The sequence below is a fragment of the Mytilus galloprovincialis genome, chromosome 11 (genome assembly GCF_965363235.1).
Source record: "Mytilus galloprovincialis chromosome 11, xbMytGall1.hap1.1, whole genome shotgun sequence".
NCBI lineage: Eukaryota > Metazoa > Mollusca > Bivalvia > Mytilida > Mytilidae > Mytilus > Mytilus galloprovincialis.
Window position 1 is genome coordinate 62,530,044 of NC_134848.1, and position 127,551 is coordinate 62,657,594.

Genomic DNA, 127,551 nt, shown 5'->3' on the forward strand with positions numbered 1-127,551 from the left:
GTCCTCTTGACCAGACGATTGTTATGGATCCTCCATAAGGAAGGCACTAGACTGATAGTTTGAGATATAACCATTTTCACACCATCAGTATCCTGGACATCAATCTTCCATGTCTGTCCTCATGACCAGAAGATTGTTTAGGATCCTCCATAAGGAAGGCACTAGACTAATAGTGTGAGATATAACCACCCTCACATCATCAGTACTCTTGACATCAATCTTCCATGTTGGTCCTCTTGACAAGAAGATTGTCGAGGATCCTTCTTATGGAAGGCACTAGACTGATAGTGTGAGAAATAACTTTCCTCACACAATCAGTATCCTTGATTTAACCTTCCATGTCTGTCCTCTTGACCAGAAGATTGTATGGGATCCTTCTTATGGAAGAGAAATAACCTTCCTCACACCATTAGTAACCTTGACATCAAGCTGGTTCAGCTGAGCTAAAGGCCTGGAACTTCAATTCCTTTGGATGTGTCTATCAAAATTAATCTAGCAAGAAATTAAGATTGAAGGTTGATTTTCTCATATGGGCATAGCAGAAGTGAATCCTTTAATATAAGTTGGTTTTGGGGTTTTATAACCATTGTTCATGAATAAAATTTTATATCAGGAAAGAAAAATCTAAGATAAGATTTTACATCAAAGAAATGAAAGATAACTGATCGAGCATATAATAAAAAAAAATTAGGTTGAAATTAAAATTAAAATATTTCCACATGGCTAAAAAGAGAATATAGGGGTAAAATGCAGTTTTTGGCTTATATCTCTGAAACTAAAGCATTTAGTAATCTTTTACAAAAGTCATCTGAAACTTAAACCAAAGTATAACGGTTGCATTATTTTATGTTTCAATTGTAAAAACATCAGGTGAGCGACACTTGCTCAGCCTCAGCTGAGTCTCCTTGGATCATCTAGTTCTATATAATGAACTTAAATATACCAACAGTGGTATTTTTTTAACAATTTTGATTTACCAAGATATTTCATATTCCAGAGCACTGCATAAACAGCTTGTGCATTAGGATTTATGTTGAAATTTGGCCATTAACATTGACTTTTAAGGTAAGAAATAGCTGTTACAAAGATTTATAAACTTAATGTATTTTAAGATCATGTACAAGCACAGGATTTTTATAATTTTCTTACAATTTAACTTCTTTGAAAGAATGTCAAGATTTAGGAAGTCAAAACAGATTATTTTTGGAAGTTTCTTTTATTATCATGAGAGTTGTCAAAGTTCATTTGATTTAATTTTTTCTTGGGTATAAAAGCCTGCAGTTCAAAATGTATGACAACGAATCACGTTAAGAGTATTTGATGAAAACTTAACCTATTATTTAAATTCCCAAATTCAATCTTTGAAATAAAGACATTTGTATGATACCTCTGTTCAAAAGTCAGAAATCAATTGAGAGAAAAGAAATCTGGGTTACAAAAAGAAACCACAGCAACAAAAACAAACGCCAACACACATAAAAACAGACTACTGTGGATTCATTAATATTCGTTGGATACCAATTTTCGTGGATTTCGTGGGTACATGATAACCACGAATTTAAATGTTCAACGAAACGTACATTTTATATATGCTTTGTATGCAGATATTGGCATAACCACGAAAATGCAATTTTTCGTCAATCCACGAAAATTGATACCCACGAAAATAAATGAATCCACAGTATTTGATTACAACTGCCATATATTCCTCACCTGGTACAGGACATTTAGATAAACATAAATTATGGATTGAATTTGGTGTTATGGCTAATCAAACCTCTTGTTTATGTAATATGCCAGAAATCTTGAAAGTGTTTTATTCTTTTTCAGCCTACCATTACCATGATTACTGTAGCTGCATAAAAGAATTGTGATTAATTTTGTATTCTCTTAATGGTGGCATAAAGTTAGCCTGTTGTACAAGTTGTCGTTCAAAAAATACAGTTCATCACAACATTGTGCTAGCACTTGATAACAATTGTTATGCTATTCTTGTAATGTTAGACTTATCTGCTGCATTTGAAGTTATTGACCAGCTGATTCTGATTGAACATCTTGAATACTCCTACAGAATATCTGATAATGACCTTCCATTGACAAGATGTTACTGAAACAACAGAACATAACTTATATCTAATAAATATTGATAATGATAATATGCAGCAACATTTTAGTGTACCACAAGGTTCTCTACTAGGATTGTAAATGTTCTGTATGTTTGTTAAGCCTATTGATGAAATTCGCAGAAGTCACAGTATGAACTAATATACCTACGCTGAAGATAATGAGGTGTATTTTGATGAACAATAGACTAGAGGCCGGTTTGACAGACATAATTGCATAGATGAGTTCAAATATGCTTACAGTTTGTAAATCAGGACAAAACTGAACATATTGTTTTTACTCTTAAACACCTAATAATGGAAAGATTTGTTGCTTGCTTTCGTTGGATCTTTAGCAACGCTCCCTTTGTTAAGAACCTGGGTGTTTCCTATGACAAGACAATCAGCATGGAAAAAACAATCTAGTGCAATATCTTTAAATCATGCTTCTTTTGAATGCATATAGTTGTAATGGTAATTTATTTGTGTAATTTTAAATATATTTTATTTTATCTGATGTGCCATAACATGATATTTTAGTTTGTTAATTCATAAGGTTATTGGTTCTTTTGTTGTTGTTGTGTAAACCACTTAGAGTATTTTTTGTTAGATAATGCCCTTCATAGATATTGTATAATAATAATAATTCTTTTCCCTATAATACAGGGGAACGAAATTTCCATATATAACAATTTTTTGGATCTACTCAGAATTCTTCAATAGCTTATTAAAAAGTTATTACTAAAAGGAACCTGCAAAATAAGATTTGTCTTTGTTTAATTTGTAATGATATGTTAAACGGGGAAATGTCTGTCTGTATTTGTCCATCTTTGTCTTCCATCCAAAACTCAAATATGATATAATCTGAATAGTGGGTCCCTGGACCATGTATAAGTTGGGTTTCGATACAAACACAGAATTAAACATTTTATAAGAACAAGACTTTAGGGATTGCTACAGTGATTCAATAAGATCATAAGACATATTTTGGTTCCTATGGCATCTTCATCAGGATTGAAACTACAGAAGAGTACAAAATCCTGTATTGATAATTTGTATTTCACAATGTCACCATTAGGATAAATTATAAATAGGGAGTGAAGGTAGATCTGAAAGTTAACTGGATCAAGAATGTTAAATAAAATATGATTTTGTAAATTTGGACGACATTCGACTTGCAATTATGTACCATTTACTACACTGGATGTAGTACAGACTTGCAGTCCCATACTATTTCAACACTGGAAGAAGTATGTTTGTCTGAGCGAAGCCAATTGGAAGCACGTACCTCTTAGTGAAGCTAATTGGGAGCACACCCTCTGTCTTGTTGCGAAGCTGATTGGAAGCAGTACATATATACCTCTGTCTGCTAAAGCTAGTTAGAAGTAGTACCCCTGGCAGAGTGGGCCCAATTAGAAGCATGTAACTCTGAGGGAAGCCAATTGGAAGCATGTACCTCTGCAAAATTTGATTTAACACTATTGAACAAATTTTATTTAACATTCTTTTTAAAGTTTACTTTTATAGCTTCTTTCATTTTTTATTTAGAATTATTCCCCCTGTTGACATTGTGAAGTGCAAATTATCACTTCGTCATTTTGTACTCCTCTGTAGTTCTTATTCTGATGAATGTGCCGTAGAAATTAAAACATGCCAATTTAGTTAACAATCCCTGAGGTATTCTTATAAGGGCTTTAGGATTATCATAAATAATTCTTTAATTTTTGATTGATGAGTTTGACTGTCCCTTTGGTATCTTTTGTCCATCTTTTATAGACCATTCAAATAAAAAAAAAATAATATGCAATTTTCTGATTACTAGTATTTATTTTACTGGGAATTTCTCTTAATGTAACTTTAAATGTAAAATACAATAAGCACCTTTTTTTAGCTCACTGTTCCAAATTTATCTAGAATAAAGTTGGTATCTTATTTTTTGTTTCATAAAATAAAAATAGAAGATAGGGGTAAAATGCAGTTTTTTTTGGCTGATATCTCAAAAACCAAATCATTTAGAGCAAATCTGACAAGGAGTGAACTTATTCATTAGGTGAAGCTCTATCAGCCCTGAAATTGGGTTGCCACTCAATTGATAATTTTAAGGAAATTATTCTGTTTATGGTTGTAATCTTGAATATTATTAATGATGAAGATAAAACAGCAAAAAAACTTATTGAAATGCATGTTTTCATTGTATTAAGTTGAAAATCAATTTGTATGCAAATTACCACAGATTGTAAATTTGTGAACAAAAACATGTTCTTCTTTTGTTCTAACACAAAGTATTTTTCTATCTTTTTCCTATATTGCCATGGTTAAAGCTTGTGATACATGTAAGTAATAAAAAAGGGGAATAATCCATTACAGTAAAAAAATAGTATTCATTGGCAGATCCGGGGGGGGGTCCCCTTTTTATTGGCCAACATATAGTTGGAACAACCCCCCCCCCCCCCTTTGTCCTGGGTTGGGAACCCCTCCTTTTTAAAATTACTGGATCCGCCCCTGGTATTTGTTAATAATATTCTAAAATTTTGAGAAATATCTAGCTTAGATTGTAATAAATATTCATATATATATTATACACACAATATGCTATTACAAATATATTACCAGTGTCAAATTTGACGAAAAAAATGAGTATTTGTTAGAAATTTTCTTTTTGTGTAAAATTTTTTATTAAAATGTGTATACAGGTATGAGCTGCTATTCCAAATTGATTTTGCTATGTCAAAATTGTTATGAAACTTTATATGTACTTAGATCATATCCAATGTATTATTTCCTAGTGTCAAAAATTATGAAAATTGAAACCCTTTTAATGATCTTTTTTTGCAGTCATGTCAGGTTTAGGAATTTTTGTCAAATAATTATTTTTTGGACTTCTATGGTTTCTTCCTATGATAAATACTGATTTCCAGTGTAAGATATTTTGCACTAAATCATGCACCCGCTTATCTTTTCCTGTATATGCACTTCAAAAGATCTACATTCTAGATTTTTTTTCTTAAGATTTTAGACCCAAAGGATGCCAATGCTAATTAGAAGGTAAAAGTCTGAGTTAGCCATTTCCCGCCATTTTTTAAATATTAGAAATCAAATATCTTGAAAAGGAGTTCCATTATCACCTATCAGTATTTTTAGCTTATTGTTTTCCTTAACTTATGCTCCTCCTCTCTGCTGTATAGTAAAATTCCAATTTTAGATTTTCAAATTTTACCTGACTACCTCCTTAAATGTATTGCTTATATAATTTATTTCTATCTAAATAAAAATTGATGTATATGCCACACACAAAAATATGCAAGGTAATCACTAGTTTTCTTGTTTGTTTTTTTATAACAAGCAGACTGCATGAACATGTGCACTGGTATCCAGCCAATAAGAATTATAATGAATAAACAAAACTGTCATTAATTTTCCTAACGATACCTTATCCATGGTGGTGCTCCTACTAAAGGAGCATACATACATACCTTAACCATTATGCTGTTCTGTATCTTCCTTTTATCATTGAAACATGATTCAAGGTGGTACCTAACACTACAGGGAGATAACTCTGTAAAATCAGCTAAATGTTTTAATTACGTTGTGTTGTAAAGGGAATATTAAGCATCTCAATGATCAAAATTGGTGTTTGTCAATCTGCTATATAACCAGTGTAATTTTTCTGATAAAATGGTTGGTTCAAAATTTTTGAAATTTATATATTTTGGTTAAAGGGTTAAAGTAAATACTTTGTCAAAATTTTATGAAAATTAAACGAGCCAAATTAATTTTAGTGAAAGTGTTAGGTACCACCTTAAATTCTTTTATTTTTATAAAACATTGTGTAGGCAGATTGTGTCATTTAGGTATTTTGAATATGGTGCAAAAAAGTTTCCCTTAGTTCAAGGAATAGCAAGAAAATCATTTGAAAACTTGTCAAGTAGTGTTAAGGTTCTGCATGTTCTGTTTACATATTATTTAAAATATGTAATGTGTTTTTTTTTAATACTTATAGACATTTTTTAATACTGTCCAAGCATTAGGTTTGGACACACGTTTCCAACTTTTTAGCTCACCTGGCCCGAAGTACCAAGTGAGCTTTTCATATCACTTTGCGTTCGTCGTCCGTCCTCCGTTGTCGTTAACTTTTACAAAAATCATCTCCTCTGAAACTACTGGGCCAAATTAAACCAAACTTGGCCACAATCATCATTTGGGTATCTTGTTTAAAAAATGTGTCCGTTGACCTGGCCAACCAACCAAGATGGCCACCATGGCTAAAAATAGAACATAGGGATAAAATGCAGTTTTTGGCTTATAACTCAAAAACCTAAGCATTTAGAGCAAATCTGACATGGGGGGTTAAATTGTTTATCAGGTCAAGATCTATCTGCCCTGAAATTTTCAGATGAATCGGACAACCCGTTGTTTGGTTGTTGCCCCTGATTCAGTAATTTTAAGGAAATTTTGCTGTTTTTGGTTATCTTGAATATTATTATAGATAGAGATAAAATAATGTTCAGCAAAGTAAGATTAACAAATAAGTCAACATGACTGAAATGGTCAATTGACCCCCTAAGGAGTTATTGTCCTTTTTAGTCAATTTTTAACAATTTTCATAAAATTTGTAAATTTTTATTAACATTTTCCACTGAAACTACTGGGCCAAGTTCATTATAGATAGAGATAGTTGTAAGCAGCAAGACTATTTAGTAAAGTAAGATGTACAAACACATCACCAAAACACAATTTTGTCATGAATCCATCTGCTTCCTTTGTTTAATATTCACATAGACCAAGGTGAGCGACACAGGCTCTTTGGAGCCTCTAGTTTTCACTCTTTTCAGTTGTTTTTTTTCCTGATTGGAGGGATCAGTGTCAATGATAGCAATTATTTGCCATTTTTTTCTCTCTTAAGTACAATATAAAAAACAAAATTTTTTATACAATTGCAAAATTTTTGCGGTCATATTTTGCTATCATGTTGTCGTCATCATCCTCATCCAAAGACATTTGGTTACCGCACAATACTTTAGTATAAGCGAACTGAAATCTATAATATTTAAACACAAGGTTTATAACAACAAAAGGCTGGTTGGGATTGATTTTGCAGGTTTTGATCCTAACAGTCCAAGAATTAGGGGGCAAACATGGGGCCCAATTAAACATTTTTCAAGTTTCCAGCCAATATTTTATGGAACGTTATATGGATCTCTCTGCAATTATACCTCAAGATTCCATGCCAGAAAGGGATGGTTATGATTGGCTTTGGGGGGGTCATGGCTCAAACTTTTTAGGAGTTAGGGGTAAAGAAGGGGGAAAAACATTGGTCTCCTGGGCCAATTCGGATGGATATCTAGAGTAGATGGGATTGACATGGTCATATATAACACCTGTTATGATTGGATATAGCTTTCCCGCCATATGAACTCAATGAGCCCTGGGTTGTGGCAGGGTTACTAGAGATCGACTTGATATCCCGGATGTTATGACGTCGATCCAATTAAATTTGAATGTAAACATATTCAGAGTAGGGGCCGTGTACTTCCGGTAATCTAGAGTCCTTACTCTTCAAAATTATTTACCGTTCATATGGAACTAGAGTCAGAACTCGAGTTCCATCCGAACTTGGCCCTGGTTAATGGAATGGACGATTACTTTCAAGTAAAATTTGGATTACCTCCCTTACACCATTCACACTGCTTTTGAATGGGTAATTATGGTTGCAAACCCCATTGGTAATTTGAATTGAGATTTTGATCATATCTTGAGGGAAAGAATTGGGGTTTTTTTTGGAAAAAAGGGGGTGGAGTAAAAAATAAATTGTGGGGGGACAATTTATTCTGAAGATTTCAAAAATTTAAAAGAAAATTTCTTCAAATATATTTTTTTTGCCAAAAAAAGGGTTGGGTGGGATTAAAAATAAATTGGAGGGTGATTTTTGGGGGGGATCTGTTCTCAACAGCTTAGTGTATTGCACAAAATAAATAAGGGGGGGCAAAATTTATAAAAAATTCAGACCTGTATCAAGCGCGAATATTGTGTCCATTTTTGCACCAACTGTTCAAGATTGGACCTCTCCCGTCGTATCCAGCTGCGCTTGGCGAAGCAATTTATCTCATTTATAATTGTTATGATTATATTTATTCTTATGCTTATGAGTTGTATTGATGTATATTGTTTTAATAATTATGGAAATCCAGTGTTCTACTAGCTGTCTGGGTTATTGGCAATGTGAATATATTGTTTGTTTTGTTTAAGCCTATATATTTAAGGGAAAGGAGTTAAGGTTATATGCATTGACTGGAATTGTTTAGAATGTTTAGACCTTCCACTTGTCTATTTACATCAAACTTTAAAGACTACTTCTCATTGATGTATTTTCTTAAAATGACAAATTTTATCCTTTTTATAAGACCGTCTAAGGGGTCATCCATAATTGTCAACCATTTTCCAAAGTGTACAAAACGTACACTTGGGGGGAGGGGGTTAAAAAATCAACATTTTTACCGTACGCTTTTTTTTTTATTTCCAGAATTTATTTCATTTCCGTAGGGAAGGTCGATGTATAAAATCGAGAATTGGCTTGGGTGTCTTTCTCTTCTTATTTCTTCTTTATTATTTTCACTTGATGGTATTTATTTCGATATCATAATTCCTCAATCCGGATTGAACGATTAAAAGATCAAATCATATGAAAACTAAATCTTTCAAAAATGTAAACTTGTAAAAAAATGTAAATAAAAGTTTGCAAGCATTTCTCAGTACCCCCGATTGTCAATTTCACATGCTTTATTATAGATCCTTATCGTTTCACTCTGTTTAATAAACAAAACTGATGGAAACACTAAATTCTTTGAATGTTTGATTTTGACAAGACGGCATTTTTGTGAAAAGATTTTAAACTGGTCCTTAGATTAATTTCCTTGTAATGTATTCCAAAACAGTAAACCAGTAAACCGAAAGTAAACTTATTTTTCTTAGTATAAGCCTTCTTTAATTAGGAGAACCTCAATATGAAGTTTAATCTTAAAAATTATCCAATATATGTACACGTTACAGTATATGTACATAAACTATAATAGTGCCATGAATGGCATATTTACAGGGACCTTTTAAATAGAAATATAGGCGGAAAATTTAAAAACTTAAAATGTTTTAAAACATTACACTTTAATTGGTTGCTGTCTTGAGCTCTGATTCCATCAACAACTGTCAGTCCATACTTTACCAATGCAATATAACCATGCATTTCCCTTTCTTTGATTCTTAGCATAGTTTATGTGCCCTTTTGTTAATCTTTTGCATGCTCTAAGTGCCCTTTGTCATTGGAGTTCCCACTGTGTGATAGGGGAAACACTAATCTTTGAACTCTTTATTCTAACAAAACACAAGCATCACAGATAGATGTCATCAAATAAAACAGTCAGTTATGTTTTAGTTTATTTTCAAAGCAAATTTCTATATTAAACTAAAATATAATAAACAGGATCTTCTTTTTATTAAGAATGATTGATTCCTCTCTTGAAATCTGAAAATGGTTGATGTACACTTTTTGAGGGAGGGTGGGGGGTCTGAAAAAGTGTACGTTTTGTACACTTTGGAAAATGGTTGACAATTATGGATGACCCCTAAGTATATAGTCGGCTATAAAAGGCCCTGACATGAAAAATATAAAAAATTAATTCTAACAGGATAATTTATAACAAAACCATTAAAAAAAAACCAAATATGACAGACAGTAACCAGCAACAACCCCTGAACCACAGACTCCTGACTTAATTAATTGAATATTCACATCAAGAATATGTAAGGGTTAATACAGAGACATATATCATGACACGTGTATATATGTCTCTGGGTTAATATAAAAAGAAGATGTGGTATGATTGATAATGAGACAACTCTCCACTAGATACCAAATGACACAGAAATTAACAACTTTAGGTCACCGTACGGACTTCACCATGAGCAAAGCCCATACCGCATAGTTAGCTATAAAAGGCCCGAAAATGACAAATGTAAAACAATTCAAACGAGAAAATTACCAGCCTTATTATATATGTATAAAAACTGACAAAAACAAATACAAACATATGTAACACATGAGCAAACAATTTTACAACCACTGAATTGGAGGTTCCTGACTAGGGACAGGCACATACATACAGAATCTGTCAGGTTAAATATGTTAGAGGGATCCCAACCTTTCCCCTAACATTGGACAGTGGTGTAACAGTACAACATAAGAACAAACTATATACAAATCAGTTGAAAAGGCTTAACTCATCAGCTTGACAAAAATATAAAAAATTTCGCATTATAATTTTATTTTGAATGTAACAAGTCTACTGATTGTGTACCTTCTCGCAGTTACTGGCACCTCTCACAACTACTAGTAATAAACAAAATCATGCATCTAAGACTAAATTATCAATCACTACGATACGCATCCAACCATTAGTGGCAAGGTTTCGGTGCAAAATATTGTTGACATGCATTTTGTGTCCGGACACATGGACACAACGATAAATTACAAATATTGAATATTTTTGTTTATGTTTGTACTCTTTTTAATGAAGCCATACATACGTGTCCATGTATCCCCGGACACAAAATGAATGCTAACTATATTTTGCACCGAAAATAGGACAGATTTTATAAGTTTTATGAGGGGGGCAAGGGGGGTCCCAATAACAGCAAAAAAGCAAATTGATTTGGCTCATAACAGATAACAAGGAATTAAAATGGACAAAAACAGATAACAGTAAATGAAATATTAAAATAATTCGGTCTTTGACAAATCAGTATTTCTTATTATGGATATAATCCTTTGTAATGCATTCCATTTTTTATGACTATGTTTTTAGTATTAATTTATGTAATAGAATGTGTTTAAATTACTACTCAATATATTATAATATTTTTTATACGCTCGTTTACGGAACGTATTATGGTATACTGTTGTCCGTCTGTTGTCAACATGTCGGACATTAACTCAAAAACTATTTAACCATTTGCATTAAACTTTGTGAAATTGGTTATATCTATTGACGTGAGCTCCCTTTTTTTATCTTTTTTTTTTTTTTTTTTTTTTTATAAATTTTAGATTTTAAGTTTCTGGGTAATGGGTTTTTATTCAATAAAATTGGTGGTTTTTTTTTTCTTCAGTTTTCTGATAATATCTCAAAAATGCTTTCACAAAGCAAGGAATTTTGGTGAATTGTTTATATCTATTAACATGAGGTAACTTTCAATTTTTAAAATCACCCCTTTTTAATTAATAAAACCCGTTAACTCGGAAACATAAAATTGATTGTACCAAGTGTACTAGTATAAGTAGAATACATAGTTCAGTAGGGAAACAATGGCTTGAAACGAAATAAATCTTTGTTTGTAATGAGTTATGTGCAGCTTCGGACCCAAGTACATGGTTGGAACTTTCATTGTACAATGCATTTGGTTCTGCTTTGAAAAGAATCACAGAGCTGAGTCTATGTACCATATTATATAAAAGGTTAAGTGGTTGTTAGGACCTAGTCCTTAATTGAGATCCTTGTCAGATATTCCTGGCCATATGTTTTCCTTTTTGTCATATTAAGAATTGTTTTAATTTAATATGTTCGTACGGAAAAACAAGGAACATTATTCTCATACAAAAAATTAAGATAATTCTAAATACACATTCATAAAAAAAATGGAATTTATTACAAAGGATAATCATAAGATATTGTCCTGGCCCTCACTTCTGTGATGGGTATATGTTAATGGAATCCTTCTCTGAATACGGGACAAACATATTAGTAGTGGTAGACCCCAATGACCAATGATCTTCAATTTATACAGAATATTGACTGTCAAAAAAAATGCTAACATTCCAATTTTCAATAACAGTTAACAGCAAATACATTATCACAATAACAGATAACAAAAAAACTAAAAGCCCAATAACAGCTAACAAAGAATAAGACAATAACAGCTAACAGCAAATATATTTTCAAAATAACAGATAACAAAGAATTAAATTGCCCCATAACAGCATAACAGTTAAACCCCTTGCCCCCCCCCTCTTTTATATAGAAATAACGTTGTCACGTCCACTTGTGTCCGCCTGTACCCCCCTTATTTTATAAAGTTTTATATAGAAATAGCACTGTGTCCAGCTGTGTCCACCTGTAGCCAGCAGATTTTATAAGTTTTATATAGAAATAATATTGTGTCCACTTGTGTCCGCCTGTATTCCCCTATTTCATAAAGTTTTATATAGAAATAGCACTGTGTCCACCTGTGTCCACCTGTAGCCAGCAGATATTATAAGTTTTATAAAGAAATAACGTTGTGTCCACTTGTGTCCGCCTGTATTCCCCTAATTCATGAAGTTCTTTAATAGAAATAGCAATGTGTCCAGCTGTGTTCACCTGTAGCCAGCAGATTTTATAAGTTTTATAAAGAAATAACGTTGTGTCCACTTGTGTCCGCCTGTATTCCCCTAATTTATGAAGTTCTTTAATAGAAATAGCACTGTGTCTAGCTGTGTCCAGCTGTGTCCACCTGTAGCCAGCAGATATTATAAGTTTTATAACGAAATAACGTTGTGTCCACTTGTGTCCGCCTGTATTTCCCTAATTCATGAAGTTCTTTAATAGAAATAGCACTGTGTCCAGCTGTGTCCACCTGTAGCCAGCAGATTTTATAAGTTTTATAAAGAAATAACGTTGTGTCCACTTGTGTCCGCCTGTATTCCCCTAATTCATGAAGTTCTTTAATAGAAATAGCACTGTGTCCAGCTGTGTCCACCTGTAGCCAGCAGATATTATAAGTTTTATAAAGAAATAACGTTGTGTCCACTTGTGTCCGCCTGTATTCCCCTAATTCATGAAGTTCTTTAATAGAAATAGCACTGTGTCCAGCTGTGTCCACCTGTAGCCAGCAGATTTTATAAGTTTTATAAAGAAATAACGTTGTGTCCACTTGTGTCCGCCTGTATTCCCCTAATTCATGAAGTTCTTTAATAGAAATAGCACTGTGTCCAGCTGTGTCCACCTGTAGCCAGCAGATATTATAAGTTTTATAAAGAAATAACGTTGTGTCCATTTGTGTCCGCCTGTATTCCCCTAATTCATGAAGTTCTTTAATAGAAATAGCACTGTGTCCAGCTGTGTCCACCTGTAGCCAGCAGATATTATAAGTTTTATAAAGAAATAACGTTGTGTCCACTTGTGTCCGCCTGTATTCCCCTAATTCATGAAGTTCTTTAATAGAAATAGCACTGTGTCCAGCTGTGTCCACCTGTAGCCAGCAGATTTTATAAGTTTTATAAAGAAATAACGTTGTGTCCACTTGTGTCCGCCTGTATTCCCCTAATTCATGAAGTTCTTTAATAGAAATAGCACTGTGTCCAGCTGTGTCCACCTGTAGCCAGCAGATATTATAAGTTTTATAAAGAAATAACGTTGTGTCCACTTGTGTCCGCCTGTATTCCCCTAATTCATGAAGTTCTTTAATAGAAATAGCACTGTGTCCAGCTGTGTCCACCTGTAGCCAGCAGATTTTATAAGTTTTATAAAGAAATAACGTTGTGTCCCCTTGTGTCCGCCTGTATTCCCCTATTGCATAAAGCTTTTATATAAAAATAGCACTGTGTCCACTTGTAGCCTGCAGATTTTATAAGTTTATAGATCTTTTCAAAGCTCTGATAGGGGCAATGCAGAATATTTAAACACGTACGTGGCTATCGCCAAAATAGTAAAAAATAAAAACATTCAGCGGTATTATAAATTCCACAACTGCTTGCCATACGAAACAGTTGCTTAGTCTATATATTATATTTGCCTCTGGGACCTACACATTTCGGTAAATACAAAAACAAGAAGATGTGATGAGATTGCCAATTGAAAAACTCTCCAGAAGAGACCAAATGGGCCAGAAATTAACAGCTATTGAGGCAAACACCTCTATGTGCATTGAATGAGTAAACCAGCAACTACTGAAATATCATAATGGATGGAAACGGCACGCCGAACTACAGTTGCATTCTACCTCCACACGGTGACACCAGGAATTTATATAAATCTTAAATTGGTCAAAATAGGTCATAGTTCTAGTCTCATTGGAAGAAAATTCCATATTTGTCACGCGGCTGATCTAAACGATATTTTACCATAACTTGAGGTTCTTGGTCTGGATACCTCAGCAGCTAGTGCATGATCATATAACTGCTGCGTCTAACTTGAAATCATATGAATTGTTTTGGCAAAAACTAGATTTTGAATAAATAAAGGATATTTAATTATTTAGAATTTCTTCAAGGCAACTGAGCACGTTCTGTGAATTTTTAGTCACTGATGGAACGGGTTTTAAAAGATGTATATTAAGTACATGTACCCGTCCACGTCCACTCTGTGTTTTCAGTGTTTAATGCATTTCTATTTGTTCACGGTCTCATGAGTTATGCCTTTTTCGATTGATTCTTACTGGTTTTTTTCTTTATAAGTTGTACTGTTACACCATTGTTCCAGGTTGTGAGAGAGTTGTTGCCTTAAAACGATTTTATCTCTGCCATATTTCTGTACAGTGGCGGATTAAAAAAAAGGGGTCCGGGGTGGGGTTGGAACCCCCCTTTTTTTGGACGATCAATGCATTTGAATGTGGACATATGGTTGGCACACTCCTCCCGTGCACCCCCCCCCCCTTGGCCGCCTTTTGTTCTGGGTTGGGAACCTCTTTTGAAAATGGCTAGATCCGCCCTTGAAGTGACTGAATTCTATGATATCGAATATGTTCCTTACGTAGTAACTACAATCCCCTTCCCTTTCATGAATGTGACCTACCGAATTAGACTATTTACTGGATTTGTTATAACATGAGCAACACGCTGGGTTCTACATTTGGACCAGGATCTGCTTACCCTTACGGAGCACCCGAGATCACCCCCAGTTTTGGGTGGCCGGGGTCGTGTTGCTTATTCTTTAGTTTTCTATGTTGTGTCATGTGTACTATTGTTTGTCTGTTTGTCTTTTTCATTTTTAGCCATGGCATTGCCAGTTTATTTTCGATTTATGAGTTTGACTGTCCCTCTGGTATCTTTCGTCCCTCTTTTTTAAACTATTTTTATGATCTTTTATTACAAGCCGCTGACATATTTAATCCCGCCACATTCTGTATGTATGTGCCTGTCCCAAGTCAGGAGCCTATTATTCAGTGGTTGTCGTTTGTTTATGTGTTATATATTTGTTTTTCGTTCATTTTTGTACTTAAATAAGGTCTTTAGTTTTCTCGTTTAAATTGTTTTACATTGTCATTTCGGAGCCTTTTATAGCTGTCGATGTGGTATGGGCTTTGTTCATTGTTGAAGGCCGTACAGTGACCTTTAGTTGTTAATTGCTGTGTTATTTGATCTCTTGTGGAGAGTTGTCTCATCGGCAATCATACCACATTTTTTTTATATATAAAAATTAGTTGAAATGGTCTTTATTCATCAGATCGATACTAAGAACAAAAAACAGCTAACAAAAACACAGACCGGACGTGGCAGGATAACAACAAGAAGAAGAAAAATACAGATGTGAAAGCATTCTCAGTTACTTACAGCTATTTCAAAGGCAATAACAACAAACATTTCTTGTATTTTAAAATATTTCGTCTATTTCGTCTTTTTACGAGACATATTTTTAAAGACTGCTAGTATCTATTATATACCGCACCTTCAGTGGCAGATCGAAAACTTTTTAAAATAGGGGGCCCACTACAATAATGCTTCAGTGATTCCCTATATAATCAACCAAATTTTCCATGATATGTGGGATCGGGCTCTCTAGATCCGCCTATATATGGATTGGCCTTGTATTTAAGAATTGAATGCTCCTTTTTATAAATTCATTGGGTATATTAAAAGCGTTGACCAAAGTACATTGTGTATGCAGTGTGGAAGCCCTTCCTTCTAAAAATGTGCGCACGGTCAAAGCCTTTACAACCCTACGAAATACAAAAAGAGCATTCGATGCTTATAATTACATTTTTTAGCAAGGATAATGAAAACATGATTTCTGTCAAGTTGATGTACGTTTTCATTTCTAAAATACCTTTATTTTGAAAGCGTTTGTCTTTGTATTAAACGACACCAGAGACATATAATACATATATGTCTCTGACGACACTCAAGATAGTCACAATTCGTTTTGAGAATATTTGCATGTTCAATTTAGGTAGGTACATGCATTAATTGCATTATATATATAAGGCAAAAAGATCGTGTAAAACGTCAGTTGCCGGAACCTGAATATATCATCCAGTCATCGTATCTAAATCTTGAACACATCAATATTTGTTTTCGATAAGTCAAGTTTTGTTAAACATTTTCTAGTATTTAGTAAATTCTAAGGTCGTCTAATTCCTTCGACTGGGATTGCTCGACGCAAAAGTAAATACTATGTTATATTTTATAATTTAAAATAAAATCTTCACTGCAATATGTATTGTCTTGTAGTGCAGATCGGACTTGAATTTCGTATACTTAGTTTCAAATATTGTTTAAGAAATAATTGTTGCGAGGCTCCTATACTTTGTTGTAGTTTTAACAATAGGCATTATATTTGTGATTATTTTTGCCCGAGCGATAGTGATTATTAATGTTATAGTCTCTTGTAATTCTGTACAGAATGGCTCTCTTTTTATATTTATATATTTTTACATTTTTAATGTAATGCTGTATTATATATTAGGCACTGGCTACGGTTACATGGAAATGTAACAATAATAAAAATATTATTGTTACATTGGAGACTAAATGCCGGAATGCATGGTTGGGTGAGGACCTGTTTAATTACGAATGTAACAATAATTATTGAGGCTACGGTTACATTGCGTTATTGTTACATGAAAAAAAGCAATGTACGATGGGACTAGTAATATGTACTAAATAATAAAAGTTGAGGACATTTATTACATACATTTATAAGGGACGACATCAAAAGATCAATGTAAGATAAAAAACTTAATTCAAATAGTTTGGGGGTGGGGGGTTGAACTGCTGCAAGATGTGGTTATCCGACATTGATTTTTACATATATCTATATGGGTCAATAAATTTTTCCCAAATTAAGTTAAGAGGGGGGTGGGGGGGGGGGTCAGTGAAAAAACTATGTGAATTAAGTTTTTTATCCTTCATTGAACTTTTGATGTCGTCCCTAACATACAATTTATTTACTGTAATTTTCGATGCAGGACGTAATGGCATGCATACTACCATGACGGCCATAGGATTTATTATTAATTTAGTCTTTCCTTTGAATCACTACGGCCTTTAATCTTTTTATCAGTGTATTAATATTACTTGACTGTAAAGAAATATATGTTATATTTTAATTTTGCAGTAATCTCTGTCTTGGAAAGATGTTCAGCAAATAGAATGACTCTAAACTATAAGAAAGAAAAAAAATAAGAATTATTAAACAATGTGTCTGATGATCATGACAAATATAACTCGAACTTGATGAATTGCCTTCCTTAGAGTTATCCTTTACACTGAGTCCTGTTTTTAATTTCACCAAGGCTGAGATTGAGAAGATTTTTATAGTTTAGAATAATTTATATTTTTTACAGATATAATTAAAAGATCTGTAACATGTGCTTGTATTTATATATCGTCATTGACAGCGACAGTCAACATTCCTACAGTTTAAAATTCATATAAAATATGATGCCTTTGTATCACATTACAATAAAAATGATTCTTCAGAAATTGTTTACAACTGATAATGAAGAAATAAACAATATACTTACATAATACGGCCCCAACAAGTTGTAAACACGAGCGATAATTATCAAGCAAAGGTAACTCTTACAAGAATAAATAAAATCTTCTGTACAGAAAAAAAGTACTACACAATCATATTTATGTTATTATTATGAACAAATACTTATTTTTTGTATTATATTTTATGTAATAAACTTCTTCTTCTCTGTATTAGCTTCCTTTAAATAGGAACACCTCTAATATATATATTATTAGAGTATTTGGGGTAAATTTTGAAAGATTTTTTTCTGGTTGTATGTAGATAACTATGTACAGCACACTATGTAGGAGGTTTTCTTTCATTTATAGGTTGTTTATATATATATATATACAGACTGTTTTATTTTGTATCTTTTTATTTTATTTTTATTATAATAAAGGAAACGTGCACCATAGCAGTATTTACATGTGAGGGTCTTATATACATGTTTTTGTTTTTGTTTTAAAACTTAACCATACAATATTTAAAAGTTGTACAAAAACAAAATAAGTGTCTATAGTGATAGTAGTTATATATATATAATTCTATTTTTTATAAAAGGATAGAGTTATAGATTAATTTTCTAAAATGAGGTTACTTAATTATTTTAAAAGGAACAAGTATGTATTTTAAAAAGTAAAAATATATATTGCATCAATTTTAATATGATAAAATATCTCATAATAGTGAACATCAATTTTCTTGACTGGCGATGTGGAATTTCATTGATAAAAACTAGAATCTTTTATCTAATTAAAAAGCTAAAAAATAAAATAAAAATAAGACAGTCATTAAAAACAAAGTTCTTATTCTTAGTTTCAGTATCATGTAATAAATTTACTTTGTTTTAAGTGGAAAATGTGGTTAAAAATATTTTGGCATCATATAAAATTATCATTTATAATACAGGAGCTTGTCATTAATTTTAATTATTTTAATTATATGATAACATTTCTCATTTTATAGAGATTGTAAATTTAAATTATAATTTAGAGCTGAACTCGCATTCGGGTGATTATCAATTCAACTTGATGAATATCCTCCTTTTGTCTCCTTTACTAACACATTTATTTGAATCGTCTATCTCTAGTCCATGTAATGAGAATTTGAATATATTTGTTTCTCCATGTTTAACATTTTTCAATAAAACAGTTCTTATATGTATAAACATTTATCCGTTTTTGCTTCTTCACTAACCACTGAATATTGAATATTAATACACAGTATAATTGTTCATATACCTGTACACTTTGGTTTTACATAATATTATTTGATGTTCCGTGCATCTAATATTTCAATTCTCTTGATATGTAGTTGGAATAGTAGGTTTCTAGCTTTCTGCTCTAACTTTTCTGCCAGTTCCATTCCTATACTAAGGGATTCTTTAAAATTACTCCAGTCTAATATCAGACGTGTAATTTCCATCTTATTGTTGCAGTATGTATTCCATTTTGCAGGACCACAGCTATCCAGAATGTCTTTTTTTATATCTATAAAATATTTCTCTCTTATAGTGCTTAGTACAGGACAGGTGGTTATCATGTGTACTATGTCTTCACTTTCTGTATGGCACAGTTGACATGTTGCTTCTGTTGAGAAATGTGTGAACTTATGTTTGTCTGATTGCAATATATAAGTTCCAGTCATCATTCTGGATTTCACAATGGATTTTCTTATCTCAATTCTGGGTTGATTTTTTAGCTTCCATACATGTGCTGTTTTTCCTATTTCCAAATTATCTATGCAGACATATTTAAGACTGGTTTTATTGAAAGCATCAGATTTTAATTTATCATTCCAAAATTTGTGAATTTGTCTATTGATTTCTTCCTTCCATGCATTTTTTTTTTGGGTGTGCTATTTTGAAGTATGTTGATTGAAGGTAGACTGTATAACTCTAAAATGTTCAGTATTTTGCTGAAGAAACTTTTCTTGTTATCGAAATTGGTAGCTATCTGTCTGTTCATGACATCTTTGATTTTGGTATTGTCACATGTTATAATGGAATATAGTAGTGATAGTTGTCTCTTGTGTATTTCAGCTTCTATCGGCAAGGCTCCCAAAAACAGTAGGACAGCAGCATTTGATGTCCTTTCTGGTAAGGACTGTAGGTGTCTCAAATTCTTCCTGTGAAATTTCTCTAGATCTTCAAGATTAGATTTTGTTAATGGAAGTACCTCTAATCCATATATTAATCTTGGTATAACATATGTTCTATAAATTTGGTAGGAGATTTCTGGGTTGAGTCCATTGGTGCCATGTACTCCAGATCCCATAAGAGCATACCTTGTTCTTCTTGCTGTTTGAATTCTGTCTTTTACGTTGAAGTTATTTTCTGAACCATCTGTTCTTTTTACTCCTAGATGTTCACTGCAATCAGTGGTTTTTACTTTTTTACCATCCATAGTCCAGTTGTAATCAGTTTTAATTTTTGAGCAATCGATTATTTCAGTTTTTGTAGGATGTATTTTGTAATGATGTTCCTTTGCATACCTGTCTATAACATTCAACATTATTTGGAGCTCATGCTCATTATTTGAGATGAAGGCGATATCATCGGCACAGGTTGGTGCTCCTATATAGATGTCTCCTAGATGATAACCCAGGGAATTCTGCTCTAGCTCAACTAACAAATCCTGCACAAATATTTTATATAGATGAGTAGAGAGTATCCCACCTTGTCTAACTCCTTGTTTTATTGTGAAGGATTCGCTTACCCCATCTAGCCATTTTACTTTGGAGCTAAGCCCATTATATAGTTCTGTTAGGATCTTCCAATAGGTGGGATGAATATTCTGATCAATGGCCTTGTCCATAAGAATCATATGCTGGACAACATCAAATGCTGACTGAACATCTAGAACAGATATATAAAATTTTTCAGTTGACTTTTTGATTTTATAGCGGGCTTCAGATATAAGCAGACTTGACATTATTGGTGACAATCCTTCTGTAAATCCGAACTGTAGTAATGTTTTTGATTTTAGATTTAGTTTTCCTATAAAAGCATATTCAAAGGTTTTTCCAATAGTAGCTGTGACTGTTATACCACGATAGTTCCCCATGATAGTTGGATCTTTTTGTTTTTTCAGTACTGGAGTAAGTAGGCCAAAAGTAAATGCTGTTGGTACTGCTTTATTCAGTAGGATGTTGTTAAAAATTGATGTTAATGCAGGGGTAATAGTAGTTTTGGAGTACTTTAGATGTTCAGCTGATATCCCAAATTCATCAGCACTTTTTTTGGTATTAAGCTCATCTATTGCTTTCATGACTTCTGTATCTGTAAAGAGTTCTGGTTCCACAGTACTTTGGTCCATTGCTTGTTCATATAGCTGCTGTCTGATTTTACATAGGTTGAGATAGTTATTGTCAAATAACTCTTCCTTTGGGACACTCAGGTCCTCGTAGTAGGATGCAAAACTTCTTCTTTGATCTTCTGGTATGAAATTCAATTCCCCATTGATTTTTAAGCAGTTTGTAGAAGTTTGTTGGCTGCTACGGTTCCTATTGATTAGTCTATAGAAAAGTTGGGTATTTGGGTTGTCCATTATCTGTTGATATAAACTTTGTCTACTGACAGCTTGTTCCATTCTTACTTTGCTACGCAATTTTCTCTTCTCCAGCTTAAGTGTTGTAGCTAATGGATGTTCTTTCTGTTTACCAGCTTCTTGCCACTGTTTGTATATATTTCTGCAAGATTTTATAAGTATTTGAACTTCTGGGGATGCTTTCCATTTTGGACCCTTAAGTTGCAGGAGTTTTGTTGGAATTGTAATATTTCCTGCTCTTACAAGGCTATTTGTTAGAATATCAACCTGTGTGTTAATGTTATTTTCATCCACTATTGCAGTTATATCCTGTTGTATGAGCCTGTTGTATTGGTTTGTATCCATTTGGTCCCATTGTAACTTATACTTAGCTTTTCTGTTTTTATTTGCAGATTTCACTTTTGCTGGTATGTCTATTGTTGTAATGACTCTGACTGAGGTATGCGCTGACAGATTGATACTTGATTTTTCATCTATAGTGTAGTTTAGTACTAGTTTTTTGTCTTGGACTAGTATATAGTCAATTTGTGATGAAGATGACCAAGCATGATGGAAAAATGTGTGCTTTTCGCATATATCTTGTCCTGTTGATAAACCCATTTCTGCCACAAAGTTCTTCAGCATCTTGTCATGTTTGTTACTTCTCGTAGATAGGAGTGTCCCATTCAAATCTCCACAAAGTATAACTTTATGAGTCTCCTGATACTTTTGTATGATATCATATATTATATCCAAACATTCTGTATATTCAAATTGGGAGTCTGTATTGCAAGTTGGCATGTATGCATTTATAATACATAGTTCTTGTGAGGCTGTTATTAGTATTGCAATTACTCTTTCATTGCCATCTTTTAGCTTTTTAATGCTGTTAGTCCATGCATTTGGCCATAATATGGAGACTCCAGCTTTGCCTTTAGGAAGTTTAAAACTGTCTATTGGGTCATTGGTATCCGAACATCTTGTATGATTTTCCATATCTGGCAGTATGTTTTTAATTTCTCTAATTTGAAAATCCCATAAGAAGTGCTCTTGACAGGTCTAAAGAATGTAAGAATGTAATATTTGTTTTTAATCCTTCAATGTTGTTTGTGATAATCTCTATTGTTGGATTAGAATCTTTACCTTTCCTGCAGCTTGTTCCTGATCTGGCGGGCGGCTTTCTTGGGCTAGTACACGAAAATTTCCCTGCTCTTTATCTGTTTCACTGGTGTCATTGATTGTCTGTACTTTTAGGTTGTCAGATGTTGGATGTGTACAAGACAAGTGTTCTGTCAGGGTATTTTGATGTTTTTCAATATCCTGTGATGGTATATTTATTTCATTATGTGTATCCATCCTCTGGCTTTGGTTGAGCGTGCCAGTTAATCCTTGATTGTGTGTTCTCTTGTCAAGGGTTTTTATTTTGCTTTTTATAGAGATATCCCTATCTCTCTCTCTTTGAGTATTGATGTTCTGCTGCTTTTGTATTGTGTTAGCTCTTACTGCATTTTTTTGGTTTTGTTGACCTGTATGATTCATATTCTTGTTGAAATTTTGAGGATGTGGCAGGAGTCCTGGTTTTGTTGTCTGTTGTATAGGCTCAGGATTCAATGGATGGCTTGTTGCATTCATTCTTCGTTGATTCTGTCGCCCTATGTTTGGATTGATATGTGTATTTGACAAGTTGTGGTGTTGATATTGCCCTTGTTGTCTTTGCAGTACTTCAGATGGAGCAGTTGGTATATAAACTCCTGATGTCTGTTGCTGATTTATATATGTTGGTATAGTATATGAACTTTGCATCTGCCTCCCAGTTGGCATAGTATATGGACCTTGCATCTGCATCCCAGTTGGCATAGTATATGGATTATGCATCTCAGTTGGCATAGCAAATTGATTGTACATTCCAGTTGGCATATACATTGGTATGTTTGTCGTTGGCACATATTGGTTTGTGTATGCTGTATGTGTATATTGTGGTATCCCATGATTCATCAAGTGTGGGTGAGATGGAAAATTTCCTGTACACATATATGGATTTGTAGGAGGATGGTTTTTGACCTGTAGCGCAATTTGAGTTGTGAGTGCTGTTTGAATACACATATTTTGCGTCATTTGGGCTTCAATTGCTCTTAATCGATGTTCAAGCAGCATTTCTTTCATGTTGTTATGCGCCATCCATTCTTGTTGGTTATTATCAATCCTGGTTGTATTATCAGTTCTTGTCTGGTTTTGATTTGGTTGATCATTTTGCGTTTTGATTGTCTCTATAACAGTTCTCATGTGTTTAATTTCGTTTTCAAGATTCAGTATCCTGGTCTTTTGGGAGACTATAATTTCATCTTTATCTGATCTTTTTGTCCCAGTTGATGATTTGGACCCCTTTTTCTTGTCTGTGGATTGCATTGATGTTTTGTCGATGTTCTGACTATTCTCATATGATTGTCCTGATGCTTTCTTCTCTTGGGATTTTGTATCCATTTTTATTATGGGTTGAATTGGTGATATTACCCTTTTGACCAGAGTCTCATCTTCTGTTGCTTCTGGAAGCATTTTCTGATCTTCATTTTGGTCATCAGGATTCAAAGTTTTTATGGCTTCCTTTTCCTCTATCAATGTTTCCTTGATATTCTCTGTATTATTATTTTCTAGGCTCTGATCTTGAATTTCCTGTATACTCTCTATATTATGTATTTGATAAGTCTCTACATCTGTGCTTGAATCTTCTGGAGGATTATGTTGTTCTTCATCGCACTCCATGTAATTTCTGCTCTCATATAGCATGTCGTCATTGCAGAATCTGCATATGTATTCTATATGTTTTAGCTCTTCACTGCCTATATTCTTCGAGATGTTTTCACACTCATAATGGTACCAATAGTCACACCTATCGCAGCCTATCCCATCTTCTACATATTTTCTGCAGGATGGACATATACTTGTGTCTGATTCAGCTCCTTGTAATTCTACATTCTGGTTGTTTCTATTGTATATATTCAGACTAGTTTCATTGTCTTTTTGATGACTACCCTGCCTATTGTCGCTGTTTGTTATAGACTTTTGTATCACTTTTGAAGAGTACTTCTTCATTTGAGATATGCAGGTATGAATACTGTTGTTAAGTAATTGTACCTCGCAATATTCCTTTCTAATTTTTTCACATAGTTTATCAAAAATGTCATTGATAAATATATCTACTCTCTTTCCATTAACGTTCATTGAACAGCTGGTATGGTATAGATTAATGGAGAATTTCAATACGCTGCCGGCTTGTCCATTTTGTTTCCTGTTATATACTCGGTAGCATGAGTCAACTGTTAAACCTGCCTCCTCGACTCCATCTTGTTTTTGTACTACGGCGAGGCTGTTTTCATCTGTAGAGTTCAGTATTTTGTGTATTTCTCCTTTTAGTATTTCATATGCTCCTGCACTCATTTCTACAACGAAATTATTTCCTGCCTTAAGTTCGTATTTTAAATGTTGTCTCTGGCAGGCATCTGATTTTTTTTGGAGGGCTTTCTCTTTATTTAAGGTATACAGCCTGGTGTTAATTGTTGATGGTTGAAGATCTCCTGTTGAGGCTGTTTTCCTAAATTTCCTTAATTCCATACTTTCTAATATTTTTTTTTTGTCTATTTTATCAATATATTGTTTTGTTGTTGGATATATATTGGATTTTTTTTTTTCTTTATTCTCTTTAACTAATCAGTAACTCATAGAATTCAGTCTACTTTTAATATCTATATATGGTTATCCACAGGGGTATAGTGGTGTAGCGCGGAATCCCACGCTGACCTAACCCTGATTGTGGATGGTAAGCTACTATGTATGGTGTAGCAGATTTTTAAATATTGTTATGTTCTCTGAATCCTATATCCTGACTTTTTAAATATATATTCGGATAAGCTGGTTATTGCTATGGACTTTTTATTATAGGTTTCAGGACAGAGATCTAAACAAAGTTATCCAGTTGAGCCAAATGGTATAGCGCGGAGTCCCACACTGACCTGATACTCAGTATCTGGAAAACTGTAATTAGTGGTATAGCGCGGAGTCCCACGCTGACCTTAAATTTTGTTGTCCTGATCACTATAATAAAATGTTATGATTTTGTTGTTTTTTTGTTTTTTTTTATCCTCTAGTTGTTATTCAGATCCTTTTCTTTTTCTTCCCCTTGTTTTTCTGTTATCCAGCAATCTTTGATAGTCTGAAGAGTGAACTTCATTAACCAAGCACGGGCTAAATGGTCGTTAGGATGAATCCCGTCATATAACAAACTGATGTTGTAAAGGCGCCTGCTTTTGACGTCGCCGGCGTGTCTGCTACTTTCTCCTTCACCTTTATATTTTCTGGCTTGCCTGTTAGACGTTCTATACAGGTCACTGTTAAGACTAGAAGGATGATGTTGTCTTTCTAAATTTATATTTTTGATGGCTTTGTTGACCTCTATGATTTGATGTTCTAATGTATGGTCTTCGTCTTGTTGTTCTTTTTCCTCTGTATCTTTCAATTTGTAATTTTGGTCCTTTTTCTTTGACTTCTGAATTTTATTCCACTCAACAATGGAAAAGAATGGGATTTCAAGGATAGTATATTTACTATGTGGAGAGAGCTTTTCGAGTTGTTTTATTATTTCCCTGTATTTTGTAGTAAGATGTTCAACAATATCCTGTGTATCTTGGTACCGTATTTTGATCTGTCTTGTTCTTTTATTCAGTTCAGTAAAATCACAGGTACCAATAAGAATGTATAACCAGATATTCCTATCTATGAGTTGTAGCTCTGTTTCTAAGTTGTCTTCTAGCCAAGACACTGCTGAGTTAACGTTGCGACCTCCTTCACACCAAAAACTAATTTCTCTATGCTGCTGATGAAATTTTTGTTTTTGTATTTTGGCCCCAATGCTATCACTCAAAAGAACTGGTTTGTACTTTTGTGGCCCTTCTGGTGTTGGAATTGGCCTGCTAGCGCTCTTTTTCAGCTTTATCAATGACATACAGGTAGGTTGTTTTCTTTTAAAGACTTTGTAATAATAATAAGCTTCCGGATTATCACCCGAAATGCGAGCCCAAACGTTTATTTTATAAATATGAAACAAGACAAAGGAAAAAATATTAATATGAACAACGGGGAAAATAAATAAGACAGAAAAAAAAAAAAAAATTCAAGACAAAAATCAAAAATGGCGGTCAATATGAAATATATTTATGTTTTTTTTTGTGTTTTGGAAAAAACTGGATTAATACAAGTTTTGTTTTGTTTGTCTCAATGTGTATGTATATGTGCTGTACAAGTTTTATACAATGTGCATTAAATAAGATGCCAAACTTAAAACAATTTCTCTAAATTTCTCTCGTAAAATTTTTCACTTCCACTTCTTTCAAGCCTCACTTTCATACCATAAACTCAATAAAAAAAAAATAAACTGTGGACGATACGTCTCACAATGTATGGCCGATATGTCCCATGGACGATATGACGGTATGGCCGACACATCCTAGGGCCGTCATGGAAGTATGGCCGTCGCGTCTCGAAAGTGTAATTTTTTATTTACAATAACAATTTCTACAAATCCAGTAAGTTATTAGTCCGACACATTTTTGATGAACGAAATTACGTCCTCCACGGATACGTGTACATACATAATTTCTTAGTATTTAAGTTACAGTTAGCAAACTTTGCTTTTGATTATCAATTTGCGTCAAGTTGTAAAGCTGTATGAAAATGGATGTCTTGATATTGTTTCAGTTTCGTTTAAAACGCATCCCAAGTTTTATTTTTTTTCACCATAAACAAAATTGGTCCAAAGTATAATGACAGTAATATGAGTAGGTGTGCAGTTGACACATTGAACTATATTTTTCGCCTATGCATGACAGTCACACTCCTAATTTTGAGTAGTATCTTTAAGAACATCAAAACCATTAATACGTAGTAAAACTATTCAAGTTGTACACCATTTGTTGAATAATAATATTTTATTATTTATCAGTATTAAATTACAAGTATTGTTTAGTACATATGAAAGAATGAAGCAACACAACTATAGAAGATTTAAGTTTAATCAATCTAGCGTACATTGCTGTTTTTCATGTAACAATAGCGTAATGTAACCGTAGCCTCAGTAATTATTGTTACATTTGTAATTAATCGGTTCCTCACCCAACTTTGCATTCCGGCAATTAGTCTCCAATGTAACAATAATATTTTTATTATTGTTACATTTCCATGTAACCGTAGCCAGTGCCTATATATTATTGAGAGATGAGACTTAAATAAAATATTGAATTGGATTCAATGTGTAGGTATATGAGGGGGGAGGACAGGGGTACCCTTCTCCCACCCCTCTTCTCCTTTCTCCTACCCCTCTTCTCCTTATTTTTTTTTTAATTTACCGGAAAAAAGAGAGATATCTTATTTTTTCATATTTTATTTTTTTCTCCAACTTTTTCTCCTTTCTCCCAGCCTTCCTCTCCTTTCCCCTACCCCCTTTCTCCTTTCTCCCACCCCCTTTCTCCTACCCCCTTTCTCCCTGTCTCCTTTACCCCTGTCCTCTCGTATATAATATATAGGGAAAAAATTTCTGAGACAAGTGCCTGTGGCTCTTCCATGAACCTACATTTTTTTTGTGAACAAGCAACGACTGGCAATGTGATTTTTCAGAGGGAGGAGTTTTTTTTATCTAGGTCAATATTTCAATTTCGGAATGCAACACATTACAGTCATAATGTATGTAACCGTTCGTAAATTTCGCGCGAGTACAGTTGCAATTCCTTGTAGGTCACATGATCCACATGATTCACAATCTTTAAAAATGGCGGAAGCCAGTGTCCGTCCACGAGTTTTAATCCTGGGTGGTATGAATATTTGACTATAAAACTGATAACAAAATGAAAATAATCCTTACAGTTAACCTACTATTATATATATAAAGACTCAATCAATATTCTCTAAGTATGGCAATCAAAAATGTAAAGTCTGGGCTAAAAAATGGACAAGACATCATATACATGTAGTAGATGTACATGTCATGTATCGTCAGAGCCTCCACCTTTTCTTGGGTAAAAATTGGATGGTTATATAGGGAAAAACTGAAGCATCACTGGAGTCACCCTCCCCTTTAGGTTAGTCAGCCCCCTCCTTTATGAAAAGTTCTGGATCCGCCCTAGTCCAAATAATTATGACGTCTGGCGTCCCAGAAAAAAATTAAAATAGCCTTGCCAGACGTCATAATTATTTGGACTAGATCCGCCCCTGCATAATTTAATACTAGGATACAGAATTTCAGAAATATATATATATATATAAAAAATAAACAGTGGAGGATACAAAAATTTTCAACAGCCCAGGCCTTTTGACTTCCTAAGAGGGCGGCCACCCCTGTCAAATTTTTACCAGATAAAAGGAGGGAGGCTGGGGACTTCAAGACATAAACAAATATTTTTATCTGAGATGGAAGATATTATGAGTGCATTTCTTTCTTACACAAATGATATAAAGGGTTCAGTGCTCACACGTTTAAATTGTTTGTTTCTAACATATGTTTGTAAAGTTTGCATAAACTTTAACAAACTATACACTCGCTAAAAATGTGTCTTCAGTTTGTCGCTTGCTTATACAATCGCTGCATTTCTTTCTAACTTAAACATTTAAGGAATCGTTTAAACAAATTTTTCCCACTAAAAAGAGGTATGTTCATGATTAGTCCGAGATTTGTCTGATGTTAAATGGCTGTTTTGCCAGACAAACTGGGGCTGTGGGATGTCCATGCTCGTCCCATATCAAAAAGTGGATATTTATCCGTCCAAATTAGATGCGCTACCGGTACTTCGTCGCTTCTGGTGCCAACTAATTATATAAATTGGGTATCAATTTGTTTATTTTTCATTTATCTCTTCGTTTATGTAAACTTTACCTACCTGCCACCCTTTATTTTTTCCATATTTAAACAGTTTTCACAGTGACCCATCGATTTCTACATTTTGACTTTCATTTTCATTTCAATTCCAAGGCCGTTAGTTGGCACCAGAAGCGACGAAGTGGCACATCTATCTTGGACGGGCAAATATCCACTCTTTGATATGGGACGACCTCTGACTTCCCGCTGCCCCAGCTTGTCTGGCAAAACAACCGTTGGATGTCAGAGTAATCTCGGACTAGTTCATGATGTTCTTGATTGTCATAACCATGTTAACTCTAAACAAAGACTAAAATTACTCAGTTTAGGTATTGCCCTCATTTCCTTTATTGAGCAGCTACTTCAATAAAATGGCTTTATCATTACTATCGTCATACATTCAAAACGAAGAACTTGCATTAAAGCCTTTAAGAGCACTAGTGGTTAAATAAGTATAAATTAAAGCTTTCATGAATTATCAATACATGGCATTTAGAATCTTCATGTTTTGTTTGGAACTCTTAACCAACTTGTTGCAACTTATTTTCTCTATATTGTGAATTCCTTTTGTCAAAATGTTTGTACTCTTTTGATGTGGTTTATAATACAAGACAATATCAGTGGCGGATCCAGAACTTTTCCTAAGGGGGGGCCCCCGCTGACTGACCTAAGGGGGGGGCCCGCTCCAGTCATGCTTCAATGATTCCCTATATAATCAACCAAATTTTTCCCACAAAAGAGGGGGCCCGGGCCCCCCAGGGCCCCCCCCTGGATCTGCCTATGAATATATTTATTCAAAATCATTTATATTTACTTACAAACTCATTAGTTGCTTAAATAAAGAAGATCGAGAAAAAAAAAATACAGTATTGAGCTTGTTGAGTGATATTATATTTTTTATATGTTGTAGGTACAGGATTTATAGGAAGAAATCTGGTGTCATACTTGGTGAAAAATAATCTCATAAGCAAGGTAGGTATATTATGTACTTAAACTAAACCCTCATTACAAAACTAAATAGATAGAATTTGATTTGTACATTGTGTGCAGAGTTACTTCCCTTATGACACTATCTTTGAGGTCAAAGTGCATAAATTCCTTCATAAATCATGTAAAAAGTAAAATCACAAAAATACTGAACTCAGAGGAAAATCAATTCGGAAAGTCCATAATCACATGGCAAAATCAAATAACAAAACGCATCAAAAACGAATGGACAAGAACTGTCATATTCCTGACTTGCTACAGGCATTTTCAAATGTAGAAAATGGTGGATTGAACCTGGTTTTATAGCTAGCTAAACCTCTCACTTGTATGACAGTCGTATCACATTCCATTATATTGTCACCGATGCTTGTACAAAACAAACAGACACAATAGTCAAAAATGTCAAAAATAAGGGTACAGCAGTAAACATTGTGTTATCATATTAATCACTATAAAAACAACAAATGTAACGAAGAAGCACGAATCAAATTAACATCCTCATTTTGATTATATTATACGATTTTATTTGTCTATGTAAAATGCACCCATCAAGGAAGGAGGGTTTTGAGTACTAGTGTAAAATTAGCCAAATTCAACTAATTATACTGACCACTAGACCTTAGGAAAAGTTGTTTTTTGAACATTGTTTATTTCCTTTAACCTTGCTTAATTCTTCACTACGATCTAGTAAGTCTCTTTCATCAGACTTGTTTGTAAGGTGTGTTTCATGTGGTGAGTCAAATAAGTGGCCAAGGGAAATAACTCAAGCTCATCATTGAAAACCTATCTGTACACCGCAGTCCTAGTGGATTTTGACATTTCCATATGCTATCTCAAACAGCCCACTACTTCCACTCAATTGAAATCTCTGATTTTGCTAAAAATATTTAATAATTATACAAATGCCAATATATTCATAATTAGGTATAAAATGGTTAGTTACAAAATTCAAATTATACATTTGAAAGTATACAACAAAGACTGGATATATAAATTGATGATAGAATAAATCATTGAAATAAAAAAAATGTGTAGAAGTAAACATACTAAATTATTCATCTTGTACAACATGTAAAAATTTAAAACAAATTTTAATACATGTTTATTCATGATATTAAATGCATATGAGATGAAAAGCCAATTACAATGTATTTCCAATTCTAAGTTAATTTAGTTACACAAATGTAATTTGGCGACTTTCTGGCAGAATGCAAACATGTTTCTCTTCTTAAATGTTGCATTTTTTTTTATTATATTATTTTGTCTGTACATAAAAAAAAAGAAGATGTGGTATAATTGCCAATGAGACAACTATCCACAAAAGACCAAAATGACACAGACATTAACAACTATAGTTCACTGTACGTCCTTCATGTATATATGTATATGTAAATTTTGTAGGTGAGAGTAGCTGACAAAGTGCCACCTCCCATGGCATGGCTAAGTCCAAGACACAAGGTTAGTCCAGTATTTACATTTAACTTTTAAAACTACAGACCTGAGTCTAAATTCTATGAAATTTAATTGGATTCTATTTGCCTGAAGAAATAATTTTTTCCTTGTCATATGAAGGAAAAGCTGTATTAAATAATTGTTTAGCATATTAGTCTGAGAATTGCAATAGTTCCATCTTCAATGGCATCCCTAAGTTCTTGTCACATTTAAGGCTAGGCCACACTTTATCATTTTATACCTTTTCAGTATTTTAACACTTTATTCTGTGTTTTCAGTAGACAAAAGGAATAACATTATTAAATAAACAAACTAAATTTTATAAAACATTGATTGTAACAAGGGTCATATTACCTTGGCATTATTTTAATGTTTCTCTGACATTATTTTTTTTCAAATCTATCAATTTCTTGGCTATTTATTGTAATAAGTCAATGTCTCACAATGCAATATGTAATTCGGTAAAAGAAATTTAGAACTAAAAGAAAAAAGGTTTCATCCATATAGAAAATTTACTTGATTAAGTATGATATATATATGTCTTTTGTAGGAGATATTTGCTCTGCCTCAAGTAGAATTCAAACATTCCAATCTTATAAACCCAAGTAAGTAGATTTAATGTACATTTACCATGTAAATATTTTCAATTTTTTTAATTATTATGAAAATGCAACAGGACATGCTTCGCTAAAATACCAACTGGCATTACAAATTTGGCAACATTAATATTAAAATTGAGAATGGAAATGGGGAATGCGTCAAAGAGACAACAACCCGACCATAGAAAAAACAACAGCAGAAGGTCACTAACAGGTCTTCAATGTAGCGAGACATTCCCGCACCCGGAGGTGTCCTTCAGCTGGCCCCTAAACAAATATATACTAGTTCAGTGATAATGAACGCAATACTAATTTCCGAATTGTACACAAGAAACTAAAATTAAAAAAATACAAGACTAACAAAGGCCAGAGGCTCCTGACTTAGGACAGGCGCAAAAATGCGGCGGGGTTAAACATGTTTGTGAGATCTCAACCCTCCCCCTATACCTCTAGCCAATGTAGAAAAGTAAATGCATAACAATACACACATTAAAATTCAATTCATATTAGTATGCAGCTTTTAAAAAAATCACAATATGTAATCATGCATTTGTGTTCAATAATGAATGCACACACAAGTTACAGTAAACAAAAGAGAATATGAGGTAAACACAAAAAAGAAAACACGTAATAAAACAATTCCATAAAAATAAACATGTATACATATAAAGTCTTGATATTGATTTGAAAACAGAATAATTTCAGACTATTTTGAATAAACCAGAAAAAGAGAAAAGATGGAATTGTATAATTGGGGCAATCAAAATCATAATTGAAAGTTAAACAAATGGTCAAAAACAAAAAACAAAATAAAATAGACATAACAGTCCACAAAGCATACCTGCCAACTTTTCAAAATGCCCATGGGGGTTTTATGTGAAAGATGGTTCTTATAGTCCTACGAAACCTTCAAGGGGGCCTTCAAATATATTCTTATGTGGTTATTTGGTTTATTCGTGCTTTAACAAGCTCATAGCCATTGTAATTTAATTGTTTTCTTTAAAATAGTGGACAAAATTGCTCTTACAAAATTTCCACTTGGGAGCCTCCATGGGGGAAATCCCCCGCAAATAGTGACAGTTGGCGGGTATGACAAAGTACTAGTACTACACATAAAACTTAGGATACAGTCCACAAGGTACTACGCATAAAACTTAGGATTTAGGAACGTGAAGGGGGGGGTTCCAACTATATGCTCGCATTCAAATGCATTGATCGTCAAAAAAAAGGGGGGTTCCAACCCCCGGACCCCCACCTGGATCCCCCAATGCAAGTAAAATGTTCCTCAGAAGAACCTATCAAAGTGGTGTTTAGTCGTAAGCCGTGTTTGCAAAAATGATTTAATCACTGAAGTTAAAGGTAAACAGATCATGCAGACATTTTCTTTTAATTGTATTTACTAATTTTTTTTAATTTGATCGTGATGACATTATTTCTGATAATTGATTACAGAGTCAGTAGAGAATGCTTTTGCGGACCCTGATGGAGAGTATGATTATGTGATTAATCTGGCTGCTGAAACGAAATATGGACAGACAGAACCGGTAGGTTTACATCATGTTTAAGAAAAACAATTGAAATATAAAAATAAGAAGATCTGGTAAAATATATATGCTTTCAACAATGAGCAAAACTCCTACTGTATTTTAGGCTATAAAAGGCCCAGATATAAACTAATTAAAAAGATAATAAGTAACACATTAATTCAAAACTGTAATTTAAAATTAAACCAATTATATGACAGACATTAACCAACAACAACCACTGTACTTCAGGCTGAAACTAAATATGGACAAACTGAACCTGTAGGTTTTATTTTATGTTTAATAAAAACAATTGAATTATAAAAAAAAGTATAAAAAGATGTGAAAAGATTGTCAATGAGACAAATATCAACTAGAGACCAAAACACTTAAAAATAACAACTGTAAGTCACCAATGACCGCTTGTGTGCCAATGGCCTTCAGCAATGGAAAAAACGGACACAGTATAGGCGACTGAAAAAGCTGCTGACATGAAAAATATACAACAACTTATGGCAGTCAGGGGTACTACTTATACAAGTAATTTTCATTTACTTGAGGAAATAAAAATAAATATACACATATAAGTTCATTTGTAGGATACTTGTACAAGCGACTTTTATTTACTTATATATTAGGTAAAAAAAAAAAATGGCTTAGTTACGTCCCTTAGACATTAAGATTTTTTTACTTGTATAAGTTAAAAAGTCGTCCTTTCTTCTTTTCTTGAATTCTTAGGATTTCTTTGCTCTAATAGAATTTTGAATTGTCTGCCCTTTGCAGATGTCTTTATTTATCATTTAAGTGTAATTTCATGGACAATGAAAATCCCATTTGTCTGTTATCTTCAGAACACTGACCATTTACAAGCCCCCAAGGGTCAATTTTTGAAGGCTGCACAATCAGTTTCTCTGTTGAATTATTGAGATGAAACATTGAACTCAAATAAAAAATTATGAGCTAAACTGGGAAAAATCAATAAAGGCATGATTTTACATGTCAGAACTTGAAAATTTTTGTGGGATTGTAAGAAAAATTTACTAATACAAGTGATGAGAAAATTAAGGGGAGATTATTCAAACATTATAATTAACTGATATGTGTATATTTTTTTTAAATTCTTCAAGTAAATAAAAATCACTTTAAAAAAAATAATAAATAAATAAAAATCATTTATAACAATATTATTTAAGAAATTCAAATTCAAATGTATGCATGGTAGGACAGAAAAGAATCAACAACTAATGAATTTAAGACTCTTGACCTGGAATAGAAACATAACAAAAGTTCATCGTGATTTTATGATTCTATACAAGATTAGGATTAAAAACCAACTGAAAAACAATAGTCAAACTTTTTAAGGTTTCGTAGCTCTTGAAAACTGATTGGTTGAAATTTTGATGTTGACCAATGAATTATGATCTTTTAAAATGAGTGAAGCATGGTGTAATGGTACTCTGCACTATAAAGTACAAGACTCACTTAGCAATTTTATGAAAACTACACTTTAATGGGCACTGTAATATAAAAAGGTCATGAAAAATTAAGTTCAGACGTTTTTGGGGAAAGACGGCTTCAAGCCGTCAATTCCCTAATGGGGTTGGCCAGAGTATCATTCCCTCACGTCAATCATTTTGTTTTGATAGTTTGGAAACCCCCTCAAAATGTCATACTGAAATTGATGACAAGGAGAACAGATTGACTTTAAACACATTTTTTACACATTTCCCTTCTGTTTCTCATGAAATTATCGTATATTGAGCTTTCCCTTACACTAAATACGTTTCTTTTACAGTCCGTAAAAATCAGTATCTAAATATATCTAACCTAGTGACGTCATTGTTGGAAGGCCACACTACACAGGGATATCCTTTATTCATTATAAAAATCATTCACAGTATTTGTATACTAATTTAAAATCCGTATTTGTTAAATATAAACCTAATGATGTTTGCTGTAGTGTAGATGATTCACACACCAACATGCAATGCTTTAATCTGAGGCTATAATCAGATAGTATGTAGGTCAATTTTCGCGGTAAACAATGTCAATGGGTATACATGAGATTGGGGAGAGAAACGGCAGTTTTCATTGTTTCTGTAAAGTTCTGTTTTTAGAATCTTCCTCCAATTCAGGAGCACCTCAATTGATGAGTAATTTTTTCTCCAATTCAGGAGCACCTCAATTGATGAGTAATTTTACACTAAAGTAAATGTTTCTGAACATTCAAAATGTGACATTTAGTATATGATAAGTAGTTTTCTATATAAAAAAAAATGTGTACCAAAATAATTATTGAAATGGTTAAAAAAAAAATTTAAAAAAATGTTGCTTTTTGTAGTTTATACCTATTGAGATTGGGGAGAGTAACTGCAGTTTTCATTCTTTCTGTAAAGTTATGTTTTTAGAATCTTTCTCCAATTAAGGAGCATCTCAATTGATGAGTAATTACCCACTAAAAATGTCACATTAAGTATATATATGATATAAAGTAGTCATCAATTAAAAAATAATTTTGCGTACCAACATAATTATTGTAGTGGTCATTTTTTTTTCATTTTTTTAAATATTGCTTTTTGTAGTTTAAAGCTATTTATTCATGAATTTTACAGATATATCAAAATGTGGGATCTGGAAACAAACTTCACACAGCTTATCCCTGTGATGAGAGTTGTAACTGGGAACTTTATCAATGGAAAATTAAAACTGAATAGATTTTTCAGTCCTCACTTTCTTGAGAATACTGTCACAAAAAAATGAGAATGGTCTTGGCCTGCCGTTCAGTTGTACATAATTAAAATTCTAAAATATACTGTAGTAGTTGTTAAATTCAATTGAATTTTAGATAATTAACTCCCAACTTTAATCAAATCTTTTGATTTAGAAGGTAAAATTGAGAATGGAAATGGGGAATGTGTCAAAGAGACAACAAACCGACCAAATAAAAAACAACAGCAGAGGGTCACCAACAGGTCTTCAATGTAGCGAGAAATTCCCGCACCTGGAGGCGTCCTTCAGCTGGCCCCATAACAAATATATACTAGTCCAGTGATAATGAATGCCATACTAATTTCCAAATTGTACACAAGAAACTAAAATTAAAATAATACAAGACAAACAAAGGCCAGAGGCTCCTGACTTGGGACAGGCGCAAAAATGCGGCGGTGTTAAACATGTAGGTGTAGATCTCATTGGTCCAAATTGTCTCTATGATGAATTCTTGACTAAGGAAATGAAATAACAATAAACAACAATTAGTTTCATTATTGTCAGCCTTTCTATATGTTCTAGCTGTTCTTTTGCTCATTCTTTGTATGTAGACTATCAAAAGATACCCCCCTAAAAATTGAAACAATGGCCGTCTTTTCCCTCAGAGCTTTTCAGCTCTTTGATTATTATTATTTACAGATATATGAAGAAGGTGTGGTCAAATTAAGTTCTAACGTTTTTATTATATTTACAGGTATATCAAGAAGGCGTGGTCAGTTTAAGTGATAACTGTGCCCAAGAAGCAGCGAGACGTAATATTAAAAGATATATAGAATTTTCTGCTGGTCAGATGAATTCTTCAGAAAAGGTAGGATTGTATTAGGGCTAGTTCATTAAAATAGATGGGGGAGGGTAGAAGGGATTTAAAAAAAAAACCAGCACAAACCGCATCATTTTGAAATAATTTTGCATACTGTGGATTCATTTATTTTCGTGGGTTTTACTTTCCGTGGATTGAGGAAGACTTGCATTATAATGGATGTATGATATCCTGGTTTTGCCAAATGCCGCACACAAAGAATAAAGAAAGTTTGTAATTTGTTGAACATTTGAATTTGTGGTTGACCTGTATCCACGAAAACCACGAAAATTGGTATCCAACAAAAAATAATGAATACACAATACATAAAATGAGCAACTACTAATGTCAAAATATAAAAATGCTCTTGCTACCCTTCCACATGTAATGGTTTAAGCCTTGTAACGATATGAATAACTAAAAGAATAGATGCAGTACCTACAAAGAGATTTTCGTCCTGAATATACATGAACAATTTGCCACTGGACATAAAGCAACAAACAATCAATCATTACAAAAAGATATAGTTTGAATTACTGATTAGAGGGTTTAGTTCATCCTGAAAAGGGCTTTTGAAGGTACACCACAGTTATAAAAAACAACAAATAAACTAACAATATCAACAACAGAATGAACAAATTTAAAAGATTTAAAGAAGAATAGAAAAAAAGGGACAGAAGGTACCTAAGGGACATTTAAACCTTGAATAGTCGTAGAAATACAGATTACACCATGTGACAAAACGGTAAAAGTAAAACAAAGCACATGATTGAGGCCAAAAATAAGATTTGAATTGTTGTATACCTATCCACCTGAAATGCAGCTCACCTGAAAAAAATTATGATGCATTGTTTCATATTTCTATTTTAAACTCATGTTGTAGACAACAAAAATCCCTTCCTTCCTACTCAACCCTACAAGGCATGGATAGACATCAAACAAAGTATCATTTTTTAATGGTGTCCTGTAATGAAGTAATTTTAATCTCATGGTTTTTTTTTGTTTTTACAGAAACCTTGTAAAGAAGACTGCAAATGCTCTCCATGGACCAAACTTGCCAAACACAAATTATTAGTAGAAAATCATCTTCAAAACATTCCAGATCTGAATTTTGTAATTATCCGACCTGCTATAGTGTATGGTATTGGTGATAGAAATAGTTTAAGTAAGTTATAATCACAAAGCATGATGTGGTTATGATACAAAACAAATGCTTTGGTGGTCTCATTGTAGTTTGCCCAGGCACTCAGGAGTTTGTGGTTATGATACAAAAAAACCATGCTTTGGTGGTCTCATTGTAGTTTGCCCAGGCAGTCAGGAGTTTATTGTATAAAATTAATTACAAACGAAAGTGAACCAATCCCTGGTGAGTCTGTAGTACAAAAGAGTCCATAAAGTGGATACCTCGGGTATGCAGGGTCGTTATGATAAAAAACATAAAATGTAGAGAGTATTATTTAATTTTAGTTTCTTGTGTACAATTTGGAAATTAGTATGGCGTTCATTATCACTGAACTAGTATATATTTGTTTAGGGGCCAGTTGAAGGACGCCTCCGGGTGCGGGAATTTCTCGCTACATTGAAGACCTGTTGGTGACCTTCTGCTGTTGTTTTTTTTCTATGGTCGGGTTGTTGTCTCTTTGGCACATTCCCCATTTCCATTCTCAATTTTAGTCTTATAACAACAACACTTTTGGGACTGCTGCAGAAATTTATTTATCAACATGTTATGGTGCCTAGGGCACCATCATCAGGATACACTTTAGGGACGGTGCCCTAGGCACCAAAACATGTCGATCAATAAATTTATGCAGCAGTCCCTAAAGTGTTGTTGTTATAAGACCCTCTACATTGTATAAAATTGTATGCAACCTTTTTCTGAAATAGCAATATTCAGCAATATTAAATAATCAATATTACATACAGTCAAACTTGCAGTTTATATTGGTGGAATAAGCCATTGTGCTACCAATCTTTGGTGTCAATTCTATTCTTCCTCATTGAATATAATTTATTTAGAGAGTATTCTTCAAATTTACTACAAGCCCACAACTTTTTCACAAACTGTATATTATTTACTACCATTATTAAATAAATAAAGAGATGTGGTATGATTGCCAATAAGGCAACTATCCACCATAGTTAAAATGAAGTGGATGTAAGCAAAATAAGGCAATGTAAGGCCTTCAAAACAATTTTTCAAAATATTTATGTAATTCATTGTATTTTAAAAGTGAATAGATATAATATATATATCAATCTAAAAGGCGGTTTTTACAAGGACCCTAAGAAAGGCACTTTTAAATCCTGTAGGTGGGTGTTGAATACAGAGGAAATGCAAGTAACATTCTAAACTTTCCTCTATATGTTTTTTCACCCTTCCTGTGTACTATGTATGTTTAAATGGAACATCCTTTTAAAGCAATTTTCCTTTTATTTTGATAGCTCCTAGATTACTAATCGGTGCTATATACAAATACATCCGACAGAAGATGAAAATGCTTTGGACGAAGGATTTAAAGATGAATACAGTGCATGTAGATGATGTCTGTCGAGCTGTCTGGCATCTTTGTCTGCATGGCCAGAACAGGGAATTGTATAATGTAGTGGATGAAGGCAATACTAGTAAGTACTAGTTCATCCAAGACTTTGAAATTTGATTATTTAATTAGAGCTATTCCATTACAATGTTTGTTGGAGGGTAGAAAGGGAAGTTCAATTGTTGAATGTAGGTCATGGGTCTTTTTTTCAGTATTCGTTTTATTACCTTTATGTAATTTATCTAAAAAATGGTTCTTGGTTGTAGGGATATTTTGAAAGTCCCTTCCTACCCTCCCACATACATTCTAATGGAATAGCCCATATTGAGATTGAAAAAATCTGGTAATCCATGAGTATCTATGTCAATGTATGTAAGAATCAGTTTGTCTAGTTAACATAAACAAAGATATAATTTTTGATATATGGAAATCCCTTTCAATATGTTGAGGTGCCTTCCCCATTCCAGATTATAAGTCTTTCTTGTGAAGTTGTCAATTTATTGAGCACATTTCTACTCATCTAGACATAAACCTTTTAACCTAGACACTCATCTTCTGAAATCATCAGCAACAGCATCCTCCTCATGAATTATTTATTGTACCTAACTGTTGTCAATTTTTTGTTTCAGCCCAAGGAAGGATCAGTGAGTTGGTGTCAGAAATCTTCAGTATTAATTGTTCCTTTGTAGGATCAGCTTTATCCAATATAGCTCAGGTAAATAGTCTCTAGTCTACTACTGTAAACTTGATTACAGTTAAACCTGTATATAAAAGTTGCCCTGTAGATCATTAAAACAGATTTTATAATAGATGTGACATTGAAACAAAGGTTCAAAATGGATAGGAACATTATAGAAGGACTTAGAAGAGGCCTAGGCTATCTGACTTGACAGTTATTTGCTTAATCATGTTAATAGAGGTGACCTTTATAGCAGGTTTTCCTGTAATTTGAAATTTAAACATTACAGCTGTTTTACATAGATCTGATCAACATAAAATAAGGAGATTTTGTATGATCAGAAAAAATCCACCAAATGCCAATGTCCAAATTTGATTGTTTCAAATGTTTTGTGATTTGTTATTTATGAACACAGTGCTGCTATCATCATCGATAATCGGTTAATCTTTTTATTATGGCCCCGCAACAAAGTTGTCGGTGCCATACAGTTTTACCCTTGTCCGAAATTCCGTAATTCTGTAATTCCGAAATTCGGTAATTCTGTAATTCCGAAATTCTGTAATTTCGTAATTCCATCATTCCGTCATTCCGCAACAAACCATTATACGGAGTTTTTTCTAAACACCTTCAAATATTGGGCTGATTTTTGGTTTGTGAGTTAACCATGATGAGTTACAGATCAAGTTTAAGTTTCATACCGCTCTTCTAATTTTTGCCCAAATTAAAGACTTTGGACTTTGCTACATTGTTGTTATGGCCCCGCAACAAAGTTGTCGGTGCCATATAGTTTTACCCTTGTCCAAAATTCCGAATTTTCCGTAATTCAGTAATTCCGCAACAAACCATTATACAGAGTTTTTTTCTAAATGCCTTCAGATATTGGGCTGATTTTTGGTTTGAGTGTAAACCATGATGAGTTACAGATCAAGTTTAAGGTTCGTTTAAGTTTCATACCGCTCCAATAATTTTTGCCGAAATTACGGGCTTTGGACTTTGAAAAATTGTTGAAAATCACAGTTATACAGACTTTTTTCTAAACGCCTTCTGATATTGGACTGATTTTTGATATGCGAGTTAACCATGATGAGTTACAGATCAAATTTTTGCAGAAATTACGGGCTTTGGACTTTAATAAAATGTTGAAAATCACAGTTATACAGACTTTTTTTCTTTAGACCTCCAGATTTTGAGCAGATTTTTGATATGTGAGACCACCATCATGTTTGTGTCTACATGTGTTATTCAAATTGCAGATTTTTCAACTTTTTGGGACACATCTAGTTGTATAAACTGTTGAATGAATCATTATTATACGACCGCAAAAATTGAAAATGTTTTGGTCATATATTGGTATCACGTTGGTGTCGTTGTCTGCGTCGTCGTCGTCCGAATACTTTTAGTTTTGGCACTCCAACTTTAGTAAAAATGAATAGAAATCTTTGAAATTTTAACACAAGGTTTATGACCACAAAAGGAAGGTTGGGATTGATTTTGGGAGTTTTGGTCCTAACAATTTAGGAATTAGGGGCCAAAAAGGGCCCAAATAAGCATTTCTTGGTTTTCGCACTATAACTTTAGTTGAAGTAAATAGAAATCTATGAAATTTTGACACAAGGTTTATGACCACAAAAGGAAGGTTGGGATTGATTTTGAGAGTTTTGGTTCCAACAGTTTAGGAATAAGGGGCCAAAAAAGGGCCTAAATAAGCATTATTCTTGGTTTTCGCACCATAACTTTAGTATAAGTAAATAGAAATCTATGAAATTTAAACACAAGGTTTATGACCATAAAAGGAAGGTTGGGTTTGATTTTGGGAGTTTTGGACCTAACAGTTTAGGAATAAGGGGCCCAAATGGTCCAAAATTGATCTTTGTTTGATTTCATCAAAAATTGAATAATTGGGGTTCTTTGATATGCCAAATCTAATTGTGTATGTAGAGTTTTAATTTTTGGTCCCGTTTTCAAATTGGTCTACATTAAGGTCCAAAGGGTCCAAAATTAAACTTAGTTTGATTTTAACAAAAATTGAATCCTTGGGGTTCTTTGATATGCTGAATCTAAAAATGTACTTAGATTTTTTATTATTGGCCAACTTTTCAAGTTGGTCCAAATCGGGGTCCAAAATTAAACTTTGTTTGATTTCATCAAAAATTGAATAATTGGGGTTCTTTGATATGCCAAATCTAACGGTGTATGTAGATTCTTAATTTTTGGTCCCCTTTTCAAATTGGTCTACATTAAAGTCCAAAGGGTCCAAAATTAAACTAAGTTTGATTTTAACAAAAATTGTATTCTTCGGCTTCTTTGATATGCTGAATCTAAACAAATACTTAGAGTTTTGATTTTGGGCCCAGTTTTCAAGTTGGTTCAAATCAGGATCCAAAATTATTATATTAAGTATTGTGCAATAGCAAGAAATTTTCAATTGCACAGTATTCAGCAATAGCAAGAAATTTTCAATTGCTCAGTATTGCACAATAGCAAGAAATCTTAAATTGCACAGTCATGACAGTATTGTGCAATAGCAAATATTTTCAATTGCACAGTATTGCACAATAGCAAGAAATATCTTATTGCACAATAAATTTTTGCACATTTCAGATTTCACAAATAAAAAGAAAATTTCTTCAAACATTTTTTTGAGAAGATTAATATATTTAACAGCATAGTGAATTGCTCAAAGGCAAATAAAATATTTTAAGTTCATTAGACCACATTCATTCTGTGTCAGAAACCTATGCAGTGTCAACTATTTAATCACAATCCAAATTTAGAGCTGAATCCAGCTTGAAAGTTGTGTCCATACTTGCCCCAACCGTTCAGGGTTCAACCTCTGTGGTCGTATAAAGCTGTGCCCAGCAGAGCATCTGGTTATTAGTGTGAAATTGATTTTTGTTAATTTATTTTTTAGGTTTACATAAAATTAAAAGTTTAAAGAAATAAAAAATTTCTATAGATTTGTATGCAGACTACAGAAACAATTTTTGATATTTCATTTCTGTCCATTGTTAATAAATTGCAATTAAAGAATGCCCATGAAAATTTCTGAATTTATAGTATTTGGATTTTAGAATAATTTAATTTTGGATGTAACGTGTCTTCTGATTGGCTGACGTTATTTTGTTACAAGTCCATAGACATAATTTAGTCATGTGACAATGACGTCATATTTTGTAATATTTTTTCTGTCTATTCGAAATAACATAAAAAATGTGGTGCACACTGTTAAATAACCCGCTACACGCATTATTCAGTGTGCACCACATTTTTTATGTTATTTCTTCATAGACAGAAAAAATATTACAGTCATTCCTTAAATGTTACATTAACCTAAAATTATGTTATTGTATGTTATAATTTAAGGTGAACATGTCTAGTGTAGTAGAAGAAATAAATGATAAACACATGGAACCCTGGGTAGATGCCTGTCAGAAAGACAATATAGAAAACACTCCATTAAATCCATTTATAGATCAGGTTAGTACCCTGTATATAGTTCTGTAGATAACATGGAACCCTGGGTAGATGCCTGTCAGAAAGACAATATAGAAAACACTCCATTGAATCCATTTATAGATCAGGTAAGTACCCTGTATATAGTTCTGTATAGAACATGGAACCCTGGGTAGATGCCTGTCAGAAAGACAATATAGAAAACACTCCATTAAATCCATTTATAGATCAGGTTAGTACCCTGTATATAGTTCTGTAGAGAACATGGAGCCCTGGGTAGATGCCTGTCAGAAAGACAATATAGAAAACACTCCATTAAATCCATTTATAGATCAGGTTAGTACCCTGTATATAGTTCTGTAGAGAACATGGAACCCTGGGTAGATGCCTGTCAGAAAGACAATATAAAAAACACTCCATTAAATCCATTTATAGATCAGGTTAGTACCCTGTATATAGTTCTGTAGAGAACATGGAACCCTGGGTAGATGCCTGTCAGAAAGACAATATAGGAAACACTCCATTAAATCCATTTATAGATCAGGTTAGTACCCTGTATATAGTTCTGTAGAGAACATGGAACCCTGGGTAGATGCCTGTCAGAAAGACAATATAGAAAACACTCCATTAAATCCATTTATAGATCAGGTTAGTACCCTGTATATAGTTCTGTAGATAACATGGAACCCTGGGTAGATGCCTGTCAGAAAGACAATATAGAAAACACTCCATTGAATCCATTTATACATCAGGTAAGTACCCTGTATATAGTTCTGTATAGAACATGGAACCCTGGGTAGATGCCTGTCAGAAAGACAATATAGAAAACACTCCATTAAATCCATTTATAGATCAGGTTAGTACCCTGTATATAGTTCTGTAGATAACATGGAACCCTGGGTAGATGCCTGTCAGAAAGACAATATAGAAAACACTCCATTAAATCCATTTATAGATCAGGTTAGTACCCTGTATATAGTTCTGTAGATAACACATGGAACCCTGGGTAGATGCCTGTCAGAAAGACAATATAGAAAACACTCCATTAAATCAATTTATAGATCAGGATAGTACCCTGTATATAGTTCTGTAGATAACACATGGACCCCTGAGTAGATGATCACGATTTATACCAATTTTAGCATTTTTGCCTTATGTAAAAATCATGATAGATAGTTAGAATCTTAAAAATGGATAAATAATAAACAAGACAAGATCAATGATTAAGTCTTGAAGGAAAAAATTGTTAGATGCATCTTTATTGGAGTTATTAAACTTTAATACATGTCTATTTTTACCGTTTGTTTGCATTTTACCTTTTATGTAAACAATTATAAAAGATAAATAGACAATTTTAATCACAAAACAGATTAATAATCCATGTTTAAAAAAGATTATTACTTGTGTTTGTTAAATACATCAAGTCATTTTCCATTAATTTTCAGCTGATACTGTGAATTCATTTTTATTTGTTGGATACTAATTTCGTTTCGTGTGTATTGGTGAACAAGGAATTTAAATGTTAAGGTGGTACCTAACACTACAGGGAGATAACTCTGTAAATTCAGCTAAACGTTTTAATTACATTGTGTTGTTAAGGGAATATTAAGCTTCTCAATGATCAAAATTAGTGTTTGTCAAACTGCTATATAACCAGTGTATTTTTTCTGATAAATTGGTTGGTTCAATTTTTTTTAAGATTTTTATATTTTTGTCAAAGGGTCAAAGTAAATAATTTGTCAAAATTTTATGAAAATTAAACGAGCCAAATAAATTTTAGTGAAGGTGTTGGTTACCACCTTAACACATTACAAATTAAATATAGGCTTGAATTTGAGACATTGGCAAAGCCACAAAATCAAATATCCATGAATATGCAAGTTTTCCCCAATGCATCAAAAAATGTGTACCCACAATTGAACAAAAATAATTGAATCCACTTCTTTCTTTGTATACCATTAAACTATTTATTGTTCTTTTCTAGGAACTACTCTACAATAAACATGTTAACTTAGATGGCTCCAAGTTAAAACAGACTGGGTTCCAGTATAACATTCCAGAACTTAAAACAGATCACTTAAAAGAGGTAAGATCAAGTAAATTGATAGCATTATTCTGTTATTAAACCACTGTTAACATAGTTTTTTGTTTTTTGTTTGTTTAGGGGGGGGGGGGGGGTATATAGGAATCACCCTGACCTCCCTCTGTCTGTGCATTTTAACTCCTCTTTGAAGGACAGACTGATATTGATGAAAATCTAACTTGAGGAGGTATGCCAGTTTTCTTGCCAAAGGTGTGGGCTCCCTTCAGGCACTCAGGTTTTCTCTACCACTTGCGGCGGGGGTATCATCAGTGAGCAGTAGCTCGCAGTTTCACTTGTTATACTTGTAATATTTGATTTGATTTTTCCTAGTTTATAGATTTTTCCTCAATAAAACAAGAAATTTCTCATGTAGACTGACACTTCTCTCTTTTCAATTACCAATAATGTTCCATGTGTTAAGTAGGTTTAGACTCTTAATAACAACTCCTTTGAGATATTTTAAAAATAAAAGTCATCTATATCTTGAATAATGTGGTGTTAGTAAACATAGTGTAGCTACTGAAACTAGCCTGTCAATGCCAAGGTGAACAAATCCCACACTTAACAGGTTTGCTGGACTCTAATCTTAATTGACTAGGATTGTCAGTTTTTCAATCGAAGTTCGTGCAAGCAGTTTCCTCAACCAATATAAACTTCCCGCCACCAAAATGGCATATAAGTACTGAAAGTGGTGTTGAACATCACTCAATTAAGAACTAGGAACTTGGAAAGATCTAGTAAATGATATACAAATGTCTACATTTCAAATAGGAAACAAAAGAAATAAATGCTTCGTTGCTTTATGAAATCTCACAAGGCATTTGATAATAAATAAGACTTCTTCAGAGTTATGTCCCTTAAAAGACAAATTAACTGCTTTTAGTTTCTTTTTATTATCAACTTTTCCAGTTATTTGAAAAAGAAACAAAACTACTAACCCCTATGTGTTCTATTTTAATAAGCCATGTCGGCCATCTTGGTTGAAGTTATTTGCTTCAAAAATAACTATTAAATGATGCCCTTCACTGATTAGCAGATAATGTACATGTTTTAAGGTAGTTAAAGGTCGATTTGAAGAGCAAAAAAAAAAATTAAATGTCATGCAAAGGAAACAATATATGTTATGAACAATGATGAAATATCTTGATTCTTGACACCTGAATCAGACATAACAGGAAAATTTTCCTATTGTATGGACATCATCAATGCTGATTGGAAAATCGAAAATTGAATATGATTGAAGCATTGTTACTCTTGTCCATCAACACTGCAGTGGAAGAATGCAATATGATTGAAATTATACACACTATACTTCCAATTTTTCCATTAGTGATTTCAGATCATTTTGATTGAAATTGAGTGTCTTATCTCAAAATACGATGTTTTCTTCATTTTTTTTCGATATTGCATATTTCACATTCTTCTTTACATGCTTTGTTGTGACTGTTGCTAGTCATATTTTTATACGACCGCAAAACAATTTTGCGGTATTATATTGGTATGACGTTGGCGTCGTCGTCCAAAGACACATTGGTTTTCGCACTATAACTTTAGTTTAAGTAAATAAAAATCTATGAAATTTAAACACAAGGTTTATGACCACTAAAGGAAGGTTGGGATTGATTTTGGGAGTTTTGGTCCTAACAGTTTAGGAATAAAGGGCCAAAAAAATAAGCATTTTTCTTGGTTTTTGCACAATAACTTTAGTATAAGTGAATAGAAATCTATGAAATTTAAATACAAGGTCTATGAACACAAAAGGAAGGTTGGGCTTGATTTTAGGAGTTTTGGTCCCAACAGTTTAGGAATAAGGGGCAAAAAAGGGGCCCAAATAAGCATTTTTCTTGGTTTTGGCACCATAACTTTAGTATAAGTCAATAGAAATCTATGTAATTTAAACACAAGGTTTATGACCATAAAAGGAAGGTTGGAATTGATTTTTGGAGTTTTGGTCCCAATAGTTTCGGAATTAGGGTCCCAAAGGGTCCCAAAATTAAACTTTGTTTGATTTCATCAAAAATTGAATAATTGGGGTTCTTTGATATGCCGATTCTAACTGTGTATGTACAATCTTAATTATTGGTCTTGTTTTGAAATTGGTCTACATTAAGGTCCAAAGTGTCCAAAATTAAACTTAGTTTGATTTTAACAAAAATTTAATTTTTGGGGTTCTTTGATATGCTGAATCTAACATGTACTTAGATTTTTGATTATGGGCCCAGTTTTCAAGTTGGTCCAAATCAGGGTCCAAAATTAAACTTTGTTTGATTTCAACAAAAATTGAATTCTTGGGGTTCTTTGATATGCTGAATCTTAACATGTACTGAGGTTTTTGATCTTGGGCCCAGTTTTAAAGTTGGTCCAAATTGGGGTCCAAAATTAAACTTTGTTTGATTTAAAAAAAAATTGAATCCTTGGGGTTCTTTGATATGCTGAATCTTAACATGTACTGAGGTTTTTGATCTTGGGCCCAGTTTTAAAGTTGGTCCAAATTGGGGTCCAAAATTAAACTTTGTTTGATTTAAAAAAAAATTGAATTCTTGGGGTTCTTTGATATACTGAATCTTAACATGTACTGAGGTTTTTGATCTTGGGCCCAGTTTTAAAGTTGGTCCAAATTGGGGTCCAAAATTAAACTTTGTTTGATTTAAAAAAAAATTGAATCCTTGGGGTTCTTTGATATGCTGAATCTAAACATGTAATAAGATTTTTGCTTATGAGGTCAGTTTTCAAGTTGGTCCAAATCGTGGTCCAAAATTAAACTTTGTTGATATCAACAAAAATTGAATCTTGATATGCTGAATCTAAACATGTATTTAGATTTTTGATTTTAGGCCCAGTTTTCAAGTTGGTCCAAATAGGGGTCTAAAATTAAACTTTGTTTGATTTGAATAAAAATTGAATATATTGGGTTCTTTGATATATGCTGAATCTAACCATGTATTTAGATTTTTGATATTTGGGCCCTGTTATCAAATTGGTCCACATTGAGGTCTAAAGGGTCCAAAATTGAACTTTACTTGATTTCATCAAAAATTGAATTCTTGGGGTTTTTTGATATGCTGAATCTAACCATGTATTTAGATTTTGGATATTGGACCATAATAGGTAAATGTCCAATTTAAAATTTTTAAGTTTAAGTTCTTAGACCACATTCATTCTGTGTCAGAAACCTATGTTGTGTCAACTATTTAATCACAATCCAAATTCAGAGCTGTATCAAGCTTGAATGTTGTGTCCATACTAGCCCCAACTGTTCAGGGTTCGAACTCTGCGGTCGTATAAAGCTGCGCCCTTCGGAGCATCTGGTTTTTAGTGATTTCATTAACCTCCCATTGTACTATGATGTCAGTTAAGTTCATATCTCTTTGGTTAGCTACAAGCGATGGTTCTGGAAATATTTATTATTTATTTTCAGATGTTAGAAGATTTTCTCCAGATGAAACTGTTCCCATTGTCACTGTTGTCTGGTGATGTAGTATGGTCAGGTGAAGAGAAGTCATTAGAATTTGAAGATGGGGCAGAAGAAGAGGAGAAATCTTAATGTTTATAACTTTAGCTCAAGTGTTATGATATTCTATAATTTTTGGGATTTTGGAAAATTATTAATGTTTAAACGTCAGATATTTTACTCTAAAACAGAAAGATTATAGACACATTTAAACAACATGAAACAGATAACACAGATTTGTTTTGTCAAATGATTTCGGGGTTTGCAAAGTTTACATTGTTTCAAGCAATAAGAAATTATACTCATAATTTTTTGGGCTTTTAGAAGATGTTGCTCAACACTAATTTGGAAAGATATATGTAAAAGAATTTTTTATTGACAATCTGCTATAAATGTGTATTAGTCATATTAGGATTGAATCCTTGGTATTTGGCTTTTATCATTTGAGCTGCGTCGGATAGAAATGGACCTTATGCAAGTGCATGTACACATATACATATCTAAGACTTTAATCGATTTTGGAATAACTAAGATATAAAAGCTGCATTTTGGTCCGTTTAAAAGGATTGTCTTCTTATGAAAACCTACTTTTGGAACAATTACAGACTTTCTGTAGAAATTATTTTAACCCAAAATAGGTTAACAGAGGTATTGATTTCGTTTGCATAAGGTCGATTTCTATCCAACGCAGCTCATTTCTTATGAATAATTCAACTCCTTTCAGGATTATCTTTAAAAGAGATCTAGATTTTCATTTTGAACTCTGCCTATAGCCATGGCCATCTATATAATACTACAAAATAACTTGTTTCTCAGTAACTAAAAAATATATGCCTTGAAAAAATTTGTAGCTACACATATTTTTACAAACACATCAAGAAAAATTTAATTCTTTTAGATGTTTTCCAAAAACAAAATAGACCAATGTAGGAGATACCTTGAAAAAGTTTTTACCTCTCATCTATGTTAGGCTTTAAGAAGAGGGAACTGGTCAATTATTAACACCTTTACCAAAATTGACAATGGATAGATTGATGCAAATATATTAAAGCTTTAGAAGATTTAGTTTAGTGTTCAATGTTCACTCTTAGGAGTATAAATGTAGAAACACAATAATTTTTAGTCTTATAATGTTCAACAAAAATTAAGTGGCCAAGATAGTGTGGACCATTAAATGGCTAACATAGTATGGACCATTAAGTGGCCATGGTAGTGAGGACCATTAGAAGGCCAAGAAAATTGTAGACGACTAGATGGCTACAGTAATGTCTTTTTATATACCATATATACCATTCATGCCATTAGATGGCCAAGGCTAAGAAGACATTTTTCATTCTTTTCAGCCCATTTTTAAACTGAATTTTATATTATTCTCTTCTGATTGTTATTTTCTCTTTTCATAATCTCATTTACATCAACAGAATTAATTAGAAAATTGTGTGTTGAAGTAAATTCCCCATTTCAGAATCAAAATGACATTGGCTGATTTCTTTATTCAAACCCAAAAATGTATATCACCTTATTGGTTGAACTTGCATTTTTCATGCCCTGGATAGCCAACAACAACATTTTAGTGTTTGGTTTTGAAAAATTTACCCACAATGCACTAGATTGTGATTCACAGGAGAAAGTGGGAACAAGAGTTTGTTACATGTTGCGTTTTACATTTAAGTTGTTTATATTTACAATATAATTTATTATATAACTATAGAATGCCTAGCTATTATATATGATATGAGTGAACTATTGGATAACTATAACAGGGGTTCATAATTTAGTTCAGGAGTGACAGGTTCTGAACTTTTTAGTTTACCAATCTATGGTCAGGTGTTTAAGATTACTCTTAGCTTGTTTAGGCATTGATGATCCAGGACGTTTGTTTTTGAGAATAAAAACTCCTGAATTCCATTGATTTGTACCTCTGTGTAAATTATCAATATGTCAATGTACTGACAGATATAATGCTATATATTACTGTTCAGGTGGATTTTGAATTTTCCACCTGTGCACAAAAGGTGTGTCTCTGTGGCTTCATGTTGACAAAATGTTCTGCCCGCCCTGTTCAGAAAATTTACTGTTTCTTTTTTTGGGTATGAAGATATAAAACTACATTCCAATAATGTGATCTAAAAGGCATTTATTTTCAACACTGGTATGAGATAGAAGATGTGATCTAGAAATTCACAAGGATCATGATTAAGAAAGGTTATAATATCTACTTATGTAGTAATCAGTATATGTTTTGTTCAGATATTGTTTTTTATCATTTTATATAGTTTTATACATGTTTTATTATTGCTCAATTTGTTATGTTTGTGTTAAATGTTATTAACAGATCATATCATGGAGTTTCCAACAAGAAATAAGGAGTTTATATATATATATATGTTTGTGTATGTTACTAGTGAGGTTTTTTCATGTCAACTTTTAACAGATATCATATGGTTAAAGGAAAAAGATCCATCTGTTCATAGTCAGATTTGCAAAGGGTTCAAATAATTTTCAATAAAAAGAGACAAATAATTGAATAGTCAACAGTGTTTGTATTTTTTATAAGCAAACTGTTTTATGATAATTGTCTAGTTACCCATCAAGCTTCAATTCCAACTGAAATCTACAAATACAAAAACTAAATACAACAGAAATCCAATTTAAACAGAGGTTTAATAAAATATTTAGTTGTCTAAGTGAAGGTTATTATGCTAACGCTGCTGATGTATTTGCCTAATTTAGCTTAGATATACCAGAATGTGCAATCAGGCCATAGGGAAATGTTTTAATGTAAAGACAATCTTGTTTATAAATCCCTTTGTATCATATGGCAATCATATTTAGTATATCATGTTTTTAAATAAATTGTGTTAAAAATTAGCATTAATAAAGTCGCAATGTCTCCCCAATAAATTGAAGGTAAAACAAGTGTAGACTAAAGAAATTATACTCTTACTTGCCCAGTCTTCTTAAATATTTGACAGTAAGCAGTTGTATTTTGGATATTTTTTATATTGCCTTTACACTCATTTCAATATTTAAAATAAATGTTACTAAAGCTTTTTCTTAAAAGACCAAATTTGACATTGTTTGCCATTTTGAGATTAACCGCAATATTATTCAATACTAAAATGTATGAATAAATTGTAAAATTTTGAAAAATTAACGGACAAATATTTTAAAAAGGGACAAACAAGTCTGAATAAAGCAGGCAAATATAAATGTTTAAACAACTGTAAAAGGCAATTTTTTTATATACACACCAATCATATCAAATCTCACACATATGTGTATAACAACATATTGAAGCCATATCTCTTTCATATTACACAATTTTGTAAAAACAGATATTGAAGTCAGATCTCTTTCATATCAAACAAATTACCTCCTGGTAGAGTCAGTGATTTTTATATGCTGTCTTTTTCATTGATGTTTATGACCGCTAACTTGTTTGAATACTTTACCATTAATATCTCATCAAATGACTTTTTTAACAGTATGCATCCACCCTTGTTACATATTTTATTTTATGAAATTTATATATCAAGTGGCATTACTTACTTAATATTTACATAATATTTTGACATTATGCTTAGTATGTTTATATTGTATTAAGCTGTTATATATTCCACTTATTTTTAAATTGTTTTATGCCATTATGCCAGACATGTTTATATATTGTAATAGGCCAAAAAAAACTAAGTATCTGTGTATACTACTAATGAGGGAATTTTTATTTATAGCAAAGTATGAAGAAGTCATCACAAATTAAATCAGTTAATGCAAAACATATTTGAAGAAAAAGTTAATAGACAAATGAAACATTTATAGATGAAGCTTTTAAAAAAAAACATATATGGTTAATCACATATTTGCCATTGTAGTTTTAACATCACAAGAAAAATAAATGTTGTTTGCATTTTTAATATTTCTGAAAGTAGACATTGATACATATTCTATTGATTATTCAATTAGATTTTACATGAGTGTTGAAGTTATTAGCTATGCTTATTTAAGATAATATTATACATATTGTTCAAGCCATTCCTGTGATTGACGTAATAAGATTGTTGTTATTTGTCGTACTGTCATTCCTGTTTCTCAGTAGTGAATCAATATGAGTACTAACCTGCGTTTCATAGTAAATCTAAAATGTATCAAAGTTTACAGAATTGTTTATGTCACCTGAGAAGAATTTTTAGTGGATGTTTTTTTGTAAAACATGGACCTCATATCAAACTTAAGGGGGTAGACCTTGGTTCAGGGAGATAACTCTGTAAATCAGTTATGCGTTTGTAAAAGTCAAGTTCATCAATGTATTTTAAGCATTTACCTGAAACAGATTAAAATAATCTATGTAACCTAGAAGCTTAGAATAAATTTTTGAAAATGGTTGACAAAAACGTACTGATGATTTTAAGAGTTATTTCCTTTAACCTAGGTCTACCTCCTTAAGCTGGGGCTCTATAAAATGTCTGGAAAATGGACCAATTTGATTTTTAGGACTTGCCAAACTTTTGAGAAATGTTGATTTGCCTCACTGAGAGTCTTCTGAGAACTCTAGTTATCATTTATTCAAAATGAACCAAATCTGTATTCATTGTATAATTAAGCAAATGAATTTGTAAAAAATGACAAAAGATATTTTCAGAAAAGTCAATGAAAATTTAACAATCAAACTGATGATGCCAAAAGTCATATTTGACTGGTTGGCTTGGAATGAGTTTAATGTGTAGAATATTGTGATAGGTTCCATAGAATAACTTATCTTGTGAGCTAGTATGTTTCCAATTCCAACTTCACATTGTCTGTTTAAGGTGGTACCTAAGACTACAGGGAGATATATCTGTAAAGTCATCTAAACGTATTGATTATGTTGTGTTGTAAAGGGAATATTAAGCTTCTCAATGATCAAAATTGGTGTTTGTCAATCTGCTATATAACCAGTGTAATTTTTCTGATAAAATGGTTGGTTCAAAATTTTTGAAATTTATATATTTTTGTTAAAGGGTCAAAATAAATACTTTGTCAAAATTTTATGAAAATTAAACAAGCCAAATTAATTTTAGTGAAAGTGTTGTGTACCACCTTAAAGCAAAGTGTCATATGATAATACCTCATTAACATATCTTTCTGAAAATGCATTGAAATTACCTGCAAGAATTTAAACAATCAGATATCTTTAAACATGTCTTTCAGGCACAGATGCATATCCATTTTGAAATTTGTTTAGAAATATTTACACTGTGGGAGTATATAAATATTTTATATGTTCTGTTAAAAACTGGGTTTATAATTTTGTACACCAGATGTGTTTTGAGAATTCATCTTGTATTTTTACAAGAGTAAATTAATACACAATATACAAGTAATAAATAATTGGGATTAGGTAATAAGAGCAGTGCTCTCAATGAATTTGTCTCCCTGAAATTCCAATTTACATATAAAGTGTCAATTATTTTGATTTTTTATTTAATATATTACTGATTGATATCTTCGAAAAATTAAAATGTAAGGATTGAAAGCCTATATTACAATGAGAATATTAGAAAAAGGTTGTCATCTAGAGGTGTTATCAAAAGTAAATTATGATATGTAACAAGTACTTAACATACAATTAGAATAGAAAATAATCTTGCTTAATTGTAGAAAATTGCATCAGCATTAGCTTTTGTAGATGATGTAGAATGCATAATTATATCCATTTAAATTCTATAAGTCAGCAATAAACTGTGTCATGTTTTGCTGCTTTTAAAGTGTTGTTTCCTTTCTGAGAAATCCCCTTAATTTTTTTATAACTGATATTCTATTTTAACTTACAAGCAAAAAGCTGTCGATGCAGAGCTATGAGTTTGATAAATCATATTTTAGACATTTATAAATTGTGTGCTTCCATTTTATATGTTGTGTCTTTATAATTATGTAAGAGCATTTTATATCATTTTATATTGTTCACATATGCAAAATGTGTATGCTATTGTTGGTTATTAAAATACAACATAAAATTGCAATTTGATTTTGTTTTAATGCTAACAGCTGATAGCCTTTTATTCGTGGTAAATGTTTTAAACCTTTTAGATTCAAGGAGATGGTTTTAGATGTATGTCAATTAGAGAGAGAACAGATGACATCTAATGATCAATATGCCTCAAAGTGATTTGTTATCACCAAGTTTAATTTTTACAAAGATCAAACCTTTTTTCTAACTTATGTTTTTTTGTTCTTTGATATTGATCTTCCTTGTGGATCAATATGTGAGTAAACTCGTCATAGATAAGAGGATTGAAACTTTGTATTTGTGCCAGATGGCCATTTCGTTTACAAAATACTTGTCAATGACACTCAAATTAAAAAGTAAGGAAGTCTAAATTAAGTAGGAAGTTGAGGACCAAAAACTCCTAAAAGTTATGCCAAATACAGCTAAGGTAATCTATCCCTAAGGTAAAAAAAGACGAAGTATTTCAAAAATAGAGATTTCTGAAAGTAGACCCCTTGCAAAAAATGACCACTTGATCTCTGACATTAAAGTTGGTGGGTGCATTGATGGGTTTTAAATATTTTGGTATTAACTTTCCTGATGAAATATAAATCCAGAAAAGTGCCTTGAACTCACAAAATTTATTATGTGTTTATTTCATGTACATTAATTATGGCTTTAAATAGTAAACAGCCCATGGCAATCTCCAAGTGGTTTGAGTTTAAGGTAAATCATCCGTATATATTTCCTCAGCTAGAATTTGCTTGTATTTTGCCAAAATGAAGATTTTACTGTTTTTTTTTTTTCAAAAATATAATAAAAAGTATGGGTCACCGTGTTGTCTTTTAAGCTGCAACTCGTCAAAATTTCCAAAATTTGCTATAAGAAATACCTGTTTTTGTGCATAGAAAGAAATCTATGAGAAAATAGATTTTAAAATATATTTTATGAAAAAGAAAATGCTGTCACCGAAGTTGTTTTCTTTCTACAAGTAAATATTTTGGAAAATTCAATAAATCACTAAGTTTTTCATATAGATAAACAGTCTAACAAAAAAATTGCAAATCTGTCTCCGAATTTGCAGATTTGTGCAAATAATTAGACCGATTTTGAACTGTAATTGTGCAATCCAAGATGTCGATATATAATGAATATACCATAAATAGTTTAAGGTAGCACAATACAAAGATTTTTTTACTTCCAATCACTAACCTTTAAAATGGTGTAACTTTCTTTTGAATGCATAAAAAATAATAAAAGAGGTATATATAGATAGATAAAAGATTAATCTTTTAAATGGATGCAATATTTTTATTATGCAATTAATATGTAATCAATTATTACATAATTAGTGGCAAAATCGCGGTCAGTTCACTTGAATGAATTTAGCTCTATCACATCTTTAACTATACAGAAAATTTTAACGAAATCTTAATCAACACATCATGGGCTTCAAAAGAGTGTCTCAGATTGTCTCTATGGTATTCCATTCTCTCATAAATCTCTGATTAGTGTAAACATCCTTACCACATAAAAGAAGATAATGTTTAATTAGGTGTAAAAATTGTTCTATACATTCTATCTGAAATCTGAGACACACTTTTTTAGATAATGGCCATAGGAACAACATGTAATAAAATCAACCCTCTAGGGATACCTATGCAGAAGCTAATTTCAATTGAAAGTGGAAATTTGGTGAAAAATATTTAACATTATAATTTGTTACATAATTGTTGCATAATACTAACATTGCATTAATTTGAAAGAGTAATCTGTTAGCTATCCATAACTACCACTTTTATGAATTTCCAAGCATTATTAAGAAAGTTACAGCATTTTAAAACTTGGGAGTTGGAGTTATAAAATCTTTGTATTGTGCTACCTTAAATAGTGAATAATTAATAATAGACTCAACATATCTGCTATCAGCCCTAGTTCCCCATAATGACAGATGCAAAACAGTAACCTTTATGAGCACACTCACTAAGCCCACGTTGTCACTAGGCTTTCATAATTTACTACAGTTTTGGGTTAAAAGACTCCAAATTCCTAGTAAATTCAAACGATTAAAATTTCATGTTGATAAGCATCTGTTCATATTATGTCTCTATTATCTACAACGTTTTATATAATTAATTCTGTTGAGTGGATTCAGAGCATTTGCAATGACACACTGTTTGCAGTAGATTATTTAAGTTCAAACTCTTGGAACAAACATGAATCATAGTTTCAATGTTAATATTCATCTCAACATATTGTGTCTCTATTATCTACAACGTTTCATATAATTCTGTTTTGCGGATTCAGAGGAGTTGCAATGACAAACTGTTTGCAGTAGAATATTTTGACAAAACAAAGTTGTTCAAATTAAGTCTTTAATGGTCTGTATTGGTTTTGGTGTTCCTGCTGTTTTGATCCGAGCGCCGCTGACGAGGCGAAACCTAAGTGATGCTACCAAATTTTAAGCCTGGTATCTTTGATGAGTTCATACAAGTTCTCTTGGATTTGACGTAATGAATTTGGCACTGCACAAGGTCATTTTTTTTCTCTGACTGTTTATGTCGTCTTTACATTAAATTAATTGAATGTAGGATGTGCACTGATTGATGATTTAGTTCTAGTCTCCTAAATATATGATTTATTGTATTAGATGTTATTGGCTTTGAACTAACTGTCAATGAGTGCCAGTTATCTCAGATCTGTACTTATTTTGGTTGTTGGGATGCATTTTCTATTTGTATCCATCTGAAGAGTTAAGACTTTGTCAACTGATTTTATAGTACGTTCTTATGTTGAAATGTTACACCACTGTCCTAGGTTGCTGGATCCTAACATGTTTAACCCCGCCAATTTTTGTTATTTGTTGTCCGTTCCAAGTCGGGAGCCTGAAATTCAGTGGTTGTTTGTTGCCGTATCACATATTATTTTTTTATACATTAATTAAGCCGTTAGTATTTCGTTTGAATTGTTTTACATTGCCATTTCTGGGCCTTTGTAGCTTACTATGCGGTATGGGCTTTGCTCATCATGGTTGAAGTCCGTAAGTTAACATATAGTTATGTGAGACAACTCTTCATTAGAGACCAAATGACACAGAAATTAACAACTGCAGGTCATCGTAAAGCCCTCAACAATGAGCAAAACCCATACCGTATAGTAAGCTATAAAAGGCCCCTAAATGACAAATATAAAAAATTCAAACGCGAAAACTAAAGGACTAATTTATGAAAATTAAAAACAAAACAAATATGTAACACATCAAGTAACGACAACAACTAAAGAACAGGCTCATAACTTGGGACAGGCACATACAGAATGTGGCAGAGTTAATTATGTTAGCGGGATCCCAACCTTCCCTCTTTACCTGGAACAGTAGTATAACAGTACAGCAAAAACCTGGTTCCTTGACAGGGTGATGTCTTCTGCTATGTACGCAAAACCTTAAATCTTTTGCACGTAAATGTGTTTTCTGCAGAATGAAATAATGTAAAAATGACCTTTTGTGTTTGAGGCCAGTTCTAATACCTGTGTTTCTTTTGTTCCGTTGTTTTCCTTTTATAGTATTGTCGAGTTCCATCCGTTTTGGTTTGTGAAGCCAGGGTGCCCGTATAGAGATATTGATTTTTGTCAGTGTAACCGACATTCACACTTCTTCAGATTGGAATTGAATGCACCTCCTACGTGCGGGGTTCTAACTAACAACGTTAAGGATGTAATCTTCTGAACTTTCAGTCTCGTTGAAATCTCGTTCTGGAATTACTTCCAAAACATTGGATACAAGTGGAAAATATCATATCAATACATACATGATAATGAATTTTAAAAATATTATAATCAAACATCACTCTGAAAAAATTGTGTACTTACAATGAATAGTTTTTGAGTAATCCAATTTTCAAATTTTACGACCAACCAAGTCAGTCTTTCTAGCCCATATTTTCAGAAAATGGGTGAGGGGAACAAAATATTATTTTACAAGAATCATTTTTGTCTTTTCAAATTTCTTATATATGTGTATTTTTTTCAATCATTTGTAACACAAAAGTTGAAATAATATGCATTTTGTTCTTAAAACTGAGAACAATCACAAATTTACAAAATTGACAGTATGGTAAATTTGACACAAAAAAAAAAAAACACCATCAAAATCTGATAACACTTTCTTATATTAACACCTATCTATAGTTTTTTTTAAAGATTGGTCCACTTCATCTTTATTGAAAGTATGAAAACAAATTTAATTGTGGAACACTGATTTTTTTCACGATAATAGCCCAAAAATAGTTAAAGTTGATGAAAAATTGGAAAATCATCAAAATTGGGTATTTTTAAAGGCCCGTAGAAAAAAAGAAGTGCACCACCATATGATTTTTTCTTCACTAATTATTTCTTTAAAGTCATATAAACCCAAAAATCAGGCTAAGAAAAAAAGTTTAATTCTAAAAATGTTAGGCTCCTCAGAGGTGTACATTCCTTGAAATTAAAGTATCCTTAAGAATCATTTGGTGATAGAAAACAAATTATTTACAGCGGATTCCATTGAGTGTATAGCGAAAGGTAATATCTTTGGTTAGCTTGCTTGCTAGCTGAACCGTGAAGTCATTATTAGGTCAGGTATACTACCCTCCTTTCGAAGTAGCATAGTCCAACAGACAAATCGATTAGTTAAAGGTTAAGCAGTAATATGGTTATTAGTCAAAGGCAGGTTATTTTGTTAATAATTTTATTGAATGAGTGAGTACTTTCTTGAGCACAAAACCAATAACAAAACAAATAAGGGACGACATCAAAAGATCAATGTAAGATAAAAAAACTTAATTCAAATAGTTTGGGGTTGGGGTTGGGGGGGGGGGGTGAACTGCTGCAAGATTTGGTTATCCGACATTGATGTTTACATATATCCATATGGGTCAATCAATTTTTCCCAAATTAAGTTAAAAGGGGGGTAGGGGGGTCAGTGAAAAACTATTTGAATTAAGTTTTTTTTATCCTTCATTGAACGTTTGATGTCGTCCCTAAATATCTCATACCATACTATAAATTCACACAGATATAATGCTATGTTTTATGAATGCGACTGAATTATCACGATAAGAATTACAATAACTTCTATTTAGCACAATATCACCTTCGAAATGCAACTCATACCATACTATAAATGCAAACAGATATAATGCTATGTTTTATGAATGCGACTGAATTATCCCGATTAGAATTACAATAACTTCTATTTAGTACAATATCACCTGCGAAATGCAACTTTTGGTAGGAGAAACACGGCAATTACTTTATGAATCTCCAACTTGGGACATTCGAATGCGAATATATATAAAAGGTGAAAAACAACCAACAATCAATTCGCGTCAAGGTCGGCTAGAAAGGGCTTAATGTAAATCAAAGTACATGGGAACAAAGTTGGGTTACAGTATTATATCACATTTGCAGTAATATAAATTCCCAAAATCATTTATCACAGTGAGTTTGTATCAACACATCTGTATATATTGTTGTAAGATTTTAAATTTCAGTTAGCCAAGTTTAATAACATTGCAATAGAAAAGAATGGTGTGTACAACAAGATAAATGTATACATTATAGTTAAAACAAATTCATGTTGCCAGTACAAACATTTGAAATACTACGACGTAAAAAAAAGTCGTCGAAGTTGAATATATACTGAGGGCATTTATTGCAATGACAGTCTTATAGTAGATAGATTTCTCTACACTTCAAATTAGTATGACCGTAGGAAACAAATGTTCCAATCTAGTAATACAATCAGGAAGAGACAAATCTAGTAAATAATAAAAAAATCCAAAAGAGGGCACATTGAGCGAACCATAAAAGGATATGAGCGATCAACAACATGAGCGTTAAATTGATCACCCGCCTAGCGAATTAACATGTAATTGTAAAAATATCGGTACCGGAACACTGCAATTATTCAGTTGCCCACCACGAGCTGTAAAATATATCTAGCTGTAGGATATTATGATGGATGAATATGTAGAAACGTCAATGAAACAACGTCATAGTTAAAATCCAGATGGCAGTAGTGTGTACATTGTAATTGCGCGCGTTATGATTCTTATATGCTTTCTTGTGGTACAATTTAAATTCAAATATATATATATGCATTAAGAATTTCATTAAGTACGTTAAACTAAAAAAACGTTTTGAAAAATACAGTCGTTTTGATTGTCACAAAAAGGCAATGATATGTCTGAGCAAAAAAAAGTTCGAAATTAGGATCACTTCTAAATACATAAAACATAATATGTTCCTGTTCTTTACCTTTCATAATTGAGTATTGAGCGACATCCATGTATCGTGTATCGAGACATTTACAAATTATTCCTCCTTTTTAACATGAATTCATGATGGAAACTCAATTCAGAGGCCAGCTGAAGGACGCCTCCGGGTGCAGGAATTTCTCGCTACATTGAAGACCTGTTGGTGACCCTCTGCTGTTGTTTTTTATTTGGTCGGGTTGTTGTCTCTTTGACACATTCCCCATTTCCATTCTCAATTTTAATATGTAAATATGTGGAATTAACTACTGGTATGTAACCAAAATTTGTTATGCAAATTTTCAAGCCAACAATTCTATGTTCCATCACTCAGATCCAGATCCTTTGCCTTTGGCATGAAAAATTTCAAGCTTCTGGCATTCTAAACAAAATAATTCTGCAATAATCTTGCACACAAGTGAACACGTCATAATAAAATGAATGCTATGGATAATATGAAGAAACTATGCCATCAACATCGATCAAACTAATACACCGATGTCAATATGTAATCCTACAAGTGAATGGACTATTTTGTACATTTTCATCTGACCATTTGACACAGATGATATAAATGCCCGGATGTCTGACCTCATATATGACTTCATATAGATTATCTCCCGTATACACGACACATGTTTCTACTACACTGTGTGATCTCGGACCATAGATGTTAACAGACAGGGAACCATTATCCAATGCATTTGTCCAGACCTGGAAAATAAAATGAATACTCTGTGTAAGTATTAAAATAATCAAAACAAATCAAATTGCAGAAAGTACACAAGTGTCAAACAACCTTACCACGTGTTGAAGTCATCACTATGATTTTGAGATTAACAACAACAATAAAAACCCTGTTCCGTTGCTTTTTGTGATTATTTTGGGGAGTTGTTGTTGTTCATGAATTGATTTTTCGTCATGGATATGTACCCCATATTTTTTCTATTACCAGTGTTAACGGTACCCTTGTGTACTCGACTCGAATCTTAATTGACTAGAATTGTCAGTTTTCCTATCGAAGGTTATGTGATTTTCTCCCGGCACTCCGGTTTCCTCCATGAAATAGCCCAAAAGCGGTGCTTAAAAGTGGCGTTAAAATAAATAAATCATAAAAAATAACATATTTTTTAATTCTATGTTCATACGTTCAGAAATAATTATGAAAACTTCGATTTCAATTCCTTCAAGCAAAATTGACAATTGATGGGTGTAGCTTTTTTTTTTGTTGCTTAAACTCAATTTCACTTTTACACGTCTGTTTTCTTGTCAATTGGTTGTTTCTGTCTAATAAACTCATCATATATACCAGAATTAAGTTTTGTGTTTTTCGCTTGACGCGCGTTTCGTCCACAAAAGATTCATCAGTGACGCTCGAATAAAAAAAGTAAAAAGGCCAAATAAAGTACTTAGTTGAAGAGCATTGAGAACCACAATTGTTATGTGTTATGCCAAATACAGCTAATGTAATCTATTCCTGAGGTAGAAAATCATCAGTATTTCAAAATTCAAAAGTATACATCATGTACATATATTGCATCTGCGTGATGTATGTTATCTAAGTTATTAGTTTGAAAATTCAATACTGATTTTGTAATAAAAACTAAATGATTAGCCTAGCTATTACAGTAAGTCCATAGTTTTGTAGGCGTTGAAGCCACGATAATTAAAACAAAGAATGAAGTATTTTTATACTGCTTTCTATATATATATAACTCGTGTGTAACTATTGAACTACACTTAGTTGTCTATAATAGGAAAGGTAATACGGGTTAATTCAAAATCGTGTATAACAAACTTTAATTCCTTTGGGATTGGTCATTTACCGACTGAAATCGTTGACATTTGATTTTAATAACATCCCTTTATCTCTTTCATCCAAATGTCATTTTATTTCAAAGACTTCTTACAGGAGAGTTTTTACAAAAGCAATGAAATTGAAATACCATCAGTCACGTTTTCACGAGAAAAACAACTATTTTCCGAGATTTCAAGACATATGGCATGTTGTATATTTAAGTCATTATTTTACTAAAGAAACTCGCTTTACATTTATAAAAGAATACTTTAAAGACCATTTAATCAGAAATGTTTTTGACAAATCGAATGAAACGAACTAATAAACGAAACACTGCAATACTACCTCCATTTTAAAAGAAGTGTTCCTAAAGGATGATTTACAACATGTAAAATTCAATCGCTCTTACAAATTCTGACAATAACTCAAATAATGATCATCATTGTGCAGAATGTATTCTCCCTCAGATAATATTTTAATAACCCTTTAATCTATGTTATACAGTTCAATTATTTCCTTACTCAAATCAACGAAAAACTTTTTCCTTCTTAGAAAATCAAATGTTGGATCTATTTGTTTTAATAAAACATCTGTATGTTGGTTTAATTCTTCTTTTTTTAATTATACGACTATAAAATGACAGAAAAACACAAAAATTGTATTGTTTGCAAAAATTCTGTCTGTTGCATGTGATGAGCAATATCTATCAGCTTCAAGCATATACATATTGCATCTGCAAAACACGACGTGATGTATGTTATCTAAGTTATTAGTTTGAAAATTCAATACTTTATTGATTTTGCGATAAAAACTATATAATTAGTATAGCTATTACAGTACGTCCATAATTTTGTAGGCGTTGAAGCCAAGATAATTAAAACAAAGAATGATATATTTTAAACTGCTTTCTATATATGTATAACTCGTGTGTGACTATTGAACTACATTAAGTCGTCTAAAATAGGAAAGGTAATATGGGTTAATTCAAAATCATCTATAATAAATTTTAATTTCTTTGGGATAGGTCATTTACTGACTGCAATCGTTGACATTTGATTTTAATTACATCCCTTTATCTCTTTTTCCCAAATGTCATTTTATTTCAAAGACTTCTTACAAAAGTAATTGGTTTGAAATATCATCAGTTACGTTTCAACGAAAAAAGAAATAGTGTCCGAGATTTCCAGACATACTAGTATGTTGAGGCATGCAGTATATTTTGGACATTATTTTACGGAAGACACTTGCTTTACATTTAAAAAATGCTTTACATTTAAAAAATGCTTTAAAGACCATTAAATCAGAAATGTTTTTGACAAATCGAATGAGGCGTATTTGGAAAAACAAATAATTGAAACACTGCAATACTACCTCCATTTTAAAGGAAGTGTTTCTAAAGGAGGATTTACATCATGTATAATGCAATCGCTCTTACAAATTCTGACAATAAGTCAAATAATGATCACTATTGTACAGAATGTATTCTCCTTCGGATAATTGTTTAATATTCCTTTAATCTATGTTATAAGGTACAACAATGTCTTGACTCAAATTGACGAAAAACTGTTTCCTTCTTAGAAAATAAAATGTTGAATCTATTTGTTTTTTTATAAAACATCCGTATGTTGGTTTCATTCTTCCTTTTCATGAAGTGAACGACTAAAAAATGACAGAAAATACACAAAACAATTGTAATGTTGTGAAAAATCCTGTCCGTTTTACATGTGTTGAGAAATAGTATCAACTTCATGCTGGCTCATATATTTGTTCACTCATGTTATTTTTTTATTTACTCGCATAAAATGATCGGTGAAAAATGTTGAATAACTGCAGTATTTTCTTATGTTTAGCACTTTTTTCCAGAGGTATCAGAATATTGCATGGATGTACTACTAATCAACTAGTATTGCCTTTGAAGATCTACGTAAGGAACATGTTGTTGTCTTTTTACCCTTCAACACCAAGAAAATAATTTAGAGGTCATTTAACGGATAAACAAATACAAATGAATCGAACGTTATGTCGTTCGCTCTCAAATCAAGAATTTCTTCTGTTTTGTAGTTTATTGAAAAAGTCATTTGTTTTACAATACCAATGCAGTGCTATGGTATTATCGAGGCAGTGCTGTGATATAGTCGAGGAAGTGTGAGATCGAACCCCGGTAGGGTCAAACGAAAAACTCGAAAATTGGGATTTGCTTCCTATGTGATAAGCAATAAAATAAATGGAAAAATTATTTGAGTCAAACATTTGAAAAGAGGGCACTATTAATCTTAAATGTCCAAGCGCTTAATGGTTTTTCCAGAAAAGCAAAAAGCCACACACTTGAAATCCAGACATGCGAAGAGCTTTTTAACCATTTTAATAAGTGAGTTCGATACTTGAATGTGGGTTTAATCGCTACTAATATTAATTATTTGGCGTTTCATAAACTAAAAGATAAATAAACATGTACTGATTTACATTTATAAAACTAATGTTCCTACATCAAATCGATATGATGTACTTATACATTGTCAATATACAAGGTTATGTATTTTGTGAACTGTTAATGACGTCTTTACACTTAATCCGTTGAATATTTACTTATATTTTAGTATGGAAGAAAATGGGTTTTTAAATTATTTTCAGTAATTGCGAGTACTCTGAGCTTGGAATTTTTAATCTGTTGTCTTTACGTAATTTTTTTGTCTGTGACATTTGATTATTATAGTCATCTGATACTCTACAGTCTGTCCTTATGTTAAGAGATTGAACAGAGTTTAGAGATCACAAACATATTTAACCTCATCTACTATACGTTATTGAATTTACCTTATTGTTGAAAACCGTATGCTGTTTATTTACAAGGTACGGTATTCCAAAAATAACCCTAGCCCGATAAGACGATTCTTACCTGAAAATTATTTTTCATTCCGACATGACCCTCTATAAGTCCAATGCCATCCGCCTTGCACACAAAATCATCATCTTCTTCAGTCGAAACAGAAGATAAAAATGTCTCGTTCTCACCGTCGCTGCAAAACATTTCATCATGCGCAAAAGAGCCTATCGTGCTGCGTTCCATTACAATGACGTCATTTATTTGAAGGAAAAATGGATGATCTAATGTGCTGGTATATCTTTTCGGAATGTCCTTAGCCAAACTATCATTACTGATTTCCGAAAAATCTTCAGAAGAATATATACGTTGACTGCGACTAGAGTGTTCACTATTTGGAGAGAAGGATCTACATGAGTCATTAGTAAATACCTCATCTGCCATTTTGATTTTATACATAGCATCGATGTCACGTCCTTCTCGGTGTTTTTGGGGGGTTTTCAAATCTAAATTTTTGAAGTCGTTCAAATGAGACAGTAAATTTGTCCTATTGTCTTTAGTAACGCCAAATCCATAGTAAGACTCGTCCACACTGATAGAAGAAGACGTGGATTTCGTTTGTAATGCATTTTTAGAAAAAGTCACATTTGAGTTGATATTTGCCAGATATTCTGAGTGTGCACGTAGTTTTGTGTCTTCTAAATTCATTTCATCATTGCGCGAAACAGTCACGTTGTTTATATCTTTAGCATCAAATGCAGTCTTATCGTTTGTATCCACAAAGCTACTGTGGGAACCGTTTTCATCTGTTTTTGATTTAAAATCTACGTCTTCAATGATGTCATTCTTTTCTATTTCATATCTCTTTGATTTCTCATTTAAAATTTGTCGATCTGAAATCAAATGTTCTGGCATTTCTATATTTACATGTGATTGCTGTTCTTCGTCTTGAGAATATCCAAACTTATCTGTGGTCTCTAGATCATTTGATTTACTACTACTTTTAGTCAGTTTCGGATCTAGGGGAATCTTTCCTTTATATGGACGTCTGCAAAGAATTTGATGTTGATTATCCCCAGTAAACCGGAAGTTGCTGTACAGAGACGCACGTCGTCCTGACAATATGCCGTTATCGTCATCAACGCCACTGTCTGTTGTTTCTATAGTAGATTGTCGAATCGGAGCATTATTAACTCGAAGTTGAGGATGTTTCTCTATCCACGCATGTACATTTTTGTCCCTACTACGTGTATCAAATACCGAGAAACTTCGCCCTCTATTTGTGACATTGATGCATGGTATTAACTCCTCATCATTGTTATTAAGTTCGTTCGTTTCTGCCATTTTCATACACATTCTACGTCGAAATATGTTACAGTAATCAAAGGCGGAATCCCATTTTGTGTCCTCTACGATATCATTGGCATATACAACTGTACCCTTGTCACATTTAACCCGTGGAACTACTATAGCAACTCGAGTCTCAAATGGCTTGACTTGTTTTGTTTCATTAGAGATAGTCCGAAATACTGATGAGTGATCATTGCACATGTCAGTATTTTCTATTTCAATGCTATTGTTTGTACTACATAAATCGTTTGTTGAAGAATTATTGTTTCTAATATTTGTACCTTCTATTTCATCTTCAGGAAAATTGTTCGGTGTGGATAAACCTAGACTGTGGCAATCATTTGATATGAAGCTACTTACATCGTCCAACGAAGGGTCATTGTCTGCATCTGGAAACACAGAAGCCTGTTTTTGTAAGTTTCCTCGTTTTGAGTCACTGCTAAATGTTCTACGAAAATAAACCTTTTCCTTCATATCTATGTCATTACTCCTTGTTCGTCGTGCTATAATTTTTTCTGTTGTATTACGTGGAGCTTCGATCATTATTGGTGCAACTTCAACAGAATATTCTGTAATCTGTTTATCAGGATCATTAGTATGTGACATCGGAAACGAATACATCGGTCGAGAGTTTGAAACCATGCAAGAGGACGCATTTGGTTGCATGGTGGCGCTTAGTTCGTCGTCATAAATTCCAATGTTTTCGGGTTCAATAAGTGGTGAACTTTTAAGCCAGCCTTCAACATCAAATTTTTCGGAGGCTTCTTTGATGTCTAATTTCTTTAGAGGTTTCAAATCTTTATTCTTTTTTTCTGTTAAATCTTTAGGAAAGATATGTATATTTGAACATTTTGTTTGGTAATTTAGGTCGCTGTTTAATGTTCCGTTTTCATTAGAAAGGGTCAAATTCATCGTTTCCTTAATATTAGTTTGTGAATTTGAATTGTCATTTTTACATTCGTCAGTGTGATGTAATTTATGATCTTCATCTTTTATAAGTAAACACTTAGATCCTACATTCCGCATAAAATTTGGTGGTAAGCTTACTTCAGCATTTGATTCTTGTCGAGACCCAGACATCGAATCCGATATGCTACTACAAGAGACCAAGCTCTGTGATGTGGTGATTGCCTTTCCACTTATGTAGAAACATGCTTTCCGCAAACTACTAGACTGTAACATTTTAAGATTAGGGGAAGCTTTCGGACTTCCATTATCATGGTTTTGTGATTCTGGATTACGTGACATGATATCACCATGCGCACACACAAACAGTTTTTTCAGTACTTTGTCTTTGTCTAGACTTGATTCAGATAACGAACGATTAAGTACAACTATATTTGAAAGTCTCTTGTCTTTACCTGGAAGTTTGTTTTCCGTATTCCCTAACTTTGGAATAGCGCTATCTGAATTTTGGCGTGTAATTCCATATTCCCGCTTAGCCATGCTTTGAAGACAACAATCAAGAAATTTCTGGCTTATTTCATTGCCGAATCCTGAAAATGGTCTTTTGACGTCACTTCCGTTTGAATTACTTTCCTGATCTGAAGTAGTCACAGAACTCAATGTTAATGACGATTCAGTCCGAGGAACATCGTTATATGCAGATTTCTCCGTAATTCTTGCCATCGTTGGTTCCAGATTCATTTTTCGTTTTTCCACGTTCGGACTTGACGACCTTGACCTTTGACGTCTCAGATTAGATATGTCCTTTGCTGCTCGTAGCAGAGCAGGACTAGACGACCTCGAAGAATGCGCAGTTCTGTGATATGAACTTCCATCTTCATCTGTATAATCAGAGATATCGGTTAGACTACTTTGGCGAGAGAGGGGAGGAGTTTGGCTTTCAGTTATGATAATTTCTTCTCCATTTCGTGCTATGACTTTCTTCAAAATCCTACGTTTTGTTATAGTATATTGTTTACGGATGCGTTGTGGAGATGCAGAGACTGTTTCTGAACAACTTTTACTGTCATTTTTTAATTGTTTTTTATCTGGAGTAGAATTGTGTTCCTGTAAGTTATTTCCATCAAAAGACATTGAGAGTGAATCCAATAAAAGACGTTTTCCGGTTGACTCTGATATTCCTCGTCTATTGACGTCACTAAGTTTATAAACTTTTATTTTAAATGGAGATCCTTCCACGTGTTTGTCTTGCCAGCGTAATGACAAGGTGTGAATACCTGCTGATACAGGTGTAAAAGACATTGCAAAACAACCTTCACTGCTGCACGTGCAATTAAAATCGAATGCGTTATAGACAGCATGGCCACCGTATTGTGTTACATTCTTCCATCTAACGTAAGTGTTACCATGGCTGTCCTCTAAGTAGGCTAATACTTTTGTATCTCCAGCAGGTACTTTTTGGTCCGGATTTAAACGTTTAACGACTTTATTTTTATTGTTCAGTATAGTTTCGCTGGATTGATGAAGACTAACAATTTTTTCACTGTATACTTCATTCCTGGGACCTTTCAGTTGTAAATACATGTCGAACATACCAAAGACATTGGAGATGGTAACAGTAAACTTGGTCTTACGTCCCACTACTCCTGCCTTTAACCCCGATCCCTTAACAGTACAGCAGGCAATCGGTTTACTAATTGACCTGGATCCAGTTATCTCGATTTCATTTTTCGATTTCTTTTCAGATGCCCACTTTATAGTAGAAATTAAATTAAAGATTTTACGTTCTGTACGTTTGTTTGCAATGGCCATTTCTTCTGGTGTAACCATATCCTGAAAGAAAAGATACATCAAATATAGAGGTTGCATGATAATCGATGAATAGGAAACAACACAAAAAAGACATATAAATTTAATAACACAAAGTGAAAACGCTCGATGCATAATAATTATTTGCTTTTCTTTGTCGACATGGAATGAAATTAAGCAGCTGCACGTAATACGAGAGGTATAAATGTTCCACTGAAAGTATTTTAGCCGATTTAAGATCTAGATTGTCGAGAAAAGATATCGATCTTACCGCCTATACATTTATAGAAATATGATTGGTTAAAAGTGACAGTGTGACGATATTTAATATATAAGGTAAGTGGTATGGGGTTATGTTTTTTCAGTGAGATGAATTCGTTACACAGTGTGCTAGTGCTGTTTTATAAATTTTCTAGAGCGGTATCGATGACCTGACTTAAAGCAGCAGACGCATGCTTGTGTTATCGTTTATTAAGAAGTTCAATCCCTAGGCATCCGCCATTAAAATGTATATTCATGCATAACGTTAACAGTGCATTGCTTCTACATCTCACTTACCTGGGGAATTTTTAGATATTGCTGTGCCAGTCTAATTCCAAGCCGACAGTTGTTAACTCTATTGTGCATTTTCAAGTTTTTGTAACCTGGGCAGGATCCGGGTAACACAGATTCCAGCAAGGCACAAAGTGATATACCATCGTGCCATGAGGATGAAAAATTCTCAACTGATCGGTCTGGAATTTTGGTCTTTATCCAAAGCAGAATGGACAATTTTCGCTTTGACTCTATAAAACAAAGAAATTGTGTTTAGAATTTGTTTATGTTTCTACTTTTGACTGCATTTTTTTTGGTCGAATAAGTAAGGCTGCAAGTAATATTTATATGAATAATGCGAAAAATATCGTCACGGCTTTCTTCCTGGAAGTATAATTTATATCTCCCAAACGATATTTCCGGACTTGTATTTCCTATCATGATTTCTTTGGTAGAGGGTTGCTGCTCACAAGGAAGTTTTCAAACCAAGAGTTCCAAATGCTGAAGTTTAAATTATCCCTTCGTAAATTTTACGGACGCCATCACGAGTTGGTTGACCGTTATGGAATAACTGTTTCACAATGATATCAGACATGTTCCTTAATATGTCGTGATGACAATCCCTTTCCCTTTTCACGAATGTGAACTACCGAATAAGACTATTTACCGGGTTTGTAATAAAATGAGCAACACGATGGGGAGCTTGATCTGCTTTCCCTTCCGGAGCACATGATATCACCCTCAGTTTTTGGTGGGGTCGTGTTGATTTGTCTTTAGTTGTCTATGTTGTGTCTTGTGGACTATTATTGATATGTTTGTCTTCGTCTTTTTTTGCCATGGCGTTGTCAGTATATTTTCGATCTATGAGTTTGACTGCCCCTCTTTTACGTAGTTAAAGCATATTTTTTGTCCCCATGCCGTCAAGCTTATATTTGCTTGATAGCAATAAAAACACATCTATTGCCACAATCTATTTTTCGGAAGAGACAGCTAACATCACATTACAAATATACAAAGCGACTCAACTGTCACGACTAAACTATATATATGGAAGTTTTTAACGACCTTGACTGGCTATACAGCCCTTGCACGGTCGGTAAACTACAAAACATATACAACTATATATAGGCGTAACACCTTATCGAGTGAAAAAAAATTCTGACAATATGCGTGTAAAATTGATTTTATTTAACCCAAATGACATTTAAACCTTTTTGTTTCATACCACATCGTTGGTTTTTTTTTATTTTTCAGTATATTTAAAATAGATAGTAAATATAACATCATTATTATCTATGACGCAAAAAGGTAATTCTAAGATAAATTTGCCTTGGATTCAAATCAACGACAGGATATTACTGAGGAGATCATATTCGGTTTTTTTTTATTTTTTATATCATTTGTACGATTTGTGGCTTAATTTTTTTAATCTCTAAAAATTCTTACTACATAAATATATATTTTTTGTTTTATTCTTAAATAAAACAAAATGACATTTAAATGACAATGTCGTTGCTTTAAGCTTTTAATGAAATCGCCAATACACTTAACTTTAATATGGATTGCAAACAAAATCTCATAATAATCTATGACGTAAGTATGGAACGTAAGCGGTAATTTTGATATACAATTTTGTCTGAGATTTTGTCCGAGGAGAAGAATTTTTTTTTTTGCAAATATTGTTTATCAATCATTTGTACGATAGTTCATTTAATATTTAAAAAGGTATACCACTGTAATAAACGATAAAACGGCGACAACTCAAAGACAATGAAATACATTTAGACACAAACCATTCATCATTTGTTTGGATAACTTATGTTTGTTTTTTTTCTTCTGAGGATAATTTGTGTTCATTATATTTTGATAAAAAAAATATCCTGAGTTTCAATGAAAGCAAAGATTTTGTTCCTTCTCTTCCCTCCTGAAACAGGGTATTTCGATTAGAAAATTTAAAATTAAAACATTATACTCTACCTCATAAATTTCCTGTTTACAAAACTTTGAATTGTTCGAAAAACTAAGGATTTTCTTATCCCAGGCATAGGTTACCTTAGCCTATTTGGCACAACTTTTTGGAATTTGGAATTTTGAATACTCAATACTCTTCAACTTTGTACTTGTTTGAATTTATAGATATTTGATATGAGCGTCACTGATGAGTCTTATGTAGACGAAACGCGCGTCTGGCGTACTAAATTATAATCCTGGTACCTTTGATAATTTATACTCTTCACAAGATGAATGGTTAGTACCTTATGAATGCTTCTTACCTGAGTATAAAAGGTTGACAATCCTCTCTTTGTATCGTGGTTTGAAAGGTATATTGCCATTAGAATCATTGTAGTATAGCGTCTTCTCCTTCTCTCTGATATAATACACTGGGTTAAAGATGTAGATATATGACATGTAATATAACACGTAGGAACAACCACTTCTTATCACCACCCATAACTTCTGGAACCTAGTAACTAAAAACGAAAATAAAAATTATTTACTGATACATTCAGATACATAACGGTACTCATAACTTCTGGAACTTGGAAACTACAAACGAAAATTACAATAAGTTCCGGATACATTCAGATACATAGCGGTACCCATAACTTCTGGAACAATATAACTAAAAACGGTAATTACAATAAGTTCCGGAAACATACAGATATGTGGTATCATTGGCATAACGTGTAAACGCACAAAAATAGCATGGGCATAAAGCCATACATGATTCACTCGCTCTTATACGTAGAGTCCAACAATATTTCAAAGTGATTAAACCTTGTTTTATTTTAGAAGACGATTAAAAAAATATTTCCTCGAATGTCACCAACTAAATTTGACTTGTAACGGATTGTTTCTTACATGAGCAACACGACGGGTGCCAAATCTGCCTACCCTTCCGGAGCACCTGAGATCACCCGCGATTTTTGGTGGGTTCGTTTTACTAAGTCTTTAGAGTTTTAAGTTATGTTTTGTATTCTTTATTTGTTTTTTATGTCTTCTTTTTTTTCTGTCATGGCTACAGTTTGTTTTCGATTTTTGAGTTTAAATGTCCCTTTGGTATATTTCGTCTCTCTATAAATACAGGAATTGGTTTTTTTCTAATTATCAAAAAAATATATCAATAAACAGGCAAAAGTATGCACTCGGAGTCTCGGATGCAGTCCTACACACGGCGATGACAGACAACTTGCATAACACATGTGTTAAATATTATTTGCATTCAACTTATTGCAGCATTTTCAAACTTACAAGCGAAATTTTCAAACAGCGTGTAGAAGGCTGAGTAAACAGTAAATTTGACCAAAATAATTACCTAGTGGTTCTGATCCTGCTCTATTTACAACGGTCGTCTTCTTCTTCGATGCTGCTGTTGGCATAATTGGTGTAGTTTTCAGTCCTCACTAACGAACTATAAGGTAAACAATGCATATTATAATTTATTTCAAATATATGAAATAATCGCTTTTTACAATCTATGTATATAATCAATCCAAATATCCCTTTCTTCTCGGCTGAACTTGGAATTTTATTGAAGTTCAACAATATCCCGTTCTTATTAAAAAAAGTCTTTTCTGTCGTGCTATAGAGAAAAATTGTCATTGGTGTCACTGTGTCGTGAGAAATCGTCATCTTTATCAGGGAATGGTTAAAAATCGTCATTATTATCGAAGTATCGTGAGAAATCGTAGTTGCTATCGTGAAATCGTGACAAGTCGTCATTACTATTGAGGTATTGTGGTAAATTGTCATTGATATGGTGGTGTCCTGCGAAACTGTCAGTGCTATCATAAAATCATAAGAAAATCGTCGATTGCTGTCATGGAATAGTGAAAAAATCGTTATTTTTATCATAGTATCGTGATGCGATCATTTGTTGATTATTCACACGTCATTTCCCTTCATTTTGATATACTAAGTATGGTGACCTATAGTTGTTAATTTCTGTGTCATTTTGATCTCTTGTGGAGAGTTAATTTTTTGTTTCATTGCAATCATACCACATCCTCTTTCTTTTTTTATAATTAATTAACATTTCTCTATACATGAGCTTCACATGTAAATAGTTTAAAAAATCTACTTATTACAATTAAATGACTTTAAATTAGAATGTGTCAGATGCAATTCATATATGACATATATATAGCAACGACATATGTCTGCATGCTTATCTAAAGGCACATGAGACAGAAGGAGGATTTTTAATTCTTAATGACTTATTTCACTTTTTTTAATTGGGTGAATATGGTATTGAATGCAGATTTATTTATAAATTCATTTCATTTTATATATTTCTTTAGAAGATTTGGGACAAAAAAAAAGAGCTTGATATATTGTATAGATACCTGTCTATTGTTTAGGTTTTTTTATCACTATTGATATATATAGATGATGTCTCTCTTACGTTTTCCCCTAATGTGCATTCAAATACATATGAGTTACGAATCACAGAGGCCAAAGATATTGTCTTTATCATACCGTCTCTGGGCAATATCAAATCGTGATGAAAGTTCATTACAGTGTTCTTTCATACTCGACTGTCTTTAAAATGCTGCTTAACTTTCAATATAACTTAATTATACAGCTTTGCTATTTACAGAAACAATCTGTCACGAAGTTCGTGATATCTATTTGATCTTAAAGTCAATGGTAAGAGAAGTACATAGATCACTAATTATTGTGTTTTATTTATAGTTTAGAAAATATGATGACAAACGATAGGGGGTGTATTAACAATTCACTTAAAAGAGGAAACTCATTACCAAAATACTACCACCCCCCCCCCCCCCCCCCCCCCCCGGACACATCTTCCTTAAATTATCATAGTCCTATTGAATACGTTTACAAGCAATACCACGAACTTGTATCTTATATAACCATACGTTCTCAACACATTCGTAAACCATTGATTACCTAAATTTTAACAGAATGTTTTAATCGACTTTTTTTCAGGAATTTATACAATGGATTTAGTTTTATTTATTTATTTGTTTGGATGAAATGATCATCTCAATGTAATTCTGATGTGAGTTTGGGATAATTTAGCTGTAACGTAGATAGGACTTTTGAAATTTACATTTTCTTTTGTGTGTAATTTCAGTCTTGCATTTATAGGGGTGAACGGATATGTGAAATCGGGTCATCAAGCTTTCAAAGTATGGAATTCTTCCTTTTAACTTGCTGATATATCTAAAAAAAAATATACAAGGTGATTACCATATCAGATATGGTATGATTGAGAATGAGATAGCTATATGTATATATCCACTAAAGCGCAAATGACGTGGATGTATCAGATATATGTCACAGTATATTTCTCAACAGCTAGATTAAAACCGTATTGTAAGCTCTGACATCGATAATGTGAAAACCAACGGCTTAATTAATGACAAAACAACGAAAACCAAATATGACAGACAGTAATCAAGGATGACATTAACTCTGTAGAGCTCTTTAACTGATGTTGATTACATTTACTTGTAATATTTGGGTAAATGTTAACTCTCGATATTGATTGTCAGTAACCTTTGGTGAATGTCTTACTCTCCGGCGATATTAAGGTGGTACCCAACACTTTAACTAAAATTAATTTGGCTCGTTTAATTTTTCTCAAAATTTTGACAAAGTATTTACTTTGACCCTTTTACAAAAATATAAGAATTTCAAAAAATTTGAACCAACCGTTTTATCAGAAAAATTACACTGGTTATATAGCAGTTTGACAAACACTTATTTTGATCATCGAGAAGCTTAATATTCCCTTAACAACACAACGTAATTAAAACGTTTAGCTGATTTTACAGAGTTATCTCCTTGTAGTGTTAGGTACCACCTTAAGTACAAGTAACCTATTGGTAAATATTTAACTATTGACCTTGCATTGGAAACTAGTAATATTTGAGTAAGTGTCTTGGTTACTAGAAACTGTTGGATATAAGTCTCACTCTCGATCTTCAGAAGTAAAAACCTCAGGGTAAATGTCTAAACTCTCTATCATGATTACTCGTAACCTTTCGGTAAATGTCTAAACTCTCGATCTCCAGTACTAGTAACCTTTGTATATTAAAATGTCTAGTTCAGAATTAGTAAGACAATATATAAGGTCAGGTTCATATTTTGATAATGAAATTTGTCCGTAAATTAAAAACTGAACCGCGAGGTCGTATTTCAAAGATTAATGTTATCAATTATTCAAATGATTCCGATTATTTTGCCCCCTAAAGCATTTATAAAACCACTTTTGTCCATTCGTTTTTGATGTGTTTTGTTATTGTGATTATGGACTTTCCGATTAGATTTTCCTCTAAGTTCAGTTTTTTGTGATTTTGGTTTTTGTTATCTGTGGAAACTTGCCGCTTTGAATGAAATCTATGCATAACAAATACATTAATTCTAATGAATTATAACAAATACATTTTGTCAATTTACATATCTTTCTAGTTAAAATTGCTGTAGTATCTAGTACGGCTTGCCGTTTTACTATTTATTCGAATTTCAAGATATCTCCTATAATATATAAGATATCTTATATAATATATTTTATAAGATATCCTTTAATATATAAGATATCTTATATAATTTCATTTTTATAAGATATCTCATATATTATATAAGATATCTTATAAGGTATATAAGATATCTTATATCTTATATACTTTATAAGATATTTTCTAAAGTTTATAAGATATCTTATAAAGTATATGTGATATCTTATATAATGTATAAGATATCTTATATAGTTAACAAGATATCTCATATAGTTAACAAGATATCTCATATAGTTTATAAGATATCTCATATAGTTAATAAGATATCTCATATAGTTAATAAGATATCTCATATAGTTTATAAGATATCTCATATAGTTAATAAGATATCTCATATAGTTAATAAGATATCTCATATAGTTAATAAGATATCTCATATAGTTTATAAGATATCTTATAAAGTTTATGAGATATCTTGAAGTAAGAATAAATAGCAAAACGGCTTGCCATAATCTAGTCCTTCTATACGGAAGTGTCACCTTATACCTAAGGTAAATTCAAAAAGATAAATCCTTAAAAACTGACAAATAAAAAATTATCAATCAACGGAACGAATGAAAAACAACTGTCATATTCCCGACTTAGTATACAGACATTTCTAACAAAATGGTGAGTTAAAACTGGTTTTATAGCTAGCTAACACTTTGCATTTCAATGTTACCAGAATGGCTATTTATCCAATGGACATTAAGTTTACTACTAGGTCTTATTTTTTTTAATACCAGAAGCATAACTTGGCGGATTCCGTTTACTTCAGGTGTATTTCTAGGATGATTTCCAATACTCAGTAAACACTTTAAAAATTAATCAGTAATTAATTGAGATATCGACTTAAATGTAGCCGGCTATCCTATCTTAATTGTATGAAATATAAATTAAACATATTTATTTCTTACCTGATAAAATCACGTCAGGTAGCATCTTCACCTTTAATCTTCTTCATCTGACTTCTACCTGTGAAGTCTTTACACCTGGATATTGGAATCCGTATATATATCTTTACTTATGATATTTTAGTATTACGTTTGAACGTATTGATTTTCTATACCTGTGTTTTACCTGTCACAATTAAGGATGTTGATATAAAATATGATTCTGTCAAATATAGATTTTATCTGCCATAATGATTTGTTCAGTTGAAACTGATATAGGATTCTTGGCAGTTTGAACAATATAATGCATAGTAAGGTTATCTTTGGGGGGAATTAAATGTAAGTCACAAATCGACATCTACAATATGTTACAAATACCGCAGTCGCCTCAAGATTTCATAATTATAGCGAAAAAATTGGGAGAAATAAAATGATTTTAGTAGCACTATATAGTATCTTCCGGCGACTGCAAATACTAAGAGCAGGCAAGATGTCACAAATTCGAATATTGCAGCCTCTTCCTTCAAAAGAGGTTGAAAAAACATTTTACATGCATTGGACGAAAGTCCATATAATTATGACGTCTTGGAAAGCTATTTTAAGGTAGGTCATAAGTAAATGTGTTTTGAGACAGAATTTACTTATAATTTGCCAAAATGAAGATTTTACTATGCTTTTTTCAAAAATATAATAAAAAGTATGGGTCACCGTGCTATTTTTCAAGCTATGAGTCGTTGAAAATTGCCTAAATTTGGTTAGTTTGTTCATGAAAAAACACATAAGAGTGCAAAAAAAAAAATTCTATGAGATAGAATTTTGAAATAAATTGTGAGAAGATAGGTTTCATGATATGTTTTAAGAAAATAAACAGAAAACATGGTGTCACTGAACTTGTTTTCTTGCCACAAGTAAAAATTAAAAAATTCCCTATTAGCCTAGTATAAATTTTGTACTAAAAGAGTTATCTCCCCTTTAATGGCTCATTTGAAAAAAACCAAAAAGGTTGATATTTGTTAAAATATTTTGAATAATACAATAAATCAACAAGTTTTCTTTATATAAATGAACAGTCTAACCATTAAATTGCAAATATGTTTCCAAATTTGCTGATTTGGGAAAATAACTAGACCGATTTTGTACTGTGATTGTACAATCCAAGATGGCAGTATACCATGAATCTACCTTAATGTTTTGCTGTGGCGCTTTTTTAGGATATAGTCCAAAAATTTTGACGTCTTGTTAGCTAGGCTAGTATACTGATTTTACCTGTGACGACTTCGCACGATAGGAACTAGTCCAAATAATAATGACGTTTTATTTCATTAATTTGTTGTGACGCATTCGTAGAAATTAGTCCAAATAATCATGACGTCTTGTAAGGCTGATTTAATGTTTTGCAACGAACTAGTCCAATTAATAAACCAAGGTTAGTTGTCACTATAACAAGAAATTATGTTCTTTATAGCCGATATCTATTGGAGCCCTAAATTATTTGCGCCATTGCTGCTTCTGCGCTGCTTCATCTTTTGGAAACATATAGGTTTATTGTGTGCCAAAAAAAACCAAACAATCCACAGCATAACAATTAAGCCAGTTTGATACATTTATTCTATTCATATGACGTTTAAAAACATGTCTCTTCCTGTTCTATGCATTTGTTTTTCGAATTGTAGATGCATGATGTTCATGCTCAAGGTCAGGCTAAATCTTTGCAACTTTCAGCAAGCAATGACACATTTTTTTTAATCAAGCCTCTGCGATGATTTTCACCGTACAGACGTAGACAATATGATGACCGTTTTAAAGTCATAAATAGTATAGAGTTGTCTAAAATCTTAGTATCTAGGAAAAACCGTGATTTATAAGACTTAATACGATTGGGAGATTGATTCTGAAACAAACAAACGTACAAAAGTATTATTTAAACAAAAGATTTGTATAAAAACTAATAAATAATTCACGCTGTGTAAAGTAATTCCAAATTAATAGTCACTGTGTTAATCGGTTGATATCATTCGAAATGTACGGGATGATTAAATAAATAGTAATATCACTGTTGGTTTACATGTGATCTGGGAAGGAAGGAGAAGGATACCCCAGCTAACCTTGCTGAACCTAAATACAATTGGAAACAATAACTGGGAATGTGTACATACATTGGCGAACACTGGCTCCATAATATCACAGACAAAGACATGGGTAGCTCTAGAGAAATAGATTAACAGTTTTTCCATTTATATCAGTATCTTTGTACCTAAACAATATAACTCAGAAGCTGTCATTAGAATTAATTTCACAAAGTAACTCGAATAATCCAATACCTATTGGCAGGTTGTAAAAGAAGGACGAAGGATACCAGAGGGAAAGATTGAAAATAAACTGACAACCCCATGGCTAAAAATAAAAAGACAAAAAACGAATAAAAGTACACAAAACACAACATAGAAAACTAAAGAGTTTAAGCAACACGAACCCCATCAAAAACTGGGGTGAACTCAGGGGCCCCGGAAGTGTAAGCAGAGCCTGCACCACCTGTGGCACTGCACTCGTCGTTATGCTCATGTTATTACAAACCCGGTAAATTTGGTAGGTCACACAAGTGTATGCTGTTACAGTCGCCGCCTGACTGTAATTTCTATGCCACGCACTAAAGTCTCAGATGAGACAAAAAAACACCTTCCATACGGACAATTAAAGAGTAATTCACACAAAAAGTTATATGAACCAGCTATTCGAAGTAGTGTAAGCTAGGGGAGTCATATCTTGTGTTCAGTATTTTTTTTATTACCAAGATCCCTGCATCCTACAACTGGCTATGTATGTATATCTTACATAACATATGATTCAATTTTCAATTCCTATTCTTTGTTGTAACATTGATTTCACTTTATAGTCATAATGATTGGTGATTTTTTTCTTTATACTTGTTTGGCTTTCTAACTATTTTGATCTGAGCGTCACTGATAGGTCTTATGTAGACGAAACGCGCGTCTGGTATATCAGATGATAAGCCTTTTACCTTAGATAACTATATTATGACACATAAAACATCACGATTTTAATGTCTGCCAATCCATAATTAGGGTGAAGTATTATAAAACAAGTATGTAATGCAGTTATATTGATTGATGTTTACTAATCTGTTTCCACAAGTCTTTTTTATGAGTTAATAGCTGTGAAAACAGGAAGCCATATCCTTTTCATAGAAAAAATAATTGACGTAGAGAAATTAATCTGCCTTACTTATATAATTTGATGAGTAAAACAGTTACTTAAGGAGGTAGACCTAGGTTAAGGGAAATAACTCTTAAAATCATCAGTACGTTTGTGTCAACCATTTTTAAAAATATATTCTAAGCTTCTAGGTTACATAGATTATTTTCAATCTGTTTCAGGTAAATGCTTAAAATAAATTGATGAACTTGACTTTTACAAACGCTTAACTGATTTAAAGAGTTGTCTCCCTGAATTAAGGCCTATCCCCTTAAATTCACAAGTATCAGATTAATTGGTAATAATGTATCAACAGAAACTATTATTTATATAAAAAGCTTAGGCAAAATGTCATTGTCAGTTCATTATCTGATCATTGTTATATGCAGGTCAATTAATAGTGTTTTCATAACCTAACTTATAAAAAGGGGTCAAAGATACCAGAGGAACATTCAAACACATGCATCGAAAATAAACTGTCAACGCCAGCCAAGGGTAAATAATTTAATTTTGGATGTAACGCGTCTTCTGATTGGCTGACGTTATTTTGTTATGAGCCCATAGACATACTTTAGTCATGTGACCGTGACGTCATCAACGTTTTTTCATGGTTTTCTACGGTTTAAAATGGAATTTATAATTAAATTATAAGAAATTACTGTAATATTTTTTCTGTCTATTCGAAATAACATAAAAAATGTGATGCACACTGTTATATAACCTGCTACGCGCGTTATTCAGTGTGCACCAAATTTTTTATGTTATTTCTTCATAGACAGAAAAAATATTACAGTCATTCCTTAAATAAGAAAAACAGAAAGCAAATAATACAACACAAGACACAATCTAGAAAACTAACAACTAAGCAACATGAACCGCACCAAAAACTGGGGGTGATCTCAGGTTATCTAAACATGAAATTGAAGAAGTCTTCATTGCCTCCAATCGATGTACATGTATGGTCGTACTGATCCCTTATCCTTATCATCAAGGTAAAAAAAGTCAATTAATGTAGAAAGAAAACCAAACTAAATACAATAGGCGCATAAGAACCTGAATTAAGAACAAAAAAATAACAATTTTATAAATTATATTTCTTTTGTTAATTTCTAAATTGATTTTTAGATATAGCATTACAGTTATGCCGAGTGGAATTAATTATCTTTTCTTCAGATCAAGTATCATATTATTTATTTATGAAAAATTAAATCAGGATTTTTTTTTCATGTCTGTAACTTCAAAATCCTGTTCTCCCCTTTCCTATATTCAAATTTCTCCCTTCTATAATTCAAGGTCAATAAAATAATGTATAGATCTCAATTTGCTTGTTTAACAATTTTACAGTTAACAGTTTCTCTTTCAAGATAGACGAAAGATACTAGAGGGACATTAAAACTAGATCGGAAATAATCTGCCAACACCATGACTAAAACAGAAAAGAAAAACACTTTACAGACAAATAATTGAACACAAGACAAAACATAGAAAACTAAAGACTAAATAACATGACCCACATCAAAAACTGGAAGTGATCTCAGATGCTTCAAAATGGTAAGCAGGACCTGCTCCATATGACACCCGTCGTGTTGCTCGACATGTTATTACAAACCCAGTAAATTCAGTAGGTCACACAAGTTTATGCTGTGACAGTCGCCGCCTGATTGTAATTTCTATAACACGCACTATTAAAAGTCTCAGATGAGACAAAAAAAAAAACCTTCCATACAGACAATTGAAAAAGAGTAAATCACACAAAAAGTTATATGAACCAGCTATTCAAAGTAGTGTAAGGGGAATCCTATTTTGTGTTTAGTAATTTTTTTATTACCAAGATTCCTGCATCCTACAACTGGCTATGCATGTATATTTTACATAACATATGATTCAATTTTCAATTCCTATGCTTTGTTGTAACATTGATTTCACTTTATACTCAAAATGATTGGTGATTTTCTTTCTTTATACTTGTTTGGCTTTCTAACTATTTTGATCTGAGTGTCACTGATGAGTCTAATGTAGACGAAACGAGAGTCTGGTATATCAAATGATAAGCCTAGTACCTTAGATAACTATATTATGACACATAAAACATCACGATTTTAATGTCTGCCAACCAACAATCAGGGTTAAGTATTACAAAACAAGTCTGTAATGCAATTATATTGATACATGTATACTAAACTATTTTCAGAAGTCTGTTTATGTGTTAATAGCTGTAAAAGCAGGTATTCATATCCTTTTGTATAAAAAAAATTTGACATTAAGAGAAATTAATTGACCTTACTTATATACTTATATAATTAAATGAGTTGAACATATACTAAAATTCACAAGTATCAGATTAATTGGTAATGATGTAACTACAGGAGCCATTATTTATATAAAAAGCTTAGGAAATGTCATTAACAGTTCATTACCTGATCAACATGTAGGTCAATGGTGTTGTCATTACCTAACATCTAAAGATACCAGAGGGACATTCAAACTCATAGATAGAAAATAAACTGACAACGCCATGACAAGATACAGACAAAAAGACAAATAATAGAACACAAGACAAAACATGGAAAACCAAAGACTTCTCAACACGAACTCCACCAAAAACAGGAGGTGATCTCAGGTGATGTTTCACCAAAATCCGATCTCAGGTGATCTAAACATGAAATTTAAAAGTCTTCGATGCCTCTAACTGATGAACAGGTATGTTCATACTGATCCCTTATCCTTATCATCAAGGTAGAAAAGTATATTAATGTGGAAAAAAACCCAACTAAATACAATAGGCGCATTAGAACCTGAATCAAGAACAAAAACAAGAATGTGTCCCCGGTACACGGATTCTCATCTGCACTTTTATTTTTATGTTCAGTGAACCGTGAAAATAGGATAAAATCTCTAATTTGGCATTAAAATTAGAAAGATCTTATCATAGGGAACATGTTTACTAAGTTTCAAGTTGATTGGACTTCAACTTCATCAAACAGATGCTCCGCAGGGCGCAGCTTTATACGACCGCAGAGGTGGAACCCTGAACAGTTGGGGCAAGTATGGACACAACATTTAAGCTTGATACAGCTCTGAATTTGGATTGTGATTAAATAGTTGACACAACATAGGTTTCTGACACGGAATGAATGTGGTCTAAGAACTTAAACTTAAAAACTTATAAAATTTTAAAATTGGACATTTACCTTTTATGGTCCAATATCTAAAATCTAAATACATGGTTAGATTCAGCATATCATAGAACCGCAAGAATTCAATTTTTGATGAAATCAAATAATGTTCAATTTTAGACCCTTTAGACCTCAATGTGGACCAATTTGATAACTGGGCCCAAATATTAAAAATCTAAATACATGGTTAGATTCAGCATATTTAAGAACTCCATATATTCAATTTTTGTTGAAATCAAACAAAGTTTATTTTTGAACCCCGATTTTGACCAACTTGAAAACTGGGCCCATAATCAAAAATCTAAGTACATGTTTAGATTCGGCATATAAAAAAACACCAAGAAAATATTTTTTGTTAAAATCAAACTAAGTTTAATTTTGGACCCTTTGGACCTTAATGTAGACCAATTTGAAAACAGGGCCAAAATTTAAGAATCTAAATACTCGGTTAGATTTGGCATATAAAAGAACCCCAATAATTAATTTTTTTATGAAATCAAACAAAGTTTAATTTTGGCCCCTAATTCCTAAACTATTGGGACCAAACTCCCAAAATCAATCCCAACCTTCGTTTTGTGGTCATAAACCTTGTGTTAAAATTTCATAGATTTCTATTTACTTATACTAAAGTTACTGTGCAAAAACCAAGAAACATGCTTATTTGGGACCTTTTCGGCCCCTAATTCCTAAACTGTTGGGACCCAAACTCCCAAAATCAATTCCAACCTTCCTGTTGTGGTCATAGACCTTATGTTAAAATTTCATAGATTTCTGATATATACTAAAGTTATTGTGGGAAAACCAAGAAAAATGCTTATTTGGGGCCTTTATGGCCCCTAATTCCTAAACTGTTGGGACCAAAACTCCGAACCTTCCTTTTATGGTCATAAACCTTGTGTTTAAATTTCATAGATTTCTATTTACTTATACTAAAGTAATAGTGCGAAAACCAAATGTCTTTGGATGACGACGACAACGCCAACAACATACCAATATACGACCACAATTTTCAATTTTTGCAGTTGTATAAAAACTACCCAACCAAAAACTTTGACCTGAAGCAGGAAGGACGGACACACAGACCAGAAAACATAATACCCATAAATGGGGCATAAAAATAACAATTTGATAAATTTGATTTGTTTTATTAATTTCTAAATTGATTTTTAGATATAGCATTAGTTATGCTGAATGTATTTATTATCTTTTCTTCAGTTCAAGAATCATATTATTTGTTTATGAAAAATAAAATCAGGATTATTTTTTTCTTGTCTGTAACTTCGAAACCCTGTCGTCCCCCTTCCTATATTTAAATTACTCTCTACTATTATTCAAGATCAATAAAATAATTGATAGATTTCAATTTGCTTGTTTATCAATTTTAAAGTTAACAGTTTCTCTTTCAAGAGAGGGACGAAAGATTCAAACTCATAGATCGAAAATAAATGGCCAACACCATGACTAAAACAGAAAAGAAAAAAAGACTAATCATAGAACACAAGACAAAACATAGAAAACTAAAGACTAAATAACATAAACCACATCAAAAACTGGAAGTGATCTGAGATGCTCCAGAAGGATGAACAGGTTGTGCTCCACATGTGGCACCCATCTTGTTGCTTGTGTTATGTCAAACCGGTAAATAGTCTAATTCAGTAAGTCATATTTTTCAAAAGGGGAAGCAGTATTTGGGGTTTTGTCAGTTCCTTGTGAGTAAATAATGGACACATGATCTGGATTTTTATCAGATTAACTCTTAAATTTATGCTTTAAGTCACTCTGTATTTTTGTATTGCTTTGATGGCTTCAACCAAGTTACTGTTTATGTAGATCTTGTATTGCTGATCATCTATGCTCTTTACAGTACTGTTTCTGGTTAGCTAAAAATTGGAGAAAGATAGATATATCCTAATGTTGTCCTGAAATTTTATTTATCTATCTTATTTCAGATAATGCATTTTACACTTATGTTTTATCTTTAGCAAAGGTGACAATATGTGATACCCTAAGGATCACTAAACTAAAATTTTGGGTGAAATTAAAACAAAAGTTTGAGCTAACAACAAACACCAAGTGATGGTAATAGCTCACATTTCAGTTTAGGCAAGGACCCCAAGGTGAGGTAAGAATGACACATGACATACATGTAGGTCCTAAAATGACATTTCCAATCATAATCCTAATTAATAATTTTCAATGAGCATATATCTGACAACAACATTAAGGAAGCTACATTAGGCGGTACAGTGATATAAATTTTGACTACATACTTGTCTTTCAGTCTCTGGTGGATTGTTTTTTAATTGGAAATTATTTTAATCTCCATACTCATATTAATATACATTTATACTTATTTCAAAGGAAAAAATATTGGCAATCAAATAATTGCTAGACATATTTTGATGGAAGATATGAGAGATCATAATACCAAATAAATGTTAAAGTATGGTTCTCACTTAGACGAGTCAATCAATTATGGTGAAAATCTGTCTTGACTCCACTGGTTCAATCCAAAGATATAGCCAGATTGTGAATTGTTGTATCATGTGAGCCAAGAAATACATGTGTCATCCACCTCATGGAGCAAAACGTAAAAAGTTTTTAACGTCATATAAAATTTCCTTTCCTTGCTCTATTTTACCATGGAAACCAAATAATAAGTTTTATAGCAATAACCTTTCTTTTCTCTCTTACCATGGCAAAAACCATGAGTTCTTGGACTGCATACACAAACCCTTAATTAGACCCCAGGTCCTTGGTAACAGGAAAAAGTAACAATATGGAATATTTATGATTTTATTAACAAATGATGATGAATCCAATAGCACTATAACAATAGTTCTTGTATCACGTTCACTTTAACATGTCATCTTATGAATCTGTTGATTCTCTGTGATCTTGCCATCAAATGACGAGGAGAAAATGTCTATCATTCATAACCCCTGGAAATATAACGACAAAACAGTTAAGTACTATAAATTATAAAGGGATATTGTATTTAAAGTAGATAATAAGTACTGTAAATTGTAAGGGCTATTCCAGTAAAAAATGTATGGGGGAGGGGGGGGGAGGGGTTTGGAAGACACATTATATTAATAATACATGGGTGATGGGTATCTGAGCAACTTTTCACACTATGATGCACTATAATTCTCAATTACAATTGTCTGGGTGACGGGTGCTGACAAAAACTGCATATCAAATTAACTTATAAAGGAACATCATTATAGAACTGTAAAAGTGGCGCTACCAAAGTTTAAACTTGATCTGAGTTTTGTGGTTAAAGTATTGTGTATAAGTGTCATAACATTTGGTTGAAAAAATGGTTGAGGCAAACTTAAGTTAGAGAATTGGAAGTAAATATTCAAATGGACAAGGATAAAATCTAATGTCCCCTCTGCTACAGCATAGAAATTAGTTGCTTTATTATGAAAACTATCCCATTGGGATTTTGCAATACATGAAATAATATATTTGCAAATTGTTCTGACTTTTAATTTATTCATGACCATTATTCTATATCAAATTATAACAGCAATGGCTACATCTATAGCCTACAATATTATTTAACTAGGTCACTGTGATGTAATTGTTAAAGAAAAAGTTTATCTGTGAGCTTCTTTAAGTTTAAGATGAAGAGCACAGTATAGCATGCTTATATGAATGGTATACCAAATTTGAGGTTTTACTATAAAATGTACTTACTTAATATACAATATTAGGTCAATGTCAGAAAAATATAAACCTTTTTTTGTATTCAGCACAAAACTGGGTAAGGGTGAGGTTCTACTGAGCAGTTTCTTAGCCTCATACAAAAAAGTTTATATTTTTCTAACATTGACCTAATATTGTTTTTATACTGAAACTTAAATTAAAACATTGATAGCTATTAAAATAGTAACACAAACTTCAAAATTATTATCATCCCTTAATGAATCACTGATTGTGGAAAAATGGTTCCATGATGAAATTGACATTGCACAAAATAAAGCTGTTTTATTAAATTTAGGAAATAAACACAACTAGCATAACTAGTTGCAGTATAAAATGAGCTATTTAATATCAGTTTCTGGTGAAAATAGATATTTTACTGTAATATGTACAGTACTTACTTACTTAATTAAATGTGTTATTTCCTGATCAATTTTTAGTTGAACTGGAGGTTTTACTATAACATGTACTTACTTAATTAAATGAGCAATTTCCCAATTAGTTTCTGGCTGAACTGGAGGTTTTACTATACAACCGTCTTTTGTTACTATTGCCACTTCATACTGAAATTAAACAAGCAAATATTAAATAAAATGTTTGAAAATATAATCAATATTTATGATGATCTTTGAATTAAAAATACATTGGTCTCTCCTCTGTATGTAACCCCCTAATCTTATTAACCCTTTCAACGCTACACAAAAAAATGGAAAAATGGCTGCTGCTGCTGCTGCATTTTTTTTGTTGTGTTCATTCATTAGAACAGTATATTCCTTTTCCTATTATAAGAGATACAGAGAAAGTTATTGCATGAAAAATGCTCGGGAGAACATGAAATATAAATTTAAGCAATTATTTCAGTATAATTTTTATCAGGTTAGGTTGTTGTTTAATCTGACATATAATAAAGAAGACCCTAGTTGCTTGATCCCAAAGCATATTGCATCACATTACACAATGTAAAATGTAATCATGGCAAACATATGCTTCGTCCTCAAAATTTTCAGTCAACCACTGTTTCCCCCCCCCCCCCCCCCCCCCCCCCCCCTTTTTCTACGTCTTGTAATGATTGGTCAAATCATATTTCCTACACGAATTAAATGTAATAAACACATTGAGATAACAGGAAACCTTTTAACTAATCCTTGTTGTCAGTTTCGGCATAGAAATGCTGTAATATTTTCATATGAATAGCTTCGTTTCAGATTTCCGCTATTTGCATTTGTCAAAATATTTGTTTTTAATTTCCTTCTACTGCATGATTTTACTTAAAAAATTGCCGGGATTTTCAGCACAAATGAGACCTTGTATATCCTTGAATCATACCAAGAAAAATTGGAGAGAACCTGAATGAAAACCAGATGGTTTAAGAGTCCTGATGAAAAATCCATTGTCATTGCGGCATATGCTGCGAATAGCAGTGGCGGACAGCGTATGTCATCGCATCATATGCCGCGTATAGAATTGAAATGGTTAAAATCGCATTTATTCTAAAATGACAAATTCACAATAATAAATACAGGCAGTAATTTCTGAATTTACAGTATTTTGATCTTATGGTTTTTAAATTTTTAAAGCAAGGAAAACAAATAATTTTCAGTTATGAGCATATAATTATATCTATTCTTTTTCCATTTTTCAAAGTATTTTTAGCATTTGAATCTGCTTTATACAAATATGAAATATAATCAATATCAAAACCAGTTTTTCACACAATAATTTTAATGGGTTTCTTGTAAAAAAGTTTTTCCTATAGGGCAAGGATCAGATAAAGTGTAACATTTGTGTGACATAACGTCCGTCACATTTAAGCCCATATATCAAGATTTTAAATATATTAGAGGAATCTTCAAAATTTCAGTGTTGACTTGTGTGATTATAGAGATAGTTCTTTGTTTCAATACTTGTCAACAGACATTCAAACAAAGGCACAACTTTTGTGATGGATGTTACATTGACAAGTTTGACATGCTAATTTTAGATCAAAGAAAGTTTTAAATGTATTTCAAACTAATTAAATTACATGGTTTTCATTCTTGTTCTGAACTCATGAAAATGCACATCTTGGAAGTTTAAAGTTAAAAAGAATAATGGGGTTAAAAAAAAGTAATGGACGTCACAAAAATATGATGCATATTTGTTTAGTTTCCATTCCAACTAATCACTACTGGACACCAGGAGAGTCAAAATGGTTAGGATTATATAACTGGTAGTAGTAAAAACCCAGAGTCAATGGGAAATGGATATTAATAATGGTTAATTTGTTTAGTGTGATGGAAGTTTTGTTTGACAGTTTGACATTTTATAAGTCACATTTCACATCTGTGTAACGGGCGTCACAAAAAAATGCTGTATATTTTTTTATTTTTCAACCTAAGTTCTTACAACTGGACGCCTGTAGAGTCAGAATTGGTAAAATACATCAAAATGGTTGTATGTAAAAGATAAAGAATCAATAGAAAATAGATACATATAAGAATTCATTTGTATAGTGTGACAGACGTTTTGTTTGACAGTTTGACATTTTCCAAGTTAAATTTTACACTCATGCATGAGAATTTTAAAAGAAATGATGTACTGATAACTTTGGTACTTAATCAAAGACGTAGAACCAGCATTTCTTGCATACCACTAAATGACATTGTGTATATCAACACAGTTCGACAGGAATTATAAACTATTTATTTTAGGAAATATTGTCAAAAATAACGCCTGTTCTATATGATTGTGGAATTTGGAACTGAATGACTCAATTTCACCTTACTATTGCACAATTTCAATGTTAGGGTAGAATAATAACAGTTCACTGGTATCATGATATTCTCTGTTCAAAACAATGAGATACATACTTGCAAATGTTTGCCCTTTATACAGGGAGGTCAAACAATAACAGTCGTTCGTTGATTAATTGTCACATAGTAATTGGCAAAAATAGTTTCCTAGTTTTCATTAAAATATTTCATTTTAACAAACAATTATTATCAATAACTGTTACAATATCTATATCAAATATAACCATAACATGATACTTCGTGGTTGTATCTCGTATGAGACACTTTGTACAATCATTAAATATTAGAACGCCCGTTATTCTTGAAAAAATATTTGACCGACACTAAACTTACCCTTCTGCAAGTTACACTATCTATTTTTGACACATAGATCAATGACATAGTAATCATGTGTACCCAATTACAAAGCACATGATGTGATGATGTATACCACTCTTTCATGTAAATATAGACAGTTTGATCGCCGTTACTTTGAAAATTTGAAATGCTTGTCTTTTGTAATATCTATGTCTGAATGCAATATTTCTTAGCAAATTTTAAAGGATTATTATTTGAGGGTTCCTGAACATTTGTAGGGTTATATTAGACATTGTACTTCAACAGTAAACAAAGTTAAAAATTAGGTCATAATTTGACAGACAGCATAATGGACAAACAGTGATTTTTGAAGAGTTTTTTCTCAATAAATCTGCACAAATTATTCCTACTCATAGGTTTGAAGTGTTCATTGACATGTTATTTCTCAATATTAATAAAGCTGGAGAACATGCAATTTGACAAATGGATATTCTAAATCAATTTTCTCAAAGGCCTACTAAATGTCACAAAATGGCTGACAAAAAACATTGACATTTCAGGAAAAAATCCAATTAAAAATCGAACCACAAATAGTTAATAAATGATTTTATTTATTATATATATACACTACAAACACCACTTTGTTTTGGTTTATGACTCTTATTTATACACATAAGTAAAGAAAATTTTCACAAGAAATGTTCGGGCGTTACTTTTTACACTTTATCTGATCTTTGCCCTATACTCCAGTGCCCAAACTCTTAATATAAGAATAACCTTTACCTAATAACAAAATAGTGTATGTGCCAAGACAGGGGCATATTATTCTGCAGTAATAATTTTTTTGTTGTATTTCATATTAGTTTTTCAGTTTGTAATTTTGTCATGTCTGTACTATGCCGTATGGGTTTTTCTAACAGTTGACGGCCATACAAGCTCTCCATCATTTGAAATCTGATGGATAGTTGTCTCATTGATATTCATACGGCATCTACTTATTTTTCTATTACACAGCAATATTACCTTGTTAATAGATCTAGCATCTCTGTAATACAAAATCTTCATACATCTTTCTATCTGTTTTTGTGCTTCCTCTAACGTCATGTTAGGATTATTCTCATAGGCTTCTCTTAATAAAGGCTGAAATGTATATTAGTATTTTAATGTTTTATAACCTTATACAAAATAAATATATATTTTATCAGCATATAGCAGGCCTCTACATTAACATTTTTTCTAACTTGTCCCTTCGGACAAGTGGCAAGAAAATCAGCTTGTCCGAACTCTCAACTCACTTGTCCGAATTCATAATTAAAAATCTAACATATTGATGATTTATGCAATAATAACACTTGGGCTTTGATTGTACCTAATAAAAGGAGCATTTTGTAATGTTATATGAATACCGCATCAAAATACATTTCATTATTTCAGAATGAAAGTTTTTTTGCAAGACTGTGTTCTCTGACTCAATGTCACTATCATTTGTCAATCATTTAATCATCATTTCTTCCCAAACCACTACGTTCCCCTATGGACCTATTCATTCTTTAGTAGTGGTATGGGTTAAACCAAGGATGTAAATACACCTGGCCACCTTGAACATGTATATGAGTAAACCTTTTTAATTTATTGATGATGTCAAAACAAGCTTTTACAATTTATTTTGATTTGTATATACATTGATATATGATCATGAAGTACATACACATTTCACTAAAAAATCTGCCTTTTAAGTTTTTTTGTTTTTTTTCATCTTAAATTTTTATATCACATGTCATAGATTTTATCAAATAAAACCTCTTTTAATATATTGTTATGCATAAAAGCAAAATCAAATGAAACATACTTTAATTTAATATTTTAAAGTTTAGGTAAAACTCCATATGGAGGTGCTCCTAATTCAAGGAAGCTTATACTAAGAAGATACATTAACATTGGTTTCTTTCCCCTTACTTATATCCCCCTGGTCAATGGCTGCCAGCATGTTCAATACTCCAAATCAGAGACATATAATACAAGTTTTATATGTCTCTGGTTCAATCAACGAATAATTATTTCATTAAGTATGATAAATAAAACAATCATTCATATTTTTGGGAATGTATAAGTCTTGAATTTGATCTATTTTTATCTGACCTTGATTTTTTTAACTTGTCCCATCGGACAAGTAGTATGGTGAATCTACTTGCCCGACACCTGTGTGCACTTGTCCCGGACAATCGGACAAGCGTTAATGTCGAGCCCTGTATATTTGTTGTGATATTGAAGAGGAGTATTAGATTATTGTCACATAATTTAGTGTTAAAGTGCTAGTTCACAAGTCTGTAGTACTGAGACAGGCCACCCTACCAGGACATACCAATTTCAGAGTCTTCCAGTCGGTGCCATGATACACATGTATATCATATCAGCAAGTAACTGTAGGAATTATGATTGCATTTTATACATAGTTAACCACAAAAAGCAGAAAATTACATTTTTTTTTCGAAAAAAAGCTGGATTACCAATTCAGGAATATGATATTTGTTATCCTTTTGTTTGATGTGTTTGATCTTTTGATTTTGCCATTTGATTAGTGACCTCCCGTTCAGATCTTTCCTTGAAGTTTGGTATTTTTGTTATTTTACTATTTATTGTGACTTACATTTGCTATATATGCTCCATAACCAGTACAAATAGTTGGCGATTCATAAGCTACACCTATCTTGTCAACAAAACCTAAAAAGCTGTAATATATAATATGCAAATTATTGGCAATCTGTACAGTATGTTCCAACTGATAAATATTTTTTTAGATCACAGGCTGGATGTTATATCTTTAAAATTTTGGCAAACCATCAAGAAACAATGATTTTCTTTTATAAATACATGCAATATCATTGCTATAATGGAAGAAGCTATCAAAATACTTTGAATGTTTGAATTTTTTTACTACATTTACTACTTGAAAGTACTGTATAGTATAATGACATCAATACTATGACATAAGATCTAGTGGGCAAGTAGAACTGGTTTAACCATAGCTAATTATATATAACCAGTCATAGAAATTGGGGTTGGGCATAGTTTACAGGAACTAATTGATGATTTTTCAAATTATTACTACAAATGTACAAAAATCAACAGGACCGAATATATTTTTACAGGACTATCCTGCGCATCCTGTGCTAATTCTGAGGACTAAACCCAACTATTTTTCATGCCTGTACAAAATCAGGCTATCTGAATCATATATTGCTTCAATTTGTTTGTGTTTTTATGCTCTTTCTTTCTGATGTAATGAGCAATAATCTCAGGTTCAAAATTGAATACTTATGGTTCTCTGTCCTGTAATCTTTCAACAATTGAATACTTACGGTTCTCTGTCCTGTAATTTTTCAACAATTGAATACTTACGGTTCTCCGTCCTGTAATCTTTCAACAATTGAATACTTACGGTTCTCCATCCTGTAATCTTTCAACAATTGAATACTTACGGTTCTCCGTCCTGTAATCCTCCAACAAGGAACACATTCCACAGTGGATTAAACTGTGACCTTCTGTTATACAGTATTCTAGTCATCCATGAGTACAGTCCCCTTGGTGTGTAGCCAAAACCGTCATTTAAGCATTCTTCATCTATTCTGTAAATATGTATGCAAAACAATTAAACATTAGTTTACATTTGAAATTAATAACTTTAATTGATTTCAATACAAATTAAACAAGCAATCCATGATTATCCTTAAAAATGCACTCAACATGCTCAACAACACATGTTTACCAAAAATACACAACATCATCCCATATGTCATCAGAAAATGAAATGGAAATGTTTAAAATTACATCGTACATGTACATGAAAAGCTTAAAATAATAAATTAATTCAACACAGCTACATTGTACCATATGCCTACACACACTTACATTGTATAAAAAAAATCTATGCATTCAGTATAATTAGTTTTAATATAGTGGTTGAAGTTGTTCATGAAATATAACCAATTTATTTTTGACCAGGTTATATCAGACATACATGTATTAGATGTTTTCAGGAGTGTGATAATAAATATAGTATTAATGCTCTTGGTACACAAATTTTTCTTGTAGTTGCACAACATGTATTATAAATATATTATAAATGTGCACAAGCTTGTCAACAAGAGCTGCACAAAAATCCTGTTCTTTGTCTTAAACTTTAACAATTTTCAGCTCTAGGATTTTATTCTAAGCTGTATCAACAACAGAAAACGTTTTCATATTGCTGCAATTTGTATCTATGGTTTAGCCATACATGTACATGACTTACACTCTTTGTTCAATAACACTCTGTAAATACTGGAAATCTGCATAATCTCCCCCACAGCCTATGATTGTACTGTCATTAACCTTCATCACACGAGAGAGATTCCTGTACCTGGCGAGAGAGCCGTATGATCCTAACATGTCAGCAGCTATCACTACCCCACCATTAAACTTTATACCTAGGACAGACGTTCCAGTTACAGTTGGTGCTCTGAAATACAAATGAAATAAAGAAAAGAGGGTTAAGTCAAGATAATATTTAGACATCTGCAGTTTATACTAATTAAGATATACATGAAATAGTTACAACTTGTACTGAATTTTTTGTAACATTGTTATGTTTCATTTCATAGATAGATAAATCAACAATTTGATAGTTATTGGAAAGTTCAGTTGATCTCGTCTGAGATTTGTTCTTCTTGGTCATGTTGGTGACATAAAAATTGCTTATTGATAAACCATGGATTTGTTTGGAATGCATTCTAAAACAAGTTCATCAGTTTTTTCTTGTGTTAGTGAATAAGCACATGTCTTAAGCTTTCTTTAATTATTAATCATCATGATTATAAGATTTTTTTGTAAAAAAAAGCCTTCTTTTGAGACCAAATGAATATGATTAATTAATGATTAAATACAACACATATACTTACACAACCTAACTTACAGTTTATTGTTCGTCATTTCTGTTATGCTTACATGTACCGGTAGGTTCATTAAATAGTGGAGATTACAGAAAATTCAGGTGGTATTCTGCTTTCAAATTGCTTAAAAGTTTTGATAGCACATCTCAAAAATATAATCAATGCAGACCACTATAGAGTTACATGTATGTCCTTCACAGGAAAAAAATCAACAATTATGTGCGCCTTTAGCATTTACCAGATATACATGTAACATCATTACATGTGCAAGGGGATCACTTGTATTAACATTCATCAAGCGTCTAAGTGTCATTATTTTGAAGGATAGTCTAGAAATAAGGTTTGTTCTGTAGATGCATGTACATTTTTTTGTACTTAATCATAATTTCTTAATTTCTTAATGACAACAGTGCTGATTGTCAATTGTGAGAATTTAATTTGTCAAGACAAATAATTTGAAAAATTAGTAGAAAAAAAAAGTAGAATATTTTTTAACTAGTAAATTGTCACAGAATTGAAGATGCAGCTAAACTAATAAATGATGTTCACTCAAATGAATTTTTTGGGCAAAAATGCATCCAAGTTGAAAGGAATGCATGTCGTTTCGTAACCTGGTCGTTTCGTAACTATGTTGATTTGTAACTGAGACGTTTCATACCTGGTGTAATTATATATGGTTATAAGTGTTAGTTTAAATTAATTAGTTTAAATGAAACAGTTAAAGTTATTAATTTATAAATGATCAAATTGTTCATCTAATAATAACAATATTGTAATGTTTTTAATTTAAAACTTTCTTAAATCTTTTTAATTATTGGCTATAATTGGTAATTATGCTTAGGTGTTCTTTCTGTAGTTATAGACTCCAATATCGTCAGACTAAAAACAAGAAACATGAAAGAAACCTAATGATGGAATAAAAAAAGATTAATAAAGAACTCAGCAACATAAAGATGAGTGGTGTCAAGTATTGGAGACAACAAAGCACGTGGCAGACAACTAAATACTTTGATAAGGACGGGGTACATCTAAAATGATGATGGACAATTTCAATTCTTCTATTCTATTCGCATGTGTGCAAAACTGTACTTGTTAAGGTGGCTCGGGTCTATTCGGATTTTCTATCAGAAAGGCCGTATTTTTTGTTATTTTATTCTTTAAAGAAAGTGAATGAAATTGGTCGAAAAAAAATAGGGGGTCACGGACCATTTAAGCTCAAAATTTTACTTTTAAACAGGTATGCAAAAGGGACCATTTTTCAATGAAATGATAGGGAAAATAGAGGTGTTGACATATTTTTATCGGAATATCAAAAAAACATTCTATGACACTTGGTCCAAAACTGTAATATAGGAACTTGAAATATAGCTTTAAAGAATGTGCAAATAAAAAACATAGGTCACCGATAAGGAAAAAAAATTATTTTGCATCAAAACCCAAATTTTGGCGGGAAAATGGTAAAACTGCGTGAAATGTCGTTTTGAGCCCTTAAAAGATACACATAATAACGAAAATATTCTTTAAGTGACATACCTACAATGATTTAACATTTCTAATCAATCAAAATATTAAAAAAATAATTTCGAATTTACGACAAATACTTTTCGTGTACATTGTAATTCATGCGTGAAATTATGCGCAGTCGAATAGTCCCGATCCACCTTAAGTGCAAAATTTTGTGCAATCAATTATCTAATAAATAAATATAGATATATATATATATATGTACACCAATAGGTCTTTTTATTATTTTTAAGTAACCTACGACTCATATTATTATTATATATTGACATGGGGACGAAGTCCCCAATAACAGTAGAAAATTCAATAAAAAAAAAAAAAAAAAGATCGGAAAAATTTTCCCGATATTTTCATTGTACTAATGAACTCAAAATCGTTCAGATTTTTTTTTCTCGCGTTTTTGAATTTCCGGATCTGCGCAGAAATTTACTTTCGTTTCTGATCTTGTTTGCATTAGACTTTGAATAAAATGTATATTTATCAGTTTAAGAAAGGAACTCAATACTATTAATTCATTTTTAAAAATTGTTTATTATAAAAAAAAACGTTACCTGATGACAGCGTTTCTTTGTTTACATTGAATATGACGTCATAACTTAAATAACGTCACAACTAAAATCCCTAACAACAGAACCAAAATCGGAAACGTTACATTCTTTGTTTACATTGAATATGACGTCATAACGTCACAACTAAATCCTTAACAACAGAACCAAAATCGGAAACGTTACGGTATTTCCGTTTCTCTTTTTAACATGTTTGATTTATAAAAAAAAATCATACAGACTTCGTCCCCATTCACAGGTTATGCCTGCCTCATATTATTGGTTACAAAACGTCTCAGGTACGAAACGACCTAGTAAGTTACGAATCGACTAGTCCGAGATTACCCTGACGTCCAACGGCTGTTTTGCCAGACAAGCTGGGGCCGTGGGACGTCAGAAGTCGTCCCATATCAAAAAGTGGATATTTGCCCACCCAAAAAAAAATGCGCTGCTTCGTCGCTTCTGAGGCCGACTGACGGCCTTGGAATTATATAAATCGGGCATCAATCTGTTCATTTTTCATTTATCTCTTCATTTATGTAAGTTTCACCTACCTGCCAACCTTTATTTTTCCATATTTTAACAGTTTTCACAGTGACCCATCGATTTCGACATTTTGACTTTCACTTTCAAATGGACGTCAAGTTACGAGAGAGTTCGTGGTCTCGAGACTCAAAATATGCAAATATTTATATTTTTTCACCTCCTTTATAGGAGATCGATGTTTAACATTTAGTTCCGACCACGTTACAATCGGAAGCTCTCGGACATTTAGATAACTTGCATTGTAAATGAACGAGGTGTTACAATATAGTCATTTGCATAAATCATCACTGTTTTCTCGTGGTCACGTGATTATCTTTGAAAATGAAAGGCAAAATGCTGAAATCGATGGGTCACTGTGAAAACTGTTAAAATATGGAAAAATAAAGGTTGGCAGGTAGGTGAAACTTACATAAATGAAGAGATAAATGAAAATGAACAGATTGATGCCCGAATTATATAATTCCAAGGCCGTCAGTCGGCCTCAGAAGCGACGAAGCAGCGCATCTATTTTGGGTGGGCAAATATCCACTTTTTGATATGGGACGAGCTCTGACGTCCCACGGCCCCAGCTTGTCTGGCAAAACAGCCGTAGGACGTCAGAGTAATCTGGGACTATGAATCGACTAAGTTACGAAATGACCAGGTTAGGAAACGACCTGCACCGGTCTAAAGGAGCCTGTAATTCATGTTTTCGTTTGTTACACATTTGTTTTTTTGTTCATTACTTTGTACATTAAACAGAATGGAGCCAAGAAAGAAATGATCTGTCAAACGCATAGGACATGCATGGTTTTGACCTGACTGGTAGACTAATTTCAACATTACTACCAACAATGACATATTAATGTTTCAAAATAAAGAGAAAAAAGGGGGGATTTGTAACACGGCTTGTGTACTTGTTTATTGTGAGATGCCTTACAGTGTACGTTTAGCTGCACCAATCTGTGATTGATTTTGCATTGCAGTCTGTCCTGGTCCTGGGAAATTGTAAACGGAACCAGGAGATGGTCCATTTCTCCAAAATTCTGTAGACATCATACTCTCCGAAGTCATCTTTTACCGGAAGTGGATACCGACTGCATTACTCTCTAAATTTATCAAATCAAATGTTAGTAAATGAAGTGAATTTTGCAATGCAAAATACGACAAAATATTAATGTTAAGTTCAAAAACCTCTATACACCTAAAGTTTCATTCAGAATAATAAGGAATATGCTTAAAGACTAAGTCCTTCTAAGGGAGGTAACTAAAAGTGACAAAATGAAAGTAGGAGGAGCGAACAAAACAAAAAATGTTGCGAAAAACGAATAGCTACTGATTTTATTTTATATAACTCAAAAATAGTCGGGCCATCTTGTAACGTAAGCTTGAATGTAAATAATTTTAAGCATCTGTATCTCGTTAAAATGGTATTCCCAATGGGCAAGGGAAAAAACATAGGCATTGAGCCACAGGCACTTGTTTCTATCCATTGGAAGACCCACTATCAACGTATTTACGTTGATAGTGGGTCTTCCAATGGATAGAAACAAGTGCCTGTGCATTGAGCTTCCAAATTATTTTTTATGGGGACTAGGATGGAAAATTTTGAACTGCATTTTCTAGTTGTAAATCTCTGTCCTGCCTTTTTATGAGGGTACCAATTCCCTTCAACGCCTTGCTTCATATGGTAATTTAGCTTACCATTAATGTCAAATTGGTTTAAATTTTTTCTGCAATACCATCGAGTACTGGGATTCGAAGTCGTCCCAGAAAAAAAAAAGCCTTGCCAGACGTGCTAATTATTTGGACTAGTGATTCGTCAACATATCGTTATTGTGATTCCTCATAGGTCTCAAATAGTTATCGTAATGGTTATTTTTTGAAAAAAATTTAATTACAATGATTTGTCAAAACATTTCACTTTTATTTTATCATCATGCATCAAAAATTACTGTTAATATCATTTGGCAAAAATTTTAACTTTAATCATCATAAAAGTACTTCAGTTACGACCATTTTTATGCCCCACCTACGATAGTAGAGGGGCATTATGTTTTCTGGTCTGTGCCTCCGTTCGTTCGTTCGTCCGTCCGTCTGTGCGTCCGTTCGCTTCAGGTTAAAGTTTTTGGTCGAGGTACCCCTGTGAGATGATAATGAATAATTCATGAATATGCATGAACATTTCATGAACTGTTCATGAACAGATTTCATGAACAGTTCATCATATCTTCATGAACATTTGATGAGCAATTCATGAACTGAAAATCGACAGTAATGTTCATGAACTTTAATGTTCATGAACAATTCATGAACAAGAAAGGGTTCATGATCATTGTTGTTCATGAACATTTAAATGTTCATGAACCTTTCTTGTTCATGAATTGTTCATGAACATTAAAGTTCATGAACATTACTGTCGATTTTCAGTTCATGAATTGCTCATCAAATGTTCATGAAGATATGATGAACTGTTCATGAAATCTGTTCATGAACAGTTCATGAAATGTTCATGCATATTCATGAATTATTCATTATCATCTCACAGGGGTAATTTACTGTCAAGGAGAGGATTCTGGGGGGGATTGGAACCCACCCTTTTTTAGCAAGATCAATGCATATGAAAGGGTTTATAGTACATAGTTTGAACCCCACACCTTTTTTAAAATGGCTGGATCTGCACCTGTACCCACCCAATATTAAAACTAAAGTAACTATGCGTCAGATATAATAATATAAAAGGATACATGTAAAGTTTCTGCTTCTTTCTGTAATATTTTGTTGTCTCTGTTCTTCCAAGTAGAATCGCTGAATAAATGTAACTAAAATCTCCACGGAATCTGTTTTACTATCAAAACTGGCAGCTCCATTTTGATATTTAATCATTCAATCCCCTAAAAGTATAAAAAAAATCCACAAAGAATCAATTGTTCTAGATGTTTTAAAGCAATAAAATTCAATTGAAATGTTGTTGCCTGTTTATACACTACATCTGAAGCTGTTAATGAATCAAATTCATTTCAAAACCCTCCCCCTTTTTATCCCCTGAAGATTATAAAAACTGGCTACTTATTATTTTCACAAAAGAACAATTCAAACAATTCAAAAACTATAAATTTTAGGTAACTACCAATAATCATATGTGGAAACAATTATTCATTTTGTTTATATAATTAAAAATAAATTTTCAAATATGCTTTCAGACTTTCTGATGTTGCTTTGCTCAAAGAAACCATAAAAAAAATATATTTCCTCAACAAATTATATTTTATAATAATATACACATGTCTGTCATGTTAAATTAAATTTGTAATGCACTTATCTGAAATCTTTCTGACTGGAAATGTCTTTTCCGTGTTTCCATCAGCGTAATCTCCATTTTGGTGACGTATTACCCAAGAGTGCACTTATGCTGACGTTGAGACTGTGACAATCTCGCCCCAGATAATATCGGCCAGAAGTTGATCTGTGCCGTAACGGAAGTATGAAAATAAATCAAGGGTGTCGCAAACAAATATTTATTAATATGCAGTTTTATTAAGTATAATAAAAAAAAAATCTTTAGTTTAAACGGCACATGGTGCATGTGAATAAACAAGTGGACTCACTTGGAAGGTATTTTTAGGGCCGAACTGTTCAGTACGATTAAAACCACGAGGTCAAGGTTTGTTTACATTGTACATACGTTGAGAAACGTCTGTCGTTGGGCCTATCTATCATTGATCTGATATTTTTCTAAGTTATTTATATGCCGGACGACAATTAATAGAAAGGCACATATGTGAACTTGGAGAAAATCAGAATTTACATCTTTAGCAGTTTAGGGAAAGGAAGAGTAAAAAAAACCTTCTTGCAGCAAACCAGTAACAGCAGTGACAGTCCCACACGCAGTGTTACCAGTTACTAAATCATCTATTATTCATAACACATGCATATGACAGATGAACATTTCAAGAATTTCAATGATCAGCTCGTGATTCATCAAAACTTCATGAACATTCATAAAATACTTTTAATGAACATTTCATGAATTTTTATGAGCAGCTACTGATTCATCAAAACTTCATGAACATTCATAAAATACTTTTAATGAACATTTCATGAATTTTTATGAGCAGCTAGTGATTCATCAAAACTTCATGAACATTCATAAAATACTTTTAATGAACATTTCATGAATTTTTATGAACATCTAGTGATTCATCAAAACTTCATGAACATTCATAAATACTTTTAATGAACATTTCATGATTTTTTATGAGCAGCTAGTGATTCATCAAAACTTCATGAACATTCATAAAATACTTTTAATGAACAGTTCATGAATTAAATTCATGAACCTTCATTTATGAATTATTTATGAATTTTCATGTACCATTCATGAACATTCACGAACCATTCATGATAGTTCATGAAGTCATGAATTTCTTCTCGCCGGGGAAGTTTTTGATGAAGCTGAAGTCCAATCAACTTGAAACTTGATACACATGTTCCCCATGATATGATCTTTCTAATTTTAATGCCAAATTATAGTTTTGACCCCAATTTCATGGTTCACTGAACATAGAAAATGATAGTGCAAAGTTCAGGTTAAAGTTTTTGGTCAAGGTAGTTTTTGATGAAGTTAAAGTTACATCAACTTGAAACTTAGTACACATGTTCCCTATGATATGATCTTTCTAATTTTAATTCCAAATTAAAGTTTTGACCCCAATTTCATGGTCCACTGCACATAGAAAATGATAGTGTGAGTGGGGCATCCGTGTACTATGGACACATTCTTGTTTATTTTGGTATCCGGTCGTTCCGGCCCCAAACCGATCCGGCCCCAAGTCAATCCGGCCCAAAGTCGATCCGGCCCAAGTAGATCCGGCCCACGTCGATCCGTCCCCAAGTCGATCCGGCCCCATAATAAAATATGGATTAACTAGATTTTGGAGGAATTTGTCACAAACTTTAACAGTATAAATGGAATTTGAAAAAAAGTGTCCAATCAATGATGGATGACAACAGGTCAGTGAAGTATTGGAGTACCAGTTAACGAACTATTTTAAATCCATACGAAAATTAGTGTTATTGTGTCTGTTTGTATCGCAGTTTCTACATTTTTAAATTATGAAGTTATTTTCCATAATAACTTTTACTTTGAATTTCATGGCGATTTTTATTTTATTCAGTTCACACACAGAATAGCTAAATAAATATTTACAGTCCAATGTACCTATAAAATTTAACGCATAATAATGACTTATATAATCAAATCATTAGTCTATAATTGGTTTGTTTATTCAACAGTTGTCTGATGATTGTGAAATAAGGTAATGCCACTCGTAATCACTTAATTCAATCCAATGCGGATTAATTAAAGTTACGTAATCTGTTTTTCAAGAAAGTCTTTATAGTTTGATCTTCTGCATGGTTGGTGTATATTATAATAATTATTTGTATTTTTTTTTCAGGTTACATCATAGGCTTCTATAACATATAAAAATATTCTATTCTATAACACTTTTTTTTTGTAACATCAGATATAGTCAATATATTTTTCTTATTTTGACAATATTTTGAATAGTGTATTAATAAGATAAATAAGATAAATACGTTTATTGCAATAAGCACAATTATGCTATAGCACATTTAAATTACAACATTATCATGTGTAAGCAACATGAAATTTATATTAATACATAGGTATACAAAACTGCAGAGAACATAATTAACAATATGAACATTTTGTTAATGAAAAAGACAATTAGATTCATATATATAACTAAGTTAATATGAAAGTTCTGAGTTTCCAACTTTCACGCAAAAAACACATCAAATTGTAAATAACAGTTTTTGTTTGAACTTGTAGTAGTGAATACAGTTTGTTGATATTTGGCCATGTATGATAATGTTTTGAGAAGTATTTAAGTCTATACTGTCTATATGCTGGACAAACCATAATAAAATGATATTCGTTCTCTATACATTGCATAGTACAACATTTACAAATTCTATCCTCCCTTCGTTGTTTTATGTAACGACCAGTTTCCATATTTAGTTTTAATACACCAAATCTTAATAAAGACAACATTTTAACATTGATATTTTTCAATATATATTGTTCCATCTTAAAACCTGTTTTTATCACTTTGTACAATATTAGTTTTTCAGAGCTCTCTACAGACTCACGCCAGCTCTGATAAAATTGATCTAACAGACGTTCATTCAAAATATCAAAGTTTACATTAACATTCTCTTGTGCATACCATAAATAATTAAATCCAAGTTGAAAAAGTAAATTACGAACATTTGTGGCCCAATTTTCTTTACCACTATTACAGTCAGCAACTAGAACTTGATATATTTCATATACAATATCTGGTTTCTTGTTTATAATATTAACCCAGTATTTCAACAACTTTTGTTTCCTAGTAACATACATAGGTAAATGACCAAGATCGCCAATAATACAACAGACAGGCGTGTTTTTGGGTACTTTTAAAACAAATCTACAAAATTTATTATGTACAGTTTCGATTTCTTTTGCATGATGAAAACCCCATACTTCAGAGGCGTAGTTTAAAATAGACATAACTAGACTGTCAAACATAGCACATTGCTGTTCTGGTGAAATATAAGTAGATCTTAATGAGTTTAACAATGCTGCAAGCGCTCTACTTCCCTGTCCCGCTAGGCGTTTTTGAGTTTGTTGAAATTTACCGTTGTAATGTAGAAGAACTCCAAGGTATACATAGTGATCGACTACTTTTAGTTCCGTATTGTCATAATGCCATGAATGGTTTACTCTTTGCCATCCTTTACGAAAAAACTACAACTTCTGTTTTATCCTTATTAACCCCAATTTTCCATTTTGTACAGTAGACGAATAATTTATCTAAAAGAAACTGTAGAGCTTCCGGTGTTTTTCCAAATAGCACAGTGTCATCAGCGAATAACAACAAATATATCAAATATCCATTAAGGCTTATGTAATCACTAGTTCTATTATCATTCATACGTAGATCATCAGCAATGTCATTTATAAAAAATATGAAAAGTAGAGGAGACAAGGGTTCACCTTGTTTTACACCAATATTATTACAAAAAACATCTGAAAGTAATCCATCGCATTTAACGCGAATGTTCACAGTTGCATATACTGACTGCACCATGGAAACAAACTTGCTACTAATTCCACTATTGAAAAGCTTATACCAAAGTATGCGACGGTCGACATTGTCAAAAGCTTTACAAAAGTCCACGAATGCTGAATACAGTTTTTCCTTTTGCGACAAGGTTGTTGATATTATTCCATGAAGAATAAAAACAGCGTCGACAGTTGATTTTTGGCGACGAAATCCAAATTGGTTTGCTAAAAGAATCTCATTATCTTCGGCCCAACAAAGTAAACGATTATTCAAAATTGAAGTAAAGATCTTTGAAAATACACTAATCAATATAATTGGCCTATAGTTATTAGGGTTTGTAAGATCCCCTTTCTTTGGTACAGGTATAGCAATTCCTTCTATCCAATTATCGGGGTATATACTAAATTCAAAAAGTTTATTAAACAAAACTGTTAAAAATGTTGAAAAAAGTTGAGAATCTGATAAAAACATTTCTCCACTGATTTCATCTGTTCCTGTACTTTTACCACGCTTTAGTTTTTTAATAGCAGATTCAATTTCAGATTCAGTAAATTCGTTATCTAAATCGTCTATGTGAAGATCTTCCGAATGAATGTTGTCTATTAACGTTTTAACTTCTTCTGATAAATCACCAGGTTCCGCACCAAGAAAGTTTTTAAATGTTCAAAAATGTCTTTTGCATCGGCCGCGCATCTAGATCGACCCTTAGGTCTAACTTTTGACCAGAATTCTCTAGGATTCACTTTAGCCAATCGACTTAGCTCCTGTCCACGTACACGTTTATATCGTGTTTTCGCTTTTCGTTTAACTTTGTTGTATTCGTTTCTTGTTGACACGTATAATTGTCTATTGGGATTGCTTGGGTAGCGCTGAAAACGGTTCCGTGCTTGGTGAAATTCACTTCTAAACAGTTTACATGAGTGATCGAACCAATCATTTGTACTAAGTTTATGTTTACTTAAATGTTTTTTAACAGATGTTTTACCAAAAACATTAAGCGCGCATTTAAATATAACATCGGTGATCACATTTACGGCGTTGTTCGCACTTTCATTGTCATTTATGTTGTTTACTAGTTCCAACAGATCAGTTTGTTTCTCCCGTAATGCTTGCGTGTAATCGCTAACTTTCTCATTATCCCACTTTATATATGTATAATGGTTTGAAGAATGTTCCTCATTATACGTTCGATTAGTCTGAATTTCATAAAATAAAGGCGAATGGTCAGAAAATTCATTATGTTCCAGAACTTTAAAATTCTCAACCAATTTATAATCACATGGACAAGTTAACAGATAATCATTCACACTTCTTCCGTTTGAAGTACAAAATGTAAATTGACCAGCCAGATCGTTTCGTAGTCTACCATTACATATAGTTAAACCCGTGTTATGACACATTTGGACAAGCTTTCGACCAAACTTATTTACTGTTGTATCCTTTGAACATCTTGGAGGAGTAATGGGATTTTCATCATGCACTACACTACTAACATATCTATCTAAATTATCAAAACCTAGCCAATCATCTAGTAACCCAACTCTACTATTAAAATCACCACAAACAAGTATACTTCCTTTTTCTCTATACTCAAAAACAATATTTTCTATTAATTCAAAAAAGTCACAGTCATTTACATTATAATATGAGGACTTCTCATGGGGTATGTACACAAAACATATGTAAATATCAGTATCATTATGAAAAAAATCCTTTTTTAACTTTATCAATAAAATACCATTTTCAATTTCCTTGACTATTTCAATACCTTTCATAATATATGGTTTACAGTAAAAACATATTCCACCCTCGTTTCTGACCCCTTTATTATTACATCTACCAAATGACGATAGATTTTCAAAATTATTTAAGTGTGGCTTATTACTGCCCTTTAACCATGATTCACAAAGAAATAATAAATCATAATCATTAACAAAATTTAAAAAGTCATTGTCATCGATACAAGAAATAATACCATGAATGTTCCAACTTAAACACTTGATATTTCGAGAATGCTCTCTGCGTGTATCCTATGGACCAACATATTCTTTACCTGCTACGAACAGTTTGTCTCTCACAAAATATGCCTTAATATTGTTTTCTTTAAGTGCTCTAAGTTTCGGCAGTAGATTTTTTCTTCTTTTCAAAATTTCAACTGGCAGTTGTTCGGATATACCAAAATTCGTGTCTTTAAGATTAACAGCGCTTTTACGGACTTCTTGTTTCTGAAAATAGTTTGAAAACTTCACCAATAACGGGCGGATTCTGTCCCCCTCTTTTCCAATTCTGGAAAATTTTCTTTGAAAAAAATATGTAAGTTATTAACACAGTCTTCACCTTCCACCTCAGGTATATTATAAAAAACAAGATTGTTTTTCATTTCTTTCATCTGTATGTCAATCATAAGTTCTTCTTTCATTTTAACGCTTTCGTCCTTCACCTTTTTTCTAGTCAGGTCAATTTCGTTCTTTTGTTCAGATATTTGTTTATTGAAACGTTTTACATTTTCTGATTGTGAATTGATTTGATCATTTACTTCTTTGATTTTAGTGTCAAGTTCTAATATTTTTTTTCTCTGATCATCGAAGCAATCACTGAAATGTTGAGTAGCTTGTTTAACCTCCCCCAATCTCTGACTTAAAATCTGTGTTTCATATTCAACTTTAGTCACTTTACTATTCATATTATTCACAATGGATTCAATGTTGTCAAGTTTATTCAGCCTACTGTCAATGTTTTCCATTTTCAAAAATAAATCGTCAACCCACGGAGGTTTCTGTGCCATACTAGTTGGTGACATTCGTTGCATAGTTGACTGATAGAATGAGTTTGGAGTTGAACAATATTGCGGTTGAATTTGTTGCATTGTTTGTGATGGGGCGACATATTGTAACTGCTGGTTCTTCGGGTAAAACAAGCTATGATCTTGCACCATTTGCGATGAATGTGGATGACCAGTGTTTTGTTTGTTTACATCTGACATAACGGGTGTGTTGGGTGTACTCGATTTGTTCAATTTACCTTCAATGTTACTTTCAATGTTTTTCACTTCATTACTCTTACTTTTTGGCTTTTTTGGTTTTCTCCTTGTCGTCTTTTTAATGTCCGATTCACTTAATGTATTATCACTGCTCACATTTTTACGTTTTCCGCTCATATTAGTTCATAGTTCTTAAATTTACATTGGATCTTTCACAAACACCTCTGTCCGCCATGTCGCTTACACCTTTTTTTTTTAATAGTCATAGATAAAAAAAAAAAGTCATATGAGTATCCATTATTCTTTATTGCAAGAAATCAACAAAACAATGACATTGAATGCACGTTTTCACTCTCTAAAATATAATATCAGCACTCTTTTATAGAAAGGATCCGGCAAATCAAACAACATTTCTCAATTTTAGAAATTTTAAGAACTTAAAAAGAAAAACCAAGTTTATATGTATCAGCTTGGGGATCGGCTTGTACCGTTCATGTATGTAACTATTTGTTATTATATGTTACACAAGATGAAAGACTTGTTAGGATCACAGTCAATTGAAAGAAAATGCTAATTACTGCTGATTAATGTTGATGTCTGAATTCTTTTACATACGTTTTAATATAATTATACCAAATAATCTTGAAAACTTGTAATAAAGACATAATCAACCTAGTTGTTTTATACTCATCTAAAGAAAATATTTTTCAAAGGCCTTTTTTACTTTTTTTACCGTACACCTTTAACATTATAATAAAAATAATAAACATTTATGAATTATAATTAATATATATTTATTTTTATTCCTTAGAAATAATTTTTTTTATTGGGGCCGGATCGACTTTACATATGGGCCGGATCGACGTGGGGCCAGATCGACGTGGGACGGATCGACTTGGGCCAGATCGACGTGGGGCCGGATCTACCCGAAAGCTTTTATTTTTCACCCTTTTTCGATCTTGCATTTTTTATAATAGTTTATTAGGTGTGGAAAGACCTTTTGTTTTTCTTCTGATTATTATTTTTTTTTTTTTATTCCTTCTGCCATCTGAGGTGCTTTTTCGTCTTACAACATATCAAATGGAATTTTGGCCAATGATGTTGTACAGTAATGGGGGTTTCAAAACTCACCCTGTGTGACCAAACACTTATTCTTATAGAAGTTATCTCCCCGCGTCCCATTTTTCTTGTTATCGCTATATCTCTAAAACCGTAAAAGATTTTAGCAAACTGTTTTCACCAATTTGTTCGTCTACTCTTAAGAATGATTTGGTTTATTTTGACTTGAGTGATCGGAAGACATCTTACGGGAGTTATTTCCCTTTGAAAATTTAAGATAGGCGATTTGTTGGATAAATTCATACGTTATTAGTCGTAGAGGCCTACAGTCTATTGATATGAAGTCCTTGGTCCATTTGAAGGAAATTGAGGTTTAGGTCAAAGGTCAAGGTCATGTAATAAATTTGAATATTGCTTGTTATCGTTATTCTAAAGAAACTGTGACAGTAAATGATATGATGTGTTTGCCAAATAACTGAAAAAGGCGCAACTTCAACCTATTTAAGTCGAAGAGTTTTGGTTAACCCTTATAGGAGTTTTCTCCCTTTTTGTATTTGAAATCAGTATTTCTTCACAACCATACAAGTGATTGACCATGGGTCTTTTGATTTGAGATCACTGACCTGTGACCTCAAAATTGAGGTCACGGTCAAAGGTCAATTTGACGTTCTAGATTTTGACCTTTGCTAAAAATTCTTTCTGGTTCATTATAAAACAATTAAGTCTTCTGCATAAACCTATTAATCTTATTTTTTTTATTTGTATCAGTTTGATTTACATTCAACACGGAGTGACATTTTCTAACATCGTTTTTTAAATTTCATTCTTATCAGGGGTTAAGAAATTTTGTTATAGCTCACAAGCCCAGGGCTAATTGGTTGCAAGATTTTACTAGCCCTGCTAGCCTTAGTATGCCTTACAATTTCATAGTTTGCTGCAAAAACAATGAATTCTATAAACTTAACATTTTTTATCTATTCACGGCATTGTACAGTAGATCTTTGCAAATTGGATATTCAAAACTTATAATCAGCAAAAAATATTCCATTAGCATATATATTCAATAAATCGATAATTGAATATTCACTGAAAATTCTGATATAATGAGTTGACCAAATCCGAGGATGATACAAGTCTTGACCACTGCTATACGTGGGTATGTAAAAGGATTGGAGGGGGTTTTATCAGATACAATAACATCATCACGGTTGTGTAAAAGAATTATCAGCACATGTTTCAAATTTATATCTGACAAAAGTCAGGTTTCTGCTGTCAAAAGGGATTCACATTTATATTGCAATAAATTAATCAGAAGGAGGTAAAATCAGGTTGCATAAGCAATGTACAATACCGCCCCTGTATTGACACATCGATATTGAAAGTACAAGATTGGTTCTGTTTTAAAACTTTTACAAAATCAGTTCAAATTCTGGGAATCCCTGATGACGTAGTTGAATCTGATTGAATAAGATAGAAAAGTGTTGAGGGGATTTTCCCCTTTCAATTTTAGAAACGCCAAGAATTTTTTGTTACTAGTCCGTCGGGCATTTTGGGTTACAAGTTTTGGTTGCCCGAGGTCAAAATGTTGTAGTCCCGGGCGTCGGGCTAGTGGATTTCTTATCCCCTGCTTATTATCGAGGTGGAAAGACCTTCAATTGTTCTCTGAAGAATTGGTTTTTATATCTTACTTTTCTTACTGAAATTGTCATCTTGCTAATTTTTTTAGGCCAAATTGCTCATTCTGCTTTTTTTTTTAACTCAAAACTCCTGTCTTATTTTTATTATTTTCATCCTAGCGCCATTCCCCTTAAAAATCAAATGGAAGCTCCCTAACTTGGCCAGTTGGTATAAAAAAATTTCCTTTTTTCTTAAAGACCAAACAGCCTATTGTTTATGCGCATCATCTAACGCAACTTGGTTAAAAGCTCTATGACGTTGTTTCTAGCAATAAAAAAACGTCAAATTATAACGTCCTATTTCGCTTTTTTCATGGATTCCATCATGGTGTACGCTTAAAAATAAGTCCTTCAAGAAAAGAGGAATTAAGCGTTGTGCTGATATCTTGTTGAAATTTTGCACAAATGGACACAAAAGATACCACACTATATTTAACCTTCTTTCTTATAAGAATAATAAAATATAAATTTTGATATCGACTTTTTGCATTTGCGCCGATCTACATATATTTTTCTTTATTCTTTCAGATGCATAGATTTTGTCTTATATTTGTGCCGATCTGCATTTCATTTTTTTTATTCTTTCACTTGCGTAGATTTTTTCTTTCGTTTGCGCCGATTGTGTACAGGTTATAAGATAGGTGAAAGTTATTTTCATGCCCCATTTATGGGCATTGTGTTTTCTGGTATGTGCGTCCGTCTGTCCCGCTTCAGATTAAATTTTTTGATCAAGCTGGTTTTTAATTAAGTTGAAGTCCTACCAACTTAAAACTTAGTCCACATGTTTCTTATGATATGATCCTTCTTATTTTAATGTCAATTTTTCAAATATCACTGGTAGAAATAAATAGGCTGTTTGGTCTTTAAACAAAGGAATTGTATCATTTGTGTACATGTATATCATTGTATATATAGTGAGCCAAATCCTTGCTGAAACAATTATTAATGTACATGTAAATGTATTATTTTAAAATATTGTATACAATGATACATGCTTGTCTTAATCTAAAACCTACCAGAACATAATGGCTTGTGGTAGAGAAAATGCTTCTGCAGCATCAAATATATACCTGTTGACTGTGGTGTCAAACATACCTGCTTAGCACAAATTGTCTTGCATTTGCTGGGTTACTCCTTCATGCTTTAAATTCTTCTCTTATCATGCTTATTACATGTATCTCTGTGTGAGTGTGTTTGAATGGTATGCACTGGTTAAGATTAGGAATGAGGAAATGCAGTATCCAAACTGTCAGTTCTGTCATATTATTTGTCACTGTTTGAAGTTACACTTTAGTTTCTTTCATGTTGCCTTCTGATTAATTTGGTTGATAAATAAAGTATTGTAAAACTGTCCTCATTTGATATTTGATTGAACATATTGTCTTGTTCGTTTTTATAGCATTGAAAATCCAAGAGAAAGTGGTGAGGTATTTCTGATGCTTCATAGTTGCATGTCGTTGGTTACTTATTTTTTGTAGTAATTAATTTCGGTGTAGCCTGCAGTCAGTTTGGTGATTATACTGAAATTTTATGTTCTATAGATTAGAAATCGTACAGAATTGGTATCTGTTCAAATAAGTCCCTGCCTCTCTCAGATATTTCATATCTTCTCTACCATTTTGAAGCTGTTGAAAATCTCCAATGGGTGTTTTTTGAGGAGACATCATTTTAAGGGTTACAATTTTTATCATTGTTTTATTTTAGATATCTCCAATTCATAGCATTGTCTTTTAATACATTGCAATTTTTCTTACTTTAGAATGAATGCAATATTTACCCTACAGTGCTCACAAACCTTATTTTGTTATAGTCTTAGGCCAATAAAGAAATTTTGTGGCGGGTTATGAATTGTAGTTTTAAGTCGGATTCTGTCCCAATGTTATATTATTTAGGTATTTTGTGGTTCATTTTTGTTGAGATTGTTGTTGGTTATTAGTCATTATGGACATCCAGCATGTCTTGTTATATTACTCTTAGTTCAAGTACAAAAAATGTCAAAAATAAAGATTTAAGCTGAGTTTGTTAAAAGTGCTTCAAGTGCTGATTCAAAATACACACTTTAAATCACCATGGTTTTATCTGTCAATTAACTGGTATTTTACAGGTGACACATGGGAATTTAGAAGCTCACTGGAGATTTTTCAATACCCTTTTCTTTTTAAGAGTTATGCAGATATGATTTTTAAATACCTACATTTTAATTTGTGGAGAGGGCTTACATAGGCTATGCCTGTTGCCCGATCCAATTCAATTTATTTGAATAAAATATTGTTTAAACTAAACTAATTTAATACCTACATTTTGTAGTTTCTACAATCATGACAATCTACTTTGCAGTCTTAAATTTGACAGTACTTAGATAGTTTGTTATACTAATTATTGCAACTATTTTCAGATATTTTATGAAATGTCAGACCAAAAAGATGATGTGAAGGTTGAGCAAACCCGGGATACTTTAAATGAAGATTCTAGTGAACATACAGATGATACTAATAATGCTACCAAAGAAGATGTGAAAACAGATAGCAAGGGAGATAATTCTACAGATGATCAAGGTATGATAATAAATAAAAACGGTAGGAAGGGAGATAACTGAAGATGATCAGGGTATGGCTGTAAATAAAACTTTTAAAGTGCTAACCTTGTACATAAGAATCAGGCAATTTTGAAAATTTTTAAAAACAGGCCAGAAAAATGCAAACTGAGCTTACCATCCTATTTTATAGTTACCTTAATCCTGAGTTAGAAATGGTAGGTCTATTGTTTCTGCATGTCTGGTAATTTGAGAAATCTCTCGATATTTTTTGGTTAGAATGATAGCAAATTACAGAGTTAGCTCCCCTTGATTGTTAATTTCTAGTGACTTTCAACAAAATTTTGTCTTGAATTACCAGAACAGGAAAAGAAATCAAATGTTATATTTGTGCACCATTATACAATTTAAACATAAATTAATGTCAACTTGAGTGGGTCCTTGTTTGTCATTATTTCACCACAGCCTCAGATTCTTTGGCAGATTGGCACTTATAAAGGTAGACAAATGTACAAACAATCATTGTACATCAATAAAAGAAAAATGCTATAAGGGAGATAACTGTACAGAAAATCATAGTATGACAATAAATCAGTATAACGATTGTAGTAATAGAGGTCACTTTAGAATCCTTGCACAAGTTTATTTATATGCATTTAATGTTGTGTAACATGTGCAAACATTCTGATTTAAAAAGCTACAAAATCGAATCAGATAGCATTTCCAGTCTTGCATTGTCTATGTATGTACAGAATTATCTTAATTTGAAATTCGTATTTCAGTTATTTCTTTAGAAAAATATTTAAGGGCGTATGATACAGTTACAGGGGAGGTAATGGCGTTGCTAATGTAAATTGTTATTTTCGCGACGTCAAACTATGACTTATCGGGAAAAGATTCAGTTTTCGACTGATTTTTATCATTCAAACTTATCTTACTTGAAAAGGAGTTCATGGACCCCTCTTTTTTTAAAATGCCATTTGGCTTGATTACAGGAGAAGAATATGTGTGCCAACAACGAATTGTATATTTAAATATACAATTCCTTGGTGCAAATATTCAAAATGATTCAATAAAAACGTAAATAGTGCAATTTTTTTTAAATTTGATAAATATACAGCAAAAAATTATGTTTTTTTCTACATTCATGAACATTTGATAAATATGAGTTATTTCTGAATAAAAAATGTATAAATTTTTAGGATACTTATAAAATACAGAAATTACAAATTATTTAACAAAAAACAATTTGTGTTTATTTTTTAAAAAACAAAATGTTACAAAATGTGTACACGTATGTCTTTTCTCTCAAATGGGAAAATACGGCCACAATTCTGAATTTTGAGCAAATATACAAAATTTTGACCTCATTTTAATCAAAAAGTAGCACATGAAGGTATATTTTTTATCACATATTTGATTTTATCAGGTAAAAAATAGTCTATATGGAAATTTTTATCAAAATGTAAATACAGGATCAAAACTGTATCGTATGCCCTTAAATTCTACATTGCACTTAAAATGAAAGAAAGAATATACGTAAAGCTTTAGGATGGTAAACTTGTTCATAAAAACAAATTGGATCTTCTAAACGATATAGTTTATGTTTAATATTTTCTTTTTTCAGGAAGTTCTGAGTTCGTCATAAATCCAGAAACATTAGAAAAGTTAACATTAGGATTCCTGTCTCATTGTTTACCAGATTTACAAAGAGCTAAAGGTTCACTAACTGAAATATTGTGAGTAATTTGTAGTCTTTAGATATATATTGATTGCATATACTTTTTATTTTGATTTCAACACCGGTAGACCAAAATGTAAGAATAATTATTGTTATAACAGGGAAAGATGCATACAGATAAATATGTATCACTATGTCATCAATCATAGTTCACAACTTTAATAAGGCGAGGTAGTGATTTAAGGGATCTACCATTTGATTTTTATGGGGGGGCTAGGATGAAAAATTTTGTCCTGCATTTTTTTTTAGCTGTAATATTAATCTGTCCTGCCTTTTTATTTTTCGCTCTGTTCGGTCCTGCATTTTTTTTTTTTTTAGTTTATCCTGACTTTTTTTTTGCAAGTGTCTCATCCTGCCTTTTTTTTTTTACTCAAAACTCCTGTCCTGCCTATTTTTTTCTAATTTCATCCTAGCCCATCCCCCCCCCCCCCCCCCCCATAAAACTCAAATGGTAGCTCCCTTACTATAGATGAACTACATAGATAACTTTGCCAACAAGGCTTCCATAGATATAGACATCATACACTCTATTGTCAAGTGGCCTAGCTCATCATGTCACCATAACTAATGCATGTTGAATGCTTGAAACGGATTCTGTTCTTTTGCAAGATAGGATATTGTATGAAAAAAATCCTGACATGAACTTATGTTTGTTACAGTGGTTAACTTTTTTTCTTCATTTGAAAGTCACATTCAGAGGCATTTAACACAGAATGGAACATAATGTTCAAGAAAAAGTGAAATTCAGACATTTAAAGACATCAGAGAGTACTAAAATTATATCCTCACCTAATGAAAACATTTGTTAAGGATGTTCGCTTCTTTTGATTTTGACTTTTTGTCATATACGCAGAATTTTCTTGTTTTATCCATTTAGTGCCTTTTAAAATTTTGCCAGTTATTAATCCATGCTACATGATTTTTTTCCTATTCATTTTCAGAACCAGTCAGAACATTTTACATGAAACAGCACAAAATGAAAATGGTAAATTTAAGATCAATGAAGACGTAGAACAAACTGTAAGTCAACAATGCAAAGGAAATGTAAAAAATGGTCATACCATTTACCACTTGGTTGAAATAGTCATTAACTTCTTTCTGTCTTTTGGAAAGGTCTAAATCTTAATAGCCAAAATGGTCTGCAGGGGTGTGGAAATATTTGTTGTGAGCACTTGTCTCTGGGCAAGTAAAACTAAAAATTTTACTTGTCCGGAAAAAAATTACTTGCCCTGATGATCCCAATAAATATTGAAGTATTTCTTGTTAGCTAATATATGATTCTTACTTAGCACTATTGTGCATCACAAACGAATGAAATCCATTTGTTTATATGTGTAAAAAAATAGGAAAGAAGGAAATGGGTTAACATCAGTGGGACAGAAACCTAACAGCAAACCAACCAATGAAATGACATGTAAAGGACAATTTTGCAGCAGTTTTGGAATAAAAATTGTAGCCAGTAGGTACATAATATACTAAATTTGAGGACAGTGATTTCTTTTTTTTTTTTAAATACTCTGTGTCCTCCGTTTGCATTTAAGGTTTTCTACTCAACTCATGATTCTTTTTGTCTTGCTTGCCCAGCTTTTTATTACGTATTTGTCAATCTGAATCTCGATACAAAATTTAAAGAAATGACACAACCGGTAAATGATGGATAAAACTTAATCGACGATCCAGGGTCAATGGACAAAGCCAATGCAATGTTACGCGACTCTGGTTCGCATACTTATTTTCATTTATTTTGGCAATCGATCTATTTCCAGTATAATGTAATATTTATCGTCATGAACATTGATGTTTTTACTTGCTGAAGATTGGTTTCTTTTACATAAATTAAACATCTTTATATGTTTTGAAATTAATTTTATGTTTTTGTTGGATTTGAACTTTGTCTTGTACATGTTGTATATTTTTTTACTTGTCCACGGGCAACCAAGACAAAAATAATTACTTGTCCGGTTGTTCAAATGTACGAGTCGGGCGAGTCGGGCATAGCATTTCCACACCCCTGGTCTGTACAACTTTCGTCTTCTTAAGGAATGACTGTAATATTTTTTCTGTCTATGAAGAAATAACATTAAAAATTTAGTGCACATTGAATAACGCGCGTAGCGGGTTATTTTACATTATACTGCAATCAGCTATTTTACTATACAGATAAAGCTATACGTATAAACGTTAGCTTTATACGTCAATGACCTCAACTCACCTATAAGCCCCGCCTACTTACAACCATGACAACGTGTAGTAACAATGGTCAAACTTTTATGAATTTAAACTTGTTATGTCTTCAAATTGTTAATTTATATACCATGTTTATCAAATGTTATTAATTAAATTCATTTTCCCTTTTTAATTCCTTAAATTGTCGTTGTCTTACCGCCTAGACTACGCTCATAGGGAAATACCCCAAAATGGTACCCCAAGAGGGGAATTCCAAACACTTTTTTTTAATAATATTTGTTTCATATTTTTATTATTTTTTTTATTTTTTTTATCGATTTCAGTATAAAAACAATATACATATAGTGTCTTGAAATATGAAATGTATTTGTATTCGGCACGAAACAGGGGAAATGCTCGGTATAACCTCGCATTTCCCCCATTTCTAAGCCTCATACAAATAAATTTCATATTTCAAGACACTATACGTATATTGTCTAAGTGTGCACCACATTTTTTATGTTATTTCGAATAGACAGAAAAAATATTACAGTCATTTCTTATAATTTAATTCTAAATTCCATTTTAAACAGTAGAAAACCATGAAAAAACATTGATGACGTCACGGTCACATGACTAAATTATGTCTATGGGCTCATAACAAAATAACGTCAGCCAATCAGAAGACGCTTTATATCCAAAATTAAATTATAGTGAAATAGCATAATTTATTGCAAAATTGAAAATTTTCGTATGTATTTTATTTCCCTCAATTTTGTGATTAAGATACAATTGTGGAAATATTGATTCATGTTAATTGATCTTAAAGGAAGATTAGAGACTAATACAAGAAAAATGTCATAAGTAAGGTAGGTTGGGTGTCTAAAATCTAAATGTTTGTCAATAGATATACATGTATGGTTTAAATATTCGAGCCGCGTCGGATAGATTCACTGTATGCAAATAAATTTCAACACCTTGTTACTTATTTCAGGTTGAAAAAAATCTCTATGCAAAGTCTGTAAATGTTTGAAAATTGTTTCCATATAAGAACATGAAGAAGCCTAAAATTCTTCTTATATTTTGTATTTGATTGTTACAAAGTTAATCAAAGACCTATTCATGTACATGTATAAGGTGTCATACCACCAATTACTCCCTCAAATTTAGAACGTATGTGAAAGTAGGCCTACTCGGACAAAAAATAGTGAACAGATAGGGACTTTTAATTGGTGGTATGACACCTATAATCACACTTGCATAAGATCAATTTCTATCAGACACTGCTCATTTTTAAAAGGCTTCTGGGTCAATGTACTTTCAAAATTCACTATAAAAACTTGGGGTCATTGACATTGTTCTATTAGCATGATTAGAATACATTGAAATTAATTAGATCATAGATATAATATTTGGGTTATATAGAGGAAACATTTTGTTTTTCCTTATTGAGGAAATATTAAACTATGGAGTTGGGTAAAGTTTAATGAGAGAATTATTTTTATATCAGTTGTAAACTTATTACTTTTTATAGATGACCAAAGTTAAGCTTTACCATGCCAAGTTGTTGTATTTAAAGAGAGAAATGAATCACCTGGGAGAGAAATCATTTAAGCTCAAGGTAGGCCATACAATACAGTCTGGTTATTACAAAGTAATTTTTCCTTAATAATTTTTTTTTTTACATAAATTTATATAAGACAATAAAACGGCAATGAAATGTATATTCAGGTTAAGATCATGTTCATGTATATATAGCATAATATAAACCCTGCTTGATAGATTGACACTCTGAGCCAGATTTTCAATTTCATGATAGTTTATAATTTACTAGAAAGTTCACAATATTCATGATAGTTTATAATTTACTAGAAAGTTCACAATAACACATGTCTGATATTATCTAGAAATATTTTTTACGTTATTAGCCAACCAGTCTTTACTCCCAACTCCTATATCTACATGCAATTAGGAGAAGCACCAAATCCTGATATGGAAAATGATATAATATTCTCGAAAGAAGTCTATGATTCTATTTTATTTTATTTTGCTGTGTAATAAAATTGAGAATGGAAATGGGGAATGTGTCAAAGAGACAACAACCCGACCATAGAGCAGACAACAGCGAAGGCAACCAGTGGTTTTCAATGCATTGAGAAACTCCTGCACCCGGAGGAGTCCTTATGCTGGCCCTATTTTGATCTAATCAGATAATTTCATATTGCTTTGTAGAAGAGAGGAATAAAACTTCAGCAACAGAAAATTAAAGAGGAATTACAGAAACAGGAACAAGAAGAGAAAGAAAAAATGAGGGAGGAAATGTTAACAGCAAAAATTGCTAAGAAACGATCATCTAGCCAATCAGAAAAGAGCTAGTATCATTCAGAAATATATAACTTAATTACTGTTTTACTGGAAACTTTCATAATGTTATTTTTAAAATGCTGACCAATGTAAAAAAATATTTATTAATGGCAAAATAGTCATGTGTTGGTGTTTGAACTTTTTATATGAGGCTGGATGATGTAAGTTATAAACTGTTTTTGTGTGCTTATTCTTTATTTTATTATGGAAAAAGGGGAATCCAAGATTCCAGATTGTTTAAATAATGACATGTGCTGATCATTTAAAAGTCCTAAAAATAATACAACTCTCACTAAGCATTTAATAAAACTTAAATTAAACAATTAATTGAATATTAATTCTTGAAAATTTATGTTAATTATCAACATTCCTGGTTGTTTCATTATATCATATGTTGTTAATTATAATATTTGTTTATGTGCAATATTGATAATAAATTATTATAATACTATATTGTAATACTTCAATTTTATGATTTTCTTTGGAACTGTCATAAGTGAGATTTGGCTGGCTGTAAAACCAGTGTAAGTCCACTATATTCTACATAAGAAAATGTCTGTACTGGGTTGGGTATATAACACCTGGTGTCAATTAGTTTGGTGTGTTTGAGATTTTGGTTTTGCAATTTGCTTAATTATGCCTAAGACATAAGTGAAGCAGTTTTGTTGGTTTTCTCATTTGCCTTATTTTACATTTATTTTGTCGGGACAATTAATTGCTTGCTTTGCCTTTGGGTTTTGCTCATTGTTAAAGGCTACACAGCAAGTTAATCTCTCTAACTAGCAAATTTACCTGACGATATCGGGATATAGGTATTGAGTAGGATCTTAACACGTACTTGTGATTTGTTTAAAACCGGTTTTGATAAAAATAAACGAAGAAATGTCGAAATGTTCAGAACTTAATTAAATCTGTATTTGGGCAAGATAGTGCAAGCATACGATTTTTATTGCGTCTTACACTTTGAGAAGCGAATAATCTTTAGCTACTTTATTTAAATATTGTGTAAAAACGTTAATAATGAGCTGTGAAAGTCAAGTGGCTAGAGCATTTTCTGAGGAAGTTTTAAAAAATTGCAAAGAAATATTTTAACAGTGGGTTAGCTTTCATTAGTCTTCACTATCTATAGATTAACAACTTTTGGTTATATTTATAATTTAGAATCATCATTGAAGGTGGAGCACGATTGCACAGTTAATTAATAATGTTGTTGTATGCAAGAGTGACATTCCGTTGTATTGTGTGCCAATTCGAAAAAGTTATGCGAGTATTGTCTCCCTTTAACAGCTTCATTATTTCTGTATAATAATTAAGTATAGGTTTCTGATATAATTTTGAATAATTACAAAATGTATCAGTTCAATATATTTCAGTTTTTGTTATTGATGTACGAATATAATTTCATAAATTTGAAACGTTTAAAATGATTACATACCAATAATAAAGAACCGTTCATCATTTTTGAAAAAGACTATAAATGAAAATCGAATTATTAATCTTCCCTTCATGATAGATTGATTGGGAAATGAACCAGAGTTATCTAATGGTAATCACAGAGATGGACTAGCAAGCAATATTTAGTTGTAGCTTATTTAACGTTAAAACAATTTTCCACTATAAACAAATGTAACTTTATACAAATATAAGGACTTTGTTAGCTAAATCTAGAAATTTTATTAGATATTATGAATTTTTATTACAATAGACCAATATGCTACTCTAACATCTGTATTATTTGATCACTACAGGGGATTTTTCTCATGGACAATCATACCAAATCTTATTATTTTATTGATATGACATACCTCAGCTTTTAGATAAAAGCTCAGAGGCGGATTTAAAGGGTTTTTCAGGAGGCCCGGGCCCCTCCTTTTCTGGGAAAAAAATGGTTCATTAAATAGGGAATTGCTGAAGCATGACAGTAGTGGGCCACCTCTTATGAAAATTTCTGGATCTGCCACTGAAGCTAAGGTTTAAGAAACTTGGTATGGAGATATGAAGGCACCCATTCAGGAAAAAAGGACCAAATCTATTTCCGCATTGCAACAAGAGAACAAAAATTTTAAGAGGGGAATTTCTTTATAGTTTGATCAATTTATTGATAGATAATATGTTGAATGTCCTGTGGTTAATATTTCATGCATATTCAGAAGAGAACAAATAAACACATTATGGATTAGACCAGGGGCGATGAACAGAAAATTTAGAATGCCATTAGAAAACGACAGGCTTTATCATTCTTCAATCCTTTCAAACTGATTCTAGTTTTTGTTGAGCATGTGATTTCTGTTGCAGAAAGCTCGACATAGGGATATTGGTCTGGCGGTGGCGGTGGCATTAGCTAACATCTTAAAAGCTTTATATTGCAGAAGGTAAAAGACCTGGATCCTTCATACTTTGTATATAGATGCCTTTAATATGTTATGAAGTTTCCTTCTGTCATATGTGCATTTTGTCCCACTGCAATTGTTTGCACCTGTCCTAAGTCAGGAATCTGATGTTCAGTGGTTGTCGTCTGTTAATGTGGTTCATAAGTATTTCTCGTTTCTCGTTTTTTATACAGATTAGACCGTTTTGTTTTCCTGTTTGAATGGTTTAACACTAGTAATTACTTGGGCCCTTTATAGGCTGCTGTTCGGTGTGGGCCTAGTCTCAGTGTTGAAGACTGTACCTTGACCTGTAATGATTTACTTTTATAAATTGTGACTTGGATGGAGAGTTGTCTCATTGGCACTCATACCACATCTTCTTATATCTATTGTCCTTGACTTCATTTTCTTGGTTCAGTGACTACTTAAAAAAAAGAAAAGATTTTAAGTATAATGAATAATAGGATAACTGTATTTGGTATGTGCATACTTTGCAATTTTCATGGCCGTCAGACAGTTTCCACTTCACATACCTCATTTCATGGATCAGTAAACAAGGTTAAGTTTTCATGGTTAAGTCTATATCATAGAGATACTATAAGCACTACATCTTCTATATTTGGTGTTTGGAATGTCTGTAAGTTGTACATGTCCAACTGGTAAGTGTCATCTCACCTTGACCTCATTTTTATGGTTCAGTGGTTACAGTTAAGTTTTTGTGGTGTTTTTTTTCCATGGAAGTATTATATTGACAATACTTCCATGGTTTTTGTCGAGCCTGCAACTTTTGTTGCAGAAAGCTCGACATAGGGATAGTGATCCGGCGGCGGCTATGGCGTTAGCTTACTTTTTAAAAGGTTTATATTTTAGAAGGTGAAAGACCTGGATGCTTCATACTTTGTATATAGATGCCTCATGTTACGAAGTTTCCGTCAGTCACATGTCCAATGTCCTTGACCTCATTTTCATGGTTCAGTGACCACTTGAAAAAAAAGTTCAGAATTTTTGTAATGTTAAATTCTCTCTTATTATAAGTAATAGGATAACTATATTTGGTATGTGCCCGTCAGACCGTTTCACTTGACCTCGACCTCATTTCATGGATCAGTGAACAAGGTTAAGTTTTGGTGGTCAAGTCCATATCTCAGATACTATAAGCAATAGGGCTAATATTTTTGGTGTATGGAAGGACTAGAAGGTGTACATGTCCAACTGGCAGGTGTCATCTGACCTTGACCTCATTTTCATGGTTCAGTGGTTATAGTTAAGTTTTTGTGTTTTGGTCTGTTTTTCGCATACTTTATGCAATAGGTCTACTATATTTGTTGTATGGAATGATTGTAAGGTGTACATGTCTAGTGGGCAGATGTCATCTGACCTTGACCTCATTTTCATGGTTCAGTGGTCAAAGTTAAGTTTATAAGTTTTGGTCTTTTTATCTAATATTATATGCCAAAGGTCAACTATATTTGGTGCATGGAAATATATTATGATCTATATGTCAGTCCCGCAGGTTTTATTTGACCATGACCTCAATTGCACGGTTTATTGCTCAGTGTTAAGTTTTTGTGTTTTGGTCTATTTTTCTTAAACTATAAGTAGTAGGTCAACTATATTTGTTGTATGGAAGCTTTGTTAGCTGTACATGTCTGCCTGGCATGGTTCATCTGACCTTGACCTCATTTTCATGGTTCATTGGTCTTTGTTTAGCTATCTTGGTTAATGTTAGGTTTATGTGACAGTTGTAATAAAGCTTTATACTTAGGACTATCAACATAATATCAATGATTAGTAAAGAAGGCGAGACATTTCAGTGTGTGCACTCTTGTTCTAATACTGTATGATATTGGTTTACTATATTTGGTGTATCAAATGACTGTAAGGTGTATATGTTCATCAGGTTGGTGTTATCTGACCTTGACCTCATTTTCATGGTGTTTATCGTCGTAAATGATTATAAAAAGCTCTTATGAAACCCTGAACCAATATCTACCAAACTTTAGCTGCATGATCCTTAGGTTACCTAGAATATATAAGTTTGTGCATTTTGTTCCTTCCTTCTTGTCAACCAATCAACATGACAGCCATGGATAGGAATAGGACAGAAGGGTAAATGCATTTATTTTATTGTATCTTGAAAATCATGCTAGAGAAAGAAAATCTGACATTAACAAAAATGTTCACAATGTCAAGTTCTTTCTATGTCGGCCATAATTATCAGATGTCTCCTTACATGAATTATTGCCCTGAATTACATTTTTTATACGACCGCAAAAATTTTTTGCAGTCGTATATTGGTATGACGTTGGCGTCGTCATCGTCGTTGTCGTCTGAAGAGACATGGTTTTTGCACTATAACTTTAGTATAAGTAAATAGAAATCTATGAAATTTGAACATAAGGTTTATGACCACAAAAGGAAGGTTGCGATTGATTTTGGGAGTTTTGGTCCCAACAGTTTAGGAATAAGGGGTATATAAGGTGTATAACATCCTCCGGTGTTACATCAACCAGAGTACATGTGGTTTATAAGTTGTATAACATCCTCCTGCGTAACATCAACCCGGGTACGTCTGTTTAAAGGTGTATAACATCCTCCTGTGGTACATCAACCAGGATACATGTGGTATACAAGGTGTATAAAATCCCCCTGTCTTACATCAACTAGAGTACATGTGGTATACAAGGTGTATAACATCCTTCTGTGTTACATCAACCATTGCATTGACTTAAGACTCAGGTGGTTTAATTGATGAAACTTTATAAATTGACTTCCAAAAATGGGGTAGACCACTTTCCAATCCCCCTTCTTTAATTCATAAAAAAAATCCAACCGTTAACCTTTTGTCCATACTAGGTACAAATGATAGGCAACTGCCCAAGGTTGCCTGGACCCGAAGACCCAGGTTGTTAAAATTATGGAACGCTTTTAATCGATGTCTAAAGTTAGGGTAGGGAGACCCTACCACCTCCGTTCTTGAGTTCATTCAAGATTTTCTACGGCTAAGCTTTTGTCCACACTAGGTACAAATGATAGGCATTACTATAAGGTTGCCTGACCTTTAGACTCAGGTGTTTAAATGCCACTTTTTTTTTTTTGGTATCATATGGCTTTGAAACTTTGTAAACTGTTTTATAATATACTAAGCTTATATCATGCCAAGTTTTATCAGAATTGGTCAAGTTTTAGGCCCCAAAGAGGTGCATTTCAGCAAATTTTGAATTTTTACTTTAACAGCTTCTCTGAATGATCTATTGATATTAATTTGTCAAACTACATGAGAAGAAATGATTTTCACTTTCATTTGATAGAAATTTTGTGAAAAAGTCACTTTTCAGGTTAAATGACCAAAATGTAGCTTTTTCACTTTTTTCAATATTTTTGCAAAAACAGCATGCTTAATTTCTCTCTGACAGGTTTTTTCTGATATCTATTTGTGTTTGTGGTATTTATTTCAGTTGTTTTACTCATTTGTGAACTCTGAACACAAGAAAAGTAGATAAAAACATAAAAAGAGTGCAAAATGTGCTGTTTTAATAGTCTAAGTCTAAAGGTCAGTATACGCATCAGGTGAAATGTGAAGTTCTATGCACTGAAAAGTTGTATTCCTAAATAGATTGCACTGAATCTATATCAAAAACACTTATTACTGGTTGTTTAACCATTTCTGTTTAACAGACTACCTTTATTTTCTTCTGTTGGATAGCTAGTGGTTAAAATATTGGCCTTTTGAGGCTGAAATTTCATTCAGGTTTTAAACAGTAAAGTTAATAAACTTTGCATCAGACCATACTGTCTACATATATATATGAAAGTGACAGTCTTGTTACATCCAGGCTCCATGTTTTGTCATATCTAAGCACAGATTTAAGCAAAAAGAAGCATATCTCCATCTCCCATATCATTTATATGCTTTTTTAATATGCAAATGCGGGGATAAACTCAATGCAAGACAATATTCCATGCTGGAATCTAATAACAGCCAAATATGAAAAATAATACAATAACTGTAATATTCTTTCTGTCTTGCAAATACCAACTTAAAGTAAAAATATGAACTCTTTCATACTCATGGGAATCAAAGTGGACTTTCATGTTTTTTTGTCTGCTAATAATATTATTATTGTTTGACGTAAATTTCACATTGAGGTTCTGAAAAAAGAAATCACCAATTCACCAACATTCCAACTGACTCTATTTTCAGAAAACGACATCTGTAACTAACATAAACTTTTAGCTACCGCTTTACAAGCAGAGCCAAATACAATGAAAGTCCCAACTATGTACTGGCTTCCGAAGCTACA

General features: G+C 32.4%; 4 protein-coding genes across 5 annotated transcripts; 2 read left to right on the plus strand and 2 right to left on the minus strand.

Annotated features, from left to right (window-relative positions):
- The first annotated feature begins 28,166 nt into the window (after positions 1-28,166).
- On the plus strand, positions 28,167-55,621 carry LOC143052575 (uncharacterized). The gene is made up of 12 exons (XM_076225635.1): positions 28,167-28,244; positions 30,195-30,256; positions 31,673-31,729; positions 32,274-32,328; positions 33,775-33,866; positions 37,309-37,422; positions 38,425-38,578; positions 39,859-40,038; positions 40,583-40,668; positions 43,996-44,109; positions 46,070-46,171; positions 49,587-55,621. The coding sequence occupies exons 1-12, from the start codon at positions 28,202-28,204 to the stop codon at positions 49,710-49,712; spliced, it is 1,185 nt and encodes a 394-aa protein (XP_076081750.1). The 5' UTR covers positions 28,167-28,201; the 3' UTR covers positions 49,713-55,621.
- Positions 55,622-61,167: 5,546 nt separating this feature from the next.
- Positions 61,168-78,659, minus strand: LOC143052576 (uncharacterized). Its single transcript, XM_076225636.1, has 6 exons — positions 78,540-78,659; positions 74,412-74,507; positions 73,369-73,566; positions 71,120-71,346; positions 66,572-70,585; positions 61,168-62,591 (listed from the first exon to the last, which is right to left on the minus strand). Exons 2-6 carry the CDS (start codon positions 74,473-74,475, stop codon positions 62,379-62,381), a joined length of 4,716 nt encoding a protein of 1,571 aa, XP_076081751.1. The 5' UTR covers positions 74,476-74,507; positions 78,540-78,659; the 3' UTR covers positions 61,168-62,378.
- Positions 78,660-87,686: 9,027 nt separating this feature from the next.
- Positions 87,687-100,329, minus strand: LOC143052577 (proteasome subunit beta type-4-like). Its single transcript, XM_076225637.1, has 7 exons — positions 100,164-100,329; positions 95,996-96,202; positions 95,184-95,330; positions 94,352-94,433; positions 92,728-92,844; positions 89,090-89,178; positions 87,687-87,846 (listed from the first exon to the last, which is right to left on the minus strand). The coding sequence occupies exons 1-7, from the start codon at positions 100,295-100,297 to the stop codon at positions 87,834-87,836; spliced, it is 789 nt and encodes a 262-aa protein (XP_076081752.1). The 5' UTR covers positions 100,298-100,329; the 3' UTR covers positions 87,687-87,833.
- Positions 100,330-100,475: 146 nt separating this feature from the next.
- LOC143052579 (biogenesis of lysosome-related organelles complex 1 subunit 6-like) lies at positions 100,476-121,331 on the plus strand. Of its 2 annotated transcripts, none has more exons than XM_076225638.1 (6): positions 100,476-100,617; positions 114,470-114,629; positions 116,235-116,346; positions 117,290-117,368; positions 120,049-120,135; positions 120,747-121,331. In XM_076225638.1, exons 2-6 carry the CDS (start codon positions 114,482-114,484, stop codon positions 120,888-120,890), a joined length of 570 nt encoding a protein of 189 aa, XP_076081753.1. In that variant the 5' UTR covers positions 100,476-100,617; positions 114,470-114,481; the 3' UTR covers positions 120,891-121,331. The 2 variants fall into 2 exon arrangements, with proteins under 2 accessions (XP_076081753.1, XP_076081754.1); XM_076225639.1 differs by having other exon boundaries at positions 100,484-100,605.
- Positions 121,332-127,551: the final 6,220 nt, after the last annotated feature.

Coding starts and splice junctions, on each gene's coding strand:
- LOC143052579 (XM_076225638.1), top strand. CDS start 114,482: ATGTCAGACCAAAAAGATGATGTGAAGGTTGAGCAAACCCGGGATACT. Junction 116,347..117,289: donor GGTTCACTAACTGAAATATT/GTGAGTAATTTG, acceptor ATTCATTTTCAG/AACCAGTCAGAACATTTTAC. Junction 120,136..120,746: donor AGAAATCATTTAAGCTCAAG/GTAGGCCATACA, acceptor ATTGCTTTGTAG/AAGAGAGGAATAAAACTTCA.
- LOC143052577 (XM_076225637.1), bottom strand. CDS start 100,297: ATGACTTCGGAGAGTATGATGTCTACAGAATTTTGGAGAAATGGACCA. Junction 95,331..95,995: donor AGTGTTATTGAACAAAGAGT/GTAAGTCATGTA, acceptor ACATATTTACAG/AATAGATGAAGAATGCTTAA. Junction 89,179..92,727: donor ATGCTAGATCTATTAACAAG/GTAATATTGCTG, acceptor GTTTAATTTCAG/TATGAAGTGGCAATAGTAAC.
- LOC143052575 (XM_076225635.1), top strand. CDS start 28,202: ATGGCGGAAGCCAGTGTCCGTCCACGAGTTTTAATCCTGGGTG. Junction 32,329..33,774: donor TTCCAATCTTATAAACCCAA/GTAAGTAGATTT, acceptor AATTGATTACAG/AGTCAGTAGAGAATGCTTTT. Junction 33,867..37,308: donor AATATGGACAGACAGAACCG/GTAGGTTTACAT, acceptor TTATATTTACAG/GTATATCAAGAAGGCGTGGT.
- LOC143052576 (XM_076225636.1), bottom strand. CDS start 74,475: ATGCCAACAGCAGCATCGAAGAAGAAGACGACCGTTGTAAATAGAGCA. Junction 70,586..71,119: donor AATATCTAAAAATTCCCCAG/GTAAGTGAGATG, acceptor CTTTTCTTTCAG/GATATGGTTACACCAGAAGA. Junction 62,592..66,571: donor GAATGAAAAATAATTTTCAG/GTAAGAATCGTC, acceptor TTTATTTTCCAG/GTCTGGACAAATGCATTGGA.